Raw genomic sequence first — 112,500 nt, 5'->3', positions numbered from 1 at the left:
CCGCCAACATTTCTACCAGTTTGCCTGAATCAGTGCGAACTGGTAGCAACTTACCACTGCTACGTACCAAAGGAGACTTTTGTTGAAGAATTACCCAAAGGGAAAGTCTAACTTTCTCCTTCTTCGCAATAACAATATTATTATTATTAGGATTATTATTATTTTTGCTTAGGGTGCAACTCTTTTCTTTCTCTCCTCTGTCTTTCAATCTTTTTTTAAAACCAAGGGTTTTGGGGTTTTGCTTCTTTAAATTGGCCCAAGTCGCTCAATATTAAACAACACCCTGTAGCTTCTCCATTTTGCACAGATAAACAAGCAACGCCAACAAAAGACACAGAGTTTTCCTAGAAATTTGGTCCCTTTCTCTATACAGTGAAAGGGAAGGAAAAAAAACACCCCAGAACATACTTGAGTACTAAAAACGAGCATTTTTGAGAGGATAAGTATTTAAGGAGCGTAAAAAATCCTCTCTTTTTTGTTGTCAAAAAAATAAAATAAAAAAGACTTGGAGGGTTCTTCTTTTAAAAAAAAAAAACACCTAACATCGTGTTGTTTTATTGCCAATTCATTTCCATAAATGTTAGCCGTTCGCTTGCTTTAAAAGGAAAAAAACCCACAATTATTCATCAAACCATTTTGCTACTGTATTGCTACATTCCATACCAACACTTTTTTTTTTTGCAACCTCGGATTTCGATTTTCCTCTCTCTTTTTTTCTTTTTCTTTTTTCTTTTGAAACGGTATGGCTTTTGGCTTATAAAGACACACAAATTGTGTTGCTGGGGTGTTGAATGATGGTGGAGGAGCCATCCTAGGGTTGGTTGTTCCGCTGGACTTGTAAAAAAGACAGGGCTTCGATTCCCGCTTTTCATTTTATTTATTTATTTTGACCTGGAAGAAAGCACTTTCTGCCCACTTGGGATCGCAACATTAGAGAACGTAATTTTAATGGGACCATTGGAAAACCCTCTTCTTCACTCCCCACCCCAATTATTCAAATCGTATTTTTTGGGATGCACTTTTTGAGGCACAAAGGACAACAGGACATCTGATTCCTGTTGTAAATAAATAGGAATGGTATATTTCTTAGTTGTGCCTTTGGGGTCTTTTTTTGGTTTTTTAAAACAACAACAAATAAGACTACGGTCATTTTTCCTAACCGGCATCCCTAGATGTTTTCCACAAGGCTCCATCCCCTGGCCCTGCTGAAATCCTGAGAGCTGTATTGGTTTCTGCAGGGCTAGGATATCGCCTTTTAAATTTCAGTTGACCTTTTGGGCCGATGGACGTTTAAATGCACCACTGCAGGTTTCAGCCTCGTCGTAACGCCAAAATTCGAAAGGCAATCCGGCTTAAACTTTAAAAAATATTCCGCGAAGACCGAAGTAGCTCAGCTTCTTACTATGCCCTTGACTTTCTCTGCCTACCTTGGATTAATATTTCGGGGAAAGCTACTCGAAGGGATTCCACACGAGAAGCCGATTCGATAGACGGATTGTATTTTTTTTTAAAAAAAATGGCTACTTAAGTTAACGGTTACTCTTATGTTAAGCAGAGGCTCAACCTGCAACCTATTGTTAAAGCACCGGCTTTCTGTAATACCTGCCAGATTGGTCTGGAATCCAGGTTGACATCAACCACTCAGGCCTTGCCTACATGAGAGAGCCATGCTGGTTTTGAAATGAGTCCGTTGTGAAGCTGGATCAACACCCCTTATGCGGACAGTGCTGATGGGGTTGTAGATTTTTTTTTTTTTTGCATTCAACACGGAGGAATTCACATTCTGTCTCTTCGCTGCCGACATCTAGACTTTTTGGCAGAACTTCTAGATTTTTTTATAGGACGTTATCTGGTTTTGCTGGACCACATCCTGCAACGTTAAAGTTGTTGGGCGCTTCGTGTTTTCTGACCAAAATAAGCTTCCCCCAAACATTTCGCTTTGGAATTCCAGAAAGGTTCTGTCCATCCGCCTTGGGGACTTGAATCAGTTTGACTGCGTTTCCGATTTACACTCAGTAGTACCAGCACAGCTTTCTCATGTTGGCAAGCCTTCTGATTTTCTTTGTGTCACAGCTCAATAAGTAGAACCGAGTAGAACCGACAACCCAGGGATTTGGTTAACCAATCCAGCAGCAAAATGGTTACAGTGACGTTTCGGACAAAACAACAACTCCAGAACAGGTTTTTTTTCCCCCTTTCTGTCTTAAGGATGTACAACTCACAAGAGTAAAGAAATCCATTTTATTTTGGGTTGGGTTATTGTTTCGTTTCTTGGTTCAGCCCTGATGCTCAGAGCGAAATTAGCCTTCGCAAACAGCCTGAAAATAACTGACCAATGTCTTACAAACATGGCTCTCAGGATGCCAGGGAAAATATGAGTCAAATTTGGATGATTCATCTATATGTCAGTTGAAAAAAACCATTTTCAAAGGCCTTTTTCTCCTCTTTTCCCCCCTTCTTTTTTTTTCTTCTTCTTCTTTTTTTTTTCTTCTTCTTTTTTTTTTTCCTTTGGAAATTCTTTAAATTCACCCTGCTTTCTTCAGCCCCCACTCCAGTGGGGAATATCTGACACATTCCAAGGGAGGATTAGACGATACAGTCATGTTCACCGTAACAACTGTGGTTGAATAGCACCGAGCTGACGTTGTGTCCTTGTGCGTAATTAGCACTAGAGAAATGGATGGGGTGGGTGGAATGAAGCTTTCTCTTTCTGTGGGTTTGTTCCTTCCTGTAAAAACCTTTTTATTTATTTTTAATATATATTTTTTTGCTTCTCTGGGGCATGATTTTGTAACTTTAAACCTACTGAGAGCGTTGACAATTGTATTTTTTGAAAGATTTGGGTGAGAAGAGCTTTACGCTCGAATGCAGGAAAAGCTGTAGGTTCTCAGAGCAAATCCCTCTTGTTCTTAGTAATGTCCACCTGTGTGTTGATTTTTTTCCTATCCTGAAGCTAACCGACTGGTTCATCTTTCTTAGGACAAGACAAGTGCATTGAGCCTGAGCAATGTGGCAGGGGTCTTTTATATCCTGGTTGGAGGGCTCGGCCTTGCCATGACGGTGGCCTTGATAGAGTTCTGTTACAAGTCTCGAGCAGAGTCCAAACGAATGAAACTCACAAAGAACACACAAAACTTTAAGCCAACTCCTGCACCCAATACCCAGAATTATGCTACCTACAGAGAAGGATACAACGTGTACGGAACAGAAAGTGTAAAGATCTAGTGGTAAAGGTTGAGTAAGCAAATCCACTGGTTTTTACGTGTTTGATGTTCTTTGTGTTGACGTGTTTTGGTGTGTGTGTTTTTTTTATTAGAGCTTGTTGCAAAAATCGAAACCAGAAGCACACACAGATCACCGACTCAGCTGGATTCATTAACTTCTTTATAAACGTACGAGGGTCATCCAGAAAGCCATGCACCACAATTTTTCCCCCCTTCAACAATTATTTATTGAACACAATGAAACTTGCGCACAAGAAAGAATGATGTTTCTTCTACACTCCTTATTTTTCCACGTAATCTCCATCTTGTTCTATGGCCTTCCTCCAGTGAGACACAAGGGCGTGGATGCCCTGTTGGTACCACTCCTTGTTCTGGTCAGGAAGCCAGGATGATAAGGGGACTGGAGACTAAAGCAAACAAAGAGTGGTTGCAGGAACTGGGCATGGATAGTCTAGTGAAAAGATGGACCAGGGGAGACATGATAGCAGTCTTCCAATACAGTGGTACCTCTACTTATGAACTTAATTCATTCCATGACCAGGTTCTTAAGTAGAAAAATTTGTAAGAAGAAGCAATTTTTTCCCATAAGAATCAGTGAAAGAGGAAATAATGTGTGCGATTGGGGAAACCACAGGGAGGGGGGAGGCCCAGTTTCCTCCCAGGAGATTCCTAGAGAGGCACCATGGAGGCTTCTCCCTGCCTTTTCTGGCTCTGTTTCCTCCCAGGAGGTTCCTAGAGAGGCCCCAAGGAGGCTTCTCCCCACCTTTTCCGGCCCTGTTTTCTCCCAGGAGATTCATAGAGGGGCCCCGCAGAGGCTTCTCCCCACCTTTTTTGGCCCTGTTTCTTCCCAGGAGGTTCCTAGAGAGGCCCCATGGAGGCTTCTCCCTGCCTTTTCCAGTCCTGTTTCCTCCCAGGTGGTTCCTAGAGAGGCTCCATGGAGGCTTCTTCCCGCCTTTTCCAGGCCTGTTTCCTCCCAGGAGGTTCCTAGAGGCCCCAAGGAGGCTTCTCCCCACCATTTCCAGCCCTGTTTCCTCCCAGGAGGTTCCTAGAGAGGCCCCAAAGAGGCTTCTCTCCACCTTTTCCAGCCCTGTTTTCTCCCAGGAGATTCATTGATAGGTCCCACAGAGGCTTCTCCTCACCTTTTCTGGCCCTGTTTCCCCGCAGGAGGTTTATAGAAAGGCCCCACAGAGGCTTCTCCCCGCCTTTTCTGGCCCTGTTTCCTCCAAGGAGATTCCTAGAGAGGCCCCATGGAGGCTTCTCCCTGCCTTTTCCAATTAAAGTTTTGGAGGCTTGGGTTTGTAAGTGGAAAATGGTTCTTGAGCAGAGGCAAAAAAATCTTGAACACCCAATTCTTATCTAGAAAAGTTTGTAAGTAGAGGCGTTCTTAGGTAGAGGTACCACTGTATACCGCTTTCCAGTGCTTTCCAGCCCTCTCTAAGCAGTTTACAGACAGTAAGCATATTGTTCCCAACAATCTGGGTAGAAGGACTTGCTGTGATAAAGTGCATTATTTAATATTAAAGTCATATTTTTACATAAATTAAAGTTTTATCTGGAGAGTTTTATCCTTTTCATGGCATGATGCCTTTTCCTCAGAAAATGGACATTGGTGATGATTTATTTCTCAAACACGATAAATCATTTACCCCTCTCCGTTTAGAATTTCAATAAATTGCAGTAATTTGAAAGCAGGACTTGATTCCGCTTTGGAGAGCCATACATTAAAGAGAGAATTACAATAAAGACTGAAATTCCATCCGATTATTTCAACAGGAAAGCAGTGATCTAAAGTAGCATCATCAAACGAGCAAGGAATTTTAATGTAATGTCTATTTCACTCAAATTGTGATTGTCCACCCATCAATTTGACACACTTACATTGAGCTGTAGCAACCCCTTAGTTCATCTGTTGCATTCAAAGAAGTGTGCCACAATATGAATCCAAAATTACAGTTAATTCTTAACCATTGCCCTTCGCAAAGTCTTCAAATCTGGGTTTTAAGTCAGCATCTAATTTTTTTTCTCAATAGTTCTGCTATTTCTGTTGAAAATATTAACCTATCTAGGAGCACACATATAAAATGATGCTGTTGATTTTTTTTAAAACCTTCTATCTATGATATTCACTTGTTATATATTAAAGGGAACTGTGGAACAACGGTAAGTACTTTTTCAGAAATCTTTCTCCTGTGAGATTTTCAGGTCCTGGAAAAGAACCGGGCAAAATTCTACGTTTCTTTGTTATTGTGACCGAACTCATAAAACCAGAAAATAAATACAGTAGTGGCCAAAATTGTGCAAAACTTTTTGGGGGAAATGTATTGTTAAGGTTTGATGGCTAATAACCCCACTTTTTTTAAGCCCGAGACCTTAACTCAGTTGAAAATCTATGCAGCCGACTAAAGTAACTTGTTAGTCAGAAGCTACATAGCAATAAAACCCAGTTAATAGAAGCAAATTAGTAAAAACTTAGAGGGAGGAAACATTCCTTCCTCTGAATGTTTATTTCCTGGTCCCTGGGTATGATTTTTGCTTCCATGGGACCCAACTCAGCTTTCTGTTATCTTGTTACAGATCCTGCATTTATCATGGCTTGCAAAGGGAGGAACAACCGAGATTTCCAGTTACTTCAGTGATCCTGGTCACCTGAGCCAATTTTACTCTCTCTCCCGGCGTGTCAAGTTTCGACACAATTCTGATGATGGTGCCAAGAACTTTTTCACAGGATTTTCTTTTGTTTTGTTTTCCTTCAGTGCCTTAACAGGAGATTCTTAAGACTTTAGAAACAATGCAAACCATCAGAAAAACAAACAAATAATATTTTTGCTTTGCTTGAAAAAAAACAACGAACAAAAATGTGGCAAGAGACTAGTCCATTCAGCAGACGATAACAGAGAGAGAGGGAGGGAGAAAACAAAAGATGTGGAAAGCATTCTTGTGAAAAAGAAAGAAGAAAGAAAGAAAGAAAGAAAGAAAGAAAGAAAGAAAGAAAGAGAAAGAAAATCAAAATGTACAACAGAAGCCATTCTTTGATACCACTGCACAGAAAACATGAACGATCTTTAGGGGGGAAAGGAAAGGTTTTAAAGCCCCCCTTTATTTCTCTGCTTATTAAAATATTAAGCTGTTCCTAATACACCTCAGAAATCCACTGCTTATCTTCCTCGAACTGTCTGTTCATTGAAATTTGGGATATTGTCATGCTGTTTTTCTGCCATTTTATTCTTTCCAGAATTCCCTGTCTGCCATCGCTGTTGTAGAAAATACATATATATACAGAGAGAGACACACACATATATCATCATCATCATCACCTTTCAATGACCCCTTGCACGGTGGAGACGGGACAACTGAATGGAGCTGAAGTGTTTCCTGTCCGGATGCCATTCCTGTTGCCAATGCGTAGTTATATTCAGCAGATAAATTCTCACCATAGCCAGAGAAATATCTGTCTCTGCCTAGGATCAAACTCGCAGCCTACTGGTTGTGAAGCAAAAGCTCCACTTCTACCACCACACACAGACAGACAGACGTGCGTATATATGTGTGTGTGTGTGTGTGTGTGTACATATATATATATACACACACACATACATACATAACATACATACATTTTACTTTTTACATTTTATTTTACTGAAAGAGCAGTAGATCCTTGGAACAAACTTCCAGCAGACGTGGTTGGTAAATCCACGGTAACTGAATTTAAACATGCCTGGGATAAACATATATCCATCCTAAGATAAAATACAGGAAATAGTATAAGGGCAGACTAGATGGACCACGAGATCTTTTTCTGCCATCAATCTTCTATGTTTCTATGTTTCTACATGCATACATGCATACATGCATACATACATACTTCAAGCTATTTAGCTCTCATCAGCTAGCCAACCCTTCTAGGATTCGAACCTGGGCTGCTTGCCTCTTTTAGGCAGTGCTTTTTCATTATATATACATTATATACACATTTCATTTCAACTGCTCTATTAAAAGTCACTTTGGAGAGAGAAATTGGGCAGGATGGCAGAGTTCCCAGCCATTTTAGTGACCACCTCCAAGTGCTTTATTCAGTAATAATAATAATAATCACAACAATAGACCGATCCGGTAGAGATTTAGGAAGTGACCAGCCCAAATGTTCTTCTTTGCGATCCGTCCCCTTAGAAACGTAACTTATTTCTCTTCGGAACAAGACTGATTCTCACTGAATATTGAAATGACAGATGGGGAGGACAATTTGGTCCTCGTTGTGCTGTTTGCGAAGCCCTGCTGTCTCGTCTGTTTTCACCTTCGCGTCGTTAAGCAGGTAAATGCATTACCTGTTAAACAGGTAACTTTAGTGCTATGAGAGAAGAAAGACAGAATGGTATTTTAAAAGGGACCAGTTTCTGTTACTGACTGTAGTTATTCTCAGCTGTTTCCCACAGCTATTTACTTTTTCTTTAAATTTTTTTTAAAAAATGTCATCTTGAGTTTTATAAAGAACATAATGCATTCCAGAATTCGATTCTCAAGATGATGAGTTAAGTGTTACTGCCTTACAGTTTTTTCAGACGTGAAGAAATGTTCGGGAATGGGAATCTGTTCAAAGTCCACTTATGTTGGAGGGCTCAACGGTAGGGTTGGAGGATTTTAAAAAAAACCAACCAACCAACCAACAATTCAGGTTCAATCACCGATGATCCTAATTAAATAGGCTTGCAAGTTTTCAGAATTGGAGTGGGGGGGATGAAGGTCTTGGAATAATGGGAGGCGAATAAACGTAGGCAGAGTTGTGAGAAATGAATCAGGCTGGTTTCGAATGGCAAAACGAAACCACCGCCTTCCGTTTGGGTCATCCGTCCATCAGGAAAAGATAAACCACGAATAAATTTCTCCCCCTCGACCCAAAAAAATAAAAATTCTGCCTACTAATTACCTCTAATATGAAACGACAGTATGCGCGGTTTGACAGCTCTGCGACATTTCATTCCATTAACGACATACTGGATATTAATATTCAATTTAAAAAATGTCGATAAGACATAGAGATAGATATATTTTTTGCTTTAAAATAATAATAATAATAATAAAATAATAATAATACTATAAAAAAGAGAGAAAACAATGTTTGAAATAAGTCGCTGGAAATATATTTGATAGCTTATTCAAAGGAAGAGAAAAGATCTTTAATGATATATTTGATAGTTCATTATAAGACAAGGGGGATCCGCCTGTCGAAATAAAATGGGGGCGGGAAATGCTCATTTCATTGTCACAGGGGGGAAAAAATGGAACATTAAACAACAAGAAAATTAGCTCCAGAAACATTTCTCCTGAAGAACAAAGCTGGCACTCATATGCGTGTGTATTTTTTACAGAGATGTTAAGCAAAAAGTAACTGCTCTTTTTTTCCTGAAACTGTGATTTTAAATTTCTGAATGCTATAATGTTCCAGCAAACAGGAAATGCTGTGCAAAAACATGTTGTATTTAAGTAAAAAAAAAAAAGAACAAAAGAACAAAAACAAAAAAAAGAGGGGTGGGAAGAGACACTTTCATAGAAGCTGTACAAAAAAAAAGAGAAATGTATGTTTATCAAAATGAAAAAAATACTTTTTTCAGAGTGGAGGCTTCGCGCCAGTGATCAGTTCGGTCAATGGGTTGTAATTTTTTTTAGAAAATCATGCATGTTAATTTTAAAAAGGGGGTGTGGGGGGGATATCAATTGCTTAAAAAAAAATCTGCTACTAATTTGAAGCTGTGCAGAGGACCGAGCAGCTCCTTCATTTAAAAACAATGTTTTTGGGTTCTTTTCCTTTTGTCTTTTTTTTTCTTTTTTGGGTGGGGTGGGGTTCGAAAAAGTAATTTTAGGTTGTTTCTCGATCGGTTGTTAAAAAAATTGCACTTCGTGAACAGAAGAAAAAACAAACAAAGAAGAAACAAAACCATGCCAAACGAACTTCTGGCTAACTGCATGTGTGAGCATCAATTCCCAAGCCTCGTTGGAATGAGGCATTGTACAAAGAGTTTTAATACATTTTGTAAATAAAATTGTAAAGGAAAGATTTTTTTTCTTTAAAAAAAAATATCAAAAAAAAAACACCCCACCCCAACAACATCAAATACAAAAAAGCAGCTCATTTCTGCGATTTTCTTTAAAAAATTAAGTAGACATTTGGTTGAATGGTGGTGTGTGGGAAGGATTTTCGACAATTTTATCCGTGCAAGAATGTGGCTCCTTAGGAAACTGCTTTTTTTTTTAAAAGAACTTCTAGCCTTAAAATGCATCTTGGGTGGTGTATGTGGGAATGCAGAGTAACAAGTGTCGTTTTGATTTGATAGGTGGGTTGCTATGGATAGTTGAGCATGAAAAAAGAAATTGAATTAGTCATGCCTACTGTAGAAGAAGATGGAATCGGATCTCCATCAGATATAGGACAGGTTTGTCATCCTTTGCGTTCTGCAAAGAGAATTTGAACCTGAGAGAAGATGACTGCTTTACTGGGATCAGCAAACATAATTCACCACTACATCATGCAGTCCTAGGTGCTTGGGAAGCGCCCGACTGGTGAGGACATACGAAATCCAGCATAGTGATCTTGCTTGCTGTGTTGTATTGACATAATAATAATAATAATTTAATAATAATTTATTAGATTTCTATGCTGCCCCTCTCCGAAGACTCGGAGCGGCTCACAACAATAATGAACAATGTAGACAAATCCAATACTTAAAAACTATCTAAAAACCCTTATCATTAAAATAAACCACACAACCCAATCATACCATCAATGTTCCCTCTAATTTTTTTCGGTGTGGGCGGAAAAGTATAGTGTTTGAGTGACAGTCCCTTTGGGACTGGGCGGCATAGAAAAATAAATAAATAAATAAATAAAGAAGAAAAAAATTCCCTTTCTTTCTCTCTCACTCTTTCAATCTCTCTTTCTTGCTTTCTCTTCTCTCTCTTGCTAGCTCTCTCTCCCCCCCTTTCATCTCTCTCTCTTTCTCTCATTTTCTTTCTCTCTCTCTTGCTTTCTTTCTCTTCTCTCTCTTGCTAGCTCTCTCCCTCTCCCCCTTTCTCTCTCTCTCTTAGCAGCGGCTTTGGGCAGTAGCCGGTGGCAGGGTGATCAGCTGTGAGGCGGAGCTCCAGAACGGAGGCACCGACGGTGAGGGGGCTGCGAGAGCACTTTCTCCGAGCACTTCGGGAACGCCTGCCCTGCCTCTACTGCAGCCCCCTTGCTGTGAGTCTGGGATGAAAGCGCTCCCAGCAAAGGGGCTGCGAGAGGGGCGGGGCAGGCATTCCCGAACCCTCTCTCGCAGCCCCATGGCTGGCAGCGCTTTCATCCCGTAGCCGCCACCGCAGCGAGAGAAGTCGTACCCCAAGGCAGGAGGCGGCGGAGGAGGAGAGGGGGCGGATCGGGCGGCTGGGGGGCAGGGCTGAGAAGCCAGGGGCGCGTTTGGCCAGAGGCACCGTGGGGAGGCAGGGGCGGCTGCAGCTCCCTTTCCTCCTACTGCCGCACCTCCCCGCCTCCGCGCCCCCCCCGTGGGCTGGCAGGGAGATGGGGAGCGCGCGTCCATGGAAAAGGGCACGCACGGGGTATTTTGGGGGGCGCGCATGCGCACAGCTTACGGGGAACAGTGCATACCATACATAAACCATAATAGCTAGGGGGTATATCAAGGGAATATGTTTCAATATGTTAAAGGGTTAAATAAGGTTCAGGAAGGAAGTGTTTTTAATAGGAAAATGAACACAAGAACAAGGGGGCACAACCTGAGGTTAGTGGGGGGAAAGATCAGAAGCAACTTGAGAAAATATTATTTTAATGGAAGAGTAGCAGATGCTTGGAACAAACTTCCAGCAGACGTAGTTGGTAAATCCACAGGAAATGAATTTAAACCTGCCTGGGATAAACATAGATCCATCCTAAGATAAAATACAGAAAACAGTATAAAGGCAGACTAGATGGACCATGAAGTCTTTTTCTATGTTTCTATGTTTCTAGACTAGCAATGCCCAGTTACAACAACCATTCTTCATATGTTTTAGTCTCCCAGTCCACTAATCATCCCAGTTGCTCTTCTCTGCACTTTTTCTAGAGTCTCAACATCTTTTTTTAAAAAAATAATAAGGCCATCATCACATTCACACCTGTTCCACAGAGAACTTTTGGAGACTTTCTATCCATCTTCTTGGCCTTCATATTCTGGGATGCTGATGTAATCTGACTAGCATCTTTCTTCTTCAGGAATAGAGAACGGCCAAATGACTTCTGGGTAGAGCAATCAAATTGGGATGGAAATGTTTCAACTGTCACATACAATTCATCATGGGAGAAGGTCAGGGCTGCAGGGAATGGGGTAGGATGGTGTGGGCAATCTTCTCCTAGATTTTGAAGATGTTTGGGAGAGATTCTATTACAGTAATACCTCGTCTTACGGACTTAATTGGTTCCAGGACGAGGTTCGTAAGGTGAAAAGTTCGTAAGATGAAACAATGTTTCCCATAGGAATCAATGGAAAAGCCAATATATCAAGGCTTAAAAAAAAAGTGGTGGCCAGACAAAGCTGAGGCAAACGGAGTGGGGGGAGTGACAGCGAGTGGTGGCAAGAGGTGGCAGTCCCAACGAAGCAAGGTGAAAAGAGCCTCTCTTGAGCTCCATGAGTCCCTGCCTCCCGTTTTTGTCCCCCCCACTCTGCTCATCTCCCCCACACCTTTCTCCTCCCTTGAGCTCCATGAGTCTTTTCTTCCCGTTTTTTCCCACCCCACTCTGCTCATCTCCCCCACACCTTTCTCCTCTCTTGAGCTCCATGAGTCTTTTCTTCCCGTTTTTTCCCACCCCACTCTGATCATCTCCCCCACACCTTTCTCCTCTCTTGAGCTCCATGAGTCTTTTCTTCCCGTTTTTTCCCACCCCACTCTGATCATCTCCCCCACACCTTTCTCCTCCCTTGAGCTCCATGAGTCTTTTCTTCCTATTTTTTCCCACCCCACTCTGATCATCTCCCCCACACCTTTCTCCTCTCTTGAGCTCCATGAGTCTTTTCTTCCCGTTTTTTCCCACCCCACTCTGATCATCTCCCCCACACCTTTCTCCTCCCTTGAGCTCCATGAGTCTTTTCTTCCCGTTTTTTCCCACCCCACTCTGATCATCTCCCCCACACCTTTCTCCTCTCTTGAGCTCCATGAGTCTTTTCTTCCCGTTTTTTCCCACCCCACTCTGATCATCTCCCCCACACCTTTCTCCTCTCTTGAGCTCCATGAGTCTTTTCTTCCCGTTTTTTCCCACCCCACTCTGATCATCTCCCCCACACCTTTCTCCTCCCTTGAGCTTCATGAGTCTTTTCTTCCCGTTTTTTCCCACCCCACTCTGATCATCTCCCCCACACCTTTCTCCTCCCTTGAGCTCCATGAGTCTTTTCTTCCCGTTTTTTCCCACCCCACTCTGATCATCTCCCCCACACCTTTCTCCTCCCTTGAGCTCCATGAGTCTTTTCTTCCTATTTTTGTCCCCCCTACTCTGCCTGTTTTTGCGATCCTGGGATTCCCCTCCTGGGATTTCCCTACAGCATCGCGTTTTTGCAGAAGTCAGGAGGTGGGGTATCCCATGGAGGGGAGCCTCAGGGGATCCCAGAATCGCAAAAACTGGGGCTTGGCTTGCAACGAAAGTCTGGAGGCGGGGCATCCTAGCGGCGGCGGCAAGTTCGTAAGGTGAAAAAAGTTCATAAGAAGAGGCAAAAAAATTCCGAACCCTGGGTTCGTATCTCGAAAAGTTTGTATGACGAGGGGTTCGTATCACGAGGTACCACTGTAATTCCATTTGATGCCGTGGTATAATTTGACCCATTGAGTAGCTGTTTTAGCACAATTACCACTTCCGCTTGAGTCTTCCAGAACATAAAAAACAACCCATGGTACAATTTGCTTGAGATAAAGTAAGTAGTCTAGGGTTAAGATATAGAATTTGCAAAAATATGGGTGTTTTGGGGTGGGCTTATGACATCAGTATTGAGTTCCTACCAGTGGGGTTGCTCTGGAGAATGAACTGGCTTCTGGATTATGTAATTGTTTAGAAGTATGAACTTTTAGATAACTCTTCAGGTGTTTATAGGCAAATCCTGAGGGTTTTTTTTTGGGGGGGGGGAAATAAAACTTGGCAGAATAATTTTGCGGCAGATGAGATGAGGCTCCTAGGTGGGCAGGCAGCAAAGTGAAGAGTCCTCTCCAAAGGTAGGCATTCAAATATCCTGCTCAAAGAGAAAATACTGAGTAATGTGCATTTCTGACATTTGTCTGCTAGCTACAGTCAGCTCTGCACAACATGAGGAATCTATTTTTGTCTCGACTCTCCCACACACAAAAATATATGGTAATGCAGTAATTCCTATTAGGGGGACAAAATTATGTTCCTTGTTAGCAACTTCGTTTTGGGCTTGAAATTAAGTTGGGCTGAGGTGGGCGGGTTGCATGTTTTCCAAATTGCTCTGAACAGAATTTTCCTGTTCGTGTGTGTACGTGTATACAAGAATGGTGGAAGGTCTCAAGCATAAAACCTATCAGGAAAGACTTCATGAACTCCATCTGTAGAGTCTGGAGGACAGAAGGGAAAGGGGGGACATGAATGAAACATTTAAATAAGTGAAAGGGTTAAATAGGGTTCAGGAAGGAAGTGTTTTTAATAGGAAAGTGAACCCAAGAACAGGGGGGCACAATCTGAGGTTGGTTAGTCTCTATCTCTCTACCTAACTATTTATCATGTCTCTATCCATCCATCCATCTACCCATCTACCCATCTACCCATCTACCTACCTACCTACCTACCTAATCTATCTGTCTGTCTGTCCGTCCATCCACCCACCCACCCATCTACCTACCTACCTACCTACCTACCTACCTACGTACCTAATCTATCTGTCTGTCTGTCTGTCTGTCCGTCCGTCCGTCCGTCTGTCCGTCCACCCACCCACCCACCCACCCACCCACCCACCCACCCACCCACCTACCTACCTAATCTGCCTGCCTGTCTGTCTGTCTATCTATCTATCTACCTATCCATCCATCCATCCGCCCGCCCGCACGCCCACCCACCCACCTACCTAAACTGTCTGTCTGTCTGTCTGTCTGTCTGTCTGTCTGTCTCTCTCTCTCTCTCTCTCTCTCTCTCTCTCTCTCTATCTATCTATCTATCTATCTATCTATCTATCTATCTATCTATCTATCTATCTATCTATCTCTATCTCTATCTCTATCTTTATCTCTATCTCTCTTTTTCTCCAGACCCAAAAGAAGAAATCCGACAAGCAGAATCGAGTGGGAATCTATGCAATATAGTCTAATCACTTCGACCACAGGTCAATATTTCCAGCATGCTACCGAGAAGGAGACTGTTAATTTGTGGACGATTCACACTGTGCAGCAATAGCTGTGTGAAAGGAACTGTGAGGACAGGCTAATAAATAAACTCTTGGCTGCACGAGATTATCTCTTAGGCAGAATGATCCCAGCTGCCTTGAGAAAGTAAGAAGAAGAGAATTCAGGTGGCCACAAAGAGTCATTTGGGGACTGACTCGAGATTTCCGAAAAAGAGAATTTGCTAAGCTTTGAATAAAGAACAGTAACTACTAGGTGTCCCATTGTCAGGCCGAAGCAGTGATGGGCTGCCAAAATTTTTACTGCCACAGTAAAAATTTTTACTGCCCCCAACAATCTGGGTCCTCATTTTACCCACCTCGGAAGGATGGAAGGCTGAATCAACCTTGAGTGGGTGGTGAGATTTGAACTGCTGAACTACAGCTAGAAGTTAGCTGAAGTAGCCTGCAGTGCTGCACTCAAACCACTGTGCCACTCTGGCTCTTCGACTAAGTGTGAGTTGGATCAACTCTTGCTCAGACTCAACCTTCTTCCACATTGCGAATAGTGAAACTCCAGTGACTATAGCTGCCAGGGCGAGACCCAGGTAGAGAAGGCTGTAAAGCACTGTGGAGCAGTAATAAGTCTAAGGACTGTTGCTACTGCTGAAATTGCAGCCTAGTATAGAATCTATAACAGTGTTTCTCAACTTTGGCCATTTGAAGATAGTGGACTTCAACTCCCAGAATTCCCCAGCCAGCAACGCTGGCTGGGGTATTCTGGGAGTTGAAGTCCACCCATCTTCAAATGCCCAAGGTTGAGAAACACTGGTCTATAATCAGGCTGGCATTATTTCCTCTTTCATCGCACGAGCAAAATACAAACCTCTTTTAAACAACATTATATTAGAAAAAAATTTAATAGAATCATGGCAGATAGTTAAAAGACAACATTACATTCAGACACCCAAATGGTTATCCCCGATAGAAGCAGTGACATACCTAAACGTACTGGACCTAAATAAAATATTCACATATAATCCAGTTTTGGACGATCAAAACCAACTCATGTCGAAACAAATCCTATTAGACAAAAGGAATCAACGTAGACTGTGCTACAATACTCTCAGATCAGATCAAAACATAACAAAAATAAAAACAATCAAGGTTTCCAAAAAATAAATGAGCTAGACAGAATTTTATTGGGCCCCAAAGATAATCTGAAATTGCAGCCTAGCATGGGGTCTGGTTTATGATTTCCATGGGCTATGCAGACCCACCCAAATTGGGCTAAACTGAGTCGTACCTAAGAATGCCTCTACTTACGAACTTTTCTAGATAAAAACCAGGTGTTTCAAAAAAAATTTGCCTCTTCTCAAGAACCATTTTCCACTTACAAACCAGAGCCTCCGAAACTGTAATCAGAAAAGGCATGGAAAAGCCTCCGTGGGGCCTCTCTAGGAATCTCCTGGGAGGAAACAGGGCCAGAAAAGGCAGGGAGAAGCCTCTGTGGGGTCTCTCTAGGAATCTCCTGGGAAGAAACAGGGCCAGAAAAGACAGGGAGAAGCCTCCATGGGGCCTCTCTAGGAATCTCCTGGGAAGAAACAGGGCTGGAAAAGATGGGGAGAAGCCTCCGTGGGGCCTCTCTAGGAATCTCCTAGGAGGAAACAGGGCTGGAAAAGGCAGGGAGAAGCCTCTTTGGGGCCTTTCTAGGAATCTCCTGGGAGGAAACAGGGCCTCCACCCTCCCTGTGGATTCCCCAATCACATACATTATTTGCTTTTACACTGATTCCTATGGGGAAAATGGCTTCTTCTTGCAAACTTTTCTACTTAAGAACCTGATCACGGAACGAATTAAATTCATAAGTAGAGGTACCACTGTAAGTCTAAGGGCTATTGCTATCACTGAAATTGCAACCTGGCATGAGGTCTGGGCCATCCAGACCCACCCAAATTGGGCTAAACTGAGCCAATAGCAATAGAATTTAGACTTACGTACCACTTCACTGCACTTTCCAGCCCTCTCTAAGTGGTTTACAGAGAATCAGCATCTTGCCCCCAACAATCTGGGTCCTCATTTGACCCACCTTGGAAGGATGGACGGCTGAGTCAACCTTGAGCCTACTGGGATTCGATCTGCCAAACTGCTGGCAGCCGGTGTTTGGCAGAAGTAGCTTGCAATACTGCACCCTAAACGCTTAAGATTGGTTCTTGCGCCAAGGGAAGTTTTCAGTTGTTTGCAAAGAAATGGCTGGCAGTCCCTGGCAATTTATCATCCTTTTGCTGAGCCAACAATCTTGGCTGAACGTTGCCCTTCGGTTACACCTGCCAGTGATCTGGAGGGAGAGGGAGCAATTGGCAAAAAAGCTGCGATTGCATTGCCTTTACATTCACTGGATTGGGAGCATAGGTAATTGTGCAACAGACATTCAAGGCCTCCTCTGCATTGGGAATCTTCCTGCTATAAATCATTCTCTCTCTCTTTTTAATATAACAAAGATGCCTACCTATCTGTTCCTATCCCCATCCATAAAGTTTATGCTGACATACATTGCTGACGTCAATTCTATTTAACGCCACCGTTCTGCTTAGGTAAGCTGGAAGCCTTCCTTCATATTCTGCCCGAGAGGTGGGCGAACTCTGTCCGTAGCGATTACAGATTGAATGAATTCCAAATCACCAAATAATTCCAGATTTCTTATTGCAGCTATTTCTGAAAACTACTTTTTGGAAAGGGGCCTTTTTTTTCAGGAGGCAACTGGACTTCCTTGTTTTTTTTGTCGAAGACGTTTTGCCAAAGATATTGGCAAAACTGAACGGGTCCAAAGACGGGCTACAAGAATGGTGGAAGGTCTTAAGCATCAAACGTATCAGGAAAGACTTCATGAACTCAATCTGTCTAGTCTGGAGGACAGAAGGGAAAGGGGGGACATGATTGAAACACTTAAACATGTTAATGGGTTAAATAAGGTTTAGGAGAGAAGTGTTCTTAATAGGAAAGTGAACACAAGAACAAGGGGACACAATCTGAGGTTAGTTGGGGGAAAGATCAGAAGCAACGTGAGAAAATATTATTTTACTGAAAGAGTAGTAGATGCTTGGAACAAACTTCCAGCAGACATGGTTGGTAAATCCACAGTAACTGAATTGAAACATGCCTGGGATAAACATATATCCATCCTAAGATAAAATACAGAAAATAGTATAAGGGCAGACTAGATGGAATATGAGATCTTTTTCTGCCATCAGACTTCTATGTTTCTATGTTTCTATCTGCATCCTCAGAATCACCGAACTCAGTAGTTCTCAACTTGGGGGTCAGGGCCTTTTTGGGGGTGGCGCGACCTTTTCATAGAGGTCGCCTAAGACTAAAAGACCTCCGTGTATTTAATTTAAAAGAAGAAAAAAAAATCACCAGTTATGGGTAGCAGCTTACCCCACAAGATGAAGTAAGTTGAAGCAAGAGCATCCTAATCAAAGAACTTCACGGTTTTATTGGCACCGATCCCCTCTAAGTCTTTCTGGAACATTTGTTTTACAAATCTCTTTTCTACCATTCCTCCTTTTCCTTTGTATAATTTAGAGCAATGCTGACATGCAGTGGCCAGTTCAGTCCACCACTAAATATTGATTTTCTTCCTTTGGTCTCTTTTGAGCAGTAGGAGCCTCAGAAGGGAAAGTATCGCCTGGGTATAAGGTTTTTTTTAAAAAAAATTCCGCACCTTAAAACATAAATGAAAACACATATATCTTCATATTCAATCATATCTAAGAATACAAAAATATATCATATATTTTAATGCCGTATATATCTAAAAACATCATATAATAAATTCATAATTCAAAGACTAAATTATAAATATCTATCTATCTATCTATCTATCTATCTATCTATCTATCTATCTATCCATCCATCCATCCATCCACCCATTCCTCATCTATCGTATCTCTGATCTATCCATCCATCTCTATCATCTATCTGCCTGTCTGTCCGTCCGTCCGTCCATCCACCCATTCCTCATCTATCGTATCTCTCATTTATCTATCCATCCATCTTTATCATCTATCATCTATCTATCTATCTATCTATCTATCTATCTATCTATCTATCTATCTATCTATCTATCTATCTATCTATCTATCTATCTATCCATCCAAAGGGTTATTTTTTGTACGTAGTCCTCAATTTACGACTACAATTGATCCCAACATTTGTTGCTAATGAGATAGCTGTCGGGTTTTGCTCCATTTTGCAACCTTTCTTGTTGCCGCTGTTAAGTGAATCACTGCGGTCGTTAAATTAGCAACCCAGTGAAGTGAACCTGGCTTCCCCGTTGACTTTTCTAGTCAGCAGATCACAGAAAAGGGGATCACGTGTCCCTGGGACATTGCAACAATCATAAATACGAGTTGGTTGCCAAGCAGTCTGAATTTTGGTCACATGGAGCCCCTTATGAAACCAGGTTGCAACGCCTTGGTCTCTTCCGCCTTGGAAGACGGCGTTTAAAGGGTGACTTGATCGAAGTGTATAAAATCATGCATGGGATAGAAAAGGTGGATAGAGAAAAATTATTTTCTCTATCACACAATACTAGGACGAGGGGGCCCTCCCTAAAGCTCATAGGTAAGAAAATGAGGAGAAATCAAGGGAAATATTTCTTCTTGGTTAATGGAATTCACTTCCAGAAGAGGTCGTGACAGCTGTCAGCCTGGATAGCTTCAAGGCAGGATTAGACAGATTCTGGGATGCCAAGCGTATCGGTGGTTATTGAAACGGATGTCCAAGTGCCGCCTCTTTGTTGGTTGAGGCAGGCAGGGTTCCCTTGGGTCCCATTTGTTGAGGGTCAGGGGAAAGGGAGGGTTTTGGCTTCTCTTTCTGCTCAAGATCCCCATGGACAATTGGTGGGCCACTGTGTGACACAGAATGCTGGACTCGATGGGCTTTGGCCTGATTCAGCGGGGCTCTTCTTAGGTTCTTAGGTTCTGACTGTGGGGATAGCTGCAAGGGTTGCATAGGGTAAAAACGGTCACTTTTGTCAATGCCACTGTAATTTCAATCGGTCACTAAACAAAACGTGGACTCCTTCTATCAGTGGATTGAGAGTTTAGTATTTGTGGTTTTACAAAGTGGTATACATGCATAGTGTTCCCTTGCCACTTCGCGGTTCACCTTTTGCAGATTCTGTGCATCGCGGGTTTTAATCATGTACGCATGTGCTTGCGGTGCCTGCCAGAGCCGGTGGTGGGGTTCTACTGCGGGTGAGTGGCTGGGGGCGGGGAGAGAGGCCTTGGCGGCCGGAATTCTAGGGCTGCCTTGGGGTAGGGAGGATGTGGCGAAGCTGAGGGGGAAGCGGAAGGCTCGCCGTCCTTTGCCTTGGTGGCTTTTTTGCTCTGGACAGGACAAGGGGAAGCAAAATCCCTACGCGGATTTTCATTTATCGCGGGTCGTCCTGGAACTTTACACCCGCGATAAAAGAGGGATCACTGTATTTTATTTTTTGTTCCTTTGCAGCTCTTTTGGGCCATACAACCTTATTTATTTATTTATTTATTCATTCATTCATTCATTCATTCATTCAATTAATTAATTAGATTTGTATGCCACCCCTCTCCGCAGACTCGGGGCGGCTAACAACAGTAAAAAGACAACGTAAACAAATCTAATATAAAAAAAATATAAAAACCCCAATTTAAGAGATCAGCCATACATACAGTCATACCATTCATAAATTTTATAAGCCTAGGGGAAGGGAATATCTCAATTCCCCCAATCCTGACGACAGAGGTGGGTTTTTAAGAGCTTACGAAAGGCAAGGAGGGTGGGGGCAATTCTGATCTCTGGGGGGAGTTGGTTCCAGAGGGTCGGGGCCGCCACAGAGAATGCTCTTCCCCTGGGTCCCGCCAAACGACATTGTTTAGTCGACGGGACCTGGAGAAGGCCAACTCTGTGGGACCTAACTGGTCGCTGGGATTCGTGCGGCAGAAGGCGGTCCCGGAGATATTCTGGTCCGATGCCATGAAGGGCTTTATAGGTCATAACCAACACTTTGAATTGTGACCGGAAACCGATCGGCAACCAATGCAGACTGTGGAGTGTTGGAGTAACATGGGCATACCTTGGGAAGCCCATGATAGCTCTCGCAGCTGCATTCTGCACGATCTGGAGTTTCCGAACACTTTTCAAAGGTAGCCCCATGTAGAGAGCATTACAGTAGTCGAACCTCGAGGTGATGAGGGCATGAGTGACTGTGAGCCCAGCCAGGTTTCAGTTATACAAGCCAGGTTGGCCTCCTCACCCAGGATTAAATCCCGGATGAGGAGAGCTTGATTTACCACCGACCTGGCATTGATTAGCAGCAGCCTGAGCCCAGGGCCAGAATTACACTCATATTGCAAGAAGGCCGACCTTTTAAACTTTTAATTTATCCTCTCCTGGTTTTTAAAACTCCTCCTTTAATCAAGGCATTAAACTTTTAAGGGTTTGGCTTTTAATCGCTTGGAAACACTCTTAAAATAAGATGGCCTGTATCTAAACTTGAATAAACAAATCATACAATATTTCAGAATCTCTATTCAAGGCCTTTAACTAGCCACTCATTATCTCTCTCATTCAAAAACAGAAAAGAAAACCCTCCTGTAAATAAAGTTAAACCACAGTCAGCAAGACAAATAGTTACAAAATCGATTTCAAAACCTCAATGGCCTTTTAAGCGATTAAACGGGGAAAAAAATCATTCAGACAAACAATGAAAGCTTGATTGTTATCTTCACTTTAGGAAAAGAAAGCCTGACAATTCATTGTAAAATCAATGTTTTCTTTCCTGAATTGCAGAAGGCAGCGATATTTTCCAGGCTTCATTCTATCTGTTAAAAAATAAAATAAAATAAAACCCAAATTTTCTTACCCTTTGTATAAAAATAGGTAGCTGTAAAAAAAAAAGCTTATTTTCTTTTGCAAAATCTTTCATTCTTTGAAAAAGGCAATTACTTTCAATCGTCCAGATTGTTACAATGCCTTCCGCAGCAAGCTGGTTAAATTGACAGGTTACGTATTCGATTTTTTTTTCATTGTTCTCGCTCTTTTATTACAAAGTACTGAAATCATCCATTTCCTTCTAGTTGATTTTTCAAATGTTTTTATGACTGAAAAGCCAAAAAAAAATTTAGAAGGGGAGGGGGGAAGAAATTGGTTCAATTTTATCTCTTCTTCTGATCGAAGTAATTGGGTTTATGGGCAGACCACAGGAATTATACAATTGTACAATTCCAGCTAATTTTGTGGATCTGCCGACATATCTATTAGGTCATGGCGCTGAACATCTTTTCACATGTCTCAAACAAGCGAACAAGAAAATATATCAGGAAAGCTACGAGGCCAGGAAATGCAACAACAACCTTTGGGGAAGTTTGTTATGACTTGGTAAAAGGCAACCTGCAAAAATGTTTTTTTTTTAAAAAAAAAATTTTAAAAAGAGAATCGAAATACGCCACCGCATTGAATTTGTATATTTGTATTGTATTTGTATTTATTAGATTTGTATGCCGCCCCTCTCCGAAGACTCAGGGCGGCTAACAACAATAAAAAAGACAATGTCAACAAATCTAATATTAAAAATAATCTTAAAAACCCCAATTTAAAGAACCAATCATACATACAAGCATACCATGTATAAATTCTATAAGCCTAGGGGGAAGGGAAAATTTCAATTCCCCCATGCCTGATGAAAGAGGTGGGTTTTAAGGAGCTTGCAACTCTGATATCTGGGGGAGCTGGTTCCAGAGGGTCGGGGCCGCCACAGAGAAGGCTCTTCTCCTGGGTCCCGCCAAACGACATTGTTTAGTCGAATTCCAGCCAGCCAGCCAGCGAAAGCACCAGAATAAGCAACGCACACAAGGAATTACGACCCATTGAGAAAACTATTTTTTATTTAGAAAAAAGATTACATTGGTAGAATTTCCGATAAAAAAATTGTTTTGTTTCTATGTTTGTTTTAAAAAGGTCATTGCGAAACTTTTTTTTCTTTTTTTTTTTTGCGGACTAAAAGTCCCACCGATACAAAGTTCCTGTAGCTGTAATATTGAAACCTAATTGGTCTGAATTCATGTTCAAAAGAAAGCAGCTTCTTTAAAAACATTATGACAAACGATAAGGAACATTCGTGCGGAACAACAGGGCATATGGGGTATCCCTGTTTCCTTTCTTCTCTCTCTCTCTCTTTCTTTTTTTAAACAAGTTCACTGTTGTGCACATAATATACAAATACTTTCCTTAGCATTGCTTGAAAACAGTACCCCAATTCCCCCCTCCCCGCCTTTAGTTATCAATATTAAAAACAATAAATAAAAACTGGATTTTTTCTTTAAATGAGGTAAAAATCCAAACGCTCAATAACTATTTTATTTGTTGTTGAGGGTTTTTTTCCCCTCCAAACACCTAAAATAACGCATTTCCAAAAGAAAAGTTTAAAAATAATAAAACGGCTAAACCAGGAAGTATTTTTGATAACCTAAAAGTAAGAACTCTGTACATATGAAGAAAAAAACACAACAACCCTCGTTTGCAACGATGGCAACTGTTGGCAGCACATTGTGCTAAAAAATATGGAACAGGTAAACACTTCCAGCCAGTACTGAAAATAAATGTTTTTAAAAAACGTAAGCGACGAGTTAAAATTACAGTAATGTACAACTCAACCATCAACATCTTCAGCAACGGGAGAGAAATTAAAGCAGAGAGGTGAATAATTTAAGGAGATGGAAACAGGTCCATTTCATTCGCAATCTTCTGTGCAATCAAAATCCATGTCTGGTCGCAGCTCACCATCTTCTTGTCCAAACTTCACCTAAGAGAGAGGAGAAGTTTTAAGAAAGGCGCAGAGGTTGAAATAAGCTTAAGTCATGAGAATGGTCCACCACTGATCCAATTCACTCAATAAAGTAGAGCTGATATGCAACTGAAGTGTAGGAGAAAAAGAGACAGAGACTGGGAGCAATGTTCCCTCTAATTTTTTTTCGGTGTGGGCGGAAAAGTGTAGTGTCTGAGCGACAGTCCCTTTGGGACTGGGCGGCATAGAAAAATAAATAAATAAATAAGAAAAAAATTCCCTTCTTTTTTTATTAAAAGAAATTAATAATAAAACAAAACCAAAATCTATTACTATTATTATCTTCTCTTTTTCCATCCCTGTCTCCTCCCCCCTTGTGTGTGTGTGTGTGTGTGTGTGTGTGAACTCTTGAACCATTTCCAATTAGAGGTGAGCTATTGGAAATGGTTCAAGAGTTCACACACACACACACACACACACACACAAACGGCTGGGTTTTTTTTTCTCTGTTATTATTTGGGTGCTTTTTACCATATGCTTTAAATCAATAGTCATTTCTCTCTCTTTCTCTCTCCCCCTCTTGCTTTCTCTCTCTCTTTCTTTCTCTCTTTCTTTCTTTCTCTTCTCTCTCTTGCTATCTCTCTCTCCCCCCTTTCATCTCTCTCTCGTTTTTTTTCTCTCTCTCTATTGCTTTCTTTCTCTTCTCTCTCTTGCTATCTCTCTCTCCCCCACTTTCTCTCTTTCTGTCAGCAGCAGCATTGGGCAGTAGCCGTGGGACACCGGCAGGGTGATCAGCTGTGAGGCGGAGCTCCCAAACGGAGACACCGACGGCGAGGGGGCTGCGAGAGCGTTTTCTCTGAGCGCTTCAGGAACGCCTGCCCTGCCTCTACTGCAGCCCCCTTGCTGGAAGTCTGGGACGAAAGCGCTCCCAGCGAAGGGGCTGCGAGAGGGGCAGGGCAGGCATTCCCGAAGCCCGCGGAGAAAGCACTCTCTCGCAGCCACCTGGCTGGGAGCACTTTCGTCCCGCGGCCGCCACCGTCGCGAGAGAAGTCGCGCCCCAAGGCAGGAGGCGGTGGAGGAGGAGGGGGCGGATCGGGTGGGCGGGGGGCAGGGCTGAGAAGCCAGGGGCGCGTTTGGCCGGAGGCACCGTGGAGAGGCCGTGGCGGCCGTGGCTCCCTTTCCTCCTACTGCCGCACCTCCCCACCCCCGCAGGCTGGCAGGGGGATGGGGAGTGCGCGCCCATGGAAAAGGGCACGCGTGGGGTATTTGGGGCGTGTGCGCGTGCGTGCACGCAGCTTACGGGGAACGGTGACTGGGAGCGGAGTCAAGAGAGGATTTAGCCTAGCATCATTACGTGTCCACAAATGCTCTAAGTTCAGCTCCTCCTTCCATATTCTCTTGACTCCTATCTAGCGCCAATTTAGTGATGGTTGTTAGTTGTTTCAATTCTGGTGTGTAGGCTTAACCCAAAGTCCTGATTCTTCACATCTGGCAGGGAGCGAATGTAGCCCACGATGGAGTTTATGTGAAGTACTCTGGAGATCAACTCTAGTTTCTTCCTCTGGATTCTCGTAGTTCATTCCCTACAGATAGTTGCCTTAACATCTGCTTCAACATTTTAAACCAAGGTGGTGCCGGCAGTCCTCCGCTTGTGACTGGTCAATTAGAGGCCATCTGAAGTTATAACAGGTGCCTCCGAAAGGACTTAAAATCTGGTTTTGAAGTACTAATGGCCAAGGTCATCCCCCTACCGTCACATGAATGTATTTGGGGGGGGGGGTGTTCCTTGGTTGTTTTCCTACAGATGTTTTTATTTTTATTTTATTTATTATTTGGATTTGTATGCCGCCCCTCTCCGTTCATCTCAAACTAGGTGACATCATCAATGCTTAGCGTTGAACATCATCAGACTAGCACTGTATGTATGTATGCATTCATGCATACAATTTATAAGTTGCCCAACTCCTTCAGGACTATGATGATGTTACCTACTTTGAGTAATGAAACATCTGCAAGAAAACAAGCTCAGAGAGCACCAAGGACCCCTCGTTTCAACCTTGAGTTACAAATATTCTCCTTTCATTTTATTTATTTATTTCATTTTATTAATTATATTATATTTGTATGCCGCCCCTCTCCAAGGACTCGGAGCGGCTTTATTGACGACTGCATTTATTGTAGTGGCCCACGGGCACAGAACCGATTTTACATATAATTTTTTTGCCAAAAACTGGCATTTAGTTTTGATTTCTGGCAGAAAAGCATAATAGCAAACAATGGGTTTACTAAAAGATCACCACAAAACAAGAGGGTTGTAAAAGCGGGTTGACGACTCATTTTACGTCTGCCTGTGACTCACAACGATAATGGTAAAGCTCCATTTTGGCATTCATTCATCTAGAGCAGGGGTAGGCAAAAATGGCTCTTCTATGACTTGTGGACTTCAACTCCCAGAATTCCTGAGCCAATACATGCTAGCTCAGGAATTCTGGGAGTTGAAGTCCGTGTGTCATAGAAAAGCCAGCTTTGCCTACCCCTGATCTAGAGGAATCTCCAAACTTTGGCCATTAGGATGACACAGGAGAGGATATAATTATGGGGATGGACTATTAAAAATATTGAACCCCCAAATTTCCCTTTTGATTTAAATACAAGGCCGCTATTTCATCATCTCAGGTCTCATTCATGCCCCTTCGCACAGAAAATCCCAACTTTATTGATGGAGAACATTCTTGTAGGCCAACTTACACAGAGCCATCAATCCCTTCAAAGCCATTCTCAACAGGAATGAGATACAACGACCTGCTTTCAATTGCAACGAGAAGTCCATAAATAATTATGCTCACCTTGGTCACAACGGTGCTCATTATCTGTGCTTGTCTGAAGATTTATGGGTGGATCTAATATTAAGAAAATCTTTTTTTTTTTTTTTTGGAAAAAGAAATGCTTAGAAAACAATTTCAACCAATCTGAGCGACAGTACAACGAAAGGATATTGTTTCTTTTCTTCTTTGTTGCCAGTACTATCCCGTTTTTCTTTCTTCTCTGGTTTTTCTTTGTCGTGCCTGGACTCCTGAACAAAAATGAGATAAAGGGGGGGGGGGGGAATTAAATGTGACTTAAAACACATCATATTTTAGAAGGTTTTATATGAATCAAGGCTATTCAACCTCACTGTGAGGTTTCCTTCCTTCCTTCCCTCCCTCCCTCCTTTCCATCCATCCATCTATATCATATATCTAAAATGTTTCCCTGAAAATAAGACTCTAGCTTATATTTCTTTGAAGCCTGAAATAAGCCTTATTGCCATGTGCTCAAAAGCCCAATTGTGCTTATTTTGAGGGAAACAGGTGTATATCTATCCATCCATCCATCTCTATCCATCCATCCATCCCTCTCTCTCTTTCTCTCTCAATCATATATCTATGTTTCCCCGAAAATAACACCCTGTCTTATATTTTTTTGAATCCTGAAATAAGTTCTTGGCCTTATTTTATTTATTTATTTATTGGATTTGTATGCCGCCCCTCTCTGCAGACTCGGGGCGGCTAACAACAGTAATAAAACAGTATATAACAATAATCCAATACTAAAAACAGTTAAAAACCCATTATATAAAAACCAATCATATATACAGACATACCATGCATAGAATTGTAAAGGCCTAGGGGGAAAGGGTATCTCAGTTCCCCCATGCCTGGCGGCAGAGATGGGTTTTAAGCCGCTTACGAAAGGCAAGGAGGGTGGGGGCAATTCTAATCTCTAGGGGGAGTTGGTTCCAGAGGGCTGGGGCCGCCACAGAGAAGGCTCTTCCTCTTGCCATGTACTCAAAAGCCTGATTGGGCTTACTATCAGGAGATGTCTCGTTTTGGGGGAAATAGGGTATAAACTAGTGAATTTGTTTTGCTGAAACAAAACACTACGCTCTCGCATTCCTCTTCACTCATTCGATAGTCCCAAAACCCAAACCAAGGGTGTTTTGGTTAACTAATTCTGCTCCAGAAGAGAAAAATAAGCTTTAGAAGGCACCACAAGTCCAATACTCAACCTAATGAAATGAAAGGAGATCTATCTGGTTAAAGTCAACCAGAAAAAAACCCAAACAAACATAAAACTGCTTTACCTTTTTGCTTCCAGAAGAGCTTTTGTCCACCTTTTCAACTTTGATGGAATCCCCTTTCTCCTTGCTTGAAGATTTTGACTTGTTCTTCTCTTTCTCCTTCTCATTTGAACGAGGGGGAGAGTCGGAAGGACTTTCACTCTTACTGTGCTTGGAGGAACCAGCTGGACAGAACAAACAAAACACTCTCAATGAGATTATCCACGGAGCCAACAAGGCATGGTCAAGGAGAGGAGAGGCAGGAGAAGACGTACTTGTTCCATTTTCCTCTTTCCGACGCTTGGTTGAATCTTGGGGAACCTCGCGGTCGTTGTTCGAATGTTCCTGGATGGGTACAAGGTTGGTTTATGTTTGGGAACACAAGTTTGTAAATACACTGCTCAAAAAATAAATAAAGGGAACACTCAAATAACACAGCGTAGATCTGAGTGAATGAAATGTTCTCATTGAATACTTTGTTCTGTACAAAGTTGAATGTACACAACAGCTTATGAAATGGATTGTCAATCAGTGTTGCTTCCTAAGTGGACAGTTTGATTTCACAGAAGTTTGATTTACTTGGAGTTATATGGTGTTGTTTAAGCGTTCCCTCTATTTCTTGGAGCAGTATATTAGCCTTAAAACAAGCGGAGCTGTTAAAAGTTCTGGCTTTCTCCCCCCTCCCAACAGTTATTTTTAATGCTAAGCTTCTAGACCGAGGTGTCAAACATAGGCCCGTGGGCCAGATCTGATCCATAGGGTGCTTAGATCTGGTCCGTAGGGCCTGTTGTGGCCCATCCATGTCCTGCCAACCAGGGCCTGTGGCACCTCCAGAGGTGCCCATGAGTGACTATGGGGAAGAGGAAGGGCGTCTTCTTGATGCCAGAGTACGCGGAAGTGTCAGAAGGCAGGAGCGGCCAAGCAGGAGGTCTCTATGTGAATAGATCTCTACAACACTTGGCCACGCCTGTTGGGTATTTAAGGGTTAGTCTTCTGACGAGCGAGTGCGGACGTCAGCTTTCTAATGTGAATGATGGCTCAATCGGATCCGGATGTTGGACTACTTTGTTTATTATGATGTATTACCAATTGAGAAAAAGGAAATTCTCATCTCCGGGTTTCCTGCCAACTCTAAAGTGAGTTGGTGAAAATGAGAGCTGTGTGTGATCAAAAGATATCTGTTCTCGGACTGTAACTACCTGGCACAGAAAAGACATTCCTTGCCTGGGCGCTGCATTTTAAAACCTCTGCTTTATGAAATATTAGAATTACATGTTTAAATCTTGTAAAATCCGTGTTTGTGTGGACCTATCTCGTTGCTGGGACAGAACAGGGTCACCCCGGAAACAGCCAAGGAAAGGCCCGTGGTGCTTCTCCCAATGAAATCGGAGCTCCGTTTTTGCTAGTAGAGGGCTGTAGGAGGCTATCATGGCTGAAAACAGGGTCTTGTGGGGGGGCACATGTGCCTCCCGAGCTGTGTTTTCTCTGGCAGAGGGTGGCAGGAGGTCATTGCATCCCCCAGCCCCGCCTGGGTCACCATGGGTGCTCCCGACATGAGTGACGTCAAGCTGGCCACGCCCACCATGGCCACAGACACACCTCACCCCGGCCCCCTCGAGGTCAAACAAACCCTGATGCGGCCCTCAATGAAATCAAATTTGATGGAATCAACTCCCCCCAGAGATTAGAACTGCCCCCACCCTCCTTGTCTTTCGTAAATTGCTCAAGACCCACCTATACCGCCAGGCATGGGGGAATTGAAACATTTTCCCCAGGCTTATATAGTTTTATGTATGGTATAGAAATATAGAAACATAGAAGTCTGACGGCAGAAAAAGACCTCATGGTCCATCTAGTCTGCCCTTATACTATTTTCTGTATTTTATCTTAGGATGGATATATGTTTATCCCAGACATGTTTAAATTCAGTTACTGTGGATTTATCTACCATGTCTGCTGGAAGTTTGTTCCAAGGATCTACTACTCTTTTAGTAAAATAATATTTTCTCATGTTGCTTTTGATCTTATGCTTGTGTTGTATGGTTTTATATAATGGGTTTTTAGATATCTCTTTTTTAAATATTAGATTTGTTTACTGTATACTGTTTATTATTGTTGTGAGCCGCCCCGAGTCTTTGGAGAGGGGCAGCATACAAATCTAATAAATAATAATAATAATAATAATAATAATAATAATAATAATAATAATAATAATAATTATTATTATTATTGATGCACCTGTTCTGGACAGTTCTGTAGTATTCCTTGTGTAGGTCAAAGGCCACATGGTTGGGCAAGCCCAGATGTGACACAAAGCCACACATGAATGCTCAGTTCATATTATGCTGTTAACATAATGTTGCAAACACGGAATTCTGGGTAGGCCTGGGGAAATTCTAGCTTATAGCAAACTGTAACAAGAGTGTGTTTGCTGGCACCTCAAAGCACATTCTTTGCCTACTGCCAAAAGCTCCCTAGAGTTTGCCCCTGCATTTGCAACATTATGAATGCTGTACTGTTCATGGGCGGAGCTTTGACATCACGAAGACGTCCTTCCTGGAGGCCATGTTTCGGCTGACCAGGAAGGACGTCTTAGTGACGTCAAAGCTCCGCCCGTGGAATTCGCTATTGGGATTCCCCACCTCTGTTTCAGCCTCCAGATCGGCCAAAAACGCCGCTGCTGATCGCAAAAACAGCGCTCCGCCGGCCGCCGCCTGGCTGTAACCTTCTGAAACAGCCGGGCACTTCTCGGCGGCCTCCGGAACCCGAACCCGAACTTTTGCCGAACTTCCGGGTTCGGCGTTCAGGAGAACGCCGAGAAGCCCCCTGGCTGTTTCAGAAGGTGACAGCTGGCGGCGGCGCTTCTCGGCGGCCTCCCGAACCTGAAAAGTTCGGGTTCGGGAGAACGCCAAGAAGCCCCCCGGCTGTTTTAAAAGGTGACAGCCGGGCGCCGCCGCCCAGCGGAGCGCCATTTTGCGATCTGCGGTGGATTCATAAGCCGGAAAAAGTTCGTAACAAGAGGCAAAAAATTTCCGAACCCCGGGTTCGTATCTCGAGATGTTCGTATCACGAGGCACCACTGTATATGAATTCCTTCTCCGTTCTACACAGTTCCTCCAAGAAATTTTTTTTAATTTAAAGGCTGGAGAGTATATTAGTAATCAGCATCATGAGTGTACAGAAATCACCAACCCTTTTTCGTTCTTTCCTTTCTTTTTCATCTTTCTTTTCTCTCTCTCGGGATCTTTCCCTTGATTTGTCCAAATCTTTCTTGTCTACTTCTCTCTCCTTACTTTTGGACAATGCCGGAGCGGAGTGGTTAACGTAGTGCTGTCAAGTCAAAGCAAGATCAAAAATTACTACATCGCTTCCAAAGGCAATTCGCTCCATCTTGCACCAAAACGCTGGTCTGTTTCTTTCTCTCTCTCTCTCTCTCGGGGGTAGATTGTCCCTGGAAATATAGGGAAGGATAACAAGACGCAACCGAGAAACTCCTAATTTTTTTTTTTAACCATGACAATAAAATCCCCTCTGAAAAGAGCACTGAGGTTGCATTGAAGGCACTTTAAATTTCCTAAGTAATAAGAGAAAGACACGGAGGAAAAGAGGCAGTCAAATGTTCCAACTATTGGCAGTGAGTTGTTTAAACAGGCAGCATGCTTTGGTTCGCTCGTGTCCTGCACAAATAATCATGGACTCTGAGGACGCAGAGGCTGCAGAGGCATGGCACAGGTTTCCTGTGCTCCTGCCACCTGAGATGGACAGTGAAATAGATGAGGGGTCAAGGGCAGAACAACCAGGGCCTTCTGAACTTCCTGGGATGAGTGAATCAGGGGAAGAGGAGCCTCTTCTTTATGCCAGGGTTCAAAGGGCATTTAGAAGACACGAATGGTTGGCTAAGAAGAGAGTCACTCCGGAGCAGTGCTGGGGGCTATTGGGTCACCCCCTCCGAGTATTTAAGAGCAGAGAACAACGGGATTATTTTGGCTTCTAATTTTGTGATCATTGTCTTGCGCTTGAAAGAACATTTTTGGCTTGAAGAAGAACTCTAAACTTTAAGATTATTCCTGTGCAGCTCAGCCTTTGGTTAATTCCAGCTGGGTAATTATTATTTGTGTTATCTCTTTTTCTGGAATTCTTGCCAGCTGATAGAACCCTCCCTGCTAATTTTTGGCAGAAGACTTTTAGATACTTTTACTTTATTCAAAAAAGACAGTTTTGTCCTTCTGGCTTGTTTTGTTTTTTTAAAATTGAGTGGGAAGGCAATGTAACTTTAGATACAGAGGTGGGTTTCAGATAATTTAACAGGAATCAAAAATGTGAGCACGTGCCTTGTGTACAAAAACTCCCCACCCCATGGCAATTCGCTCGCATGCTACATTCGCGCACACCTGTGGTGGCAAATAAACAGCGATATAGGATGGAATTGCACCTGGGCAGATGGGCAGGCACACCTGCAGGACGCCACTACCAATTTGCGTGAACTGGTCTGAACCAGCTAAATCCCACCTCTGCTTAGATAAATCCGTCAATGAAAACAAGTACTTGAGTTTCTTCCTAATGAAATCATCCATCCTGCATTTGGCCATAATTACACAAACAGCTGCTGAGATTTGAAGGGCCAACAATTCCTCTCGATCACCGAAGGTAGATTCTGAGAGGACAGATTCTGGAAGGTCACACAACACCACGTGCTTGGAAGCAACTGGAAGCGGCTGACCCATTGGGGCCTATTGTTTTGACGTTGTAGGAGAGGTGAGGGTTAGGAATGGAAACATGAAGCTAAGCACTCCATTCCTTCCTTTGTAATATCCTAAACATGGAAAAAAAATGGGTCCCATGTCACACTGCAAGAAGTCAGACACATGGAATCATTATGCTCCTGGGTCTTGCTGGCTGGAAAATTCTGGGAATTGAAGTTCACATTGTTGTGGGCCGCCACAACAGATCTCAGGATCTCTCCTGAGAAGAGACCAATGTGGTGAGGCGCCAGTGGCCTGTGGATCTGCCACCCGAGTTGGACAATGAGGAGGCTGGTGAGGACTCAGTGCCAGAGGCAGAGGTTCAACCAAGGACCTTCGGAACCTCCAGCACCTCACGTCAGTGATGAGGAAGAAGAGGAAGGGAGCTGCCAAAAGGCAGGAATGGTTCCTCAAGAGGTCTCCTCGGGAGTAAGGCTTGAGGCAACCTCCCCTATCCTACTTAAAGGATGACAACGACAGCAAAAACTCTACAGGAAGTGATGTTTGTTCATTCAAGTGCCTTTGTGTTTTGAAAACATCTGCTCCGCTTATCTGTTTTGGCTTTCTTCCTGCGGACTACTTCTAGGCATTTTGCCAACCCTTGTAAGCTAATTGCTTAGACTTAATTTACAATTTTATGGACATCATCTAGCTGTTAATGGCATTTAATTAACAGCTGGTTTTTCAAGAAAAGGCTGCTTTAAATTGTGTTTGTGCGTGTCAACTACTAAGCAAGTTTATTAATAGCCATTAATTGAGTGAACATAGGTTTGAACAAACTGTGTGCATGCTATGTTCTTTCTGGTCCGTAGCTGGGGCAGAGCACACATATCTTAAAATGCCTATGGTGGAGAAACACTGCAGTAGACTGTGCCTTCTATTAGCCCATTCCACCTACATGCCGTGGGATGCTGCCACTAAGGACAAAAAGGCCGTTGTAGGTGGCAGATGTTCTTCTTGGGTATGTCTAGTCTAAATAAAAGAAGGACTAGGGGTGGCACGTTAGCAGTGTTCCAATATTTGAGAGCGGCCAGGAAGAAGAAGGAGTGAAGCTATTCTCCAAAGTACCTAAAGTAAAGGTCAAGAAACAATGGATGGAAACTGTTGTGGTTAGCTCTGGCCCAGCTCCTGCCCCAAGGACTGTGGATATGGGGGAGACATCCACATGCTGCAGGCCTGTTTTGCTCCCGGTGGAATCTGCTGATGAAGGCTCCTCTGACCAAGAAGACATGAGTGACACGGAGGAGGAGAGTGTGGCAGACAGCTCAGAAGGAGATCAATTATCTAGCTCCTCCTTGGATTCAGAACAAGAGTTAATGATACAGCCACGCATGCGGAGAGCGATGCATAGGCAGCAACAACTGAGAGATTATTATCAAAGAAAATGAGGCCACCTGTGGTTGGGTGGAGCTGTGGTAATTAGTGAGGCTGCTATAAATAGCAGCCTGTGGGTTTGGCCATTGTGGAGGATTATCTGATCGTTGTGTTTCGTGCCTGCTTTGCTGACTTGGACCTTTTGTGTGCTGATTTTTCCCCGCTTTGAAACTAAACCAGAGCAAAGTGTGTTTCACTTTGTGAAAAAGAAGGACTGTGAATTGCCTCCAAGCTGCAAGCTAAGTATCCCAGAACTGATAAGGGACTTGTACAAATTACTAGTTTGTTTGGAGACGAGTGCTCTTTGCTATACCAAAAGAGGGCTTGGTTTAAGTGAATTTTCATTATAAAGAACATTGTTTTGAATTTTCAAACGTGTGTGTGTCTGAAATTGTATCTGGGCATTTTTGGGAAGAGTCTACCAGAGAGCCCGACAGAACAGAAACTAACCAAGGAGCTGCTTTATCCTAATACTAAACAGGACACTGCTATATTTCAGACTACACTTTGTACAGAGGCTGTTAAAATTGACGTGGCTTTCTAGAAGTATAGTCATGCTATTTAAAAGCATTGGGCCTCTTCGGATCCAGCATTTATTTTAAAAAGCATCTTCCTTTTCTGAAGTTGTCGAGAACAATAATAAAGCAGCCTTTTAAAAGATAAGTCTAATAACTGGAACATTCTACAGACATTTAGTTATCGACTTACCAGTTTTCAGCAATTAATTAGCACAAGAAAATAAATTCTGCCTCTGCCTCCCAGCAATTTGCTTCCTTGTAGCTTTAGTTTCACTTTCAGTTTATCCCTTGGCAAATCAGCTGAAGGTCGGGGAAGCTGATAATGAGTTGCTGGGCTTAACGGGCTCTGTTCTGTTTGCTGCAAGGAGGCGAATTGCTGGGAGGCAGAGGCCAAAGGGTGGGGGTGGCTGGGTGAGGCTACATTACCACTTTATAGATTGACTAAATGGTGGCAAAATGAGATACAAGTAGAAGTACAAGAGATGGAAAATATAGTAGAAAATATAAGGAAAATTAAAAATACAAGAATCAGGGAAATGAGAAGGAAAATACTACATAAGTGGTATTTTACTCCCGCTCAACTCGCACACTTTCAGCAGAATGTCAGGGGGAATTGTTGGCATGGGTGTCAAGACAAAGGAGTGTTTATGCATATGTTCTGGGAATGCCCGATAGTGCAGGAATTTTGGCAAAACGTGAAAGAGGATATCAATAGAATGCTAAATATACAATGGACAATCACTAAGGAAATGGCAGTACTAGTAAAAAGCAATGCGATGGGAGAATTTAGAGAAATAAAAAAAGCAGCAATCGAAAGCGCTCAGGCAGTAATAGTCTTTGGTTGGAAGGATGCGACAAAATGGACAATGCAAAACTGGTATAGGTACATGGTGGACCATATTCAATTTAAAATTATGGATAAAAGGATAAATTCGGAAAATGAAACTGAGTTGGGGCAACTGATGGGACGGTGGGACAAGGTAAGACGATATATGACGAGCAGAATCCGAGACCAAGCTACAAGAAATAAACTGGAATCACTCTATAATATGTAAACAGATATATTGCTCTTGGGTCAAGTGGACTATACAAGAACACCCCCGAATTGGTGGTGGGGAATGTGTGTGTGTCTGGGTGGGGAGCACATTTCACTATGCACTGTTTTATGTTGTGTGTAATATAAATTTGTTAAAAATTAATAAAAAAAAAAAGATGCACCCAGGTTTTCACCCTCTTTTGGGGGGATAAAAAGGCTGTCTCATACTCTGAAAAATACAGTGCCTGGTACAAAACTGCCTGGCACAAACCGTATGCCACTCACAACCTGGCCCAGCCACGCTTTGCCAAAGCTTTGAAGGACTTTGACATTGCTGCAGGAGCAATTGTTAAAACCCGGAAGGCGAAGTGGGAAGGAGAAGGAAAGAAAGTCTCAAACCTTAACTGTGGAATCCTTGAGTTCGCTGAGGTTGTCCTGTAGGAAATGAACGGAGACGACACGTGAGCTCAGAGGGTTCTCAGACACCACTGGAGCCTGGGACAATCGGGGCAGAACCTCAAAACAACAAACAAACAAACAAAAAAAAACAGCTTCCCCCTCTGGGAATTAAAAACAGCATTAATACTTTCTTAAGACAATTGTATGCACACACCTAGGCTAATTACACATTAATCAAATCAGCTCCCGAGCATTATGTGCGTTTTATGGTGTTTTTTTTTTTTTTAAATGTGACATTTCCCTCCCCTCCCCATCTATTGTCTACCAAAACTATCTAGGTTCTAGCCCAACCAACATCATTTTCGTTTAACAACCCTACAATTCCTTGCGGGGCAGTGTCTGTGCAACTGAATAGAAGAAGATTGACGGCAGAAAAAGACCTCATGGTCCATCTAGTCTGCCTTTATACTATTTCCTGTATTTTATCTTCCTGTATTTTATCTTAGGATGGATCTATGTTTATCCCAGGCATGTTTAAATTCAGTTCCTGGGGATTTACCAACCACATCTGCTGGAGGTTTGTTCCAAGGATCTACTACTCTTTCAGTCAAATAATATTTTCTCCCGTTGCTTCTGATCTTTCCCCCAACTAACTTCAGATTGTGTCCCCTTGTTCTTGTGTTCACTTTCCTATTAAAAACACTTCCCTCCTGAACCTTATTTAACCCTTTGACATATTTAAATGTTACGATCATGTCCCCCCTTTTCCTTCTGTCTTCCAGACTATACAGATTGAGTTCATGAAGTCTTTTCTGATACGTTTTATGCTTAAGACCTTCCACCATTTTTGTAGCCCGTCTTTGGACCCGTTCAATTTGATCCATATCATTTTGTAGGTGAGGTCTCCAGAACTGAACGCAATGGAGCTAGTTGAGTGTTTAATGGCCGGATTCTCTTCCTGTCGCCAATACAGAGTTTTGCCCAGCAGATATATTCTCAGTGTGCCCAGAGAGACAAATATCTGCCTCTACTTAGGATAGAACTCTCAGCCTCCTGATTGTGAGACCAGAGCCCCACCTCTAGGCCACCGCACCACTCCTATCTAACGATTGGGAAGAAATTGCAATTTGGGGTTCATTAAGGTGGTCTTATTCCCCTGCACGGTTCTTACTCTCTTGAAAGCAAACGTTAAAAACTCTGACATCAGCTGGTTATCATTACAACTATCTCCCCAAAATACAAGGTGCCCCAGTCCAGAATCAAGGCTTGATCTAGGCTTGCAAAGGCCCTGTTCTATCCTATTCTCCGTTACAAGCCAACTTCTAAAAAGAGCCTTTTTAAATAATAAAAATTAAAAATCCAAGCTAAATAAATAAGTAAAATAATAATAAAAACATTTCTTTAAACATCGGCAAGTCAAGAGCGACATCCCCACGCGGCCCTGTGCGCGGACGAAGTGATCGGTTAAACTTACAGTTGCAATGCTTCAACGTACTGCAAACTCAAAGAATCCATGAGGATGGGTGGTTTATTTTGGAAAATTAAAAAGGAAATAAACAACGGAGCGAGGAATTTGCTACCCTGAGTCTTCAAGATGGTTGCAGCCCAGGAAAGGGTTGTGGGTTTTTTTGTGTTTTAAAGAGGTTTGTGCTGTGCTCGGTTGCCGGGGAATTTATTTTATTTCTCCAGCTTCTTGAATGGAAGGTTGGGCTGCCACATCTGGTTTAACGCAGAGCGCACGGCTCTCAACAGGGTGGTACCTCAGTGGAAAACCCACAAACCTCACAAGGAGGTCCGAATAGACACAACTACAGGAGAACTGGTCATCAAGGCGACTTATTATTATTATTATTATTACTATTTTTTTTTTTTAAAACCAGCACTTTTCAAAGGTTTCTCTTGGCTCAGCTGGAAGACGTTCACAGGTAGCCCGACGAAGGTATAAGCAAGACGCCTCTGGTCTTCCTGATGGCGAATTCTTCAACGTTTACGATTCTTCCCGATCAAGGCAGGAAAAACAAGAACGAAAAACGACACGACACGCTCCGCTCGGCGTGCTGCGAGAGATTCGTTTGCTTGTAGCTACCACTGCATTCCAAAAAAATCTATCTATCTATATGTATATATACATAGGTGTATATACATATATATATAAATCTGGCTGTTTAAAAATGACGAGGCACTTCTGGCTTGGTTTTTGCACTTTAGAAAAAAAAAACCAACAATGAAAAAATAATAATCTTGATATTTCCATACTCTATTTACAAGGCTTTGAGAGCTAGGTCCTTGAAGCTTTCGTTTCTTCCTTTTTCGTGTTTTTTTTTCCTCTAATAATAATAATAAAAAGAGGTTTCAATTTTATTGGCAAAGAGGAAAAAAAATAGTCCACCGATCCATCGAAAGGAATGCATTTTGGTTTTTTAAATGCACCGGGGAGATATATATACACACACATATATATATATATATATATTTAAAAATATATATAACCTCCAAAGGCTTCAAACGTGGCACCAGACTTGAAGGAAGGAAGTCGAGACAGGCATTCCGTGTTAGATGACAGCCTAGAAAATGGGCGAGACCTTCCTCAGGCCATACTAACCTTTACACTTGAGGAATGTGACGGAGAAGAATGGGTATCTATTTTGCGACGCTTTTGCTCTGGAAGGCAAGGAGAGAAGCAGTCCGTGAGAGTAGGGTCTCCGTGTCGGAGAGTCTACAAAAGGCGGCAGGACAAATTTCTTTGCCGCATCAACGGCGGGCTTAAAAGTTGTTGATCGGCTCACTAGCCGAGGCCGCCCTCCGAAAAGAAAAGGGGGTAAAGCTCATCACCTCGAGGCTCGACTACTGTAATGCTCTCTACATGGGGCTACGTTTGAAGAGTGTTCGGAAACTTCAGATCGTGCAGAATGCAACTGCGAGAGCAATCATGGGATTCCCCAGGTATGCCCATGTCACACCGACACTCCGCAGTCTGCACTGGTTGCCGATCAGTTTCCGGTCACAATTCAAAGTGTTGGTTATGACCTATAAAGCCCTTCATGGCACCGGACCAGATTATCTCAGGGACCGCCTTCTGCTGCACGAATCCCAGCGACCAGTTAGGTCCCAAAGAGTGGGTCTTCTCCGTGTCCCGTCAACTAAACAATGTCGCTTGGCGGGACCCAGGGGAAGAGCCTTCTCTGTGGCGGCCCCGACCCTCTGGAACCAACTCCCCCCAGAGATTAGAATTGCTCCCACCCTCCTTGCCTTTCGTAAGCTTCTTAAAACCCACCTCTGCCGCCAGGCATGGGGGAACTGAGATACTCTTTCCCCCTAGGCCTTTATAATTTTATGCATGGTATGTCTGTAATGTATGTTTGGTTTTATAATAAGGATTTTTTAAATTGTTTTAATATTGGATTGTTATATGCTGTTTACTACTGTTGTTAGCTGCCCCGAGTCTACGGAGAGGGGCGGCATACAAATCCAATCCAATCCAATCCAATCGAATCAAAATGGGATTGAAGATCGAGATGGATTGACAGCCAGTTTGCTCTAGTAATTAAAGAAGCAGGCTAGATACCAGGAGACGGTGAGTTCTAGTCCTGCCTTAGGCGTGAAAGCTGGCTGGGTGACTTTGGGCAGATCACCAGGAGTCGGTGAGTTTTAGCCCTGCCTTAGGCGTGAAAGCCGGCTGGGTGACTTTGGGCTGATCACCAGGAGTCGGTGAGTTCTAGTCCTGCCTTAGGCAAGAAAGCTGGCTGGGTGACTTTGGGCCGATCACCAGGAGTCGGTGAGTTCTAGTCCTGCCTTAGGCGTGAAAGCTGGCTGGGTGACTTTGGGCCGATCACCAGGAGTCGGTGAGTTCTAGTCCTGCCTTAGGTAAGAAAGCTGGCTGGGTGACTTTGGACCGATCACCAGGAGTCGGTGAGTTCTAGTCCTGCCTTAGGCGTGAAAGCTGGCTGGGTGACTTTGGGCAGATCACCAGGAGTCGGTGAGTTTTAGCCCTGCCTTAGGCGTGAAAGCCGGCTGGGTGACTTTGGGCTGATCACCAGGAGTCGGTGAGTTCTAGTCCTGCCTTAGGCAAGAAAGCTGGCTGGGTGACTTTGGGCCGATCACCAGGAGTCGGTGAGTTCTAGTCCTGCCTTAGGCGTGAAAGCTGGCTGGGTGACTTTGGGCCGATCACCAGGAGTCAGTGAGTTCAAGTCCTGCCTTAGGCGTGAAAGCTGGCTGGGTGACTTTGGGCCGATCACCAGGAGTTGGTGAGTTCTAGTCCTGCCTTAGGTAAGAAAGCTGGCTGGGTGACTTTGGGCCGATCACCAGGAGACAGTGATTCTAGTCCTGCCTTAGGCGTGAAAGCTGGCTGGGTGACTTTGGGCCGATCACCAGGAGTCGGTGAGTTCTAGTCCTGCCTTAGGTAAGAAAGCTGGCTGGGTGACTTTGGACCGATCACCAGGAGTCGGTGAGTTCTAGTCCTGCCTTAGGCGTAAAAGCCGGCTGGGTGACTTTGGGCCGATCACCAGGAGACAGTGAGTTCTAGTCCTGCCTTAGGCGTGAAAGTCAGCTTGGTGACTTTTCGGCCACTCACTAGGAGATGGTGAGTTCTAGTTCCGTTTTTAGGCATGAAAACCAGCTGGGTTTTTTTGGACTTTCCACTCGCTGCTGCAGGGGTGGGTAAGGAATCTGTGATCAGTGGCGTGTGCTTTCCCTATGAAAGTTAAACGCTGACCCAAACAAAAGAAATTAATATCAACCTACCCCTTTCGGAATCTGAAGTTTCTGACCGGGGAACAGGTGACTTCAAGGACCCAGCAGGTGGGATCTTCTCTCCTCCTCCTCCTCCTCCACCTCCTCCTCTAATGACTTCCTTGGATTTCATCTCCTTGACGACTTCTCTCTCTCTTGAAGGCTCCTTCTCTCTCTCCTTTTCCGCCATTGACTTGGACTCGGCGTTGGTCACAACAATCTTGGATTTTTCCTCTTTGGGTGGCTTTTCCTCTCTCTTGGTCTTCTCCTTCTCTTTGTCGGCCTTCGGCGTCTTCTCCTTCACTTCTCTCGCCTTCTCTTCTTTGTTCGCCCGCTCTTCCTTTGGCTTGTCCTTCCCATCTTTCCCGAGGAGTTTAGCTTCGGGAGTGCCAGCTGGGACCTTCTCTTTCTTCTCCTTCTCTTTCTCTTTCACGCATTTCTCTTTCTCCTCTTTTTCTTTGATAAGTTTGCTGCAACCGAAGACGAGGGTAACGTTAGCATTGGAACAGTTTAAATGCCAATCTCCCCCTCCTCGACCTCCCTGGTAATAGCCATACAACTTAGTCCTTGACCTACGCCCATTGGTTTAGCAATTTTTTCAAATTATGATGGCCAGCGGAGGGTTGCCGGCTGCACAGAAGCCAAATTTTGCATGAGGTTTTGGCAATTTTTGCCAATTTCTTTGCTTCTGCGCATGCGCAGAAGCATAAAATCGGTGGGAAAACGCTGAAATCTCGTGTGGGCGAGCGCCATCACGTGAGATTTTTCCTGGCCATGTGCAGAAGCCAAGTCTTGCGTGAGGATGCTCACACGAGTGAGATTTGGGTGGGTTTTGCCGATTTCTTTGCTTCTGCGCATGCGTGGAAGCAAAACCCCCCCCAGCGAAAAATGCCAAAATTTCACGCGGGTGAATGTCTCACGCAAGATTTTTCCTGCGCATGCATCAGTCAAATCTCGTACAGGGGTATGTGCGCACCCACAAGTCACACACAGCTAGGCAAACATCCTCAATTTTACTACCACTTTATAGAGCGGCCCGCAGCTGACGACAGCCCTGAACATAAGAAGAGCCAAGCTGAATGGGGCCAAAGCCCATCGAGTCCAGCATTCTGTGTCACACAGTGGCCCACCAATTGTCCCTGGAGATCTTGAGCAGAAAGAGAAGGCAAGACCCTCCCTTTCCCCTGACCCCCAACAAATGGTACTCAAGGGAACCCTGCCTGCCTCAACCAACATAGAGGTGGCACATGGACATCCCTTTCAATGACCACCTATGATACACTTGGCATCCATGAATCTGTCTAATCCTGCCTTGAAGCGATCCAGGTTGACAGCTGTCATGACCTCTTCTGGAGGTGAATTCCATAAACCAAGGACCCTCTGGGTGAAGAAATATTTCCCTTGATTTGTCCTCGCTTTCTGACCTATGAGCTTTAGGGAGGGCCCCCTCGTCCTTGTATTGTGGGATAGAGAAAATAATTTTTCTCCATCCACCTTTTCTATCTCATGCATGATTTAATACACTTTGATAAAGCGACTTAGGACTGGCCCTTGGGTTTAGGACTGTCATGGCTTCTCCCCCCCCCCTCAGTCAAGGGGTCCCAATCTGGGTGCTAGGCAACCCAGCATGTATTTACGATGGTTGCAGTGTTGTGACTTCACATGACTGGAGTTTGCGACTTTCCCAGCAACCAAAACCAAAAGGCTGTTTCTATCCTTATTGCAGTGTTTCCCAACCTTGGCAACTTGAAGATATTTGGACTTCAACTCCCAGAATTCCACAGCCAGCGTTCGCTGGATGGGGAATTCTGGGAGTTGAAGTCCAAATATCTTCAAGTTGCCAAGGTTGGGAAACACTGCCTTATTGTACCCAACGCTTCCTCTCGTCAGGATAGTTTGGCATCCCAAATATACACCAAGGCACCTGGATCCTCACCTGGTGTTTCCATTGCTGGCAATCACCTTGGGCATCGCGTTGGTGGCTTTGCTGACCACTTTAATCGCACCCTGAGACTTCTCCTTCAACTTGTCTGGTTTTTAAAAAAAGAAGAAGGGGGAAAAAATTACAATTGACAATTAAGTGACAGTGTAAACATTTTGGAAGGGATTTGATACTTGGCAACTTTAAGACTTGTGGACTTCAAGTCCGAGTCCTCGGAGTGGGGTGGTATATAAATCCAGTCGATCAATCAACCAATCAACCAATCAATCAATCAAATAAAACAAACAAACTCCCAGAATTCTCCAGCAAGCTGTTCCACTGATTTTTTTCTCATGATCAGGAATTTTTTCCCCTTTAATTCTTGGTTGTTTCTTAGAAACATAGAAGATTGACGGCAGAAAAAGACCTCATGGTCCATCTAGTCTGCCCATATACTATTTCCTGTATTTTAACTTAGGATGGATGTATGTTTATCCCAGGCATGTTTGAATTCAGTTACTGTGGATTTGCCAACTATGTCTGCTGGAAGTTTGTTCCAAGCATCTACTACTCTATCAGTCAAATAATATTTTCTCACGTTGCTTCTGATTTTTCCCCCAACTAACCTCAGATTGTGCCCCCTTATTCTTGTGTTCCCTTTCCTATTAAAAACATTTCCCTCCTGAACCTTATTTAACCTTTAACATATTTAAATGTTTCAATCATGTCCCCCCTTTCCATTCTGTCCTCCAGATTATACAGATTGAGTTCGTTAAGTTTTTCCTGATATGTTTTATGCTTAAGACCTTCCACCATTCTTGCAGCCCCTCTTTGGACCCATTCAATTTTATCCTTATCTTTTTGCAGGTGAGGTCTCCAGCACTGAATACAGTTCTCACCAGCGCTTTATACAGCGTGATCACAATCTGCCTCTTCCTGCTTGTTATACCTCTAGCTATGCAGCCAAGCATTCTACTCGCTTTCCCTGCCGACTGACCGCACTGTTCACCAATTTTGAGACTGTCAGAAATCACTACCCCTAAATCCTTCTCTTCTGAAGTTTTTGCTAACACAGACTGCCAATACAATACGCAGATTGAGGATTCCTTTTCCCCAAGTGCATTATTTTACATTTGCAAACATTAAACTGCAGTTTCCATTGCTTTGACCGTTTATCTAGTAAAGCTATATCATTTGCCATATTACAGACGCCTCCAGGAATATCAACCCTATTGCACACTTTAGAGTCATCGGCAAATAGGCAAACCTTCCCAACCCTCTTCCTGATGAGTTTCCATTCAGTCGCTTAAATGAGATGGGTGACCGTACACTATCGAATGAACTATAGGTCCAAATCAGTTGACTAGGGTTACCCGTTCGGAGTAGATTTACATGCTTATGCAAATGAGGTAACCATATGCAAAGGAGGCAATTGATGTATATTTGCTTCTCAGACATTCAAATGCATCGCCTGCACCGACACATCCCCACATCCCGCAGTTAGTACATATAAACACACACACACACACACACAAGGGTTTTGCAATGATGGTAGGAAACGCCCACCTGTCTCCTCTGCGGCGCTTTCTTCCAATTTAGCTGCGCTGATCGTGAGCGGAGGCAGCCCGACTCCCCCTGGCCCGTTCTGAACCATTGTGGGCAACGCGTTCCGGTTCGGGAGGTCCTTCTGGTGGAAATCGTTCTCGGGAACCATTTTTCTACTTTTCAGTTGGCCAGAGTAGCTGAAAGCCGCACACAGGGTTAAACAGAGGCAAAACACACAGAGGTAGAAAAGCAAAAGAGAGAGACAGACAGACAGACAGACAGACACACACGAAAACGCTGCTGGCTCAGAAGGAAAAAAATAAATCAGGGATTTTCATTAACGGCATAGCTTTAATTAACTAATGCTTGGTTTGGTGCAAGCATTTGTGTGTTTGTTTGTTTGTGTGTGTGTGTGATCCCGATGTTTCTGTGGCCAATGGGAGTCATTGGTTAAGTGAATTTCGCTCTATTTTATGACCATTCTTGCCACCGTTATTAAAGAGAATCCATCGCAGTTCTACCCATGCTGCCTTTGTACCAACTCTGAATTGCGTGTGGTTCTTTTAAGCCTCTGGGGTGACCTTAACCCTTAAAGAGACTTTGACTCTTAAGCGTCTTTGGTTGCCAGAAAATATCTTTTGCTAAGCTTTCCAAAAGAATAATCTAAACTGCTGACATTTGAACAGAAACATACTGTTCTGTCCCAGCGTCAAGCTCCCCAAAATAAGAAGCACACCACCGGATTAAATCCTATTTACTATTTACAAAAGTCTTATGCAGTTTGAGTCTTTTTGAAAAGAAGGTAAAATCTAGCCAAGGCTTCATCTCACTGATTATAATGTCTTATCAGCTGTCCAGAGTCCCAAGAATAGGTAAACACAACAGTAATTACGAGATTTTTGCAAAGTTCCATATCGTAGACTTACAGAGGTCGTCTGGAAGCCCAGAGCCAAATACTGCAGCCAAGAATGTGGTTCTTTTAAAGCACAAGCCAAAGACAAGAGCTGCAACAAGATTTCTGAAACAAACTGTGTTGTTTTCTATGCCAAAACGTCACTCGTCTCACCCTTAAATAACCTGAGGGTATGGCCCAGTAGCCAGCAGTGCTACTCACGAGGAAGCCTCTTCCTGAGTAACCACTCTTGCCTTCTAGAGGCCCTGCAAACCCTAGCATCAAGAAGAGGCTCCTCCTGTTCTCCTGAGTCACTCATCTCAGGAGGTGCAGAAGGCCTTGGTTGCTCTTCAGCCTCTGACACCACATCCTCTTTGCTGTCCATCTAGGGGGCCAGGAACACAGGATGCCTCTACTGCGCCTCCACTGTCTCGTCAGTCCTCTGGCTCTATTGCCAATTGTACGACATACGAACGGGCCACAACACATACAGCTAGCCTTAAATTGTTTCCCAGGGTATGAAAGTCTTGTGTATGGTATGTTTGTATGTATGCTTTTATATATATATATAATGTGGGTTTTAGGCTTTTAATGTAAAATTGTTATTATTAGATTAGATTTGCTATTATATATTGTTTTTATCAATGCTGTGAGCCGCCCCGAGTCTGCGGAGAGGGGAGGCATACAAATCTAAATAATAATAATAATAATAATAATAATAATAATAATAATAATAATAATAATAATAATGAGAGATCGGTTGTCTAAAAATATGTGAAAGGCAAGAGGGGCGAGTTGGCTGCATATATACATTAAATAGATAATGTTTCCTTTTGTGAATGTCGGACAAACATCAGTGCTGGAAAGGAATGGGAGGGGGGGAATGGAAGAGGAGGAACAACTACTACTAAGATGATTGGAGGCCTGGAGACGAAAACATACGAAGAATGGTGGAAGGATTTGGGTAGGGTTAGGCAAGAGAAAAGAAGGACTAGAGGTGACATAATAGCAGTGTTCCAATATTTGAGGGATTGCCACAAAGAAGAAGGGTGGTGGTGGTGAACTTGGTTGGTGTTGGTCAAGGGTGGTGTTGGTCAACGTCTTTTCCAAAGTACCAGAAGGCTGGCCAAGAAACAAAGGCTGGTCAAATGGGGAAGTCAGACCACTTAACAACCGTGTGTCGCTAACTTATCCCCTGCAGTGATTCACTTAAGAGCGGCAGCAAGAAAGGAAGGTCGTTAAAAAAAGGGCAAAAGTCCCTTAACGAAGGTCTCGCTTGACCAGCCGAAATTTGGGAAAAAACGAAAGTACCTGTAGACTGTGTTGACCAGGCCAACACAGAGAGAACGAAAGGGAATTTCGGTTCAGGAGGCGAATCAAACCAGGTGACCTGAAGGTGAGGAAGGAAGCAAAAGCAACTCCTGCTCCAAAGGAGCCATCCATTCCAGCTTTTCCTTCTCTCTCCTTGGGCTGACTTTGACAAGATGTTTTATCAGAACAGCTCTTTTATTTGCCTCTTACGCTGTTCTCAGAAAACATCAATTCTGCTCTATTACTGATCTCAATAAACTCCCTGGGCTGGCCAGTCAAAAGCTTTAAATGCTGCAATATTTTTTTTTTTCCATTTCTCTCCTCTGTCAATTTTATTTAACCAGAGGATACACGATATAAAGTTTGAAAGGTTTTGGCCCTGAGAAAAACATTCTTGGCTTGGTTAAAATCCAAGATGTTTTCTTATGTACGTGTAAACCAGTAGTGGGCTCCTACTGGTGCGCCTAATTATGTGCAGCTCTGCTGCTCTGGTGTGCAAGCCATATTTGAGCCAAATTTTGCTTCCCACACCTGTGCAGGTAGCAAAATCTCGCATGGGGATGTGCATGTTTTGGCAAGTTTTTTTGCGTGGAAGCATGCACAGAAGCAAAAAACCTCACTAAAATATGCACAAGTGCATCCCTGTGCGTGTCACGTTGTGTATTGAGAGCCCGAGACATTCAGAGACATTCAGTAATTAAATAGTTAACTCTGTGTATGTTAATTTAGTTCCGTCCATTATGACGTAAAATCCAGTCTAGATAGCCAGCTTCACTTCCTTTCTTCTCGATGATGAAGAAGAAGAATCTCCATCTTTCCTCTAACTCTCTAGCAATGTAGACGTACAGCAAGAGCCTGGGACCAGGGATAGCTGTTTATTGTTTTTCATTAATAAAAGTAACTTCGTTTTGAAGCCGTTTTTGTAACTTTATCCATCGCCTCCAGATTTGATTCATCATAGCTCACATGGGCTGTGATTTATCCACATTAATCTGACAGTGTGAGATTTTGCTACCTGCACAGGTGCAGGAAGCAAGGTTTCATTCGAATACACCTTGCGCGCCAGAGCTGCGCGCAATTACGCATACTGGTAGGACCCCACTACGGATACAAACCATTTTACAATTTTTAAAAAACCCACCAACGCCCACTACCACTGTTCCCTGCATGATGGTTAATGATTGTTTTTCAGCAGCAAGTAAAACCCAAACTCAAAATAGTGCTTCCGCAGTGTGGAGTGTCGTTTTGACAAAGACCGTTTAAATTTTGTTTCGCGGAAAGGGAATTGTTTTGTTACCCCATTGCTAACGCATATAGGTCTGGTCTCTTTTCTTTCTCTTCCTCGTAAATCTTACGGACTCTTCTCTCTAAAGCCTGGCCCAGATTCACCACCTTTGGATACCACGGCAAAATTTTGGTCAGCACGATCAGGATATTTCTGATATGGGTATATTCCCCGGTTTCCAGACAGTGTACAGATGCCTAGAAAGGAAAAATGGCAAAAGAAAAACAGAACGATCAACATCCGACGCAAAGCATTCCTCGCCACGGTTTTCAGGGCCCGGTTCAACGCCATCTCTGAAATTACCTTGGTTAACTTGTAATGCCATTTGTGCACCACGTGTCGAAAATTCTCGTAGTCTAACTGGTCGGCTTTGTTCACAGCATCGTAACCACTGGATCGCAGTACGGTGATGAAGCCCGGATAGTTGCCACATTCCTGCGTGGAAACGATGGGAAAACTTAGGATAGCAATAACACTAAGACTTATACAGTGGTACCTCGTGATACGAACCCCTCGTGATACGAACCTGGGGTTCGGAAATTTTTTGCCTCTTCTTACGAACCGACAGCAGATCGCAAAATGGTGGTCTGCTGGGCGCTGCCGCCAGGCTGTCACCTTCTAAAATAGCTGGAGGGCTTCTCGGCGTTCTTCCGAACCCGAACTCGAACTTTTCGGGTTCGGGAGGCCGCAGAGAAGTGCCGCCGGCCGGCTGTCATCTTCTGAAACAGCCGGGGGGCTTCTCGGCATTCTCCCGAACACCGAACCCGGAAGTTTGGGTTCAGGTTCCGGAGGCCGCCGAGAAGCGCCCGGCTGTTTCAGAAGATTACAGCCGGGCGTCGTCGCCCAGCGTCGCGCCAATTTTACAATCGGCGTCGTCGTTTTCGGCCGATCTGGAGGCTGGAAAGGAGGTGGGGAATCCCAATAGGGAATCCTGGAGGCCAATTAAGTTCGTAAGACGAGGTATTACTGTATATCGTTTCATAGTGCTTTTACAGCCCTCTGTAAGCGGTTTTGCAGAGTCAGCATATTGAGCCTCGGTGGTGCAGTGGTTAGAGCAGGGGTAGGGAACGTTGGCTCTTCTATGACTTGTGGACTTCAACTCCCAGAATTCCTGAGCCAATCATGCTAGCTCAGGAATTCTGGGAGTTGAAGTCCACAAGTCACAGAAGAGCCAACGTTCCCTACCCCTGGGTTAGAGTGCAGTACTGCAAGCTACTTCTGCTGATCACCGGCTGCCAGCAGTTTGGCAGATCGAATCTCACCAGGCTCAAGATTGACTCAGTCTTCCATCCTTCCAAGGTGGGTAAAATGAGGACCCAGATTGTTGCGGGCAATATGCTGACTCTCTGTAAACCGCTTAGAAAGGGCTGTAAAGCACTGTGAAGGGGTACATGTGAGCCGAGGTGGCGCAGCAGGTAGAGCGCAGTACTGCAGGCTACTAAAGCTGACTGTAGATCTGCAGGTCAGCGGTTCAAATCTCATCACGGGCTCAAGGTTGACTCAGGCTTCCATCCTTACGAGGTGGGTAAAATGAGGACCCGGGGGTTTCTCCTTTCCTTAAAACACAATCATGTATTCATGAATTTAGAACGCACCTTTTCATATACGCTTTTGTCGCTGTGCCACTGGGTTACGGTATCTAACATGCAGCACAGAAATCGTCCATATCGGCTGGCTTCATTTTCGGTGCAGCTGGCTACTGTGTAGATGATATCAGAGAACACCTAAAAGAAATTCGTGCATGAAATTAAAAAAAACCCCACACGTTATGCTAAAAGACATGGGTTTTAACATTCCTAACATTTCAGTGGATTTCTTTCTTTTCTTTTTGTTCATTTAAAACAAATGTTGAAGAGAAATCTGGGATTATTACTCTGTGACTTTGTAGGAATTTATTTTGTTAAAATGAAAGTATGGTAGGAGGAGAAGAAAGAGGCAAAAATCTAGCAACCAGGTATGTAACCCATTGTATAAGTTTGTGATCCACGGCTTCTTTCATTACTAATATGCTAATTTTGCTACTAATCTTTTGCTGTCTAGAGTAAATAAAAATAATTTTAAAAAAAATCGTCCAGAAAAAAATATTTATTTATCGGATTTATATGCCATCCAGGGTCTATCAGGGACAAAATTAGATGATGGATGGATAGATATGATAGATACATAGATGATGGATAAATAGATAGATGATAGATAGATAGATAGATAGATAGATAGATAGATAGATAGATAGATTAGATAGATAGATAAGATAGAGATAGGTAGGTAGGTAGGTATGTAGACAGAGACAGACAGACAGATACATACTGTAGATAGGTGGGTAGGGAGATGGATAGGTATGTAGGTAAATACTGTAGTAGGTAGGTGAATGGGTGGGTGGTTGAGTGGGTCGATAGGTAGGAAGATAGGTAGATGGATAGATGGATAGATATGATAGATACATAGATGATGGATAAATAGATAGATGATAGGTAGATACTGTAGATAGATACTGTAGGTAGGTAGGTAGGTAGGTAGATAGATAGAGAGATAGGTAGGTAGGTAGACAGACAGACAGACAGATACTGTAGATAGGTGGGTAGGGAGATGGATAGGTAGGTAGGTAAATACTGTAGGTAGGTAGGTGAATGGGTGGGTGGTTGAGTGGGTCGATAGGTAGGAAGGTAGGTAGATAGATGGATGGATGGACAGACACTCACATAAAATATAGTGGCTTTTGCCCCATGGCAGGAAGGGTGTTTCAATGATTCTTAGGGAATAGGAGAACAAACTTAAGAATGACTTACTCTGTCATAACAAAGCAACGTGGAAAAATTGGGTGTTTTCTGTTGATGCACCAGTTCTACAAAGCGAGCACAGTAAACAGCATCGATGGCAGAAAAGATACAGCGAGGAAATATACACAGCTGCAGAAACTTGGTTATGGTCTCATTTTTCGTCGACTCTTAAAAAATAAAAAAGAGGGAGAAAATGGTTACTGCTACGCCTGTGAGTCTAGGACGGTGTTTCTTGGCCTGGGTCGTGTTTTTAAAAAATAAATAAATATTGGTTTTCAATTCTTTTCTTTAAAAACAATAATACAATAATATTTTTAGTAATTCTGCATTGGTACATAATTGCATTTCTTATCTAATTACAATCACAGCACTTTTACTCATTTTTTTCCTAATTCCAAATATTTATACATTCTATTTACACTTATATTTCTACTAATTATAAGGGTTATCTGTAATCCTATTTTTTATTTCTAAGTTCGATCCATTGGTACCATCTTTCCCACGTCTCATAATACTCTGAATCTTTTTGACCCCTTAATTCTGTTGTGTTTGGGCCTGGGCCAGCCGTGGCTCCCACAGATGGGAGAGATGCGGCACAAAGTGAGTGCGAAAGCCTGGCTGACAGCCAGGAAGATGTGGCAGACAGCCAGGAAGATGAGGCCACTGGTTCGCAGGACTCAGCAGACAGCCCAGGGGATTTGGCATGCAGTCCCTCAGTCTTTCGTCCTTGGATTCCTCTGCAGAACAATTCATAGACATGCGTAGCAGAAGAGCGATGCAAAGGAGGGATCAATTGAAGGATTATTACAAGTCATCAGAGTAGCACCTGGCTTGGGTGTGGTTCTTATCCTGAGGGCTGGGTGTGGTTCCCTTAATGAGGGCTAAAGGTATAAAAGGGAACAGAGGCACAAGGCAAACTGTGGCTGTTTATCTGTGTTATTTTGTGGTTCCTGCTCTGAAGTTTCTGTTCCGTGCCTTTGGAGTTTTCAACCCAGCTTTTTCAGACAAGTGGGAGGTGAAACCTCTGGGACTTGCTGTTTGCTCCAAAGATTCAAAAGGACTCCTGAAACGTCTTTGCTCATTCCAGGTTCTCTTTGTTTGCTTTTTCCTGTGTTTTTGTATGCGGCTGAAGTAAGCCTTGCACTATCATTGTTTTTGGACACTAAGGACTGTTTTGAGTAACCCTTTTTTGTTTGTTTAATACAAGTTTGCTGATTAGAAGAGCACGTGTGTGTTTGATTTCTTTTCCTTGGACTGTTACGCATTGCCTGAGCCCAGTCAGGCAGAACAAATTCTATGGTGAATTTCGGCATGTGCATTTCGGCACATTCGTAAATTTTGTTAATTATTACATTTTCTGAGGGGGGGGGGGTGTTCTGTATTTTTCCAAAATTGTGTAAATGTTATCCTAGCTGCGGTAGTAATATGTAGTATTAAATAATTTTATGCCTTTACTGTAATCTATTTTTGAAGATTCCCAATAAGAAAAGCTCCGGGGTGAATTCTATTGTTGTATGTGTGCTGTCCCCAGAGACAGAGATAGTTGGACCGTATTTAGGCATGTTTCTTTAAGATATTGCATTAGGGGAAATGTAGTGAAATTGCACTCTGGGTAATGTAGTTTTGCACGTGACCACATTTGTGTATTCCTATTGGCTCTGACTCGGGATGAGGGGTAACTGGAGAGAACATTCCAGAGGATCTTTGTCTTCACTCACTAAGCCTGCCAGCATGTAGATGCTACACCTAGGGTCAATTCAACCTCTTTTTACCTGCACAATGGGAAAGATTATACTGCAGAAGAATCGCATCATAACTTATTGTGAGAATGGCTGTAATAAAATGATCTGTGATATCTTATTGTGCTGAGTTATCTGACTGGGAAAAGTTGAGCTTGTACCAGAAAAGTATGAGTTATTATCCTGTAGCCATTTATGAATTTTACTCTAGATTTTTTTTGTTTTAGGGCATCACCACATGTGAAAGAAGGTGCCATGGGTTTTTAAGATGTTTGGATTTCAACTCCACGGATTCCAGAGCAAGTTCTGGCTGGGCAATTACGAGAGTTGACGTCCAGATATTTTACAGCGGTCAAGGTTGAGGGGGAAAAAAACCCACTGAGGAGAGGACTGTGCAACTTACTCGCAAGGAGCCAATTGTCCTTTTCAAGCTTCAGCCTCTGCAACACCCTTTCCACGTGATCCAACTGCTTCTTTTCTTCTTCTAGAAGTTTATCTTGAAGGGCTGTACAACGTTCTTTTTCTTTCTTCTTTTTATTTGGAGGCTGGGGGTTGGGGAGAAATAACACGCACAGCATTCACAACGTGGTCCTTGCTGGCCAACTGAACGACATCTCTCGAAGTTGGTTTTCCCACCCCCCAAAAGGCTACTAGAATTTCTTGGGGGGGTTTCCCATTGAAAACGTTTTGCTTGTCTTCCATTCTGTTCCCCTTCAGAACTGAAGAAGCTTCTTGGTTGAGAAGCGAAACATTTTCAGTTCTTCTTCAGAACTGAAGAAGCTTCTTGGTTGAGAAGCGAAACAACTTCAGTTCTTCAGAACTGAAGAAGATTTTTGGTTGAAAAGCAAAATATTGTCAGTTCTTTAGAACTGAAGAAGCTTCTTGGCCAAGAAGCGAAACATTTTCAGTTCTTCAGAAATGAAGAAGATTTTTGGCTGAGAAGCGAAACAATTTCAGTTCTTCTTCAGAACTGAAGAAGATTTTTGGTTGAGAAGTGAAACATTTTCAGTTCTTCTTCAGAACTGAAGAAGCTTCTTGGTTGAAAAGCAAAATATTTTCAGTTCTTCTTCAGAACTGAAGAAGCTTCTTAGTTGAGAAGCGAAACCTTTTCAGTTCCTCCCCAGATTGGAAGAAGCTTCTCGAAGCAAAACGTTTCCAAGGAAAGAAAACAAGCGTTCCGACTGGAAGTTCAATACGCACCATGTCTTGATTCTCGTCGATGGCTTTCATCTGGATTTTGAGCTTATTGACTTCCCGTTCGTAGCTACCCCGGGGCACCGCCAAGTCGTACATGGTCAGGGACCAGAAAGTGGCGTAGAACTGGGGGCTGATGTCATCCCACACCTTTGGAAGGTGCAAGGAGATCACCGCATCGTGAACGGGGGCCATCACCAGCTCGCAGGACGTGATGTATTTGTGGACTTTCTGCTGCTGCTTGTTCCCCTTCTCTGCTTTCTTCAGCTCGTCGTATTTCGACTGGTAAAGGAAATAAGAGAAAAAGAAAACACTAGCACCGCGATGCCAAATCTATGGCACATTTCAGTTGGCTTTGGGGAATAGCCTGACTCCCTCTTCTTTGTGGGAATCCCTGAGATGTTGCCAGGATTGGACACACTTGCTGTGTGTGATGTCAGATGGGTTTTGCCACTTTCAGGAGTATCTTATGTCTACTCCTAAAATGCAACTGATACTTGGTATTCGCTGCCTTCCATGTAAAGTTGCAGAAAAGGGAGAAATGTTTTATACTCTATTTAGAATAGAAGAGAGAACAGAAGAATAGAACAGTATACAGTAATACCTCGTCTTACGAACCTAACTGGTTCCGGAAGTAGGTTCGTAAGGCGAAAAGTTTGTAAGACGAACCATTGTTTCCCATAGGAAACAATGTAAAAGCGATTAATGCATGCAAAAAGAAAAAAAAAATCGCAAAATGGCGCTCCGCTGGGCGCCGCCGCCCAGCTGTCACCTTTTAAAACAGCGGGGGGGGGGGTTTCTCGGTGTTCTCCCGAACCCAAACTTTTCGGGTTCGGGTTCCGGAGGCCGCCAAGCGCCGCCGCCCGGCTGTCACCTTCTGAAACAGCCGGGGGGCTTCTCGGCGTTCTCCTGAACACCGAACCTGGAGGTTCGGGTTCGGGAGGCCGCCGAAAAGCGCCCGGCTGTTTCAGAAGGTTATAGCCGGGCACTGCCGCTCGGCGGAGCACCGTTTTTGCGATCGGCGGCGGCATTTTTGGCCAATCTGGAGGCTGGAAAGGAGGTGGGGAATCCCAATAGGGAATTCCATGGGCGGAGCTTTGATGTCACGAAGTTCGGGTACGGGTGAACGCCGAGAAGCCCCCCGGCTGTTTTAAAAGGTGACAGCCGGGCGGCGGCACCCAGCGGAGTGCCATTTTGCGATCTGCGGTGGGTTCGTAAGCCGAAAAAAGTTCGTAAGCAGAGGCAAAACATTTCCGAGCCCTGGGTTCGTATCACGAGGGGTTCGTATCACGAGGTACCACTGTAATATAAAATAGAATAGAATAGCAGAATTGGCAGGGAACTTGGAGTCTTCTAGTCCAACCCCCTACTTAGGCAGGAAATCCTACACCACTTCAGACAAATGGTTATCCAACATCTTGAAAACCTCCAGTGTTGGAGCATTCACAACTTCTGGTGGCAAGGCATTCCACTGGTTAATTGTTCTCATTGTTACGAAGTTTCTCCTTAGTTCCAAGTTGCTTCTTGCTCGGCCTTCAGGTGTTTTGGAAAATAGCCTGACTCCCTTTTCTTTGTGGCAACCCCGGAGATATTGGAACACTTAAGTCTTAAAAGTTGACAAGATTGGAAACGTTTTGCTGAAGACCATGGATGATGTCATTTGTCACTTTGAGGAACATCAAGAAAAGCACTCTTGTGTATGGGGGATGTATACTCACCGAAATGTGATGCGCGTACATAGGCCTTGAAAGGAAGAAAGCAGCATCATGAGGAGTGTGAAATTCGTTGCAGAGGACGTCGATAGAAGGCACCCGCTTAATATAGTCCTCCGTGCTTAAATTAGACGCCAGAAATCCACCAAATTGTACCAAAGTATCGTGGCACTGAAAGAGAAAAAAACCAAAAAGGTATTGTCAACCCTGAAGCTGAGGTCATCTTTGAGGCTTCAGTGCTGCCACACTGGAGCTGGGGGTTAGGGAAGAGTGGAAATAGAGATAGTTGGGGTTTTGTAGCCAAAGCAAAATACGTTCTCTTGGGAACCAAGGACATTCCCACTGGTGGTCAGAGGGAGGCGGAAGGAAGTCACCTAGCAACCGAATGGCACCTTGATTGGACCATGTGACTGATTGTTTGGGAAAGATTTAAAAAGTTATCTTTTTTTGAAACTGTGTACAGTTCTGGTCAATGCACCTCAAGGATATAATAGAACTGGAAAAGGTGCAAAAAAGGCTTGTGGACTTCAACTCCCCTTTCTGAGCTAGCATGGCCGAAGGAGGAATTCTGGAAGTTGAAGTCCACAAGTCCTGAAGTTGTCAAGTTTGAAGACCCCTGAGTTAGGGATTATAAGTGTAAGGGTCTTCAAACCTGCCAATTTAAGGCTTGTGGACTTCAACTCCCATTCCTGAGCTAGCATGGCTGAAGGAGGAATTCTGGGAGTTGAAGTCCACAAGCGTTGAAACTGTCAAGTTTGAAGTTTGTAAAAAGTATACATGGTTTTAAAAAGTACAGTGATACCTTACAAACTTAATTGGTTCCGGGATGAGGTTCTTAAGGTGAAAAGTTTGTAAGACGAAACAATGTTTCCCATAAGAATCAATGGAAAAGCGATGAATGCGTGCAAGCCCAAAATTCACCCCTTTTGCCAGCCGAAGCGCCTGGTTTTGCGCTGCTGGGATTCCCATGAGGCTCCCCTCCATGGGAAACCCTACCTCTGGACTTCTGTGTTTTTGCGATGCTGCAGGAGAATCCCAGCAGGAGAATCCCAGCAGGAGAATCCCAGCATCGCAAAAATGAGCACTTTGCTGGCAACGGAAGTCTGGAGGTGGGGTTTTCAGCGAAGGGAGCATCAGTGAAATCGCAGCATCGCAAAAACACCAAAGTCCTCGAAACCCCACCTCCGGACCTCTGTGTTTTTGCGATGCTGCAATTTCAGAGGCTCCCCTCACTGGGAAACCCCACCTCCGGACTTCCTTTGCCAGTGAAGCACCCATTTTTGCGCTGCTAGATTCCCCTGCTGGGATTTCCCTGCAGCATCGCAAAAACACGGAAGTCCAGAGGTGGGGTTTCCCATGGAGGGGAGCCTCAAGGGAATCCCAGCAGTGCAAAAACGTATGCTTTGCAGGCAACGGAAACCCGGAGGTGGGGCATCTCCGCAGCGGTGGTGGGTTTGTAAGGTGAAAATAGTTTGTAAGAAGAGGCAAAAAAATCTTAAACCCCGGGTTTGTATCTCGAAAAGTTTGTATGACGAGGCGTTTGTAAGACGAGGTATCACTGTATTCTGCTACACTGACGTTTTATTAAACAATATAAATACTACACCATTTGGTTCAGAATACTTTTTTCCTTGTTTTCCTCCTCTAAAATCTAGATGTGTTTTTATACACCGGTGAGTCTTATACACCAAAAATACGGTAATAGGAGCATTTTCCCAAAAATTTAAGGTCATTAAAAAAACAACAACACACGAGTCTCTTTGGCTTGCCTGATCGTAGAGTTTCCCCACCAGCTTCAAGTGTTTCTCCCCTCCTTCTTGAAAGATGACGCCGTTGCGCTGCTGAGCCATGAGAAGGCAGAGCGGGAGGGCCAGATCGTGGTCCAGAAGGGCATCTTTTAATCTCTGAGAAGATTTCTTCGTGTTCCTGATCTGACCGAAATAACCTCCCTGAGCAAAGGAATAACAACAATTTTAAAAGGTTAAGAAATAGAATATATATGGGAATAAAGATATAACATAACATTACATTATACTGTAATATTTCTACAACACTCCGTGGCTTGCATTGGCTGCCGATCAGTTTCCGGTCACAATTCAAAGTGTTGGTTATGACCTTTAAAGCCCTACATGGCATTGGACCAGAATACCTCCGGAACCGCCTGGTACCGCACAAATCCCAGCGACCGATAAGGTCCCACAGAGTTGGCCTCCTCTGGGTCCCGTCGACTAAACAATGTCGTTTGGCGGGCCCCAGGGGAAGAGCCTTCTCTGTGGTGGCCCCGGCCCTCTGGAATCAACTCCCCCTGGAGATTAGAACTGCCCCCACCCTCCCTGTCTTTCATAAACTACTCAAGACTCACTTATACCGCCAGGCATGGGGGAGTTGAGACACCTTTCCCCCAGGCTCTTTTATACTTTGTTTATGTTTGTATGAATGTGTTGTTTGGTTTTTTAAATATGATAGGGTTTTTTAGTTTTTTTTAAATATTAGATTTGTTCTACTATAATATTGTTTTTATTATTGTTGTGAGCCGCACCGAGTCTTTGGAGAGGGGCGGCATACAAATCTAATTTTTTTTAAAAAATTGTAATGAAATTGTATTACAATGTTGTAATATTGCAATGTAATGTAATATAATATAAAATATATAATATAATAATGTTAGAATAGAATAGAAGAGAAGAGAAGTGAAGTAGAGTGGAACGGAACAGAATAAATATTGAAGAAATAATGCAATGTAATGTAATGCATATAATTATAACATAATAATAGAATAAAATAGAATAGAACAGAATAGAATAGAAGTAGAGTGGAGTGGAATAGAATAGAATGGAACAGAATAAATATTGAAGAAATAATGCAATGTAATGTAATGCATATAATTATAACATAATAATAGAATAAAATAGAATAGAACAGAATAGAATAGAAGTAGAGTGGAGTGGAATAGAATAGAACGGAACAGAATAAATATTGAAGAAATAATGCAATGTAATGTAATGCATATAATTATAACATAATAATAGAATAAAATAGAATAGAACAGAATAGAATAGAAGTAGAGTGGAGTGGAATAGAATAGAATGGAACAGAATAAATATTGAAGAAATAATGTAATGTACCATATTATTATAACATAATAACAGAATAGAATAGAATCACAAGGAATTTGTCTTCATAAGCTCTCAATGTACATAAAATCTATAAGAAACCCACCTGCCCCGCCAATGACTGCAACTTAAAACACAAAGAACAAATTTATAATAGGTTTCAGGAATTTGTTGCTTCCTACTATATCTCATAAAATCACCCTTATTTTCCTTTCCCTTCAACAAGCAACACAAACCTCTGCCTTCAGTTGCTCCCCGCCAGTCATGGCTTCCAGCTGTTCCATGGTCATTTCTTCGGTAATTTCAATTCCGGCCATTTTTTGTACTACTTCTTTCAAAATGAGAAGATCAAAACTACAGAAGGGGGGAAAACGAAAAATAAAGCAAAACTAAGAAATGGATTGCATGGAGACAAAACCTGATTTTACAGTCCAGTGTATATTACCCTGATCATATCAGGACCCATAATACACCTCCCATAATACTTTCTGAAATTTCGTGTGTCTGTCTTTCTATCATCCATCCATCCATCTAAGCTGCAATGGTGCAGTAATTCGAATGCAGCATTGCAGGCTAATTCTGCCCATTGTCAGACGTTCAATCATGATCAGCTCAAGATTGACTCAGCCTTCCTTCCTTCCGAGGTCGGTAAAATGAGGACCCCGATTGTTGGAGGGGTAATAGGCCAACTCTGTAAACTGCTTAGCGCGATGTAAAGCACCATGAAGAAACATAGAAACATAAGACGATTGACGGCAGAAAAAGACCTCATGGTCCATCTAGTCTGCCCTTATACTATTTCCTGTATTTTTATCTTAGGATGGATATATGTTTATCCCAGGCATGTTTAAATTCAGTTACTGTGGATTTACCAACCATGTCTGCTGGAAGTTTGTTCCAAGCATCTACTACTCTTTCAGTAAAGTAATATTTTCTCATGTTGCTTTTGATCTTTCCCCCAACTAACTTCAGATTGTGTCCCCTTGTTCTTGTGTTCACTTTCCTATTAAAAACACTTCCCTTTATCGACTGATAGTACTTATTTAAGTATTTATATTGTAATTGTTTGGTAAGTTTTCATTGTTTTAAGTGTTTATAAACCCTTCCCACACAGTATTTATTTTAGATACAGTATTTAAATACAGTATTTACAATTTTGGGTATATATTTTTTGAAAAACAATCTGCCGATCGACTTCCTCAGAAACCCGTGAACCAGCGAAGATCCGCGAATGATTTTTCTCATTAATATTTCTTGAAAACCCGCGATGAAGTGAAGCCGCAGTAGGTGAAGCGCGGTATAGCGAGGGACTACTGTAATGGGTTTTTAAAATTTTTTAAATTTATTAGATTTGTTGTGAATTGTTTTATTGTATGGTGTGAGCCGCCCCGAGTCTACGGAGAGGGGCGGCATACAAATCTAATAAATAAATAAATAACAAATAAATATGCAGTGCTATGTTTAACAGGATGGCTGTGAACACAATGAGAGTTACAGAGGTGGAGATCCTTTGAGAGCTGTATGCTACGGAATTTCATTTTAACCTATGCCGATGTGTGTACGTTGAAAATGACAATGAAATTCTTCTCTATTCCACTCACCTTTTGCCGGCCTTGAGTTGATTTGCCACATACTGGAGGAGTCCGGCAAGTTCTATTGGGTATTTTCGAAAAACAGCACCACAAAAACTTGCTAAGCCTGAAGAAAACAGGTGGAAAGAAATAGACCAGTAACTACCTGAGCTTAACAAGCCAGAAATTAATACTTTTGCTACCCATGTTATGTGATTCCCAAATACAAGGTGTGTTCCAAAAGTAATGCAATTATTATTATTTTTAAGTAATTTATTGAACAGATTTGCACAAGCACTTAAAATTCTTCAAAGTATTGTCCTTGGGCCTCTACACATTTTTTTCCAGTGACTCTGCCGTGACCGGTACGCGCCCTGGAAATATGCTTGGCCACAACGCACTACGAATCCACGAGTTCCTGGCCAAACACCAGGTGCCAACACTGCCCTACCCCCCCCTATAGTCCTGACTTCGCCCCAGCTGACTTCTTTTTGTTCCCAGCCCTGAAAGGAACCTGTTTTTCATGCATAGAAGAGATCCAATCAGCCGTGACGAAGACCTTGCGAGAGGTTCCCGAAGACGCCAGGTAGGTTGGCAAATGTGTCAATTGTTGAGTGTTTAAGACTTGATATACAACTGTAATTATGAATGATGATATCTATGTCTGTATAAGTTGCGTTCTGTTGTTTTTGTCTTTGTTTTATGGTATTTGTGTATTTTTCTTAATAAAGATGATTAAAACAAAAAAAAGAAATAAATCCAGTAAACACCAGCTGCCTCCAGTCATTTTAGCTGGGCAAAAACGTACACAAGACCAATACTTACTCTGAAGCCAACTAGAGATTGTAGTGTCGTCGTGCTTCATCCTCTCCTTCTCGGGATTTGCCAATGCTTCAATTATGCAATCTTGGATGACGTTAAGGAAGAATTTCAGTGAGTTATTAATGTTAGCATTAAAAAATATTACAAGGTGCTGACAGCTGAGACAGTCTGTTAGAAGAGAATACTTGTTGTAGCTTTGGGTTTTTGCTGCTCTCAGAGCTGGGTTGTTTGCTTGCCAATGTTTCGTTACCCAACTTAGTAACTTTATCAGTTCTTCAAATCAGATGTAGTACTGACATTACATAACTGGGTAATGAAACATCTGTAAGAAAGCAGGCTTACAGAGCTCCGAGAACCTCAAATTCAATCCATAAGACAAGGCATTGAAAAGGCTGTCACATTTCTTAATAAATGCCACTAAGGAAGGAAATATTTTTCTAACCCTCCCATCGCTAGGCAATACAGTGATACCTTGTCTTACAAACCTAATTGGTTCCGGGACGAGGTTCTTAGGGTGAAAAGTTTGTAAGACGAAACAATGTTTCCCATAGGAATCAATGGAAAAGTGATTAATGCGTGCAAGCCCAAAATTCACCCCTTTTGCCAGCCAAATTGCCCATTTTTGCGCTGCTGGGATTACCCTGAGGCTCCCCTCCATGGGAAACTCCACCTCCGAACTTCTGTGTTTTTGCGATGCTGCAGGGGAATCCCAGCATCGCAAAAATGAGCGCTTCGCTGGCAACGGAAGTAAGGAGGAGGTGTTCCTCAGCGAAGGGAGCATCAGTGAAATCGCAGCATCACAAAAACACCGAAGTCCTTGAAACCCTACCTCCGGACCTCTGTTTTTTTGTAATGCTGTGATTTCACTGAGGCGCCCCTCGCTGGGAAACCACACCTCTGGACTTCCATTGCCAGCGAAGCACCCGTTTTTGCGCTGCTGGGATTCCCCTGCAGCATCACAAAAACACGGAAGCCCAGAGGTGGGGTTTCCCATGGAGGGAAGCCTCAGGGAAATCCCAGCAGCGCAAAAACGGGTCCTTCGCTGGCAACGGAAGTCCGGAGGTGGGGCAGCCCAGAGGTGGTGGTGGGTTTGTAAGGTGAAAATAGTTTGTAAGAAGAGGCAAAAAAATCTTAAACCCCGGGTTTGTATCTCGAAAAGTTTGTATGACGAGGCGTTTGTAAGACGAGGTATCACTGTATTGCTAGTTCTTAAAATGGAGTTGTAAAAAAAACCTCCACAACACTCTTAAGGAGTTTCTTTGTACAATGTTGCAGTTGTATGCTGGGGTGGGTTATCTGATCGTATACAGTGTTCCCTCGATTTTCGCGGGTTCGAACTCCGCCAATAGCCTATACCACGGTTTTTTTAAAAAAATTAATTAAATAATACTTCACAGGTTTTTTTCCTATACCACGGTTTTTCCCACCCGATGACATCATATGTCATCGCCAAACTAATAATTTTTGCAAATAAATAACAAAAAAATTAATTATTGTTAATAAATAATTATGTTTATAAATATCAGGATCACTAAGTGTCTTATTCAATGGTGAGTACCAGTAATAATGGTGAGTAAATGGTTGTTAAGGGAATGGGAAATGGTAATTTAGGGGTTTAAAGTGTTAAGGGAAGGCTTGTGATACTGTCCATAGCCAAAAATGGTGTATTCACTTCCGCATCTCTACTTCGCGGAAATTCGACTTCCGCGGGCGGTCTCGGAACGCATCCCCTGCGCAAATCGAGGGAACACTGTAATTGAGGTTGATCATATTTTTCGGATTGTAAGACACACAAATTTTTTTGTGTCAAAAGGGGATGAAAATGTGAGTGTGTCTTGTAGAGGGAATATTGCCAAAGCCCTGCTCACATGCTGGCCATTTTTTGGCCTCTGCGTGCTTTGTTTTGGGAGCTTTTTTTCAGGCTTTTTTCAGCCCATTTTTTTCTGGAACAAATGGGCTGAAAGAAGTCTTGAAAACCTAAAAGAGAAAGAAAGAGCCGGGGTGGCGCAGCAGGTAGAGTGCTGTACTGCAGGCCACTGAAGCTGACTGTAGATCTAAAGGTCAGCGGTTCAAATCTCATCACCGGCTCAAAGTTGACTCAGCCTTCCATCCTTCCGAGGTGGGTAAAATGAGGACCCGGATTGTGGGGGCAATAGGCTGGCTCTGTTAAAAAGAGGTATTGCTTAACATGTTGTAAGCTGCCCTGAGTCTAAGGAGAAGGGAGGCATAAAAATCGAATGAATGAATAAATGAATAAATGAATAAATAAATGGGCTGAAAACAACGGAGGCAGCAGAAATATTAAAACGTGACAGATCACAGTTCCAGGAAACTGGAAAAAGATACAAGCTAAAACATCGTAGTTTAGTGACGTGAGGTATTTCAATGAATCCACAACTGGAGTTATTAAGTTATCGTATTTCTGGATCTGGGACAAAATCTGAAAAGAATAAGAAAAAGTGATACGTTCAGAGATATATCTGCACATATTCTGTTATGACTGTCACAAAATTTCTCCTTAGTTCTAAGTTGCTTCTCTCTTGTTTAGTTTCCACCCATTGCTTCTTGCTCTACCCTCAGGGGCTTTGGAGAATAGGTTGACTCCTTCTTCTTTATGGCAACCCCTGAAATACTGGAACACTGCTATCATGTTTCCCCTGCTCCTTCTTTTCATTAAACTAGCCATGCCCAGTTCCTGCAACCATTCTTCATAGGTTTTAGCCTCCGGTCCCCTAATCATCTTTGTCGCTCTTCTCTGCACTTTTTCTAGAGTCTCAACATCCTTTTTGCATCGTGGCGACTGAAACTGTATTCCAAGTGTGGCCTTACCAAGGCCTTATAAAGTGGTATTAACCCTTCTTAAGTCTATCCCTCTGTTAATGCAGTCTAGAACGGTGTTGGCTTTTTCGGCAGCTGCTGCACACAGCTGGCTCATATTTAAATGAATGTCCACTCGGACTCCAAGATCCCTCTCACAGTTACTGCTGTTGAACAAGGTACCACATATACTGCACCTGTGTGTTTTGTTTTTCTTGCCTAAATGTAGAACCTTGCTTTTTTCATCATTGAATTTCATTTTGTTAGATAGCACCCATTGTTCAAGTTTGTCAAGATCCTTCTGTATATATGCTACTTGTAGTCCTCATAGTTCTCACCTCCCAATCTACTCGACCCACAGACAGACATATCTATATCTATATCTATATCTATATCTATCTATCTATCTATCTATCTATCTATCTATCTATCTATCTATCTATCTATCTATCTATCTATCTATCTTTGTTTTTGTAGATTTTCACCTGGTACAGCTATGACGGTCTTGGTATATTCGGGTTTCTTCCCATGTAAGATTTAGAAATTTCTGGCGACGTTTCGACGAGGTCCCACTCGTCATCTTACACGGGAAGAAACCTGAATATACCAAGACCGTCATATATCTATATCTATCTATATCTATCTATATCTATATCTATGTAGATTGTTCTGAGTTCGGGTTTTGCCCCGTGTAATATTTTGAGTGTCTATGCGACGTTTCGGTGAAATCACATTCACCATCATCAGGCTGAAGTTGTAAGCTTCATGCTGCTGTAGATATAGCTTACAACTTCAGCCCGATGATGGTGAATGTGATTTCACTGAAACGTCGCATAGACACTCAAAATATTACACGGGGCAAAACCCGAACTCAGAACAATCTACATACATATACCCGTGAAAATCTACGAAAACAAATCTCTCTCTCTCTCTATCCATCCATCCATCCATCCATCCATCCATCCATACATGTCACTTGTAGTCCTCATAGTTCTCACCTGCCAACCTACTCGCCTGGGACCCCTGCTTTTTCTTGCTTAATGACCAGTACAGTCTTGGGGTTACAATGGCAACCAAGGATTGCTGGTCTTGCTGTTACTAAGCAAGGCGGCCACATCATGTCAAGGACCCAGCTGACTCTATAAACCGCTTGGAGAGGGCTGTAAATCGCTGAGAAGTGGCATATAAATCTAAGGGCTATTGCTATTTATGACTAAATCACTTAGTAACAAAAATTCCAGACCCAATTTCCATTGTAACCTGAAGAACGCAATCTCTTCTCACTCAATCCTTTCCTTTATACATTCACAATCAAGTTACAATGCATTAATAAGACTATCTAATGTAAAAAAAAATTAACAAATGCTGTTTTGTCCTTGGTAGGTTTTAAACTATGCAGCTTCGGTACATTTGCTGCAACAACAGGTACATATCACAACTTATCTTGCCACCTACATAGTCAAATAAAATGGTTGGGTTGCTGTGACTCAGTTTCCCAATTTGTCTTCCGGAAGGCTTTACGTTCTCCTTCGTTAAGCGCCTGTAAGAAAATACTGTACTTTAGTTACTTTCTTTTGCAGCTTTCTTTGCTAATTACAAAGAAATTTAATTTACTCTCCTATGAATAAAGTTTAAGATTGTCCTTTCCAAATCCTGGGAAAAAACTGCATATATGGTCACATTTCATATGTAATGATCTTGAACTTAAGGATATAAATCAAAATAAGAAATCATACTTGTGAGAAACCAAACATGGATTTTTTTTTTCTAATTCAGAAAAATAAATTAACCAAGTTTTAATCCCTTATTTTATTATTCAAGCTGGCATTATTTAAACAACTTTTCCTGAGCTTCACAGGAAGTTTTGCTCAATGTTATACCACAGGAAATATAAGATTGGCACCTGTCATATAATTTAGTCAGCAATCCTATACATTTTATGAATAATCTCCACTGGGTAAAATAGGATGCAAAGGAATATATATGTTCAAAATGATGAGGACACTAAAAACTGCCTTGAGGCTAAGAAATTTAACTTTTGCAAAATGAGTGACCAACTGGACCCAGCCCGACTTGGAGGACTAATAGAATGTTCCGGACTTCTCCTGAACATTCCATGCTAGACCTATCCAGATCATTCCGTTTCAAGGTGTCTGGTTTCGCGCTTACTTAATAGGAATGCTTATTCAAACAAATATTTAACTTACTTCATTATATATTTGGCTCTGTCGATTATTTGCGCTTTAACTTTCACTAGTAGTGGATGGCTATTGTACGTTTCGTTCTTCCACTGGCCGTAGAGACGATACCTAGGACAGGATGCAGGGAGAAAAGGAAGCCATTTACGTTTTGTGTGTGTGTGTGTACAGTGTTCCCTCGATTTTCCCGGGTTCGAACTTCGTGAAAAGTCTATACCACGGTTTTTCAAAAATATTAATTAAAAAATACTTCGCGGGTTTTTTCCCTCTACCACGGTTTTTCCCACCCGATGACGTCATATGTCATCGCCAAACTTTCGTCTGCCTTTAACAAATATTTTTTTTCATAAACTTTAATAAATAAACATGGTGAGTAATAATCTGAATGGTTGCTAAGGGAATGGAAAATTGCAATTTAGGGGTTTAAAGTGCTAATGGAAGGCTTGTGATACTGTTCATAGCCAAAAATAGTGTATTTACTTCCGCATCTCTACTTTGCGGAAATTTGAATTTTGCAGGCGGTCTCAGAACGCATCCCCCGCGAAAAGCGAGGAAACACTGTATACATATATATATATATATATATATATATATATATATATATATATATGTATATGTATCACGTGTTTTTGCTGAATTTTTAAAATAAAGAAAGACTAGGATAGCACTATTTCGGCCTTGTTCTGGCCTCATCAGCTAGCCATATCCTTACTGGGATTTGATCCTGTAGCTTCTGCCTTGTATATATATATATATACCTTGCCGGCTGCAGAAGAAATGGGTCAGTAAGGATGTTTTGGAGTGCACTTCCTTTTTTTTTTTGCAGCTTTCTTTGCTAATTGCAAAGAAATTTAATTTAAAATAAGAGAGATGAATTTCTTCAATAATACAGTATCTGCCCTAAAAACAAGATTACTAGAAGCAAAATAGAGGTCTGTTGATTTGACCAAGGTTAAACTAAAATTAAACCTTTTTGTTTCTACTGTCCGAAGGTCAGTAATAGGGCAGCTCCACCCCGTATCCCCAATCTAGTGTAACTTTTACCCATGTGCCCTGGAGTGGGCGGGGGTCTTAATTAGGGCTTACTTTTTGGAGGAAGTGGGGCTTATCATTGGGTGTACAGTGATACCTCGTCTTACGAACTTAATTGGTTCCGGGACGAGGTTTGTAAGGTGAAAAGTTTGTAAGGCGAAACAATGTTTCCCATAGGAATCAATGGAAAAGCGATTAATGTGTGCAAGCCCAAAACTCACCCCATTTGCCAGCCGAAGCACCTGTTTTTGCACTGCTGGGATTCCCTGAGGCTCCCCTGCATGGGAAACCCCATCTCTGGACTTCTGTGTTTTTGTGATGCTGCAGGGGAATCCTAGCAGCACAAAAACGGGTGCTTCGCTGGCAACGGAAGTCCAGAGGTGGGGTTTCCCAGCGAGGGGAGCCTCAGCGAAATTGCAGCATTGCAAAAACACGGAAGTCCTCGAAACCCCACCTCTGGACTTCTGTGTTTTTGTGATGCTGCATTTCGCTGAGGCTCCCCTCGCTGGGAAACCCCACCTCCGGAGTTCTGTTGCCAACAAAGTGCCTGTTTATGCGCTGTTGGGATTCCCCTGCAGCATCGCAAAAACACAGATGTCCGGAGGTGGTGTTTCCCATGGAGGCGAGTCTCAGGGGAATCCCAGCAGCGCAAAAACGGGCGCTTCGCTGGCAACAGAAGTCCGGAGGCGGGGCATCCCAGTGGCGCGGCGGCTTGGGTTTGTAATGTGAAAATAGTTTGGAAGAAGAGGCAAAAAAAATCTTAAACCCCGGGTTTGTATCTCGAAAAGTTTGTATGACGAGGGGTTTGTAAGATGAGGTATCACTGTGTACATGTAAAAATCAAGCTAGGACTTATTGTATTTTCCGGAGAATAAGATGCATTTTTCCCTTTTGCAAAAGAGGGGGGGAAATTGGGTGCGTCCTATGCACCAAATGTAGCCCTGCCCAGCCTGTGAAATGGAGGTTTCACAGGCTGAAAAAGAAAAGCATAGAGCTCACAACCAATTAACCTGTTGCTAAAGTTCACCACTAGGAACAGTTGATTGAGGGTATTCAGGGAGGCCATGTTGTGTATGTTTTTTAAATTATGGGTTTTTAGTTTTTTAAATATTAGATTTGTATTTTACTTTGTTTTCTACTATTGCTGTGAGCCGCCCCGAGTCTGCGGAGAGGGGTGGCATACAAATTTAATAAATAATAATAATAATAATAATAATAATAATAATAATAATAATAATAATCAAAACCCCAATCAACTGTTTTCTTATTTTCCTCTCCAGAAACTACGGTTATACAGTGGTACCTCATGATACGAACTTAATTGGTTCCAGGAGGAGGTTCGTAAGGTGAAAGGTTCGTAAGACGAAACAATGTTTCCCATAGGAATCAATGTAAAAGCAAATAATGCCTGCAAATCCTTCAGGAAAATCCCAAACTTTAGAAGGGAGGCGAACAGAGGGCAGGGAGGAGCAGCTAAAGGGGGCAGGTGAAAGAAGCAAGGCTAGGCTAAAGGGTGAGTGGGAAGGAAGAAAGGCAAGGGGGGCGCCCCTCCCTTTTCTTTCTTCAAAAGACACCCTTTCGGTGCCTCTGCAAGCACGCTGTTCTCTGCAAAGTCTTTCCCCCTCCAAGCTGCCCCTCCCTTTTCTTTCTTCAAAAGACACCCTTTCGGTGCCTCTGCAAGCACGCTGTTCTCTGCAAAGTCTTTCCCCCTCCAAGCTGCCCCTCCCTTTTCTTTCTTCAAAAGACACCCTTTCGGTGCCTCTGCAAGCACGCTGTTCTCTGCAGTCTTTCCCCCTCCAAGCCGCCCTTCCCTTTTCTTTCTTCAAAAGACACCTTTTCAGTGCCTCTGCAAGCACGCTGTTCTCCTACTTTTGTTAATGCAAAGTCTTTCCCCCTCCAAGCCGCCCCTCCCTTTTCTTTCTTCAAAAAAGGGGGGAAAAAAGAAACCCCTTCATCCCAGCAGCAGCGGCTTGGGTTCGTAAGGTGAAAATAGTTCGGAAGAAGAGGCAAAAAAATCTTAAACACCGGGTTCGTATCTTGAAAAGTTCATTAGAAGAGGCATCGGTAAGATGAGGTACCACTGTACTCCGGTGCGTCTTATAGTCCGAAAAATACGGTGCTTTCGGCATAGGTCGTATTTTTGGGGGGAACACGGGATGCAATTACTCACCGGTGCTGGTATGGAAATGTTTTAAACATCCCCCAGAGTTCCTCAGACATACACGCGTTACAGTCCATCAGGGAAAGAGAAGGAAGCAGAACCTGGTCAGTGATACTTAGCAAGCAGCTGAATAGGATCTCCTGGGGAAAAGGGAAGAGGAGAAAACCAAAACGTTTATTAAAGTGGGATCCTCTTTTCAATTGGCTCAATTTGATTTTGCTTTATAACTTTGACATGCCCAAGGATACTTTTTTCCCCAGGAGGCAACTGGACTTGTTAGAGCCGCAGTGGCATAGTGGTTAGAGTGCAGCACTGCACGTTACTTCAGCCAACTGCTAGCTGTAGTTCAGCAGTTCAAATCTCACCACCGGCTCAAGGTTGGCTCAGCCTTCCATCCTTCCGAGGTGGGTCAAATGAGGACCCAGATTGCTGGGGGCGATATGCTGAGTCTGTAAACCACTTAGAGAGGGCTGTAAAAGCACAGCCCTTTACAGGGCTGTAAAAGCTGGATCACACATCTACACCCTTGCTCTAACTCTACTGTGTGTATGTCGAAGGTTTCACACAAGGCTGCACCGAGACATACTAACACAGTCGGGCCATTTTTCGCCATCCCCAGACTTTCCTAAAACCCACCGGGGGGGGGGAGCAAAAACATCTGAAAAGAAGGCCAAAAATCAGAGCTGACATAGAACAATGCTCTGTCATCACTGCTTGTAGACAATGAGAGCTGATTTGAGGGAGGTGCACAGGATCCCATGTATATATTTCTGACTTCTGACTTAGCCAGACCATTCAATTCTGGATGACTATGGAGATTCCCGGTCATCCAGACCATGGCTGTCCCAAAGGTGCTTCTTCAAGAGGCAACAGGAAGTCAAGGGATCTACTCCTGGTATCCTGAAGGCCTTGATATTTTCCACCTTCTTCCTTCCCTATAAACAGGTTTATTCCACAGACATGCAACCTCCGATTTGTTGGGAGAATTGCTCTCTCAATTCCATCAAACAAAGTTGATCCTTTATGAAAGCACTGGACCCTTGGCCCTGCACTAGAGAGAGACTGTGTATTTGTTAAGAGACTACACCTTCACATCCAGAAGGACAAGCAGGAAGAGTCAACCCTACGGGGCGTTGTTTGTACAATGCCTAAATAGGTCCCTGGCTATCCGAAGGTTAGTTCTAGCTTGCATCAAATAAAGCCCTTCATGGCACCGGACCAGATTATCTCAGGGCCGCCTTCTGCTGCACGAATCCCAGCGATCAGTTAGGTCCCACAGAGTGGGTCTTCACTGGGTCCCATCAACTAAACAATGCCGCTTGGCGGGACCCAGGGGAAGAACCTTCTCTGTGGCGGCCCAGGCCCTCTGGAACCAACTCCCCCCAGAGATTAGAATTGTCCCCACCCTCCTCGCCTTTCGTAAGCTACTTAAAACCCACCTCTGGTGCCAGGCATGGGGGAATTGAGATTCCCTTTCCCCCTAGGCCTTTACAATTTTATGCATTGTATGTCTGTCTGTATGTATGTTTGGTTTTTTATATTAATGGGTTTTTAATCGTTTTTAGTATTGGATTATTATTGTACGCTGTTTTATGATTGCTGTTAGCCGCCCCGAGTCTTCGGAGAGGGGCGGCATATAAATCCTATCTATCAATCAATCAATCAATCAATCAATTACAAGGTCTGTCAAGGAGGTTTTTTTAAAATAACCTACCGTTTTCTCTCTATCCTCTTGTCTGTTTCCATCCAACTGGTACTATAAGGGGGGAAAAAAGGTGGATTAAGTGCCAAGATGTCATAGTTGCAGACCAAAGAGACAATGCCAAGTACATTAATGAAAACCTTTCCTCTTCCAAATTTTAGAGAGAAACTTCTGACTCAGAGCAATCGTGGCGGAACTAAATTTTGAGGTTTTTTTCAGCACATTTTCAAGGCTTTTTGGGGGGCCCTTTTTTGTTTTCAAGCCTCTGAAAAAAGCCTCTCCTCCTCTGAGTCAGACATTACCATCATTGGGGTTTCTACAGTCTCTGGTGGTTCCTCAGGTTCCAATTCTCCCTCACTCTCACTCTCTGACTCAGTTACCAAGAACACTGGCCTAGGATACCAAAACAGGCCTGGTTCATCCTCTTCAGAATCTGTGACTACCTGAGCTAGTTGTGGACCACTCAGGTCAGAAAACGAGGCACGTGGAGGCGAAAACCTTTTTCTTGTTTTCCCCTTCTAAATTTAGGTGCATCTTATAGCCCGGAAAATACGGTAATCCCACTGAACAATTATAGTGACTGCAATCTTTGATCCCCTGTAGATAAAATTTAACATTTCTTGCAAAAAAAGAAGAGGAATTCTTACCATCTTCAAAAAAAAAGGTGCAAGGGAGAAAGTTTGAAATGCTTTAAAATAACTGACCAAAAGAAACATGGGGGCTTTAAGTCACTTGTGTAAAATGGTCACATTTCTGAGTCTGAATTCAAAACGGCAAGAACCACTGCGGCCCTATCTGGACCGGAGAGGGTCCGCAACTTGGGCGTCCTCCTCGATCCACAGCTCACATTAGAGAACCATCTTTCAGCTGTGGCGAGGGGGGCGTTTGCCCAGGTTCGCCTGGTGCACCAGTTGCGGCCCTATCTGGACCGGGAGTCACTGCTCACAGTCACTCATGCCCTCATCACCTCGAGGCTCGACTACTGTAATGCTCTCTACATGGGGCTACCTTTGAAAAGTGTTCGGAAACTTCAGATCGTGCAGAATGCAGCTGCGAGAGCAGTCATGGGCTTCCCTAAATACGCCCATGTCACACCAACACTCCGCAGTCTGCATTGGTTGCCGATCAGTTTCCGGTCACAATTCAAAGTGTTGGTTATGACCTATAAAGCCCTTCATGGCACCGGACCAGAATATCTCCGGGACCGCCTTCTGCCGCACGAATCCCAGCGACCAATTAGGTCCCACAGAGTTGGCCTTCTCCGGGTCCCGTCGACTAAACAATGTCGTTTGGCGGGACCCAGGGGAAAAGCCTTCTCTGTGGCGGCCCCGACCCTTTGGAACCAACTCCCCCCAGATATCAGAGTTGCTCCCACCCTCCTTGCCTTTCGTAAGCTCCTTAAAACCCACCTCTGTCGTCAGGCATGGGGGAATTGACATTTTCCCTCCTCCTAGGCTTATAAAATTTATGTATGGTATGCTAGTATGTATGATTGGTTTCTAAATTGGGGTTTTATAAATTAATTAAATATTAGATTTGTTACATTGTATCATTATTGCTGTGAGCCGCCCCGAGTCTGCGGAGAGGGGCGGCATACAAATCTGATTAAATAAATAAATAAATAGATAAATAAAATTCAAGGCTGCTTATTCATATTATCCCCAAAAAGGAGTCGGGCATTTCTGCAAATCAGGGAAATGTAATAACAAGCCCCTCGTCTCCAAGACATGAACCAGACAGTGAAGACATTTGGTACCAGCGAACTAAAAAGCAAAAATCAGCTCTCAACCTTACTTTGTCATTTTATTTTGCAAGACATCTGGAGGCAGCTCTCAGCAACTTGTCAAATCCTGATGTGGGTTTACAAGAGCTTATCTAATTAACCGATGTTTAGAAGATAAATTCCATTGCACTTTGCACACGATCCACTCTAACTGCCTGTCAACTGTTTAACAGTGAAACTATATGGAGTACTTTATGTTGTGGTTAGCTCTGGCCCAGCTCCTGCCCCAAGGACTGTGGATGTGGGGGAGACATCCACATGCTGCAGGCCTGTTTTGCCCCCCCCCCCCGGTGGAAACTGCTGATGAAGGCTCCTCTGACCAAGAAGACATGAGTGACAGGGAGGAGGAGAGTGTGGCAGACAGCTCAGAAGGAGATCAATTATCTAGCTCCTCCTTGGATTCAGAACAAGAGTTAATGATACAGCCACGCATGCGGAGAGCGATGCATAGACAGCAACAACTGAGATTATTATCAAAGAAAATGAGGCCACCTGTGGTTGGGTGGGGCTGTGGTCATTAGTGAGGCTGCTATAAAGAGCAGCCTGTGGGTTTGGCCATTGTGGAGGATTATCTGATCGTTGTGTTTCGTGACTGCTTTACTGACTTTGACCTTTTGTGTGCTGATTTTCCCCCGCTTTGAAACTAAACCAGAGCAAAGTGTGTTTCACTTTGTGAAAGAAGGACTGTGAATTGCCTCACAGCTGCAAGCTAAGTATCACAGAACTGATAAGGGACTTGTACAAATTACCAGTTTGTTTGGAGACGAGTGCTCTTTGCTATACCAAAAGAGGGCTTGGTTTAAGTGAATTTTCATTATAAAGAACATTGTGTTGAATTTTCAAACGTTTGTGTGTCTGAAATTTGTACCTGTGAATTTTTGGGAGGATTCTACCAGAGAGCCCGACAGAACACTTTATAAAGATGATTACAATTTTCCTCTTGCGCTAGACTGACAACAGCACGGTTTTATATATTATGTGTTACTTGCATGTGGTAACTATTAGCAGAATTCCCAAAGAAACATGAGAGAACTGGGCATTAAAAACATCAACTTGCCTATAAAGTTTTAAAATATTCACTGATTAAATTGCCATTTAAGATGGCAAAGGTTTATGTTAACTCAGTTTCCCCTCCAACTGCTCGCTTTTGAAACAGCTTAATAATAATAAGCATAATAGCAACAACAACCTACTATTATTATGCACTACTTGGAACAACATGCATTTTAAGGAGATACAGTACTTGGTTGATACCTAAGATTCTGGCAGGAGCCCATATCAAGCATCAGAGCCAGTCAATGATATTTGTGATACATAATAATAATTATCATATATCATCGGGGCTAGAGCGCTAACTGTAACGGGCCGATGATTTAATCGGTCTTCAAGGTTTTTACAATTCAGTGGAAGGATGGCTTGGATGAATTGGCCACCTTATGACCTTTTGAGTCTTTCTGAAGCACCTTTCGTTCCTCACCTGGAGATGAAGGGCCTAGATTGGGGTGTCCTACCTTGGCAATTTGAAGACTTGCGCACCTCAATTCCTTTCCCATGATTCTGGTTCTAAATATCTTGGGAATTATGGAGGGAGAGAGAGAAATACATCAGTAATAAATGAAGCGCAGGCGTATCTACCGTTCTTAGCCAAAGAAAGATCAGATGTCCCAGCCTCTGCCTTTGTCTTTCTCTCTCTCTTTCTCTCTCTCTCATGCCCTCTTTCTCCTTAAAACTCTCAGGTTGCCCTGACTCCCACACCGCCTCTTCATCTTATTTAGCTGCTGAAGGGGCCAATAACGGACAGGCCATAACACTCCCAAAATGCCGTACTCAATGAAGTTTTGCCGAAAGAGGTTGGACCATCCCGATTGTGCTTGCTCAGTGAGGTTCGTTGGCCGGAACCGCGAGACCTACCTCTTTCATGAAGGCTTTCCCAAGGCGCAAGACTTTTGCGAAGAGGATGGGATCGTGGGAGAGATGTGGGCCGAGGTAGCAAAGCATGTTGAACACTTCTTTTCTCAAGTCTTCGAAATGTTCCACCGGCTTTGGGGCTCTCTTGTTTTGCAAAGGGGGAACTGGGGTTCCTTTGGCACCTTTGAGGACTCCGACTCTGAAACGAGAAAGCCAAGCTCTTCAGAGGGTTTGTTAGTAATACCGCATGTAAATATGTTTGGTGTTGCAATACATAGGCTAACAATGTAAGTTGAAGACTGTACCTTTAAGAGACATGTGCTGGTTGGCCAGCAGAGGGAGCCAACGATGTTCCTCTTGGGGGAGTTTTTACTAGGGAGATTTATATTTGCTGTGTGTATACTTGCTGTGTGCGATAACCTGGTTTGTAAACCATTATTAGGATTATATGTGTAGTGTAACTACTATTGGGGTTTTTTGCCTTTCTTTCTTTCTTTCTCTCTCTCTCTATCATCTATCTATCTATCTATCTATCTATCTATCTATCTATCTATCTATCTATCTATCTATCTATTTATTGGATTTGTATGCCGCCCCTCTCCGAAGACTCGGGGCGGCTAACTACAATGAAAAGACAATGAAAACAAATCTAATATTAAAAATAATCTAAAAAACCCCAATTTAAAGAACCACTCATACATACAAGCATACCATGTATAAATTCTATAAGCCTAGGGGGAAGTGAAATTTCAATTCCCCCATGCCTGACGACAGAGGTGGGTTTTAAGGAGCTTGCGAAAGGCAAGGAGGGTGGGGGCAACTCTGATATCTGGGGGGAGCTGGTTCCAGAGGGTCGGGGCCGCCACAGAGAAGGCTCTTCTCCTGGGTCCCACCAAATGACATTGCTTAGTCGATGGGACCCGGAGAAGGCCAACTCTGTGGGACCTAACCGGTCGCTGGGATTCGTGCGGCAGAAGGCGGTCCCGGAGATATTCTGGTCCGATGCCATGAAGGGCTTTATAGGTCATAACCAACACTTTGAATTGTGACCGGAAATTGATCGGCAACCAATGCAGACTGCGGAGTGTTGGTGTAACATGGGCATATCTTGGGAAGCCCGTGATTGCTCTCGCAGCTGCATTCTGCACGATCTGAAGTTTCTGAACACTTTTCACTGTATATAATAATATTGTTCTATTTTGTACTAAGTCTGATTGACTGACTAACCCTCATTGCTACATTAACTCTACTTAAAGTTTGTTGAAGATTTATCATCTTACCTAGACATCCTAACAGGGTTCTTGAAATGTGAAGGTTTGTGGGAGCGCTTCTCAAAAATGCCGGCCAGGGCAAGAGAGAACTCTTTTCCAAGCCAAAGGCTTGAGACAAGGATGTCAAACCCAAGGCCCGTGGGGTGCTTAGATCTGGCCTATGGGGTCATCCTGGAAAACAGCAAAGGACCAGCCCATGGTGGCAAGGTTGGGGACCGACAGAAGTACATCCGCAGCAGCAGTAAGAGCTGAAACTGGCATCCATTCCATCTACAGTTTAACACTTATTAAAATCTTCAACTATTGGTGGAGGATTCTCCCAACGGAACCTGACAGACTCCCAAAAATGTGTTTAGAAGAACAGATGGGCACACCCAAATCCACTACATGGGTCAACCAACTTTCTCAAACCACCCTATATTTCGGTTTCTCAGTGCAACACCTGCTTTCAGCCGGACATCAGGCCAAGGAAATATTTAAACAAAGAGTTTTAGATGGTAATGCACAAACTGATATTGAGGTCACTGAAATGGTTAGCCAAGAACAAAACAGCCTTTCAACTAGAAAAATATCTGACAATGGGTCTGACCCAATATCATAGAACAGCACTCACTAGAGCAAGATTTGAGCAGTTAGATTCTATGGTCAAATATGGACGATTCCACCAAGTACCATATTTTGAGAGAACATGCATTTGCGGTGCACCAGAAATAGAAGACATTGCACATGTGCTACTCAATTGTAAACTATACTCCGCAGTAAGACCTCAGTATTTACAGCCTCTACTTGACAAAATCATACACTGGGACTGTAATAAACAATTATCATATTTTCTTCAGAGTACAAATATATATGTAGTTTCTAGAACCACTACGTTTATAGTCAGGGCTGTTCAGATGAGAATACGTTTTATAGAACATATTGGGGTGGCATGCAAAGGAGATGAACTCACTTAAGAATATTTTATATCAGTATCTTAGATTTGTTTAATATAATCCTTTGCACGAGTTATATTCTCACGTTTTACTACTCAATTTTAGCATATTATACTGCATTTTAACTTATTATTTATTCAAATTCCCTCTATTTTAGCCAATTGTATTGCATTTTAACCAGTCACAGTTTTATGACGACCGATGTGGTCCTTTTTCTCGCTTTGATATCGTCGACTGACTAATCAAATAAAGTTGATATTGAGTGGTTCAGTGCTTGACTCTGCCAGGCAGCGCGATCCATTGTTGTTTTTTTACATGAATTTTCCCTGACTTTTAAAAATTTAATAGAGTTTGGTTTTGTTGGTATGTCTCGGTACAGCTAGGCTATGAGACCTTTAACATACACTGAGCAGAGAATTTAAACAGAGTGTGGGTGTTTGGCAAAGCCAAAGAAAAAAGAGACACAGACTTAGTTATGCTTAATAAGTACTATTTACATATATACAAAATAGAAACAATCCATAACAAGCACTAAGCCATACAATATAATAAGCACTAGGCAAATACACTCCCCCCTCAAGGCAAAGCAAAAGTGAATGAGCGTTAAAGCATCATTGAGGGAAGGAGTACTGGCGCCCTCTTTTGGCGAACCAGCCCAAAATATTTAAAGTGAAAATACAAGAGACTACAATAGGTAGTTTACAATGGCAAACCCTAACAACCATGTACCTTGTACTAAAAGGTTTCTTTCCCTGATTTATTCTGGTTTTTTTCACGAATTCCCAGATAATTCCCCGATATTTCCCAAACTGTCGATTTCCCTGATAATTCCCAGTTTTCTCTGTTTTTCAGGTTTGCTGGACACCCTGGGGAGGGGCCATGCACAGCCCTTCCAAACTCTGTTTTCAGTAACAGAGTACTCGGGCCACCACAAGCGCCCCTGACATAAATGATGTTGAGCTGTCCACAACCAACACCCCATCGAAGTTCAAACACAACCTTGATGTGACCCTCAATTAAATCGAATTTGATTTGGCTCGAGGAGGAATCAAAAATACTGCCATAAACTCCCCACCTCTCTCTCTCTCTCTCTTTCAGCCACAAATTCTAAAACCAAGGAAGCCGCCATCACGGAAGCCTAAAATTAGGTGTTTTGTGAAAGTAGGCAAAGGGCGCCTGGTTTAATCAACAGATTCGAAATGCACCTTCGATAGAGAGGTTCAATCATCACATGGAGAAGTTGACACAGAGCGAGAGCGATAGGTTTGTGGGACGTTGCGTAAAACGGAGGCATCTGGTCCATAATGCTTTCCGCGTGCTGCCAATCACCGATTTTTAACATGGCTTCTAATAAACCCAGCTTCTGGTTATCTGGTGGCTGGAAAAAACAACAACAACCAAAGCAGAGGAAAGTTATTTTTTTGGTTTCAGAGTGTAAATTTAGTTTCTCTCAAAACTATCACAGAAAGCATGTTTTCAAAAATACTTAATTCATTACACAGGTTTTCTATTCTTCGATATTAGGACTGAAGTAACCTTGTTTTATATAAACTGCTCAAAAAAAATAAAGGGAACACTTAAATTTAAGAAGAAAATTCGGAATAAAAGGATTTTAGAAACATAGAAACATAGAAGATTGACGGCAGAAAAAGACCTCATGGTCCATCTAGTCTGCCCTTATACTATTTCCTGTATTTTATCTTAGGATGGATAGATGTTTATCCCAGGCATGTTTAAATTCAGTTACTGTGGATTTACCAACCATGTCTGCTGGAGGTTTGTTCCAAGGATCTACTACTCTTTCAGTAAAATAATATTTTCTCATGTTGCTTTTGATCTTTCCCCCAACTAACTTCAGATTGTGCCCCTTTGTTCTTGTGTTCACTTTCATATTAAAAACACTTCCCTCCTGAACCTCATTTAACCCTTTAACATATTTAAATGTTTTGATCATGCCCCCCCCCCCTTTTAAATAAGCAATTTCTTTCTTCCTCATAATAAAAAGAATGCAAACTTCAAGACTGCTTTATTCATATTATCAGGAGTGGAACTACAGTAATACCTCATCTTACGAACTTAATTGGTTCAGGAAGTAGGTTCGCAAGGCGAAAGGTTCGTAAGACGAAACATAGGAAACAATGTAAAAGCGATTAATGCGTGCAAAGGGGGGGGGAATCGCAAAATGGTGCTCCGCTGGGCGCCGCCGCCCGGCTGTCACCTTTTAAAACAGCCGGGGGGCTTCTCGGCGTTCTCCCGAACCCGAACTTTTTGGGTTTGCGTTCGGGAGGCCGCCGAGACGCGCTGCCGCCCGGCTGTCACCTTTTAAAACAGCTGGGGGGCTTCTCGGCGTTTTCCTGAATGCCGAACCCGGAGGTTCGGGTTCCGGAGGCCGCCAAGAAGCGCCCAGCTGTTTCAGAAGGTTACAGCCGGGAGGCACCGCCCAGCGAGCACCGTTTTTGGAATCGGTGGCGGCGTTTTCGGCCGATCTGGAAAGTTCGAGTTTGGGAGAACGCCAAGAAGCCCTCCGGCTGTTTTAAAAGGTGACAGCCGGGCGGCGGCGCCCTGCAGAGCGCCATTTTGCGATCTGCGGTGGGTTCGTAAGCCGGAAAAAGTTCGTAAGAAGAGGCAAAAAATTTCCGAACCCCGGGTTCGTATCTCGACATGTTCGTATCACGAGGTACCACTGTATTTTCTATTCCGTTCATGTTTCTTTCTGTGTGGGGCGAAAATAGAGAAGACTCCTTTCCCATCATCCACATCTTCTTTCCAAGTCAAAACAAAACCGATCCCCAAGGAACTATGGTCTAATCCCGGCTTGTTAAAACAGTTGCTAGATTGCGTACAGAATTGGGAAAATTCTGTCTAACCGTATTGGCTTGACGGTTAACTCCTCCAATCAGATTTCCAGCCTGCGCGGCTGCAAACTCACCTTTTCCATTTTCTCCTCTTCCTTCTCCTTTTCTTTCTCTTTCTCTTCCGTCTTTTCGGAAGAGAGCACCACCATGGTAAGTTTCTTTACAATTAGTTTCGCCTCCACAATCTCCCGTCTGTGTTCTTCGAGGATAGCGTGGTCAGAGGGCAGGAGCTAGAGAGACAAATCTGAATTATTAGCTTTCGCACACAGGCTCTCTCTTTGATTAATATACTGTAATGCAACTCCGTCAAGTCTTGAAAGCTTCTCAAATTTGGAACTCGGTGCCTTTTGACATGAACGTTTAATAATAATAATAATAATAATAATAATAATGATGATGATGATGATAATAATACTACAGATGAAACAATCGATCACATACTCAGCTGCTGCAAAAAGATTGCACAGACTACAAGCATAGACATGATGCTGTGGCACAGATGATCCACTGGAACTTGTGCCGGAACTACCATTTACCAGTGGCAAAGAACTGGTGGGATCATAAGCCTGAAAAAGTGGTCGAAAATGAGCAAGCAAAACTACTGTGGGACTTCCAACTTCAGACTGACCAAATTCTGAAGCATAACACACCAGACATTGTGATCGTGGAGAAAAAGAAAGTATGGATCATCGACATCGCAATCCCAGGACACAGCAGAATTGAGGAGAAGCAGCTGGAGAAATTAGTGAAATACGAAGATCTAAAAATCAAGCTGCAACGACTCTGGCATAAGCCCGTGAAAGTGGTCCCAGTGGTACTTGGCATGCTGGGCGCAGGGCCAAAGGATAATAATAATAATAATAATAATAATAATAATAATAATAATAATAATAGTTTATTATTCTTGTGAGTCGCCCCGATGTTTTCGGAGAGGGGCGGCATACAAATATAATAATAATAATAATAATAATAATAATAATAATAATAATAATTATTATTATTATTATTATTATTATATTTGTATGCCGCCCCTCTCCGAAAAATCGGGGCGGCTCACAAGAATAATAAACAATGTACAAATCCAATATTTAGAAACACAATTTAAAAAACACTTATAGTAAAATAATCACACAACCCAATCAAACCATCCATAAACCAAAATACTTAGGGGAGGTGTCAATTTCCCCATGCCTGGCGGCAAAGGTGAGTTTTCAACAACTAACGAAAGGCGAGGAGGGTGGGGACAGTTCTGATCTCCATCTCCAAGGGGAGTTGGTTCCCGAGGGCCGGGGTCGCCACAGAGAAGGCTCTTCCCCTGGGCCCCGCCAGACGACATTGCTTAGTCGATGGAACCTGGAGAAGACCCACTCTGTGGGGCCTAATTGACCGCTGGGATTCGTTCGTTTGGTCCCAGTACTCATTGTTTGCTACTCAACACACAAGCTAGAACCTGTCAATGTCGGCTGCCTTCTGACTCACTACATTTATTTATTTATTTATTTGATTTTTATGCCGCCTTTCTCCTTAGACTCAGGGCGGCTTACAACATGTTAGCAATAGCACTTTTTTAACAGAGCTCGGCTATTGCCCCCACAATCCGGGTCCTCATTTTACCCACCTTGGAAGGATGGAAGACTGAGTCAACCTTGAGTCAACATTATTCCTTATGGGGAAAAATTGCTTGCTTCTCATCAGGAACAGCCGTGGTGGTGCAGTGGTTAGAGTGCTGTACTGTAGGCTATTTCTGCTGACTGCCAACTGCCTGCAATTTGGCAGTTCGAATCCCACCACGCTCAAAGTTGACTCAGCCTTCCATCATTCTAAAGTGGGTAAAATGAGGTCTCAGATTGTTGGGAGGCAATATGCCGACTCCGTAAACTGCTTAGAGAGGGCTGTGAAGTGGTATATAAGTCTAAGTGCTATTGCTATTGTTCTTTCCTTTCCCTTTCCTCCCTTCCTTGTCATTAGAATGTAGTACTGCAGGATGATTCTGCCCTGGTTTTCATCCCAATACAGTACAGTGATCCCTCGATTTTCGCGGGTTCAAACTTCGCGCAACGGCTATACCACGGTTTTTCAAAAAATATTAATTAAAAAATACTCCATGGTTGTTTTCTATACCACGGTTTTTCCCACCCGATGACGTCATACGCCATCACCAAGAGTCACTTCTGTCTCTCTTTCTCTCTCTTTCCTGTCATTCTCTGCTTCAATCATTTTCTCATTTCTCTTTTTTTCTCCCCTTTTTTCTCTCATTTCTCTCTCTCTCTACCTTCCACTCTCCCTCCCTCTTGCTCTCTCTCTCTATCTCACTCTCCTTTCTATCTCGCTCTGTCTGTTGCTCTCTCTCTGTGAGAACGCCTGCCCCGCCTCTCCTGCAGCCCCCTCGCTGACAGCTGGGACGAAAGCGCTCTCAGCTAAGGGACTGCGAGAGGGGCGGGGCAGGCATTCTCAAAGCGCTCAGAGCAGCTAGCGGCCGAATGAGGAGGACGAGAATCCGTAGCTGCCAGCGCTGCTGCAGGAGGACCCGTGCCCCAAGAAAGCCGGTGAGAGGGGCAGATCGGGCGGGCGGGGGGTAGCAGCGAGGGGGCCGGAGGTGCTGGGGGGACGGCAACATTCAAAACAATATTTGCCAGCCTCCGCACTTTTGTCGCTCCCCGCCCCCAACTTCAAGCCCGGCTCCTTGCGCGGCCTTGGAAAAGGGTGCGTGGGGGTAGTTTTTCGCTGTCCATAGCCAAAAATGGTGTTTTTACTTCCGCATCTCTACTTCGCGGAAATCTGACTTTCGCGGGCAGTCCGCGAACACAACCCCCGTGAAAATCGAGGGATCACTGTACAGCATTCTAACCACTGTACCAATGTTATGTTTTCCAGATTTCTTTCCTAAGTATGAAACGATGGCTCATTCTTTATTGAGACTGTAAATCTGCTCCTAAATCATCGACAGAAAACCCCTAAATTTGTGAGGGATTATGTTCTGCACTTAACGGAGCGTACATCTTGTTGCGAAACCACAAAATAAATAACTTACGTGCACGTAAAGATCTTCCAGATCTATTAAGTTATGTTGCAAAAGAATTGCAGCGACTCTGTACAAAGAGACCGGGGTCTCTCCATTTGGTTCCTGGAAAGAAAATATATACATATATTTTTAGGATAAATAGTTATACTATTAAGATTATGAGTGTTGGCTTTCATTAATGGTTTTTTCTAAATGTTATGTCAGGGGTTACTAAACCCCTGGGCCACGTCCCACTATCGAACCATGGCCTATTTGGAATTGGGCCACAGTTGTTGTTGGACAGAGCATGTGTGTGTGTGTGCAGCTCAACTTCCATGAGCAACAGGCTGGTGGGCAGTTGCGTGTGCCGTCCTACACCTTGACTGAAGACATTAGAGGTGGCATTCAGCAGGTTCTAACCAGTTCTATAGAACCAGTAGTGGAAATTTTAAGTAGCTCTGAGAACTGGTAGCAGAAACTTTGAGCAATTTGGAGAACCGGTAGTGAAAATTTTGAGTAGTCCAGAGAATCAGTAACAACAAATTTGAGTCGTTCCGAGAACCGTTAGTGGAAATTTTGAAGTCTGGAGAACCAGTAGTGGAAAATTTGAGTCGTTCCGAGAACCGGTAGTGGAAATTTTGAAGTCTGGAGAACCGATAGCAGAAATATTGAATAGTTCCGAGAACCGGTAGTGGAAACTTTGAGCAGTTCCGAGAGCCGGTAGTAAAAATGTTGAGTAGTCCAGAGAATCGGTAACAACAAATTTGAGTAGTTCCGAGAACAGGTTGCGGAAATTTTGAAGTCCGGAGAACTGGTAGCGGAAAATTTGAATAGTTCAGAGAACCGGTGGTGGAAATTTTGAAGTCTGGAGAACCGGTAGCGAAAAAATTGAATAGTTCCAAGAACCGGTAGTGGAAATTTTGAAGTCTGGAGAACCGGTAGCGGAAAAATTGAATAGTTCTGAGAACCAGTGGTGGAAATTTTGAAGTCCGGAGAACCGGTAGTGAAAAAATTGAATAGTTCCAAGAACCGGTAGTGGAAATTTTGAAGTCTGGAGAACCGGTAGCGGAAAAATTGAATAGTTCCAAGAACCGGTAGTGGAAATTTTGAAGTCTGGAGAACCGGTAGCGGAAAAATTGAATAGTTCTGAGAACCAGTGGTGGAAATTTTGAAGTCCGGAGAACCGGTAGCGAAAAAATTGAATAGTTCCAAGAACCGGTAGTGGAAATTTTGAAGTCTGGAGAACCGGTAGCGGAAAAATTGAATAGTTCTGAGAACTGGTAGTGGAAATTTTGAAGCCTGGAGAACCAGTAGCGGAAAATTTGAGTAGTTTCGAGAACTGGTAATGGAAATTTTTAGTAGCTTAGAGAAGCGGTAAATACTACCTCTGACTGGCCCCACCATCATCTATTCTATGCCTCCCGAGTCCCAGCTGATTGGGAGGAAATGGGGATTTTGCAGTATCTTTCCCCTGCCACACCCATCAAGCTATGCCACGCCCACCAAACCAGGTCATGCCCACAAAACCGGCAGTAAAAAAAAATTGAATGCCACCACGTGTGCAAGGGCTGTGAACGTCTGTAGTACCTGATAAAACTTGAATTTGAATCCAAGGATATGGCAGAGTGTTTGAGGTTCACACATGTACATATACGACTCTATCAAAGGTACAAAAAATTCATCATATTCTGGTCGACATTCGTAGACTTCCAAGATAATATCCAACACTCGGTTAGGATCCAGGTTAAAGCATCCTATTAAATAGATGGAAGTTATACAAAAATATTATTTTTATACAAGCAGCTAATCAAACAAAATTAAGAAAGAATGGTCCTCTATCTAACATTAATTTATCAAATATCCTCAATAGTCATAATATCAGGAATATTTTTTTTAACCTGGGAAACTGTAAATTATAGAGGAAAGTGAGAGAATCTAGACTTGGGAGACACAAATGGAATAAGGGATAGAATAGAATATAGAACAGAACCTCAACATATAGTAAATCTAAGATATACAGCAATATAGGGAAAACTACAACTCGAGAACTTATCTCAGAAAACACGACTTACCTATTAAAGATTTAATATTTTCTAGGATCAATTCACTAGTGATGTTTCCGGATAAATCTTGTCCCAGCTCAGCAATCAGTTTTGCATAGCCTTCGTTCTCTTCTCTTAATAAATTAAATTTCTGTTGCTTATAACTACAATTCAACAAATGAAAAAGACAGAAAGCACAAATGTTAGGACGTGGCTGCCTTGGGAGGGGTGGGGGGAGTATCTCTCTGAAGTTGGATTGGATCTGTGTGTGTGTGTAAGAGAGAGAGAGAGAGAAAGAAAGAGAAAGAAAGAGAGAGAGAAAGAAAGAGAGAGAGAGAGAGAGAGAATGGATGGAGAGAACATTACTGCCAGCCCTGAGTAACCCTCTGAAGTTGGATTGCATCTCTCTCTCTCTGTATCTTATTATTATTATTATTATTATTATTATTATTATTATTATTATTATTATTATTATTATTAATTTGATTTTATGCCATGCTTCTCCTTAGACTCAGAGCGGCTTACAACATGTTAGCAATAGCACTTTTTAATAGAGCCAGCATATGGCCCCCATAATCCGTGTCTTCATTTTACCCACCTCAGAAGGATGGAAGGTGAGTCAACCTTGAGCCGGTGATGAGATCTGAACCGCTTACCTGCAGATCTACAGTCAGCTTTAGTGGCCCTGCAGTACAGCACTCTACCTGCTGCGCCACCCCGGCTCTATTATTAATTGGATTTGTATACCGCCCCTCTTCCGACGACTCGGAGCGGCTCACAACAGAATACAATATCACAAATCCAATATGTTAATAAAGTACGTTAAAAAACCATTATTAAAACCATACAACTCAGTCATACCATACCATTTATTTATTTATTTATTCGATTTTTATGCCGCCCTTCTCCTTAGACTCAGGGCGGCTTACAACATGTTAGCAATAGCACTTCTTAAGCAGAGCTAGGCTATTGCCCCCACAATCCGGGTCCTCATTGGATTTGTATCTCATGTATTATGTGTTGTGCGCGCTCCAAGTCTTTGGAGAGGGGTGGCATACAAGTCTAATAAATTATAATTATTATTCATTCATTCATTTGCGTTGTTGAATCATTTTTAAAATTTTAATTAGGATTTTAGAATATCTCCGGGACCACCTTCTGCCGCACGAATCCCAGCGACCAGTTAGGTCTCACAGAGTTGGCCTTCTCCGGGTCCCGTCAACTAAACAATGTCGTTTGGCGGGACCCAGGGAAAGAGCCTTCTCTGTGGCGGCCCCGACCCTTTGGAACCAACTCCCCCCAGATATCAGAGTTGCCCCCACCCTCCTAGCCTTTCATAAGCTCCTTAAAACCCACCTCTGTCACCAGGCATGGGGGAATTGAGACTTTCCCTTCCCCCTAGGCTTATAAAATTTATGCATGGTATGCTAATATGTATGATTGGTTTCTAAATTGGGGTTTTAAATTAACTTAAATATTAGATTTGTTTACATTGTATTATTATTGCTGTGAACCGCCCCAAGTCTGCGGAGAGGGGCAGCATACAAATCTGATTAATAAATAAATCTGGAGGACAGAAGGAAAAGGGGGGACATGATCGAAACATTTAAATATATTAAAGGGTTAAATAAGGTCCAGGAGGGAAGTGTTTTTAATAGGAAAGTATGCACAAGAACAAGGGGCCACAATCTGAAGTTAGTTGGGGGAAAGATCAAGAGCAACATGAGAAAATATTATTTTACTGAAAGAGTAGTAGATCCTTGGAACAAACTTCCAGCAGACGTGGTAGATAAATCCACAGTAACTGAATTTAAACATGCCTGGGATAAACATATATCCATCCTAAGATAAAATACAGAAAATAGTATAAGGGCAGACTCGATGGGCCATGAGGTCTTTTTCTGCCGTCAGACTTCTATGTTTCTATGTTTCTAAATAAATAAATAAATAAATAAATAAATTGCTCATTTTCTTCTTTGACTTCTTTTTATTATTGTCATTGTCATTGTCATTTTATATTGTTGTGAGCCGCCCTGAGTCCTTCGGGATAGGGTGGCATAGAAGTCAAATTAAGTAAGTAAGTAAGTAAGTAAGTAAGTAAGTAAGTAAGTAAGTAAGTAAGTAAGTAAGTAAGCAAGCAAGCAAGCAAGCAAGCAAGCAAGCAAGCAAGCAAGCAAGCAAGCAAGCAAGCAAGCAAGCAAGCAAGCAAGCAAACAAATAAATAAAAAAATGGGTTTGTATCCCAGTCCTTTCCAAGGACTCGGGGCGGCTTACAACCTGTAAAAACAATACAAACGTACACGCTTGCAAAAGACAGGCATACTTACAAAAGTTTTGTCTTTATTTTCACAGATTTCTGATTGAACTGCTGGGACTGCTTGATAAGCCCTAAGGATTCCAGAGTTTCTGGGTCCAGGCGCTCTTTTAATATAGTATCGGAAACCAGGTTCTGTAAAGATAAGGGGAGGTGAGTTTTATCTACAACTGGATCTGACCTTACTGTAAAGACGGACCCCTTTCTGAGGACCGGATGTGATACAGGTGATCCTCGACCTACGGCCACACTTACCTTCTGAAAAAAGCACCTTTGGGACAACCATGACCTGGATGGCTGAGAATTTTTACACGCAATTTGGGATGAGCACCCTTTGAATGGTGTGGGAGTAGAATGGATTTCCAGACAGGGGGGCGTGTGTGTGTGTGTGTTGTGTTTGGGTCTGGGCCAGCCGTTGCTCCCACAGATGGGAGAGAAGCGGCACACACTGAATGCGAAAGCCTGGCTGACAGCCAGGAAGATGTGGCAGACAGCCAGAAGGACGAGGCCACTGGGACGCAGGATTCAGCAGACAGCCCAGGGGATTTGGCATGCAGTCCCTCAGACAGTCTTTTGTCCCTGGGTTCTTCTGCAGATCAATATATTGATCTGCGTAGCCGAAGAGCTATGCAAAGAAGGGATCGCTTTAAGGAGTATTACAAGTCATTATAGGAGCACCAGGGCTGGGTGTGGTTCTTATACTGAGGGCTGGGTGTGGTTCCCTTAATGAGGGCTAAAGGTATAAAAGGGAACAACGGCCCAAGGCAAACTGTGGCTGTTTCTCTGTGTTATTTTGTGGTTCCTGCTCTGAAGTTTCTGTTCCATGCCGTTGGAGTTTTCAACCCAGCTTTTTCAGACAAGTGGGAGGTGAAAACTCTGGGACTTGCTGTTTGCTTCAAAGATTCAAAAGGACTTTTGAAACATCTTTGCTCATTCCAGGTTGTCTTTGTTTGTTTCTTCCTGTGTTTTTGTATGCGGCTGAAGTAAGCCTTGCACTATCATTGTTTTTGGACACTAAGAACTGTTTTGAGTAACCCTTTTTTGTTTGTTTAATACACGTTTGCTGATTAGCAGAGCACGTGTGTGTTTGATTTCTTTCCCTTGGACTGTTACGCAGGCAGAACAGGGGGGGGGGCGGAATGGAGACTACAGGAACAGGTAACGCTACTCAGGTGACCCTGGAGACAGAGATAAACCTCTAAGTGGCTTCAGTGACCCTCTAAAAAGGATGTAAATGACCAGCTGTCTGCAAGGAATATAAATACTTCCATTCCCCACCATCCAGTCAGAGCTGAAGCTTCTTGGAGAAGTGAAATGTCTTCAAAAGGAAAAAAAACAAGGAAGCCCAGTTTCCTCCTGTAAAAAGCCCCTTTGGGACACAGCTGTTACGCAAATCCTTGCAGTTAGTTAAGCGATTCTACCAGGGTCGCCCAAAAAGCAATGCACCACATTTTTCCCCTTCAGCCTACAGTAATGGTATGAATGTGAAACGTTCGATATACAGTGTTCCCTCGATTTTCATGGGGGATGCGTTCCGAGACCGCCCGCGAAAGTTGAATTTCCGCGAAGTAGAGATGCGGAAGTAAATACACCATTTTTGGCTATGGACAGTATCGCAAGCCTTCCCTTAACACTTTAAACCCCTAAATTACCATTTCCCATTCCCTTAAGAACCATTTACTCACCATTATTGCTGATACTCACCATTGAATAAGACACTTAGTGATCCTGATATTTATAAGCATAATTATTTATTAACAATTATTATTTTTTTGGTTATTTATTTGCAAAAAGTATTAGTTTGGCGATGACGTATGACATCATCGGATGGGAAAAACCGTGGTATAGAAAAAAACCCGCAAAGTATTTTTTAATTAATATTTTTTTTAAAACTGTGGTATAGGTCATTCGCGAAGTTCGAACCCGCAAAAATTGAGGGAACACTGTGCAGTGTGGTGCGTTACTTTCTGGGCGACCCTTGTAGCTTCTCCCATTGACTTCGCTTGGTGGAAACTGGCTGGGAAGTTTAGCAATCATAAATATATGCCAGTTGGCAAGCACTGGAGTTTTGATCATGGGACTCTGGGGATGCTACCAAAACCGGCCATAAATTTACTTTTTTCCCCCCAGGAAGTTCCACCATAAACTTTGAAGAAAATGTGTATATGTTAAATATATGTATGTCTTCTTTGTTCTTTATGATAATTAATAAAAATATTTTTTTTTAAAAAAAAGAAGATCCCTAAATAAACCTTTGTAAATCTGTATCTGTGTAGTCTTTGAAAAAAATTGCTAAAATTTGCAACGCGTCCAAGACAAGCAGAATAAGGACCATGAAACGGAGGAAGCCAGGAGAGTAAATAAATTTTATCTGGTGTCACTTATCCTGAATTAAGATTCAGGATTGCAGTCGGGATTTTGGTGGTCATCCAGCTCTATTCCGATGTTCAGCAGAGATGTTTCCGTTGTAAATTGGGCGGCGTTAAAACAATTTTAAAAAGTCCTAAACATTTCCAACATATACACATTCAGGACAACTACTCTTCTCCTTGAATTTTTAAAAGCAACTAAAAGAATAACTCACCAAACAAGCCAGCACCAGCTGCATAAACTGGTCTCTTTTGCTCTTTTCTTCTAAACAACTGGTTTCGATGTCTGCAAAACCGACAAACGGCATCCGATTATTAAGAGCTCGTTATTTTATCGAGAACATCGGCAGTCCAATTCGGGGGCATTCCACCTTGTCCACTTTTAAGACCTGTGGACCTTCAACTCCCAGAATTCCCCAGCCAGCCGTTGGGGCCTGGGACTATGTTATAAGACTACGCTGTGGAATTTATTATTATTATTATTATTATTATTATTATTATTATTATTATTATTAATTAGATTTGTATGCCGCCCCTCTCCGAAGACTCGGGGCGGCTCACAACAATAAAAACAATATTATAGCAAAACAAATCTAATATTAAAAGCATATAAAACCCTATCATATATTTAAAAACCAAACAGCACATTCATACCAAACATGAAACAAAATATAAAGAAGCCTGGGGGAAAGGTGTCTCAACTCCCCCATGCCTGGTGGTATAAGTGAGTCTTGAGTAATTTACTGGGGGCCGTTCTAATCTCCGGGGGAAGTTGATTCCAGAGGGCCGGGGCCGCCACAGAGAAGGCTCTTTCCCTGGGGCCCGCCAAAATGACATTGTTTAGTTGACAGGACCCGGAGAAGGCCAACTCTGTGGGACCTTATCGGCCGCTGGGATTCGTGCGGTAGTAGGGGATTCAGGAGGTACTCTGGTCCAATGCCATGTAGGACTTTAAAGGTCATAGGTATTGATTTGACCGTTTCAGTATTTAAAAATGATATGGAATACGTGTGTAGATGACGTTAGCTAGCATGGTGTATGTGGAAAATAATCCATTGGCTATTGAGTATGATCTGACCACAGGAATCCTATATATCTGTATATCCACATCTTCTTAAATATCGGGCTGCTTCTTCAGACTTCATTATTCATCTGCCATTGGCTAACATTTCTTTTTGCTTTTTAAAACAGTTTTTATTGGACATAAATATTAAAAAAAACCATTTAAACCTTAAAGTACAATCAATACAAGACAAGACAAAACAAAAAAAACCCCATAAAATATATCCATCCTAAGATAAAATACAAGAAATAGTATAAGGGCAGTCTAGATGGACCATGAGGTCTTTTTCTGCCCTCAATCTTCTATGTTTCTGTTTCTATGTTTCTAAAATACATATCAACTTTTATATGGACTATGAATGTTAATATGCTTGTGAAGAAGGCACAAAAGAGGCTGTACTTCCTGAGAATGCTCAGGAAGATAAATTTATCTCAGCATCTACTGTTGTCCTACCATCGCAGCACCATTGAGAGTGTCTTGACATACGGCATTCTAGCTTGGTATGGGAACAGCTCTGTAGCGAAGAAAAAAGCTCTACAGAGAATTATTAAAACTGCCCAGAACATCATTGGGCTCCAACTACCCGCCCTGGATGACATCTTCACATCTTGCTGTTCTAGGAAGGTGCATACTATTCTCAAAGACTCTTCTCATCCTGCTTATAATCTCTTTGAACTGTTGCCTTCTGGCAGAAGATACAGAACAACTAGAACTCGGACCACACGTTTCCTGAATAGTTTTTATCCCAGAGCTATACTCGCACTTAACAACGAACTAAAGGGTCACCATCAGTGAACTGTTGGACAATATTACTCATTTTGTCATGTAGATGGTTGAGTGGTTCGGGGTGGGGAATTTGTAGTGGGTGGGACATTTATTCTTTTATTCTATTTTTAAATTTACCTATTCTGATTTTATGTATGGTGGGACTGGTCTCTGGGTGTCACACGACTTTCGTTGCCAATGACAATTCGTTGTTTTTGACAATGACAATAAATTAATAATAATAATAATAATAATAATAATAATAATAATAATAATAATAATGTATTAGATTTGCATGCCGCCCCTCTCCGAAGACTCGGGGCAGCTCACAACAACGATAAAAGCAATATTATAATGGCACAAATCTAATATTAAAATATTATTATTATTATTATTATTATTATTATTATTATTATTGTACAGTGATTTGCTTCGATGTATGTATGTTAAATGATTTCTTTTACAGTTTTTATTTATCCCTTTGTTTAATTATTCATTGATATTCACCTTTTATAATAAATATTGTATCTATTTCTTAAGTATCATTACTTAACGCTTCCTTCTTTAATTAAGAAGTTTGTTTTCATTCACTCTTGTAGTTATAGCTATATATATATTTAACATTTCTTTTCGCCTTTACGACAACCATGATAGTTTTGAGCAAACCCTTTAATACAGGGGCTCCCAAATTTAACAACTGTAAGGCTTGTGGACTTCGACTCCCAGAATTCTCCAGCCAGCATAGTCTTAAAGCTGCCAAGTTTGAAGACCTCTGTTTTAATACATGTCACTCAAGTCTTTCCAATGGATTTTTTCCCTTGAAACCTTTAAGAGAAGTCACACACTGAGAAAATTAAAGGAAGGAGGCTTACCTAATATGCAGAATACATCAGCAAGAATGGAAGGCATATCATCCCGAAATTCCTGTTAATGGAAATTATTACGTGAGATAAACATTTTAAAAAAAATACTTCGATCTGGATGTGCAGCTGGGGTAAAATGCTCTCAGTTCACTCGTGCCTGCCAGTCGTCAGAAAGCCGGACACGAAGGGTTTGCAAGGCTCTGCCCACCTGACTGTGTTCTTTTTACCCTCCTGGGCATGCGCAGAGGGTAAAAGAACCCAAATGGCAGCGTTCAGACAGAGCCTCTATGGGCCCTTACCATGGTTTTCTCCCCAATGAAGTGGTACCTATTTATCTACTTAAGTGGGACATGTTTTCGAATTGATATGTGGGCGGAAGCTGGGAGGCAAATGTGTTGTTGTTAGCTCTGGCTCAGCTCCTGCCCCAAGGACTGTGGATGTGGGGGAGACATCCACATGCTGCAGGCCTGTTTTGCCCCTGGTGGAATCTGCTGATGAAGGCTCCTCTGACCAAGAAGACATGAGTGACAGGGAGGAGGAGAGTGTGGCAGACAGCTCAGAAGGAGATCAATTATCTAGCTCCTCCTTGGATTCAGAACAAGAGTTAATGATACAGCCACGCATGCGGAGAGCGATGCATAGGCAACAACTGAGAGATTATTTTCAAAGAAAATGAGGCCACCTGTGGTTGGATGGGGCTATGGTCATTAGTGAGGCTGCTATAAATAGCAGCCTGTGGGTTTGGCCATTGTGGAGGATTATTTGATCATTGTGTTTCGTGACTGCTTTGCTGACTTTGACCTTTTGTGTGCTGATTTTTCCCCGCTTTGAAACTAAACCAGAGCAAAGTGTGTTTCACTTTGTGAAAGAAGGAGGACTGTGAATTGCCTCACAGCTGCAAGCTAAGTATCACAGAATTGATAAGGGACTTGCACAAATTACCAGTTTGTTTGGAGACAAGGGCTCTTTGCTATACAAAAAGAGTGCTTAGCTTATTTGAATTTTTGGTATAAAGACCATTGTTTTGAATTGTCAAACGTGTGTGTGTCTGAAATTGTATCTGTGCATTTTCGGGAGGATTCTACCAGAGAACTCAACAGAACACAAATGATGGGCAAAATCTATATCCGGCGTCATGAATCCACTGATCCCACCAGGCTTACAATTCCCACGAAATTAGTGTGTGTCAGGCCAAAGGTACTTGCTTCCGGAACTACCGTAATACAAACAAATACTTACTATAATATCAGTAAGAACATTTGAGGCTTGGTCATGCTTTAGATTTCCCTTAACAACGTGATACGCAAGCTCATAAAGTGCCTGCTGGACACCTGGAAGACAAGACAAAGGTGGAATTGAGTAATACAGTATATTCTTTTTTTTTTGGGGGGGGGGGTATTCAATTTTCTTTATTTTTTTCTCCAACATACAGTAAAAACAACACAAGCAGTACAAAAACATAGTCAGTGCCTAAAATAATAATATTTCTTTGTTACTTTAAACATTCAGAGAAAAAATCCTAACAATGCTTTTAATATATACTTTTTATCCTCTTCTTTGCTAAATGAATTAAAATTAACTACACATGAGACATATTTCATCTACAGACAACAATATTATAAAATCTATTCCCTTATACAGTGATACCTTGTCTTACAAACTTAATTGGTTCCGGTACGAGGTTCTTAAGATGAAAAGTTTGTAAGACGAAACAATGTTTCCCATAGGAATCAATGGAAAAGCGATTAATGCGTGCAAGCCCAAAATAAACCCCTTTTGCCAGCCGAAGCGCCCGTTTTTGCACTGCTGGGATTTCACTGAGGCTCCCCTTTCTGGAAAACCCCACCTCTGGACTTCCGTTGCCAGCGAAGCGCCCGTTTTTACGCTGCTGGGATTCCCCTGCAGCATCACAAAAACATGGAAGTCCGGAGGTGGGGTTTCCCATGGAGGGGAGCCTCAGGGGAATCCCAGCAGCGCAAAAATGGGTGCTTCGCTGGCAATGGAAGTCCAGAGGCGGTGCATCCCAGGGGCGGCGGTGGGTTTGTAAGGTGAAAATAGTTTGTAAAAAGAGGCAAAAAAATCTTAAACCCTGGGTTTGTATATCGAAAAGTTTGTATGACGAGGCGTTTGTAAAACGAGGTATCACTGTATTCCCTTTTTCTATCTATAATAAAACATAAACATCTTAACTCAATATCTAATTAAATGTATCCATTGCTCATTTATCCTCATTTCGTCATCCAGGTCTTTAGTAAATTAAAATTAAATCGTAATTAAGAAATTAGTTTTAGTTTCCAACCATTCATAAAACTTTTCCCAGATCTAATAATAATAATAATAATAATAATAATAATAATAATAATAATAATATATTGAAAGGAATATTACTGATACATATTTTAAAACCGTATCATATTTCACCATGTAGACCATTTCTAATTGTTTCTAAGTTGCAGTTGATGGATATGGAAAAGCACATAACGGTCAGATTTTTTTTAGTCTGATGTCAGTTACAAAATCCAAAGGCTTTCACTCACCTCTAAATGTTGCATTTTCAGAAAGAACACGACACAGCTGCAAGCTGGAAAGAAATGAATATTGTTTAGTATCTAGAATTGATGAAAGGTTTGCCAAGTGTATTATTGTGGCTATTCGTAATATTTTAATGTTCCATCAGACGCGAGGGACAGATCAAAAGGAAAATAATCAATTTCCCAATGCCATTAAACAGCTACGTTTGTGGCTGATTAAAGGTCGTAATCGGCTAGGCCATTATATTATTATGGTCTGCAATTCATTAAAACACCTTCCTTTGTAAGATTATTCAGACCTAGGAAATGTTTAAAAAGAAAATAAGAACTGTGCCTTTCGATTGTTACACACAACTGGAATGTTGACTCCTTTAATATTTTGAATATGGAGTTAAAAAGATGACATATAGCTTTAATGATAATGAACAGTTAATTTTAAGTAATGTATCAGAATAAGGTACTCTGGATATGTACTGGAGATACTTTTCAGATGCTATCAAACCTTTTAAAACTTTTAAGTGACTAAAAATATTGTGGTTGTTTTTTTTTATTACAACTTTGCAAAACACTAGTTTCAGAATGCTTATAAAAACCTAAACATTGGCAGAAATGCTAAATTTTAGATTTAAAGTTTTAATGATTACATTTTAAATTGCATTTTCATATTAGACATTTTGATCCGGGCAACATACTTTTAAAAGCCTTTTATTTAACTGGAACATCTATGTACTTGATGCTTTGAAGAGTGAATACTGTCTCTTTAAAGCAGTACGTCTAAAATTTGAACTCTTTAAGTCCAATCTGATGTTCAGAAATTTAACGCTTCACTACAAACTCCAAGGTCTAATTATGAAGATCCGTGGATTCTTTTCTACATTTTGAATTTCAGGCAGTTTCTCAGAGATTCTAAGAATCTACTAGCAGCGTCTAAGCAAATTACAGTTTAAAGACAAACTCCCTCTGTTTTTTAAGTTTTACACAAAGTGAATTTGTCTTTAAGCAGTATTTCTAAATATACCAAGCATGTTTCTGTTAACAGAAAGAGTTCTTTGGACATTCTTTCCTCTAAAATAAAATAAAATCAATACAGTGTTCCCTCGCTTTTCGCGGGGGATGCGTTCCAAGACTGCCCGCGAAAGTTGAATTTCTGCGAAGTAAAGATGCGGAAGTAAATACACTATTTTTGGCTATGAACAGTATCACAAACCTTCCTTTAACACTTTAAACCCCTAAATTGCAATTTTCCATTCCCTTAGCAACCATTTAGATTATTACTCACCATGTTTATTTATTAAAGTTTATTAAAAAAATATTTATTAAAAGCAGACAAAAGTTTGGCGATGACATATGACGTCATCGGGTGGGAAAAACCGTGGTATAGGAAAAAAACCCGCGAAGTATTTTTTAATTAATATTTTTGAAAAACCGTGGTATAGACTTTTCGCGAAGTTCGAACCCGCAAAAATCGAGGGAACACTGTATCTGTCTGCATTTTTGGCTGTAATAAATATGAAAAAAAGTATTGAAACTGACTGTCATTTAAAATTACGGAGGGACTGCTATCAATGATAGCCTGTCACTACTTATACAATAACTGACAGATCAGTTAGCAAAGAGGGTGGGTGAAAAAAAACCCGAGGGAGTTTGAAACATTCAATAGACAAGTACACGTTGACCAAAGTTGCTTTGAAGTTTTGCTATTGTTAATGTGATGCAAACAACAAAAGATCCACCCCTAATTTCTACCCAGATGAATACAATGACTGAACACAAAAGGCCAACTTACAACTGACCCCAAAATTTCTGATGCTAAGTGAGTTCGATCCTAGATAGAACCAAATATTTCTCTCTCTGGGTGCAATGAGAATATATCTGCTGAACAATAGAATAGAATAGAATTTTTTACTGGACAAATGTGATTGGACACACAAGGAATTTGTCTCGGTGCAGATGCTCTCAGTGTACATAAAAGGAAAAAAAAACCATTCATGAAGAATCATAAGATACAACACTTAGTAGTAGGAACAGAACAGAATAGAATTCTTTATTGACCAAGTGTGATTGGACACACAACAAATTTGTCTTGGTGCATAAGCTCTCAGTGTACATAACCAGTTTGGTGACAGGAAAGGCATCCAGCCAATAAAAATTCAGCTCCATTCAGTTGGCCAAGAGTCCACCCCAGAAGGGATTACGGGGTCTTTAAAAGATGATGATGATGATGATATATACAGTATAAGAACATAAGAATGCATTAAGGAAAAAAGAAAAAACCTCCTCCCTTTTCCAACACTTCCAAACTACAGGACATGAAATTGATTTTGACAGTACTAAATTAATTTCCAAAACAGAACACTACAGCAAAAGAATAATAATGGAAGCCATCGAGATAGAAAAACATCCCCAAAATATGAACAAGCGGGATGACACCTCCCGCCTACCAGACATCTGGAAACCAGCCCTCAAACGTAACCCAGCCATAAAAACTGAAACCAGACTCAGAACACACATTGCAAAACAATCAAGTAGCCTGCAAGCTCCAACTACTCAGGATATCACACCTCATCAACAACCATTAACTAATCAGCATACCTCAGCTACATCAACGACCCCAGGTGTTACCCCACTGACTCACCAGGAAGTTTCTACACAGCAGGCAATTGCTGAGCCATCAAACCACACCCAGCCACCAGTATTTTTAGAAGGAAGGCAGCTCAGGTCTCCCTGTGTTCGCCCTAGAACAAGGACAGAAACACCAGCCTGAGGATGACGAGTGGGACCTCGTCGAAACGTCGCCAGAAATTTCCAAATCCTACATGGGAAGAAACCCGAATATACCAAGACCATCATACCTGTACCCATGAAAATCTACGAAAACAAATTTGTCACCTGCACTATAACTGTCTGGTTTGGTACTGCAACCCAACAAGACCGACACAGACTTCAGAGGAGAATCAGAACTGCAGAAAACAGTGGCTGCCTACCTGCCTTCCATTGAGGACCAGTATACTGCACGAGTCAAAAAGAGGGCTGTGAAAATATTGACTGACCCCTCGCATCCTGGACGCAAGCTGTTTCAACTCCTACCCTCAAAACATCGCTACAGACCACTGCACACCAAGACAACTAGAAACAAGAATAGTTTTTCCCCGAAGGCCATCACTGCTAAACAAATAATTCCCTCAACACTGTCAAAATATTTAATAAGTCTGCACTAATTATTACTACTAGTTTTTTCCTCATCATTCCTATCATCCATTTCCTCCTACTTATGACTGTATGATTGTAACTTGTTGCTTATATCCTTTTTAAAAATTAATATTGTTTCCTCATTGCTTATTTGACCCCTATGACAATCATTAAGTGTTGTACAGCGTCCCCTCGATTTTTGCGGGTTCGAACTTCGCGAAAATTCTATACCACGCTTTTTCAAAGATATTAATTAAAAAATACTTTGCGGGTTTCCCCCCTATACCACGGTTTTTCCCGCCCGATGACGTCATATGTCATCGCCAAACTTCCATCCAACTTTAATAAAAAAATTTTTTTAATAAACTTTAATAAATAAACATGGTGAGTAATGATCTAAATGGTTGCTAAGGGAATGGGAAATTGCACTTTAGGGGTTTAAAGTGTTACGGGAAGGCTTGTGATACTGTTCATAGCCAAAAATAGTGTATTTACTTCCGCATCTCTACTTTGCGGAAATTCGACTTTCGCGGGCAGTCTCAGAACGCATCCCCCGCGAAAATCGAGGGAGCACTGTACCTCATGATTCTTGACAAATGTATCTTTTTTTCTTTTATGTACAGTGAGAGCATGTGCACCAAAGACAAATTCCTTGTGTGTCCAATCACACTTGGCCAATAAAGAATTCTATTTTATTCTACAGTGAACCCTCGATCATCGCGAGGGTTCCGTTCCAGGACCCCAAGCGATGATCGATTTTTCGCGAAGTAGCGGTGCGGAAGTAAAAACACCATCTGCGCATGTGCAGATGGTGTTTTTACTTCCACCGCCGCAGCGCGTTGCTGGGGAGCGCGCGCGCGTTGCTGGGGCCGCTCCCCAGCTGGGGAGCGGATCTGGGGTTTCCCCAAGCGCGCGCGTGTTGCCGGCTCCGCTTCCCAGCTGGGAAGCAAAGCTAGGCTGCCCCAAGCGCGCGCGCGTTGCTGGGGCTGCTCCCCAGCTGGGGAGCGGATCTGGGGTTTCCCCAAGCGCGCGCGCGTTGCCGGCTCCGCTTCCCAGCTGGGAAGCGAAGCCAGGCTGCCCCAAGCTCGCGCGCGCCGCCCGCCCGCCCGCCCACGCTGTTGCCGGCTCCGCTTCCCAGCTGGGAAGCGAAGCCAGGCTGCCCCAAGCTCGCGCGCGCCGCCCGCCCGCCCACGCTGTTGCCGGCTCTGCTTCCCAGCTGGGAAGCGAGCTGCCCCAAGCTCGCGCGCGCCGCCCGCCCGCCCACGCTGTTGCCGGCTCCGCTTCCCAGCTGGGAAGCGAAGCCAGGCTGCCCCAAGCTCGCGCGCGCCGCCCGCCCGCCCACGCTGTTGCCGGCTCCGCTTCCCAGCTGGGAAGTGGAGCTAGGCTGCCCCAAGCTCGCGCTCCAGCCCACCGCCGCTGGGGTCTTACCGGGGCAAGAGGGGGAAGACCCAGGGAAGCCTCTGCCCGGCGGGGAAACTCCACCATCTACGCATGCGTGGAAGGGCACGCATGCGCAGATGGTGGAGTTTACTTCCGGGTTGAAAACTAGCGAAATAGCCCTTTCGCGATCCTTGAGGACGCGAAACTCAAGGGTTCACTGTATTTCCATCTACTGGTTCTTTCACTACTATCTTCCCTTCTTTCCATGTTAGCTGAAATTTGCAAAAAGAGCGCCAACAAAGAAGGACAAATGTCTTCATTTCAACACTGCCTCGGCAATCGATGAACTCTGTGGGGCTTAAGAGAAGATTTAAAAAACAAAAAAAGGCCACAAAGCAGATGATTTCTTGTATTAACAATGATGTGAACTAATTCATCGGACCAGAATATCTCCGAGACCGCCTTCTGCTGCACGAATCCCAGCAACCGATTAGGTCCCACAGAGTGGGCCTTCTCCGGGTCCTGTCAACTAAACGTCAGTTGGCGGGCCCCAGGGGAAGAGCCTTCTCTGTGGCGGCCCCGACTCACTGGAACCAGCTCCCCCCAGAGATTAGAATTGCCCCTACCCTCCTTGCCTTTCGTAAGCTGCTTAAAACCCACCTCTGCCGCCAGGCATGGGGGAATTGAGATACTCTTTCCCCCTAGGCATTTACAATTTTATGCATGGTATGTTGTATGTATGGTTTTTTAGTAATGGGGTTTTTAAATATTTTAAATTGTAAATGATTAGATTTGTCATGAACTGTTTTATTGTATTGTGAGCCGCCCCGAGTCTACGGAGAGGGGCGGCATACAAACCTAATAAATAAATAAGTAAATAAGTAAATAAATAAATAAAAAAATAAATAAATAAGCATTCTTCAAAGCTGACAAATTTTAAAATGTGTGGATTTCAATGATCTTCAGCATTCCCAAACTTTGGGAGCTGAAATCCACACACCTTTTAAAAGTTGCCAAGGTTGAAAAACAGGGGATTAGATGATATAAGAAAAATAATCTTAGGGATTATTATATGTCCCTGAGATTACCACCCTGTAAGGTTGAAGTTATGTACACCTCACGACTTCTTTCATTAGTGTCAAATCTTTTAGGAACCCAATACCTTACTTACGATGGAATGGGTTTAATTTTGCTCTTTGTTCTCTTTGAAGATTATACACTTGGATTCTTACTTTTCCTCTAAGAAGGAACTACTTAAAATGTTTTTAAAAAAAACCACAGGAGCAATTCTTCACCAAATACTTTTAAAATTTCTAATGACCACGTGAAAAGAGGTATAGATTTGCCATCCCTAGTCTGGTTATGATAAAGAGAAGGCAGTTTTAAACAAAAATGGGCAACTCTGCCACACGAATCCCAGCGACCGGTTAGGTCCCACAGAGTTGGTCTCCTCCGGGTCCCGTCAACTAAACAATGTCGGTTGGCGGGACCCAGAGGAAGAGCCTTCTCTGTGGCGGCTCCGACCCTGTGGAATCAGCTCCCTCCAGAGATTAGAACTGCCCCCACCCTCCTTTCCTTTCGTAAACTCCTTAAAACCCACCTCTGTCGTCAAGCGTGGGGGAACTGAAACATCTCCCCCTGCCTATGTAGTTTACTGTGTATGATATGACTGTATGTATGTTTTTTATATATTGGGGTTCCTTGTTTTTAGACTTTTTAAAATGTATTATTGTTATTTTAGAGTCTAACTATTAGATTTGTCACTATATATTGTTTTTATCATTGCTGTGAGCCGCCCCGAGTCTACGGAGATCTAATAAATAATAATAATAATAAATAACTCTGCTAAACTCTTTAATTAATTCAAAATGAGGGGAAATCAGATAACCTAAATCAGGCCTAAAATTGCATGGCTCATTTCAATTACTGGACTTTAGAATTAAGAAAAGTTCTTTGCTAATGTTTAATTACTAATGCCATGTTTCCCAAACTGTCACTTTGAATTTGCACAGGTTATTTTAAATTTTCAAGGGAAGTGCATCATACTGAACATCTGTTGCATAGTGTACTTCTAGCCTAATATCACTACCTTCAAAAATGTAAAATATCCCATGTGTGAATTCATAATTGTTACATCTCAGAGGAACTGTATCAACACCACCAAGAATGGCGTGAACTGGGACAATTTGGAAACCTCTCAACTAAATTCCTTTACCGAGGGATCGTAAATAATTGCAGCATGTTCCTTACTGGAATTATACTCGTCAATTGGTTCAAAATGCCAATTTGTAGCATTAATCTGCCTTAGCTACATTGAATATTGACGGCAACACTCTGCACCTTATTAATCACAAAAGTCTTTCCTGCAAATGAATGGGTTTCAGACCCATGTTTTAAAGTGAGATGGGTCTTAAGTTGGCATCAGTATAAGAGGACAAATAATACAACACACAGGAGAGTTGATAAGGGGCACTAAGGGAATACTAACAGTTGTGTTTGTGCACAGATACGTTACATAAACAACTCAATGCTTCTTATCCAGCTTAACCCTATTTAGAAATGGTCTCCTGTAGAAATATGTGCGTATTAAAACCGTTTCCACAGCTGCATTTTCTGGCCTAAATCTTGTCACATAAAATGAGATGTCCTTATAATTCAGAGGGATCCGAAATACAGTGTTCCCTCGATTTTCGCGGGTTCGAACTTCGCGAATAGCCTATACCATGGTTTTTCAAAAATATATTAATTTAAAAAATACTTTGCGAATAGCCTATACCACGGTTTTTCCTGCCCGATGACGTCATACGTCGTTGCCAAACTAATAATTTTTGCAAATAAATAACAAAAGCATAATTATTGTTAATAAATAATTATGTTTATAAATATCAGGATCACTAAGTGCCTTATTCAATGGTGAGTACCAGTAATAATAGAAACATAGAAACATAGAAGTCTGACGGCAGAAAAAGACCTCATGGTCCATCTAGTCTGCCCTTATACTATTTTCTGTATTTTATCTTAGGATGGATATATGTTTATCCCAGGCAGGTTTAAATTCAGTTACTGTGGATTTATCTACAACGTCTGCTGGAAGTTTGTTCCAAGGATCTACTACTCTTTCAGTCAAATAATATTTTCTCATGTTGCTTTTGATCTTTCCCCCAACTAACTTCAGATTGTGTCCCCTTGTTCTTGTGTTCACTTTCCTATTAAAAACACTTCCCTCCTGGACCTTATTTAACCCTTTAATATATTTAAATGTTTCGATCATGTCCCCCCTTTTCCTTCTGTCCTCCAGACTATACAGATTGAGTTCAAGAAGTCTTTCCTGATACGTTTTATGCTTAAGACCTTCCACCATTCTTGTAGCCCGTCTTTGGACCCGTTCAATTTTGTCAATATCTTTTTGTAGGTGAGGTCTCCAGAACTGAACACACTATTCCAAATGTGGTCTCACCAGCATTCTATATAGCGGGATCATAATCTCCCTCTTCCTGCTTGTTATACCTCTAGCCATGCAGCCAAGCATCCTACTTGCTTTCCCTACCGCCTGACTGCACTGTTCACCCATTTTGAGACTGTCAGAAATCACTAATGGTGAGTAAATGGTTGTTAAGGGAATGGGAAATGGTAATTTAGGGGTTTAAAGTGTTAAGGGATGGCTTGCGATACTGTCCATAGCCAAAAAATGGTGTATTTACTTCCGCATCTCTACTTCGCGGATAGTCGACTTTCGCGGGTGGTCTCGGAACGCATCCCCCACAAAAATCGAGGGAACACTGTATAGCGAAGTGGCAAGCCACTGACCAGTCCATATTTTTAAAGCAACTGATTAAAGAAAGATCAAGAACAACTCTGTTAGTAGAAAATACAGCAGGATTTGGCCTCTGTTTACATGTGTGCTTGAGGTTTCCTAATCCAAATGCACTTATGATTCATCCGTTCTGAAAAAAATAAATAATCTAATGCATATTTCCATTTGAGAAATCATCGTTAACATTACAGCAGAACTGTAAAGAAGCCGGGCTTATTTGATTTGAAGAGATTAGTGTACATTGCTTCATTATTCATACTGGTTTCTTCCTTACCAATAAAAGCTGCTGAAATAACCCAAAGGATTATCAACAGCATGTTAGTGCTAATCTGCAATGTTACTTTTGGGTTGCTTTTGATCAACGTGTACGTTTTGAAGCCTTTATAAGGAAGATATTACAGATTTCTGACTTGTATGTCAATCAACCATAAGCCCTACATGGCATTGGACCAGAGTACCTCCGGAACCGCCTGCTACCGTACGAATCCCAGCGGCTGATAAGGTCCCACAGAGTTGGCCTTCTCCGGGTCCCGTTGACTAAACAATGTCGTCTGGCGGGCCCCAGGGGAAGAGCCTTCTCTGTGGTGGCCCCGGCCCTCTGGAATCAACTCCCCCCGGAGATTAGAACTGCTCCCACCCTCCTTGTCTTCCGTAAACTACTTAAGACCCACCTATACCGCCAGGCAGGGGGATTTGAGACACCTTTCCCCCAGGCTTATTATAATTTATGTTTGGTATGTATGTGCTGTTTGGTTTTTAATTATGATAGGGTTTTTAGGGTTTTTTTAATATTAGATTTGTGCCAGTATAATATTGTTTTTATCGTTGTTGTGAGCCGCCCCGAGTCTTCGGAAAGGAGCGGCATACAAATCTAATAAATTATTATTATTAATTATTATTATTATTAGAGCTGATGAAGAGGAAAAGCAGAAGAGAGGGTTCAAATTGACTTAAGTCCTAATTTCTTAAGGATCCTGGTTTTGTGTGAGATGCAGCACAACTAAACGTGTTCTCCGAGGAATTTCTTTATAGTTGGAATTAAACTGTGGGATTCATTAGCTCAGAAAATAAGACAGCTAGCTTCTTTTCTCAGCTGCTGGTGGAAATGAAAAAAAAATATTATTATGAATTTTAGAAATAGTCTAACACAACACTTTGATTATGTTTTGGGGTTTTACTGGTATTACCTGGATTCATTTGATATGGTTTTTTTCCCCCAAGTTGCTATACATTTTCTATGAACAGCAAAAGGCAGCTTAAATATATTGCGGTTAAATGGAAACTAACTGGGATTTGAGCACATTAGCCGCCACTAGCTGTGACTCCTAATGAGCTCCACTGAAGGAGCCATGCTGTGCATGACAATAGCATAGAGTAAAACAGATTAAAATAGATACATGGGCAAAGTCTCCAAAATTATACAGAGGAATGTAAGCTTTACAGGACAATATTGGACGCCGGAAACAGCCCTCACTGAGCTCAACTGGACTTTGTAAGAACATTTTGGATTTTAAAAAATATATATTTTACATGTGTTCTTGTCCCCAGTCCATGGCCATGATTTAAGGGATTTAGCAGAACGACAGAGGTGGAAGGGACCTTGGAGGTCTTCTAGTCCAGCCAGAGAACCTAAACCATTCCAGATAAATGATTCTCTAGTTTCTTCTTAAAAACCTCCAATGTTTCAGCACCTCCGAGGCAAAGCATTCCATTGGTCAATTGTCCTCGCTGCTAGGAGGTTTCTCCTTAATTCCAGGTGTCTTCTCTCCTTGACGAGTTTCCATCCATTGTTTCTCGCCTTGCTTTCTGGTGCGATGGAAAATATTTGTGGCAGCTCCTCAAATATTGGATAACTAGCTTATCATGTCCCTGCTAGTCATTTTTTTCTCTAGGCCAGGAGTAGGTAAAGTTGGCTCTTCTATGACATGTGGACTTCAACTCCCAGTATTCCTGAGCTAGCATGATTGGCTCAGGAATTCTGGGAGTTGAAGTCCACAAGTCACAGAAGAGCCAACTTTGCTTACCCCTGCTCAAGACCAACCAAACCCAAATCCTGAAACGCCATTAGGCTAAGAAGAAGCCCAAGTGACAGATATTTGACTAGCCTGGAAAAAGGAAAGAAGAGGGGAGAGGACAGGAGGGTAGAGAGATAAGGAGAGAAGGGAGGGGGGGAGAGAGAGAGGAGAAAGGGAGAGAGACACAAGGAGAGAGGAGAGATGGAGGGAGAAGAGAGAAGGGAGAGAGGAAAGACAATTAGGAGAGGGAGGAGGAGAGAGAGAATGAGAGAAGGGAGAGACAATGAGGAGAAAGGAGAATGAGAGGGAGAGAGAAGGGAGGAGGAGAGACGAGAGACGAGAGAGAAGGGAGGGGAGAGAGAATGAGGGATGGAAGGAGAGGAGAATGAGGAGAAGAGAGAGAATGAGAGAGAGAGAAGGGAGGAGGAGAGCGAGAAAGATGGAGGAAAGAGAGACAATGAGGAGAAGGGAGGAGAGAGGGAGAAGGAGAGATGGAGGGAGAGAGGAGAGAATAAGCAGAGGGAGAGAGAGAAGGGAGGAGAGGAGAAAGAGAGGAGTAGTAGTAGAGGGGGAGACAATGAGAGATGGTGGAAGAGAGACAATGAGAAGGGAGAAGAGAGAATGACAGAGGGGCAGGAGGAAAGAGAGGGAGAATGAGAGATGGAGGGAGAGAGAGAGGAGAGAATAAGCATAGAGGGAGAGGGAGAAGAGAAGGAGAGAGAAAGAGAGGGGGAGGAGGAGAGGGGGAGACAATGAGAGATGGAGGGAGAGAGGAGAGAAAAGGAGGAGAGAGATGGAGGAAAGAGGGGGAGAGAGAAGGGAGGAGAGAAGGAGAAAAAGAGAAGGGAGGGGGAAGGATGGGGGTTGTTCAGGTGGGGTTGGGGGGAGGGGGAAAGGGGGAGGGGCCAGGGAGATCACTCCTTGCAAAGGATGAAAGAGGAGCCCTCTTGGGCGGCTCAACCTGGACACTCTCTTCCCGGCGGGCTGGAAACTCCAACTCCCAGCATTCCTGCCGCCTTACAGCCGAGGCCAAGGCGGGGCGGAGCATCTCGGGAGTTGTAGTCCCAGCGGCCGACGGGCTGGGAGGGTGCGGGAAAGAAGCGGGGGCTCCGGGCCCGGGGATGGCGAGCCCAGCGGTGGCGGGGGCTGAAGTCGGCCCGAGGGAGGGAAGGCCCAGGCGGCCGGCGGTGGGGAGGGGAATGGGCCGGCGGCCGGCCCGCCCACCCGCTAACGCTTCTTCCCCTCCCCCTCCGCCCCCGAACTCACAAGTCGCTCTTGCCGGATTTCTCCCAGTTGCGGATCCACTCGGCCGGGAGTACCGCCGCCACCATCGCGGATGCCGCCGCCATCTTCCCCCGTGTGGCGCGGAGAGCCCGGATGCGAGAACGACGACGGGGCCCTGCGAGGTCAGAGGGGACGGCGGAGAACGGCCGCGCGGGGTACGCCGGGAAAGCGAGCCCCGCAGCGTTGAGAAAGAGGCGGTGGGGAGGAGGCGGAGCCAAAGGAGGGGGCGGAGAGAAGGAGGAGGCGGAGCCAGAGGAGAGGGCGAAGGGAGGGAGGAGGAGGGGGCGGAGGGAAGGAGGGGGCGGAGCCAGAAGAGGGGGTGGTAGGAAAAGGAGGAGGCGGAGCAAAAGGAAGGGGCGGAGGGAAGGTGGAGAAGGAGCAAGAGGAAGGGGCGGAGGGAGGAGGCGGAGCAAGAGGAGGTGGCGCAGGGAAGGAGGAGGAGGAGGAGGAAAGCGGCGGCGGCGGGGACGTCAACCAGCAACCTTCACCCTCCGTCCCAAGGGAGCCGAGAAAGCTGCGGTAGGTGAACCACAGAATCAATCCCCCGGCCGGGAAAGCTGTTTCCCTTCGCTTCGCTTGTCCGCTAAAGGCGGCGCCGCGGGAAGCCACCGAGCCCGGCTCTGGGATGGACGGACTGACGGAGAGGTCGGAAGCCGTAAACTGGGTTTAGGGAAGCCCTAGGCTGTTGGCGGAGTCGAGGGAGGCCGCGTGGTGGTCGTCGGGGTTTTGAAGCCCCCCCTAGGATGGGGGTCCGTCCGTTATATCAGGGGTGAGTCTCCGTCGGAAGGACTCGGGAGGGGGTTGGGGGCTTCGAACTCCCGGCAAGTTGCTCGGCTTGGGGAATTCTGGGAGGGGGAGGATGGGGTGGGGGAGGTTGGACTAGATGGCCCACAGGGTCCCTCCCAAGGCTTTGCTGTATCTATCTATCTATCTATCTATCATCTATCTATCATCTATCTATCTATCTTTGGCCTTCTCCGGGTCCCGTCGACCAAACAATGTCGTGTGGCGGGCCCCAGGGGAAGAGCCTTCTCTGTGGCGGCCCCGGCCCTGTGGAATCAACTCCCCCCAGAGATTAGAATGGCCCCCTCCCTCCTTGTCTTTCGCAAATTACTTAAGACCCACCTATATCGCCAGGCATGGGGGAACTAAGACATCCTCCCCCAGGCTTTTATATTTTATGTTTGGTATGTATGTGCTGTATGGTTTTAATTGCTGGGGTTTTATATATGTTTTTTTAATATTGGATTTGTTTTACTGCTATATTGTTTTATTATTGCTGTGAGCCGCCCCGAGTCTTCGGAGAGGGGCGGCATACAAGTCCAATAAATTATTATTATTATTATCTATCATCTATCTATCTGTGGTATCTACCCATCCATCCCCCCACCCATATCTATCATCTGTCTGTCTGTCTCACTATCTATCTATCTCTTTATCTGTCTATCTATCCATCCATCCACCCATATCTATCATCTATGTATCTATTTGTCTCTCTCTATCTCTTTATCTATCTATCTAATCTATCTAATCTATCTAATCTATCCATCTATTGGATTTTCAGGGCGGCTGACAACATATGAAAAAATACAGTTCTGAAATCCAATAAAACTAAATACAGTCTAAAGCCCCAATTTAATCTAAAAACATAGATAGATCTTTCCATTCAGCCTACATTCATTCATAAGCAGGGGCTGTAAATATTAGTGTCCCCAAGCCTATAGGCACAAGTTCCCACGAAACGCAAGGAAGGTGGGGGTCAGTACGAATTTCTGGTTCCAGAGGGCTGGGGCCACCACAGAGAAGGCTCTTTCCCTAGCCCCCCACCAACCGACATTGTCTAGTTGACGGGACCTGGAGAAGGCCGACTCTGTGGGACCTGACTGGCAGCTGGGGCTCATGGGACATAAGGTGGCCCCGTAGGTGAGGGTGCTGCAAAGTCCCTGAGGGGAACGATGTCTTCAAAGGGACTTGGGGGGGGGGGGTGTCACTCAGAAACGTGAATCCATTTCTCCGGGTGAAATGACACAGTATTGAGCTGTGCATGTCCTTTTATTGGGGGGAATACAGTAGTCCCTCACCTATCGCTGGTGTTACGTTCCAGACCTGGCCGCGATAGGTGAAATCCGCGATGGGGAATTTATTGACTGATAGTACTTATTTAAGTATTTATATTGTAATTGTTTGGTAAGTTTTCATTGTTTTAAGTGTTTATAAACCCTTCCCACACAGTATTTATTTTAGATACAGTATTTAAATACAGTATTTACAATTTTAGATATTCTTTTTAAAAAAAAAAACCTGCCGATCGAGTTCGGCGGACTGTTTAAATCTGCCGATCGACTTCCCCAGAAACCCGCGATGAAGTGAAGCCGCAGTAGGTGAAGCGCGGTATAGCGAGGGACTACTGTATGCAAATGGGATTGATTACACGTACATGCAGGGCCGCCATCAGGAATTTTGGGGCCCCATAGAGCCTAAGTGGGGCCCCCACCACCATTTTAAAACTACTTTATTTTGCGACATACCAATTATGTATTAAATTTACCTTTTTAAAAAAAATTAAACCCCGCCACTACAACAAGGTACACTTGTTTGACAGATTAATAATATGTTAATAACGCAGAAAATATATTCAAGTGACATCAACATATTACATACATATAAATAAATAAATAACCAGAACAGTGCAAATACACCAAATTAACAAAATATTATTAATTTTGCCATCAACAATATTAAAAGCAGCAATAAGATGGCACAAAGGATAAAGACAAAATACTCCTGCATCACACTAGAAAAATATTTGTTTTCACAATAATACCAATAAATAACAGGTAACCAGAAGATAAATTATACGCAATAATGTTTAAAACTATAGTAAACTCCACCATAGGTGTAAAAAGCACAGTGCAAGAAAAAAGAAGAGAAAGAGGAGGGAAGAGCAAAAAAACCTTCCCTCTTCTTCTCATTAACCTCTCCACCTATCTCCTTATAGCATTTTCCAAAGTTTGCAAAATTTTAAAATTGCTTTATAAAAAAGAACATACCCTCACGTATCATCAAATCCGCATTATGAAGCAAATGTGCAAAAAATCCAAGATTTTTTCTCATACATGTACCTGCTATTGAGTTCCATAACTTAATATATTTAAGTTTTTAAATGTGTAATGAATAATGTCTCTTAACAAATAGCATCTCCATGGCTCTAAGAGCAACACCTTTTTTCCCTCTTTATTCTTCCTTCTTTTCCTAGGATGTTATCATATCTATAAAACATACGGTGAGATATTACTGTGTATGCATTTGATATAATTTAGAATGTGAAATTTAAAATACCAAACTCCCGCTTCAGATCCCGCTGCACAAGTCTCAAAATATGATGTGATTGTTTGTTTTTTGAAAATCCTTAATCCTTAGCTCTACACAGCTTCTCCTTTGCATATTTAAATCTTCATATTTCCCAGAATGCTTGCTTCTTGAATCCAGGATGGTGTTTGTTCTCGAATCTAAAATGGCGAGATGGCTGCAAAAAACATGTGAACTCCAAAGTAACACATCTTTTCCTCACACTTAGAAGGGAACAATTTCGAAAAAAACCTAACACCATAATCAAAATGTACAGTGATCCCCCCGAGTTTCGCGATCTCGATCTTTGCGAAACGCTATATCGCGATTTTTTCCACCCGATGATGTCACTCCCTTTCTCATCTTTCTTTCTCTCTCTCTCTATCTTGCTTCTTCCTCTCTCACACTCTCTTCCTCCCTCTCTCATCTCTTTCTTTCCTTCTCTCTCTTTCTCTATCTCTCCCCCTCTTGCTCTCGAGCGGCAAGCGAGCAGCCGGGCGGGCGGGGCGAACGGGCAAGCGGAGCGGGCGGGCGGGCGAACGGGCAAGCGAGCAGCCGGGCGGGCGAACGGCCAAGCGGAGCGGCCGGGCGGGCGGGCAAGCGAGCAGCCGGGCGGGCGGGCGAACGGGCAAGCGAGCAGCCGGGCGGGCGGGGCGAACGGGCAAGCGAGCAGCCGGGCGGGGCGGGTGAACGGGCAAGCGGAGCGGCCGGGCGGTGCGAACGGGCAAGCGAGCGGCCGGGCGGGGGCGGGTGAACGGGAAAAGCGAGCAGCAACGGGGCAACGGGGAAACCCCATCTTCGGCTCCTCGCTGCTCCTCGCTCCTCGCTGCTGCCGCGCTGCGGAGCAGATCAGCTGTTGGGCGGCCGAAGGAACCTTCCCTGGGTCTTCCCACCGCCCACACGCAAACTCCACCATCTGCGCATGTGCGGCCATGGAAAAAGGGGGCGCGCGTGCGCAGATGGTGTTTTTACTTCCGCACCACTACATCCCGAAAAATCGATTATCGCGAGGGGTCTTGGAACGGAACCCTCGCGATAATCAGGGGATCACTGTATACCAAATTAGCTCTGATACAAACTTCATCTTTAACAGCTATGAAGCTCTTCAGGCAGAATAGAGAAAATTAGGCATTTTTGCTGATTTGTGCTGTTGCCTGCTCCCGATTGTAACAATTTTGCAACTGAATCCAATTAGCTTCCTTAGCACTCTCGCCGGGCCCCCCTCATTTTTCAATTTGCCCGGGCCCGTGACGCCTGTACCGGTAATACTGCCCTATCGGCGGCCCTGCATACATGTCAAGTGATATACAAACATCCAATAGCATAACTCTGAAACATGACACAACTTCTGAGTCCTTCCCATCTCCATATGGCACGTAACTAGTTTCTACTGAACAAATGTCTCTCATGGCCAATTTCCTGGGACCGTTTGTTGTTAATACGGCTATCTCCTGTTTACCACAAAGCAAGGTCTTTTCATCGCAGTCTTCGTCCTGTTTACCCCAGGGAATGTAAATTGCGTCTTTTGATCACACAGTTCTTTTCCTGTGGACACATTCTTGTTATCCGAGGAGAGCCACTGAATCGTTTTATGGCCAGTCACTTCCTAAGCAGATTTCACCAGAAATACAGCTTTGTGACCTACGCGCAGTCCTGTTCCTGGCTAATGGAATCGGAGTGTAGAAGGCATTTGTTGTTAGAAGTCCAGATATCAAATCCTATCCTAACATTATGCTATGGCAGGTACACGTAGGTAATCTGGTCCGGTAAGTAATCCAACTCCAAGACTAACTTTCTACAGCAGAGATTATAAAATGTTTCAGTCAATAGGTTCCATTGTGACATTTCACGCAACACTTAAAAGACCAAATACTGTATTAGATTTTGCTGAGTCCTGTCAATAGCAACAACGTTGACTATTGAGAGCAACAAAAAAATAATCATCATGGGGAGAGCTGGATAAATTCCTTGGGTGTCCAATCACACTTGGCCAGTAAAAATTATATCAAGGGTGTTGGTTGTTACCTTTAAAACATTATCTTCTCCTTCTGTGGTTCCGCCCTGGGGCGACGTTCTCCTCTTATTGCATTATAGGCTGGCTTATAATGGGTGTTCGGTGGCCTGGCTTTGGGTGTCTCCCAGGAGGGATTATCTTAAGCCATTCTCACGCCTTTTACTAAATATCTCCTGGGTCAGTTAGAAAAGACCATTATGGGTTTAACATACACTGGTCAAAAAAAGTAAAGGGAACACTCAAAGAACCCATCCTAGATCTGAATGAATGAAATATTCTCACTGAATCCTTTGTTCTGTACAAAGTTGAATGTGCACAACAGCAGTTGAAATTTATTTTTATTTTGTTTACTTTATTTATTCAATTTTTAGGCCGCCCTTCTCCTTAGACTCAGGGTGGCTTACAACATGTTAGCAATAGCACTTTTTTAAACAGAGCTAGGCTATTGCCCCACAATCCGGGTCCTCATTTTACCCACCTCGGAAGGATGGAAGGCTGAGTCAACCTTGAGCCGGTGATGAGATTTGAACCGCTGACCTTCAGATCTACAGTCAGCTTCAGTGGTCTGCAGTACAGCACTCTACCTGCTGCGCCACCCCGGCTCCCTTTGATTGTCAACCAGTGTTGCTTCCTAAGCTGACAGTTCGATTTCACAGAAGTTTGATTTACTTGGTGTTATATTGTGTTGTTAAAGAGTTCCCTTTATTTTTTTTGAGCAGTGTACAGTGTTCCCTCGCTTTTCGCGGGGGATGCGTTCCAAGACCACCTGCGAAAGTCGAATTTCCGCAAAGTAGAGATGCGGAAGTAAATACACTATTTTTGGCCATGAACAGTGTCACAAGCTTTCCCTTAACACTTTGAACCCCTAAATTACCATTTCCCATTCCCTTAGCAACCATTCAGATTATTACTCACCATGTTTATTTATTAAAGTTTATTTTAAAAAATATATTTATTAAAGGCAGACGAAAGTTTGGTGATGACATATGACGTCATCGAGTGGGAAAAAACGTGGTATAGGGAAAACCCCCCGCAAAGTATTTTTTAATTAATATTTTTGAAAAACCGTGGTATAGACTTTCCGTGAAGTTCGAATGCGTGAAAATTGAGGGAACACTGTATATCTAAAAGTTTGATAGCATGCTTAACTTTTCTTTTATAAAATAGTAACTCATCCTTCTTTTCCTTCATTAGGGCTAGGGCTTTGCATTGCCTTTATGCTCCGCCTGATAAAAATGAATGAATGATTATGAATGAATATTAGATCAGTGTTTTTCAACCAGTGTGCCGTGGCACGCTAGTGTGCCGCGAGACATGGGCAGGTGTGCCGCGAAGAAGGAAGCTCAGGTTCCGGTCTCACAACTTTTTGCTGAGAGAGAGTGAGAGTGAGAGAGAGAAAGAAAGAGAGTGGGAGAGAAATCAAGAGAGAGAAAGAAAAGAGAGAAAGAGAAAGCAAAAGTGAGAGAGAAAGAAAGCAAGAGAGAGAGAAAGAAAGCACAGAGAGAGAGAAAAGGAGAGGAAGGGAGAGAGAGAGAGAGAAATAAGCAAAAAGGGGAGGAAAAAAGAGAAATGAGGAAATGATTGAGACAGAGAATGAGAGGAAAGAGAGAGAAACAAGAGAGAGAGAAGTGACTCTTGATTTAAAGCATATGATAAAAAGCACCCAAAGAATAAGAGAAAAAAC

The 112,500-nt window shown here is 43.0% G+C and overlaps 2 protein-coding genes across 8 annotated transcripts in view; one reads left to right on the top strand and one right to left on the bottom strand.

The window, feature by feature from the left end:
- GRIA3 (glutamate ionotropic receptor AMPA type subunit 3) overlaps window positions 1-6,125 on the top strand; it is a 193,894-nt gene extending 187,769 nt beyond the window's left edge. The window contains exons 15-16 of one of the 3 annotated variants that reach the window (XM_070759890.1): window positions 2,980-3,227; window positions 5,799-6,125. In XM_070759890.1, the coding sequence (XP_070615991.1) occupies window positions 2,980-3,225 (246 nt within the window). In that variant the 3' untranslated portion in view covers window positions 3,226-3,227; window positions 5,799-6,125. Of the gene's footprint in view, window positions 1-2,979; window positions 3,239-5,798 lie in introns of all 3 variants that reach the window. The other 2 variants (XM_070759891.1, XM_070759888.1) reach the window with 2 other exon arrangements.
- Window positions 6,126-22,460: 16,335 nt separating this feature from the next.
- THOC2 (THO complex subunit 2) lies at window positions 22,461-105,628 on the bottom strand. 5 transcript variants are annotated; one of them, XM_070759883.1, is made up of 40 exons: window positions 105,437-105,622; window positions 93,779-93,822; window positions 92,481-92,572; window positions 91,251-91,302; window positions 88,766-88,836; window positions 86,195-86,316; window positions 83,898-84,031; window positions 83,413-83,579; window positions 81,856-81,948; window positions 78,899-79,054; window positions 77,175-77,347; window positions 73,767-73,962; window positions 73,367-73,426; window positions 70,085-70,126; window positions 68,380-68,510; window positions 65,187-65,288; window positions 64,435-64,519; window positions 62,509-62,602; window positions 60,166-60,246; window positions 59,371-59,467; window positions 58,006-58,123; window positions 56,426-56,605; window positions 54,663-54,827; window positions 52,951-53,226; window positions 52,154-52,295; window positions 50,021-50,178; window positions 48,830-48,958; window positions 47,538-47,669; window positions 47,247-47,431; window positions 43,768-43,943; window positions 42,217-42,310; window positions 40,293-40,750; window positions 38,155-38,213; window positions 35,553-35,588; window positions 30,676-30,813; window positions 27,759-27,828; window positions 27,508-27,668; window positions 26,381-26,457; window positions 26,231-26,278; window positions 22,461-23,402 (listed from the first exon to the last, which is right to left on the bottom strand). In XM_070759883.1, the coding sequence occupies exons 1-39, from the start codon at window positions 105,517-105,519 to the stop codon at window positions 26,251-26,253; spliced, it is 4,857 nt and encodes a 1,618-aa protein (XP_070615984.1). In that variant the 5' UTR covers window positions 105,520-105,622; the 3' UTR covers window positions 22,461-23,402; window positions 26,231-26,250. The 5 variants fall into 5 exon arrangements, 4 of the variants coding, with proteins under 4 accessions (XP_070615984.1, XP_070615985.1, XP_070615986.1 ...); XM_070759884.1 differs by having other exon boundaries at window positions 68,380-68,507; XM_070759885.1 differs by lacking the exon at window positions 73,367-73,426.
- Window positions 105,629-112,500: the final 6,872 nt, after the last annotated feature.

The sequence above is a fragment of the Erythrolamprus reginae genome, chromosome 8 (genome assembly GCF_031021105.1).
Source record: "Erythrolamprus reginae isolate rEryReg1 chromosome 8, rEryReg1.hap1, whole genome shotgun sequence".
Lineage (NCBI taxonomy): Eukaryota > Metazoa > Chordata > Lepidosauria > Squamata > Dipsadidae > Erythrolamprus > Erythrolamprus reginae.
Note: the sequence above shows the minus strand (reverse complement) of the source record. Positions and strands in the feature narration are given on the sequence as shown.

Bases quoted from the DNA above. Each gene is read 5' to 3' on its own strand.
- THOC2 (XM_070759883.1), bottom strand. From the start codon at position 105,519: ATGGCGGCGGCATCCGCGATGGTGGCGGCGGTACTCCCGGCCGAGTGG. The intron at 52,296-52,950 runs GTGCGTATTGAA...CCCAACCCCCAG, and splicing joins TCGACGAGAATCAAGACATG to CCTCCAAATAAAAAGAAGAA. The intron at 42,311-43,767 runs GTGGGCGTTTCC...TTTAAAAACCAG, and splicing joins AAGCGCCGCAGAGGAGACAG to ACAAGTTGAAGGAGAAGTCT.